Source organism: Siniperca chuatsi, linkage group LG8, assembly GCF_020085105.1.
Source record: "Siniperca chuatsi isolate FFG_IHB_CAS linkage group LG8, ASM2008510v1, whole genome shotgun sequence".
Classification (NCBI taxonomy): domain Eukaryota; kingdom Metazoa; phylum Chordata; class Actinopteri; order Centrarchiformes; family Sinipercidae; genus Siniperca; species Siniperca chuatsi.
The window spans coordinates 27664169-27807755 of NC_058049.1; the positions used below are offsets into that span (position 1 = coordinate 27664169).

Sequence of the window (143587 nt, forward strand, 5' to 3'; positions counted from 1 at the left end):
TCCAGAATGCTGCGGCACGTGTACTGACAAGAACTAGGAAAAGAGATCATCTTTCTCCAATATTAGCTTCTCTGCACTGGCTCCCTGTAAAATCCAGAGTAAAATTTAAAATCCTTCTCCTCACCTACAAAGCTCTTAATGGTCAGGCACCATCGTTTCTGAAAGAGCTCATGATACTTTATTACCACATTAGAACACTGCACTCCTAGAATACAGGGTTGCTTGTGGTTCCTAGAGAGTCGAAAATTAGAATGGGAGCCAGAGCCTTCAGTTATCAAGCTCCTCTCCTGTGGAATCAGATCCCAGTTTGGGTTCAGGGGACAGACACCATCTCCACATTTAAGAGTAGGCTTAAGAGTTTGATAAAGCTTTTAGTTAGGGCTGGCTTGGGTGAGTCCTGAACATCCCTTAGTTATGCTGCTGTAGGCCTAGACTGTCACAAGACTTCCCATGATGCACAGAGCTCCTCTCCCCTCCTCTCCCTCTCCATCTGTATCCATTTGTATTCCATTAATGCATGTTACTAACGCGACATCTTCTCTCTCCTGTAGTTTTGTGCTTTCTCGTTTCTCTCCTCTCTCCTTCTGTTGCTTTCAGCAGGTATTTCTGCCTCCGGAGCTGCAGATTCTGGATCTGTGATTGTGGGCCACCTGCTGCCCCGTGTTCCTGCTCGACAACTGCTACTACAATTGTTATTATTAGTCCTATTACTATTATTATCATTATTATTCCTTTCACTATCATTCCTATTATTAGTACTTTATTAATATTAGTATTTCCACAATTAGTATTATTTTAACCCCCAGCCCAAGCGGCAACAGCGGATGGCCACCCACAGTCTACACTCTAGACCTGCTCTATAGGAAAAGTGCAATGAGATAACTTCTGTTATGAATTTGTAAATATTAAACAATAATATTAAAGAGTGCAGGACTCACATTTAATAATAAGCACTTGAAAACACACAGTCAGTAAGTCATAGGCTTGGTTGTGCAAAGGTCCTGGGTTCAAATCCTGGGGCTTGCTGTGCTCATCATTCAATGTGAGTCCGGCACTCCTTAATATTACTGTTCACTATTTAGATTGATATGCATTATTTTTTAAAGTTATCTTTTTTTCTTTATTATTATTTTGCTGTTTTTTGTCCTCTATCTACTCCTGTACTGCTAGTGCTGCAAACTCATTTCATTGTCAAATCATACATATCGCCAGGGAAGTTTCTAGTAAGAAGATTTATTTTTGTGTGTTTTCTGTCAGGCTGCTCAGCAGAGCTTGCTAGCTTGCAGTAAAGAAACATCTAAATATCACAAAATAAAACGTGTGTTTTCTGTTTAAAAAGTAGGCCTACAAATGTAACTAGTTAGCAAGTACTCACTCACATCTTTTACTTGAGTGGTTAACCTCTCCAGTCTGATCTCGAGCGCACAGCTGATTGGTACATGATTTGTTTACATGACAACAGATATACATATTTAACGGATTCAATGTGGACAGAGAGCGTCCGATGTTATGCGATAGTCGGACACTTGCATTCAGTTAGGACACGTGTTAAAGAAACTATGTAGCGTTAATTTTACATTAAACTATCATGTGGTTGGTTTTGACAGTGGCTGTCATGAGACTAGTCATTAAAATGTCATTATAGGTGGGGTATGCAATTCTGGAGAAATGTATTAGCATGACAAATACCATGATATAGAGCGAACAATGACACAGCAAGTAATGTAACTAACATTAGCTAGGTTATGGGTTAGCAAAGACTTTTTTTCAGTGCACACACTGAATGGACATCTCTGAATGTGACAAAAAGACGTGTTGGATTAGAATCGCATACCCCACCTTTAAGTGTTATTACACTGTCAAATGCTTTTCTAACAGTGTCATGAATAATTTCCTTGACCTCAAATATGGTGGTACAATTTGGACTGGTCATAAAGATGTCATTAAATGTTATTAACAAGTAGCTAAATTTATCTGTCCATCAGGAAATTCCGTGAATTACCCAGAGTTGAGGCAGAGCAGTTTTCAGAAATTGTTTTCTCCATAAAATATGATCCAGAGCAGAGTCTTCATCAGAGCCGCTGTAAATCACCTCGGTACGACAGTGGTGTAAAAGTGAATTGCACTCCAAAACTGTAGGGGCGCCAAGTTGCAAAAAATTACATTTACATGTATTGTCCATTTACAAAGTACAAACATAGCCATTCAAATAATGTTTATATATATATATATATATATATATATATATATATATATATATATTAACAAATACTTAATATAATATATAAAATGTTATACCGTGTGCAACAAACTGTTAAAAGTTTACTAATGTAATCAGAATGTAATTGTTGTCGTCTCATCAGCTATGATACTATATAGAATTTATAAACTCATTACTTTATATTACACAAACTAATGATAAAATGACATATATTATAGCATTACTAATAATCAGTAAACATTATTAATTATCATTTAATTGTTTGTAAAAGTAATATAACTATTAAAGTTTAATTAACCATCAACTTACCATTTATAAAAATGGTTATTATTAAGTGTTATCTCTTTATTTTCAGTGATTTTATATAATTCTTTAAAGTATTCAAATTTATAATGGGAAGTCTATGGGTACAATGTTTGACAGCTGAAATCTCAAAAACTACAAGTGCTCAAGCATTCATACCTTTTGGACAGCTGCCCCATGTGGAAATGCTTAACATATTAAATCATGGTATCTATGGTGCCAAGATGTGGTTAGTTATTACGTGTTTTATGTTTAGCTAATAACTCATGAACTGTAAGGTGTGGCAAATCAATATTGGTGCTGTGTGTTTTGGATGAAGCCAGTTTGACTGATATAGGCCATGCCCATTTGCACCTGGAAAAACTTCCTGCCATTTTGGATTTTTTGGTAAACAATTTTGCGTTGATTAAGAAGGGCAATTTGTCCAAGTATGTCAAGGATGGTGCACTCAGGCTTCCCAAACGGGTGGTTAATGTAAGCCACCAGCTGCTTTATCTTGTCATCGCAGGCATTAGTGTTGCAGCTATTGAGGTAACCTCTGTCCTCTAAAGAGAGGTGAAGGAGACCAGTGACTGCATCCTGCAGGGCAACGTCAAATGATAACTGGGAAGTTTCAGCTCATAGCTCACAGAGGTCTTGGAGACTCATTTCACCACTCTGTTAAAGTAGCTTTAATTTATATGTTCTGGTGGGGAAAAGCTGTTAGTGTGCTAATGCAGGTGCACAGGTGAGCAGCTTCAACCTGGCTTGCCAGTAGCTAACTAACTATCTACTCTGTCTCAACCTACTTTGCAAACCAAAGAACGTGCCAAATTCTTAATTAAAACAATCCAAATACTATCCACTAGTACAATCTACAACACATCTGAGTATATGCTCAGCGAATTGCGCAGAATATTAACTTTCAAAAGAAAAATTTCAACAAAAATGTTTAGAAAATGAATAATTCAAAATTAATTATTCTGGATTTTTATGCATAAATATTGCAACAAAGCTGGTATTAGATGGCTTCACATGGGGAATATCATAGCAAATATCAAATATATTTATTAATATTAATAAAAATAAGAATATTACAAAAATAATTCAAAAAGGATTCATAATTACGGGGCACCATTCTGGGATCAGGGACCAATAACCAAAAGTGACAGAGGAACCAGGCAGCCAACTTTTCGGCAGCCATGTTACTGGACTTTTGTCTTATAAAACGCAGTTATTGGCCCTGCACGCAGTGACAGAAACCTAACACAAGTAAAGGCCCAACGGCTTGGGACCGATAGAAACAATAAAACATGCTATGCGCGGAAACACACAGCAGTAATGGCGGTCCTTATTTCCCACGGCAAAGCAAAAATCACAACAATGAAGCTTCAGGTAAAAACAACACACAGTTATAAACCTATCTCTGCTCAGACACAAGCCTCTTACTTGGGATCACTCTTGATAGCGATTAATGCGTCTGTCCATTTGGGTTATCTGGCGGAGTCCTCTTGGGCTTGGATACTAACATAGGCCGGGATGCTGCTTGGTCGGCAGGTTCAACGGCAAACCTGGTCCTAGTGGCAGCAGAGGACAACAGCGGAGTCGACTGAGTGTGGAGTAAGCATGGTGCAGCAGTTATCCTTTTCTTCGTGAAGAAAACGGTGGAATCCGTATCTTCCTTTTGCAGATATGAGATTGTTATGTAGTGTATAATGATCTCTTTCAGGATCCAAAATTATGTTCAGCAAACACAAAACAGTCTGTCTCTCATCCAGGGAGTTAAGACTTTCACCTAGGGATTAAATTTCAACGTTGAGTTAGGTCACCTCCTGTAGTAATCAGAGTTGCAGTGGAAAAGCAATGAGTGAACGGTAAATTTATAGGCTTGATGACGTCATGGCCGCATTGCCGGAGTTTCCTGTGCTCCTGTTGCGGCTCGTCCAGGAGGAATCCAGGATATGGATTCAAACCTAAATCTCACTCAGGTGTGATTTAAAGGACTTGAGGGGATTTGGCGCTGTTTCTTAGTTCATGCTTTTGTTTTGTCATGTAGGCACCTTTGTTAAGGCTTTGTTGCCAACATGTAGGCCTGTTCTTTGTTTACCGATGTGGTGATGTCCCAACACATTGTAGCATGATCAACACAGATTCTGATAAACATTTTGTATGTTTATGGATAAAAAATAATTAGCCTCTGTGTTTTGAAATGAGCTCTGGGAAGACTTGAGAAGAACTTCCAATAACACCTTGTTTTCACAGGACCTCCAGAGGTCACTAATGGAAAGTTGAATGACAATCTCTCAATTTACGGCAGGTCTGTTTTGAGCCAAACTAATCTGATATCCTGTGGGGATACAATTCACACTATGGTACAAGACTCACAAAGGAATGTTGAGTGCCAGTTGAGAGTGAAGCTAAGCCAGTTTGTTTATTTATGACCCTCACTGACTTGGTAAACTGAAACTCAACTTTTCAATGGGCCATGCTCTGGAGCTCATCAATGACTCCTAAGGCTGAAAGACACTGAGAACAGAGAAATTACTTCATCATGACAAGCACCCCCTTTCACATTAAACTAGCAATTTCATCCATTGTTTATATAAAAATATTGATCAGAGCAGCTTTAACCAAGGCAGAGCATTATTGTTCCTGACTAGGCTAGACTTTATTCCAATTCTGCTGTGGCACAAAGAATCCACCACAAATAGCAGTCCCAAAAAAAGCTACCATCAACATGTAAGTTGCCGCTCTATCACTGTCAGACAAATCCACTAAGGCTGGTGCACTAAGGCTTCCTTCCTTCAATTCAAAAGATCAAACTGCAGCCACTTAATGGTGGCTTGTTTCAGTGCTGATGTTGCGTACAGTCATATTGGCCACTGCTACAATTGTTTAGAATGAATTCTAATATCTTGTATTTTGTAATATTCAGCATCTTTTATGACTATGACATGCATTTTCGATTTTCCAGAATTGTATACACTCAGGGGGTGAAAAGCCTCTGAAAAGGGGTGTAGACCATTACGAGACACTTGGATCTCATTTAGATAAGGTGTTAGAATGCTGTCTTTGTCTGTAATGGTCTCTGAACACTGAGCATGCCTGGATTACCCAAGATAATACCAAACACTTACTCTAATACTAGTGATCAATATTTTTTACATGACATTTGGGATCTGATGAAGGTTTTCCAGAATAAATTAAAGCTAACGTCTTCTTGTAGACAACCACTGTGGTGTTGCTCATTTTGCAACATCTGTATGTTTCAGAGGACAAAGTCTGTTCTCTAAACCTCTCCCTCTCTCTCTCTCTCTCTCTCCAAACCTCTCTCTCTCTCTCTCTCTTTCTCTCTCAAAACACAGCAGCGGCGGATGGCCGCCCATCATTGAGTCTGGTTCTGTCCAAGGTTTCTGCCTGTTAAAAGGAAGTTTTTTCTTGCCACTGTCGCCAAACGCTTGCTCATGGTGGGATTTGTTGGGTGTCTGTAAATAATATTATAGAGAGTACGGTCTAGACCTTCTCTATAGGAAAAGTGCAATGAGATAACTTCTGTTATGAATTGGCACTATATAAATAAAATTGAATTGAATTGAATATGAGATCATAAATTAAAGGTTAAAATCAGTCTAACTCTAATCTAGACTCCTGTTATTGGTTCCTGATTTAAGTCACACAATAAAATAAAAGCATATAATTGCCCTTCAGATGGATTATTTGATCACCCTAATACATGTGAGATTCAATTTTGCATGGTACTAAGTGTTTTTGAAACACAAACCCACTGATATGCACAGACAGAAATATACATCTTAAAACACACATATACTATTTCACTTACTCCTATACATGTGTGTATACATCACATATGTATACACACACACAAGGGCAGTCACACTGAGACTTCACATAATGTCTTATTAACAACAACACATACACAAACACACACACACAAACTCAAGCAGCATTTTGTATTCAGTGCAGAGGACTGATAGCTGATTCTTCATTCAGCCACTGGTCAGGCTGCATGGCCAGACAAGTGCAGCTGTCAACACAGCATACAAACAGAGAGAGAAAGTGCTGGATGAAACAAACAACATATTGAGGTTTTATCATTCACAAAATGTCACCAGTACAGATACCGTTTGGCACTGCAGGCCACAGGGTCATTTGTGGAACATACGTGTGCTCAGTCAATTTCATGCCAATCTGCATGTCAGATTTTGATATTTTCAAGTGAACATAAGGAAATGTTGGCCTAATGGTGGAGTTGGAGGAAAGGTCAGGAGGTCATCAAAATCATTAAGAAAACTGACCAGTGGTGGTGGAAGTATTCAGATTCATTTAGTTAAGTAAAAGTACCAATACCACAATGTAAAAATACTCTGTCAAGTAAAAGTCCTGAATTAAAAATGCAACTTCATTAAAAGTACAGTAGTACAAGTATTATCAACCAAATATACTTAAAGTATCAAAAAAAAGTAAAAGTACTCATTCTGCAGAAAAATGGCCCCTGTGACTGATATATTATTATTATATATTTTAACCCCAATGATTTTTATCAAATTAATACACTCAATAACTGCATTCTTGACCTCAAATGCTGGATGGCCCAGAACTTCCTGCAGCTAAATGTTAGCAAGACCAAGATAATTATTATTGGCCCTGGTACAGCTAACAGTCATGATTCAAAAAATCTGAGCTCTCTGTTCTAAAACATAGCCCAAAATTGCAAAAATCTTGGTGTCATCTTTGACAACAACCTCAGCTTGAATAACCATGTTAATACAGTTGTCCAGTCTTGCTTTCTGCAGCTCAGGAGAATCTCCAAGATCAGCTCATTTATATCCAGTAGAAATCTAGAGACGTTATACATGCTTTTATTAACTCTTGTTTGGACTGTTGTAACTCTCTGTACACGTCTGAATCAACAGAGTTTACATAAATTACAGATTGTCCAAAATACAGCAGCCAGACTCCTCACCAAAACTAAAAAAGAGAGCACATTACTCCTATTTTATCTTCTCCTCACTGGCTCCTGGTAAATTTTAGAAATTATTTTAAGATATTATTGATAACTTTAGGCCCGCTCTGGACTCGCACCCAAATACATTTCAGATCCATGACACCATACACGCCTCGTCGGAACCTGAGGTCCTCAACCAAGGCTCTGCTAGCCATTCCACATCCCAGGCTGAAGACTAAGGGTGACTGGACTGGGCCTTTTCTTTTAGGGCCCCCACTCTCTGGAACAACCTTCCAGAGGAGATCAGACTGGCAAGCTCTGTATCCTCTTTTAAAGACCTCTTAAAAACACAAAGTGTGCTTTCACAGGGTTTGTGGTCTGACCTCACTTTGTCTGTTAAGTCACTCCTTAAAACCTACAAAGACATTCCCTTAAGTCTTATTTTATTGATTATTTTAATTATTTGACATTTTATTTTACTTATTATACCCTCTCATATGTAACTCCTTTTGCTCAATGCTGTGTAACTGCTATACTGTTTTTAAATTGTTTTATCATTGTTTGTCTACCAGTTTGTCTATTTTGTTTTGTGAAGCACTTTGTAAGTTTGTTTCAAAAAGTGTTATATAAATAAAGTTTATTATTATATATGACATTGTCAGATTGTTGCTGATGTATCAATGTGTAAGCAGCATATTACAATTGTAGCTACTCGTGGTGGAGCTAATTTTAACTTTTTTATATACTGTTATGGTAGTTTAGTCCAGCAGTCCCAACCTAGGGGACCACCACAAGACCAAACAAGATAAATCTGAGGGGGTCGTGAGATGATTAATGGGATAGTAAAAAGAAGAACGTTGAAGAAAGTTCAGCTAAACAAATTTGTTTTCATTTTATTTTGTGTGAACTATTAGATAATTGTATCTCTTTGGGTCTCAAACAACAAAGTTTAGAAGAAAGTTTAGTAAATGTCTCTTTGGTTGAACAACTCATAGACATGGGCTCCAACTAGACACTGCTTTATTGTAAGAGGTCACAAGCCTCTTACAATAAAGCAAGATTAAATTGTTACAATTTAATCTTAACTTTAACAATGTGTTGAATTTTATAAGATAGTGCCCCTCCACGTGGAAAAGAGGGAGTTACACAAAATGTTAGACACAGCCCCCACAGTTCCAATGTCGGAAATGTGTTGGGGGTAATCGCATGAATGGGCGAGGTTGCTAATTGTCAAAACGCGCCTAAGGCATGATAGGACTGACTGGAGTTGCTGAAAGGCACCAGTACAAGATTTTTAATAGAGGCTGTTATTTTTTGCATAGAGCTGTACACACTGTTACAAGGTTAAGACATTGGCTGGTGTGTAATGAGTTCCTAGAGTTCCTCTTCAGGAGGACGGCTCCCCTGGTGATACAGCGTTGAGTAAGGGTCTGGTTCCGTTGTGATATATTCATGAACAAAAAGTCTCCTAGCAGTGACAGGAATGGGGACTTCTGTGTTAATTGGTCCTCTCCAGATTTCTACCTGCTAACTGCAATCTGCCTGATTTGAACCAATTTCCAAATTACTTGCGACATACACACACTCACATATACACACACTGTATACCTCACTCTGAAAATGGCACCATTTGTCAAAGTCATTCCACTTACCAGATTACAATAAATAAAGGTGCATTTCACTCTATAATTAAAGTAGCTGCTTTTAAAACAAGTAGTGGCTGTTATGAATATATTCTGTACTGTTCCACTTCCTCTGTTTTATTCATTCACATTTAAAAACAGCGCTATTACTATGTGTACTGTAAGTTTTTAGGCTGTAGACATTGGTGGCTTATGCAGTGTGTATGTGTGTTTATGTGTGTGTTTCATGACCCTTATATCCCAGTGGGGACTTTAACCTGAATGCACCCATAGGGACTTGTGCCACCGTGGGGGCAGAAAAATGAGATCCCCACGGGTGGAAACTGCTTTTTGAGGGTAAAGTCTTGGTTTTAGGGTACAGGTTACAATTAGGTTAAGGTTAGGGTAAAAGTTAAGGTTAGGCATTTCAATTCAATTCAAGAAGTTCAGAAGTTATTTCATTGCACTGGGTGGTGGGGGAGAGGGAAGGGGGGAGCACAATGCAAATACCACCTAGAATTTTAAAATAGTAATAATGTAATGGTAGTGGTAATATTAATATTAATAACAATAAGAATGACAGTCATAGGAATGATAATGACAATAATAGTAACAGAGCCAATAACAACAACTGTAGTAGCAGTTGTCGAGCAGGAATACGGGGCAGCAGGTGGCCCACAACCACAGATCCAGTCTCTGCAGCTGCGGAGGTAGAAATACCTGCTGAAAGCAACAGGAGGAGAGAGGAGAGAAACGACAAAGCACAAAACTACGGGAGAGACAAGATGTCGCGTTAGTAACATGTAGTAATAGGATACAATTGCATACAGACGGAGAGTGTGAGAAGGAGAGATGAAAGAGGTGCATCATGGGAAGTCTCCCAGCAGTCTAGGCGTATAGCAGCATAACTAAGGGATGGTTCAGGACTCACCCAAGCCAGCCCTAATTATAAGCTTTATCAAAGAGGAAAGTCTTAAGCCTTCTCTTAAATGTGGAGATGGTGTCTGCCTCGCAAACCCAAACTGGGATCTGATTCCACAGTAGAGGAGCTTGATAACTGAAGACTCTGGTTTCCATTCTACTTTACTCTCGGACTCTAGGAACCACAAGTAACCCTGCATTCTGAGAGCGCAGTGTTCTAGTCGGATAATATTAAAAGTTAAATATTAAAGTTATTATAATAACTTTAGTTAAAGTGGCAATCTCAAAGATTTTCATTTCAAATGTTTGTTAAGTCGCCAAATGAGTTGGCGACACAATGGTGATTGTGCCTATGGCCCACGGATTAAATTATATGAAAGTCCATGCATTTGCAGTATGGGTGTCTATGGCAACCATTCCCGAAAAAATGCTGCATTAATTTCTAATGCAAACCGAACATTTCCTACTGCTGCAGCTTCACATGCCGCTCCAATGCTTCTCTGTTAACAGAACTGTGTTTGTATTAAATCCATATATTCAAAAGGACAACTGAGGCTCTTCAAGATATTCTTTTATTGAGGACCATCTTTAGCACAACTTTTCTTCAACAAATTGGCATTGTCAGACAGGATTCCAACACAGATGGACACTGGGTAAGTAAAAGACAATTTTTTTCTTTTCCTTTTTTTACCCTGTGTGCCTCTTGACAGAAATGTAAAGGAACTATGTATTTTCTGCATTGGGTTGTAAGGCATATGGTAAATGTTAAATGGATATATATTTATATTATATAGGCCTTTCTAGTCTTTTCCGACTATTCAAAGTGCTTCAACTACATATCACATTCACACACTGATGGCAAGGAAGTAAGTAAGTAATGAAAATTGTACTGAAATTGAACATACCAGTTTTGTGAATGGCTATGATTGACTTCCACTGATATTATTGCAAAACAATTTCAAGAGTATTTTGTCTGCCTCTCACTGTGCAAAGTAAACAAGCAATGCGTTGCCTAGAAACGTAGTAGTGGGTTCTTTTTGCCTTCATATGTGTTTGTTTAACTTATTGTTGCTGATTGTGTTAAACAGGCTTTGAATGTGTTATTGATCCTCTTATTGTCATAGTTAGCCACTATGCCCCCTGATCCCCGTGTACTCTGGTGTATTTGCCCTTCCTTGTGTTTCCTGGCTGTCCCCTGTCCGTTGTTGTGTATGCATATGTGTGTGTGTGTGTGTGTGTGTGTGTGTGTGTGTGTGTGTGTGTGTGTGTGTGTGTGTGTCTGTGTTCTGGTCTGGCTTCCTGATCTCCTGTCTGCTGCTGACCACCGGCACACCTGACTTCCATCATCCATCGTCTCCGTACATGTGTACGTGCACCTAATTATGACCCCAACATCACTTAAGATAAGTGTAGATTTATTCTTGTTTTTGCCTTGGTGGTAATTCCATTTTATCTCTGTCACAGACTTACGCTCTGCCGGTGATCACAGCCTCAGTCTGTCCTTGGATCTTCTGGATACCTGTTACCACGCCAACTGCCACGACACCCTCGCCATCCGGCCCACTTCGCCTCCGGAGCCTGCCGTCTACCAGAACCGAACTCCAGGCTTCACGGGTCCACCACCTGGTCGGCTCAGCCCTTCCCACTACGCTCACCAGTCCAGAGCCAGCTCACCTTGTCTCCGTCCGGAGCGTCGCCAGTCTCTCCCTTGACCCAGTCCGATCGAGTCCTTGGGGACGGCCACGAACCACGCCGGATTCTTCATACACCTATAACTATCTGCACAATAAAAACTGTTCCAACTATACCCCGCTCTGTTCCGTGTGTTCTGCATTTGGGTTCAGAAATCAGTCATACGACACTTCTAGAACAAGGTGTTAAGACACCTGCCTCTAGCCAGTAATACATTAAATCTCTAAAGATAACAAACATGGAGAATGGCACTTTGTTCAAGATCTGGAAGCTGTGTGCATTTCCAATTTTGAATTCTAATTTGGCCTCGTAACCTCATGACTCAAAATTCTAGTATTGGATTTGTGTTCAGCATTTTTTCTCTGATTGTCAGTATTATTTCTACAAAATACGCCTCAGAAGTAAAAGAGAGCCTTTCTGACTTTTCTGAACTGATGGGAGGTGTGTTGCTTCTGATAAAGCATGTAAACAGACTCTATTCTTCGCCAAGCTGTCGGGTCGCCTAACTGGGGAAATTTTGAAAAAAGATGGTGTCCCCCTCTCACCAGCCGTCAGCAGTAGCTCCTCCACAAATCAAAGCAAAAAAAAATATTATAATATTGGATTATAATTATTGTTGCTGTACTATGTTCTTCACTTTAACATTGCAGCTGGTAAAGGTGGAACTCATTTTAATTACGTCATATGCTGCTGGACAGTTTCCTTAGAATCAATAAAGATTTTTCGTTAATTTTAATAATACATCGCCATTCATTTGTTGACTATATCTTGTATCAATAATCTGACTCTGCAAAGTAACTAAAGTTGTGGATGTAGTGAAGGTGCATGCTTTGCTTCCTAAAACATCTGCTTAATGAGCTAGTTGTAGGCACTAACACAAGTTAATCTGTGTGCAGCTGGGGAGGGTTCAAAAACACCCTAAGATCCAGAAAGTCTACCTCCCCTGAGGACGGCTCATAATCGACTCCTGCCGTTAGAAGAGATTGCTTGTGGGATCATGGGGTTAGACGGTGTGGTACAATATTAGAGACCACAGGAATTTTAACAAATCATTAAATGATATAATGAACAATTTCAATGAATGACCATGTCCTAAGAGACTAGATAGTCTCAAAGTGACAGAAGACATAGTACACCTTTGACTGTAAAGTAGTGGTAGGGGAGAGTGTAGCCAGACAACACAGGATGGTAGTGTGTAAAATGACTCTGGTGGTGAGGAAGATGAAGAGGACAAAGGCAGAGCAGAGGACGAAGTGGTGGAAGTTGAAAAAGGAAGAATGTCGTGTAGTTTTCAGGGAGGAGCTGAGACAGACTCTGGGTGGTCAGGAAGTGCTCCCAGATGACTGGACCACTACAGCTAATGTGATCAGGGAGACAGGTAGGAGGGTACTCTGTGTGTCATCTGGAAAGAGGAAAGTGGACAAGGAGACTTGGTGGTGGAATGAGGAAATTCAGGAGTGTATACAGAGAAACAGGTTAGCTAATAAGAAGTGGGACACTGAGAGGACTGAAGAGAGTAGACAGGAGTACAGGGAGATACAGCGTAAGGTGAAGGTAGAGGTGGCAAAGACCAAACAAAGGTGGCAGTAGAGTTTCTAACTAGTTTGTTTAACAAGATCTTGGAGAGTGAGAGGATGCCCGAGGAATGGAGGAGAAGTGTACTGGTGCCAATTTTTAAGAACAAGGGAGATGTGCAGAGCTGTGGCAACTACAGAGGAATAAAGCTGATGAGCCATACAATGAAGTTATGGGAAAGAGTAGTGGAAGCTAGGCTAAGGGCAGAGGTGAGCATTTGTGAGCAGTAATATGGTTTCATGCCTAGAAAGAGTACAACAGATGCAGTATTTGCTTTGAGGATGCTGATGGAGAAGTACAGAGAAGGTCAAAGGGAGTTGCATTGTGTCTTCGTAGATTTAGAGAAAGCGTATGACAGGGTGCCGAGAGAGGAGCTGTGGTACTGTATGAGGACGTCTGGAGTGGCAGAGAAGTATGTTAGAGTGGTGCAGGACATGTATGAGAGCTGTGGAGGTGGGTTTGCATCAAGGATCGGCTCTGAGCCCCTTCTTGTTTGCTCTGGTGATGGACAGGCTGACAGATGAGGTTAGACAGGAATCTCCATGGACTATGATGTTTGCAGATCACATTGTGGTTTGTAGTGAGAGCAGGGAGCAGGTGGAGGAAAATCTAGAGAGATGGAGGTCTGCTCTGGAAAACAGGAATGAAGCTTAGCCGCACTAAGACAGAATACATGTGTGTCAATGAGAGAGACCCAGGTGGAACGGTGAGGTTACAGGGAGCAGAGGTGAAGAAGGTGCAGGACTTTAAGTACTTAGGGTCAACGGTTCAGAGCAATGGAGACTGTGGAAAAGAGGTGAAGAGGCGAGTGCAAGCAGGTTGGAACGGTTGGAGAAAAGTGTCAGGTGTGTTGTGTGATAAGAGTATCAGCAAGAATGAAAGGAAAGGTGTTCAAGACGGTGGTGAGACCAGCGATGTTGTACAGCTTAGAGACAGTGGCACTGAAGAAAAGACAAGAGGCAGAGCTGGAGGTAGCAGAGCTTAAGATGTTGAGGTTCTCTTTGGGAGTGACGAGGATGGACAGGATCAGGAATGAGTACATCAGAGCGACAGGTCATGTTAGATGTTTCGAAGATAAATTCAGAGAGGCCAGATGGGTGAGGTGGTTTGGACATGTTCAGAGGAGAGACTGTGAATATATTGGTAGAAGGATGCTGAGGTTGGAGCTACCAGGCAGGAGGTCTAGAGGAAGACCAAAGAGGAGATTTATGGATGTAGTGAGAGAGGACATGAAGTAAATTGGTGTGAGTTAAGAGGATGCAGAGGACAGGGTTAGATGGAGGCACATGATTCGCTGTGGCGACCACTGAAAGGGAACAGCCAAAAGGAAAAGAAGAAGAAGCTCAGAGTGTTTTGACTGAAGCACCACTGGGAAGTAAGACAGATCGCACAGGAGAAAACACTGCTTGCTTGTGGCCATCAGAACATGGCGCCCTTTGTGAGAAAGGTAGCTTCCATGACACTTCTAATCTGGCTATGCACATGATGCTAGACTATGCAAACAACAGAAATCTGATTGACTGTTGGGTGTGTTTACAACTGACAACTTCAACTCACTCTCCAATGTTAATTCCAATACTGTTCATTGCAGTGGACTGGAGAATGTATGACTGGTATGATCTGGCTGGAGAGTCCAATAAAACTAACGAACATTGTTATTTTCCAGGACACCACTCATCTCCCCTCCCAAACTCACAAAGAGAAATAGTTGAATTTGTCAAATCACAGATTAATTAGTATTATTAGCCTCCAGATGTCCATATCTCTACCATACATAGCCTAAGGTAATGAGTTTCCACACACAATACAGAGCTGCTAATCTATGACAGGACCAGATAATTGTGAAATAACAAGTGTAGCTCCTATGCTAAAAGTAATTTGAATTGAGACCGTTCGGGAGCAGATATCTTAGTCTTCAACCTCCGTAAAAATAACTCTGCTCAACTGTACTATCTTTGTAGGAATATCTTTGTTTCAGTCACCCAAATGAATGTAACTTCTTAGTTGTCCATCTATAAATGTGTTTAAATTATACACTGTAGCTGATTTAGTCCAGGAAGCTGTACAAGGTTTAGCTTAATTGCATTAAATACATGAATTTGATCCAATAGATGACCTGATGGGATTATTGGCAACTTCCTCTAATAATAATAGTGTGGTGGGCCTCACCACGTATGGGGAACCAAAAACAGAGGCCTTTGTGAGACCAAAAAGCCTGAACTCATAGAAATGGCACCAAATCTCCACCAGCTGTTAATTTACAGTTTGACACAAGATCTCACTTGAATCCAAACCCTGGATTTCTACTAGACAAGCTGCCAAAGGGGGCGCAGGAAATCCTGGTGTTCTGGCTATGTCTCCATAAAAACACAGCGCACAAGTTGCTAGCTGTCTTTTCATTGTAACTTCGGTTGCTCCAGGGGACACATCACATGAACTTCAACTCCCTAGGTAAAGTCTTAACTCCCTGGATGAGCAACAGACTGTGTTTGCTGAACACACTTTTGGATCATGATTGTTATCTTCTATATAACAATCCTGTACCTGCAGAAGGAAGATTCAGGTTTTACCGTTTCCATTACTGTTAAAAGTTGACTGCTGCCTCCCTCTGCTGCCGCCCCAAAGGAACAGTTTCGCCGTTGAACCTACCGACAGCACGGACCATGGCCACGTCAGCATCCAAGCAGCATTAAATCGCTATCAAGACCGATCCCAAGTAAGAGGCTTGCGTCTGGGCAGAGATAGATTTTATAACCGTGTGTTATTTCATCTAAGCTTCATTGTTGTGAATTGTGCTGTGCATTATTGTGGAAAGTAAGTAAAGCTTTATTCGTATAGCATTTTTTAAAACACAGTTACTTCACACATACACACGGAAAATATTAATGAATAGATAATTAAAGATATATTACGATACAAAAACACAGCACAAAAACCAAACTGAAACAAACCAAAACATAAGACAGGGATGGAGAGCTAAAAAAGGCTTGCCTATAGAGATGGGTTTTTAGAAGCAGCTTAAAAGATCCAAAGATTTAGCAAATCTGATAGTTTGTGGAAGATGATTCCAGAGGGTTGGGAAATGGCATGGTCGATGGTATCAAAGGCTGCAGTCAAGTCCAGTAGTATGAGGATGGAATATTCACCTTTGTCTGCATGCATAAGAATGTCAGAGAGTCGAGAGAAGGTTTTTTAAGAAGTGGATGGACACTGGCAATTTTAAAATAGTCAGGTACAGACCCAGATGTGAGAGAGTTGTTGATAGCGAGCAGGCTTGGACCTAAGACAGGAAGGACGGATTTTAGAAATTTCATGGGAACTTTATCACAGGGACTCGAGGAGAGATGCACATGAGCTACCATGTCAAAAAGGATCTGCAGGGAGATAGGGGCAAATTCAAACAGTAAAATAGAATGGCTGAATGGTGCAGCGGGTAAAATAGTCAGGGCTAAATTGGACCTCAGACCATCGATCTTGCCAACAAAAAATGATAAGAAGTTTTCATAGTCCATAGAAGATGAGGCAGGAAGAGAAGGATTTACAAGCTGGTTAATAGTACTAAACAGAAATCTTGGATTGTGTTTGTTGCTAGTAATCAAGTCAGAGGAGTAGGCAGCTTGCGCATCTTTAATAATCTGGTTCAGTTTAAACAAAAGCTCCTTCATACCTATGGAGGTGGTGAACTTCGAGTTTCAGGTTCCGCTAATAAAGGTTATCGCCTAGATGAGCTTTAGAAATCTGTAGAAAACCCTTGGTTATATTGGTAAATTTAGTGGGAGCTGAGTATGATGCAGTTACATGGCCTAATTAATAATCACAATAAGTGCTGTATTATTTTATTACAAATAATAATTAGATTGATTTATTTGTTCTGATTTATTTTGGTTTAAAAGGGGAGTTTTTGTAATCCTTTGAATGTGATCATACTGAGTAATCAGGATTTGATAGTGTGTGTTACTATATGCTTAGATTAAACCTCTGGGGTCATTGTGTAAAGAGATACTTTAGATGAAAAGTTGAAGTCCCATTTTTTAAATTCTTCAAATCTCTTGTGAAAACATACCATTACTCATGTGGACAAATTTTTTTGGTGATTGAAATGGGTTTACCAAAGTCTTAGGTTCTGTCAAGGTATGCTAACCTCTCTCTGAGTTGGTTGATAAGAAGGGATCCACACGAGGCCTACAAATGTCTTTCACAAGTATTTATATCCCCAAAAACAATACAAACAATACAAACAACACCTCTCCAGGCGCTCTCCCCACTATCTCTGAAGCAGCAGTACAAAAGCAGTTGGTTATATGGCCTGAGCTCCTCCTGGTACACAATACTATGTAAATGCCTAAGGTCACACTTCCCCCCTTCCTCTTGATCTTCACAGGCCGCTGCATTCCATTCTCGGGTGTGATCAGAGTGGCTGGTCAGTGAGGATATGCGAGTCACCCCCAAGCAATGATCAAACAACCCATATCAAAAGGGTGTCAGCTCCGGCCTGCCAACTCATGTGCATACATTTCCTCCCACTCTTTGTCAACCCAAATCACCTCTGTATGTCACCATGGGATTATCATATCCACAGTACCTTCCCCCACTTTCTCTTATCTAGATGTTAGTTAGTTGCAGTCTCTGGTGCAGAACAGCTGCTGGCCTGAGATGTTGCATGAGTTAGACTTGTACAGAGACAAACATCTTACATACAGGGTGTACGCAGCACAAGCTATCAATCATAATAACACAGCCCAAGTTTTCATATCCACAGTTCACAAAAGTAGTGGAATATATGAATAAAATAGTAGATAAATGCATAATAAATGTCTAAAATGACATTTTGTAATATCATTTTTGTGTTGTCTGTGACTCTACTTTCACCAAATGTTAGAGGGACTGAGATAAAGCTTCATGGAATGTGTGCAAATTAAAAATTAGTATTAAAACAGTTTTATTTCCTCAAACCAAACATTTACTATGTATATAAAAATCCACACAGAAATAACACACTATTTACAATATTTACATAATGTGCATGTTTTCATGTTTCACTTTTTCAAGAAATTTTTTTCAAACCAAATATTTACTATGTATAAAAACACAGCAACATTACACGCCCTGCATTTCCACGGCGTGTCATTTCGCTTGCAATTTGGCAATGTTCAAATCTCCTGCGATCCACGGTGGCTTTCGTGCAGGGGCCTGCTGCATAGACATCAGCAATAGGTACAGGAAGATGACCTGCAGGTGCCCGCTTAGGAGCTGTGCGGAGAGGCTTGCCACAGAGCTCAGCAGTCAGCTCCTCCATGAAAGCTCTGTGTGTTGTTTTCTTGGCAAGTTTCTTGTGGTGGCAATGTCCAGAAAATGGTTTCTGTACCAACGCATAGTTTTGTGTTGTGCAGAGTAATACTTAATGAGCTGGTCTGATCAATCAACTCCACCCATGTGTTGATTGTACTCTGTAACTGCTGTGGGACAGGGGATTGATACCTTTGTCTCATTGTTTCACCCTCGTTTGCACTCCTCTGTTTTACCGGAGTGCTCTGTGTGGAGCTGACTGATACTTCCCTTCTGTCCATCCATTTCACATATATGAGGGGGCCATACCGGATCCATCTTATTGAGCCTCGTTCTGACTTCCTTGTCAGGGCGTTCAGTTCTGTCCTATGGCAGTCCTTGCGGTTCTTACTGTAGGTCCCACAGGCGGCAAATCTTTGTGTATATCATGGAGACTAGAATAAAAACTGTCCATGTAAATGTGCCAAGGAAACCTGGTTGCACCAGGGACATTGTAGGACAGTCCATGTCCAGAGGGATGTCGCTTTTCCTGGTGTAAATGGAAAATTCCACTGTGTAGCCATTCCTTGAGTCAGCCAAGACAAACTGCTTGAATCCCCACTTTGAAGGGTTTTGCCTTCATGTACTGCATCATCCCAGTTTTTCATCCACAGCCACGTCTCTGTGGGGATGATAAAATGTCTTGCACACATTCTTGATGGTGTCCATCAGTGGGCTGTGCCCTTTTTTCTGTCGTTATGGACATTCTCATCAGGGTCGCTAAGATGAAGGTTTCGAGATATTGCTCTGTATCTGTCCTGTGGCATGATCTGTGGCAAAGAAAAAAGGTGATTCTGCCTCCAGTAATCTGTGATGCTGTCGAGTTTCACCATGGCCAATGTATTTGTAAAAAATTTGTTTTAAAGTCTGTCCATTTGTACTTTTTTCCCTGTGGTATTTGTTTAGTAGCCTGCTTGTTTGTGTTGTGACACAGTGTGTGTACTGTCTGTACAGGAAAGAAAAGTCAAGGGCTGTATATGTGGAGCTGAGCTGTGGCCCTGGTGTCCAAGCTGGTTGAAAACTGGAGACAGGGGGAGCAGTGTCCAGGTCTTTGTCATCCAAGACAGCGGAGCTGGCTGCTATGTAGGTGGGGGCGCTGGTACATGGGATGCTGGTGGCTATGGAGGAGGTGCTTGTCCTCGGGTGTGGAAGGAAAATACTCTACTGTTGAAATATTCTACTGTTGGATCAGCTAAGCAATTAAGTGGAGCAATATATTATGTTGTTTACAGGGTAAAGACATCTGCTGGCCTGTGCCACTCCTGCATACCTGTGATTGATGTATCCAGTGTGCGAAGGGCACTTTGTCCTACCTGACCTGGGCAGTTGCCTGAGTTACCAATGCGCATGGATGCACACAATGGCAAGATGGCTTCCCCTTTTGCTATAATAGTAATACATGAATAAGTTCACTTTCTGACTGAATAGTTCACTTTTTTGACTGCAAGAAATGTGTTCTGTAATTAAAACCACACAATGGAATAATGAAATGAATAATGAATTTTGTGAAGTAGTTACAGCTGAAAGAATCAAAAGAGAATTAACGTGTGTAGGATGCCATCTAAAGGAAATCACAGCTATCTGCAGCTGTTTTTAATTCAATTAAATTCAATTCAGTTTTATTTATATAGCGCCAATTCATACCAGAAGTTACCTCATTGCACTTTTCCTACCAAACAAATCCCACCATAAGCAAGCATTTTGCGACAGTGGCAAGAAAAAACTTCCTTTTAACAGGCAGAAACCTTGGACAGAACCAGACTCAATGGCTGCTGTGTTAGGTTTTAAGAGAGAGAGAGAGAGAGAGAAAGAGAGAGAGGTTTAGAGAGAGAGACAAGCCAACTGCTGTACACTGTTTGAAGTTACATTAAACATATATCATATTGAACTGTACAGTTTGTTCGTATTGATGAGATGAGAAAGAAGAATTTTAACGTTGTGGTGGGGGACCTAACTTCATCTGGCCCAGAGGGAGGGACCTCACACACACCAGCAGGCCGGGCTGGTGATGCTGCCTGTGGTTCACTGGGCCCTGGCAGCGGTGAATCCTCTCTGAAAAAATAATTTAGGACATTCACTAATACTAAGTTCATTGAAAGAAACTTCTCAAACTTCCCACCCCTTTTTCTTTTCTTCCTCCAGATCCCCCACACACATCAATTCACACCTAAGAGGAATGTGGAGGAGGTGTGAGGCTCTGACTGCTTTTCTTCTGTCCTGTCAGCTAATCTTCTCTGTATTCCAATTTATCGTATGTGCTACTTGTCCTGTCCACCCCAAATAGCAGCAAATCACACCTGAATGAGATGTGGGGGTGGGGATACTCTCTCTTACATTTCAAAACTCTACAGAGATTTCTTCAGAGATTTTTACTGTTTTTCCCACTCAGAAACTAATACATGCCTTAGGACAGACATTTTTTATGTATTTGGTGTAGTCTGAAGTTATGAAGTGTCTATGGTATCATATAACATAATCACGATCCAATAATTGCACAAATTTAAGCAAGTAAGTTTGTGATGAATTTTACGTAACTTTTTTAGCCAAGATGGTCACATTTAGCTTAGTATGAAGTGCACAATTACTGTGATATTGCAAACAAGGTTTTGTAAAATAAATACACTTGCCTATCTTCAAATGGATCCCTATTATTTTGGTATTCCTCTTCATCGTCAGAATCAAACCCTTCAGGCTCTGAAACTCCTCCCTCATATTCATCGCTGCTCTCCAAAATTGCTGCTAAAACTTCGCTAACTGTGTACTTCTTCGCCATTTTCTCTCGTCATCTTCTTCTTTTTCTTCTTATATGTGTTTTTTTGCAGACACTTTCATCTCCATGTCAACTCATTGAAAACTACAGTGTTTTTCTGCAGTGTAAGGTGACGGGCGTGTCCTTAGTGATTTCCTGAGTGTCCATTGGTTTGTTTCAGCCAGTGCAGATGGACACACAAACCCACCAATTACGTATGGTGAGAGACAGTCGAGAGCTCTCTTCTCTTCCTCCCAGCTCGCTGAGTGAATCACGTACGATCTCGCGAGAATAATGACTCGGAAGCGGAGAGTCTACAGATTCTGACAATATCTGAACCATATTTCAGAGCTGTATTATCGCAGAGATATTAATAGAAACATTGAGTAAACATTAAGTAAACGTGCAGCCGCGTCCAGCGACCCCAGGGGGTTAATCTTACACCAGTTATATCATTTAAGAGTTAAAGTGTTTTGGGTTTTTTTTTACTGTGAACTTAGAAAGAATTAAGCTGTGATAAGACTGATTCCTCCCGACTTATGATGAACTCTGAGTGAAATAATGATTTTATTATTTTCTTTTCTTATATGTTTTCTAGCCAAATTAAAAATAGGATGCGGCAAAGGGGATGTTTCCGGGATCTGTGGCCTCTGTCGGGAGTCTTACCATTTAATATCACCACATGCATGAATTGCAACATTGATGGCAATTAAGACTTGGCCACCTGGTGATTCAAACCTTGGACCTTTGTATCTCCAGGGAAGGAGACTTACTGGGGAGACATGGTTTCTACACACTTCTCACAACTTGAGGCAATGACATCACATGTTGTTGAATGCTATTTGATCTGTTGCTAATATTGCTGAATATTAACTGATTGGTTACTAACATTGTTGAATAATATTTAATTGGCTGCTAACATTGTTGAATGATATTTGATGTGTTGCTAATAGTAGTGAATAATATTGGGATTGTTGCTAATATTATTGAATATGGATTGGATTGATTTGTTGTTAAAAGTATTGAGTTACATTTGATTCTTTGCTAAAAATACTGGCTTGAATTTGATTAGTTCCAGAAGGCATTGAATTGTATTTGATCTGCTGCTACAGCTATTGATTTGACTTTGTCTGGTTGCTAGAGGTGTGGATGTGTAGTTGATTTGTTGCTATTATCTGAACTGAGGATCTGGTTTGAATTGAAATGGAGTTTTTTGTTATAGTGTTATAGGAGGCTTGATACCGGCTTGTTAAACCGGCGAGGCTCTTGAACCCAGTCTTGAGTCTCCCTCAGGCCACCAGATTCTCCTACAAACTGCAGCACATACACCCGGTTGCTATGCGGCCTGTCTCTGAGAGACATTTTGAGCCTAAAAGAAGTGATACAACCAAGCTGGTTATCGCCAGTTAACTTAGGTTTCTTAAGCAGACTCTGGTCTTTGCATTGTGCCGCCCTCTCCCCCAGGAGGAGGTCCCGAAGAGAAAACACCAAGCTGAAGACCCTAGTTAGACATGTCACTCCGAGAGTAGCACCACCAAATATAGATGCAAGGCATCTCTTAATCCCACTATAGCAGTATCCATCAGAGCACCTATAGCACCCTAGACACCGGTCACAAGCGCGCAGTGATATCGAAACAGTCAAGGAAAGGATGGATTAGAAAAGGGTACGCCAAGTTAAGAACGGATAGTGCTTAAGGAAACTAGCATATCCAAAGGGCAGAAAGGCTTAAAGCAACTAGTCCAAGGGATAAGATAGTCATGGCCGATGGCTCAGACAGCGAAGAGGAACACAGCATAACCACCACTATGTTTGAAGACCCAGTGTATGAACTTCTTAATCCGCTTTATCAAGTCAAGTCAAGTCTGCTTTATTGTCAATTCTTCCACACGTACATTACATACATACAGAGAATCGAAATTGCGTTACTCTCAGACCCCCGGTGCATACAGATAACACTAACATGATCTCTGAGAAGAGATCTCTGAGAAGAGATCTGCACAACACTTATGATCTCTGAGAAGAGGAAATCTTTCAAAACTAAACCCCTCGATGCCAAGTGAACTGGGCCCCGTCACAAGGAGATCTTCCACATGCCTCAGAGGAACCACCCTCCCCATCAGCCCCACACAACCTCACCCAGCACAAACCTACCTTACAAGGAGGAACACTGGTGAAGCCGGCTAACACCTCACCAACAGAGCTGGGATGGCATGAGCAATAGCCAGAGCAGCTGGGCCTGAATATACTCGAGAATGTAAAGCAATATTATGAGGAGACTAGCAGACTAGAATCCCTTTAGGAGAATGTAGGGTGTCCAAAGCTCACTCATTAAGCCCTGGATATGCTGTTATTATACAGGTACAGGTACATTATATAAGTCCTTCATCAGATACTCAGACATACCCCAGGCTCTGATTCGATCACAACGCTTCTGAGATGCCACAGAAATACTCTGAAGACTCAGGAAGAGGCCTAATCAGAGAAAGGGCAGAGAGACAGCTCGCTGAAGCCCCCATACCCAGAGGGCAGGCCTGGTCCTACCAGGCGCACGGATTGAGTAATAAGTATGGCAGTAATACACCTAGCTCTCTCCCTCCTCCCTGAAATCCCACTCCAAGACAACCACGAAGAATATCTAACAGCTTAGTATGTCAAAGCCATAGACCTAGCCAGGCGGCTGAACCACCGGACGGGACACCACGAACTGACTATTACCACAGAAGGAGGAGATTTAAACGAGATGTCCTCAGCCACATTCATCAGAGCAGTTCTGCTCGTCAGCTTTTGCTGCAGTGAAAAGAGAAGTGATAAACATGCTCGTAGATTCAGCAAGAGATCTGAGAAGAGAGTCCTCTCCCAAAGCCTCCAGAATGATTCATATGACTCACAGCAAGCCACGAGAGCTGAAGCACCTGCTGACCCAGACACAGACCCCTCCAACTCAGATTCAGAAGATGATGAACATACAGGAGGAAGTGCAGCCCACAAGTGCCGATGGGTTTTCCCCCATTAAGAACACTGTCAAGGAAAAGCAGGGCTCGGCCCTTATCGCCCTCACCAGAATCCACGCCAGGTTCTGAACCCAGGAGGAGGCCTTGGAAAACCAGCACCCCTGTACCTAATCAAACCCCCACCAAAAGAGTGACCTTCATCCCTCCAATCCCCAGAGCAAGAACCCAAGCCCCAAATGCCAAGCCAATCTAAATACTGTGATCCAACGAAATTTTCCCTAATAGACACAAGAAAAGTGATGCACTCCCTGAGTGGAGCTCCTTTCGCTATTCCAACTGCAGCTATCCCCACGTGACCCCCTTTGGACATTCCCTCAGGTGTAGATCCAAGTTCTATCTTCGATCTATATGATCTTAGCTAGGAAGATGCAAACATATACTGCCAAGCCCCTTACAGTACTCAGGTCAGACAAACACCAGGAATATTGGGGATCTTCTCATTATCTCCGTCTCCGTGGAGCAGCTCCTTGAAGGTGTTTGGATATGTGATTGCTAGTTCAGCAATTACAGCTGTTGTGTAATTGTGTTGCAGTCATTGTTGATCTTGCTGAAGGCCTTTTTCATGGATCCACACTTGTTGAATGTCCTCAGGGCACTCCTGTAGCAGCGGATGACTCCATCCGTTGTGGTCACTTAACAAAAAATGAACAAAAACAAACAAAATACTTTGTCAGCATCTATTTTCAGGCATGCATTTTTGATCTGGCACCCTATAGGTAGTACTAGCACAAAAGAAAGGATTCTACTTGCCCTGCTGGGTCACTGTGCATCCTCCTTCCAGGCTGGTTATATTGGATTTAGCTCCTTTCCTATCTGCCTCTGAGGTTAGCAAAATCCTCCACCAGCCTGGAAGAAGGATGCACATTGAAATCAGCACAGCAAGTAGTGTCCTTTCTAATCTGCCTCAGAGAATATACCTAATGCCTTGGTCACACTACATGACTTTCAAAGTCGTCAGATCACTGTACTGTTCACGCTACATAACTTCTTCTAGTCTTGTTACTGGGAATCTTGAAGTTGCTGTGGTTTGCACACTACATGACTGATCAGCGACAGGGGGTCACACTTTACAAGATCTTTGACTGAGGCTGAGCCATCCAGGCTTATGGATGTATTATAAGACATCCATGAGTAGGCTACCTTTAACACATAAAGTGTGGGGACTGTTCGCGGAGCTGCTGCTGCAACACTACGCTTTTGTTATAATCACTGAAACTGGTTACACCAGTTGTGAGAACAGCACATAATAAGTGTGCGTATGCACCGCGGAGATCTGCTCTACAAAAGTAAAAATAGGCCAGTCTTCTTTTTATATTTTTTTTACTTGTCACTTTTTACACAGAAATTGGTCAAAGTATCTATATTTATATAATACAGCCAATGACTTAATGACTGCTAAATTGATGATGTTGATTACATTGAAGAATCGTCCCAGCCCTATTATCTATAGATCTGTTCAACAAGCATAAAAATGTTAACACGTAGTAAACGATATTTCACTCTGCAGAGAGGTGTATAAGTAAATAAAGCTCAAAAACCAAAAAAGATTTACCTAAACCTTTTTAAATGTAGGCTCACTCTTGGGTACTATCTTGACTTTCTGAAAGCACAGAACTGGGTAACACAAGAACTGTATCACAGAAGAACATGTCCTAAAACAGGCTTTGTTTTATTACAGTTTATGACTCATTAAGTGTAAGTCTGTCACTTCATGATAATAAAGCTCAAATCCATGATTATTAGCCTGCACACTACAGTTGTGCACTAAAGTAGACTGAACATAAATAACTCAATACACCTCCTTGGATGAGGTCTGCACTCTACTGAGCTAGAGATACAAGATATAGACAAGATATTTAGCCAGGTATCGTATAATTTTATCGTGACAACATTACTTCCCTCTACATCTAGTACTGCATGAATAACGTTAATTGTATTGTCATTTTACATGTCACATGATTTGCCAGTATATGTAGACGCCACAGGGGCTCCCTTAATTTGGGCAAGTAGGAAGTCCTTGTCGTTTTTCAGCTACATGTTGGCCTCCTTCAGGTATTTAATGCGGTCCTCAAGGTGTTCAACCTTCTGTCAAACCATCTTGGTCTGTTGTTTTACTTTGGCCAACTCCAACGACCCTATTGGTGACACTGCACTTTTTTTTTGGTAAACAAATGTGATTGTATATAAATTCTGCCTTTCTTAATCTACCGCCCTGAGAACGTCCCTTGCTGCATACGGTGTAGGCAGACAGCTGTGCAGTAACAGGGTAACAGGCTGTTTTAAAGTGTAATCTGGACTAAACAAGTAGCATAATTAGTAGGGCTGACCCAAACAATTCTGATTAAATATTAGTTTGTTGGGCTAAAGTTCTGATAACCTACCAATGTTTCTATTCAGAAGACTTCATTTATACTTTTAGACACATGCAGTAATAAAATGCTTTTTTCACTTCATAGGCATTTAAAAAAATCTTTGTCAACCAGATACAATGGCTTGTGAATGTGCCACAATCAGCCAAAGGACTTCTTTATAAATAAACAGATTGAACACAGGTTGGCAAGCTGCTGCCAACTCAAGTACAATAATTGACAGATTTAACAGCCACAGGCAAAGTTTAAGCTGCTAGCAGTTTATTTACTGGGCTAGTGGCAAGTGTTAATTTCAAGCCCTGCTGGTGAAAGTAGTGACACAAAAATAATTTACTTAATTTCCTCTGGGAATATTTGACAAGCTTGTTTGTCTTTGGAGTTTAGGGACCTCTTCCATATCTTGTAGCTGTGGCTGGACCTCTTCAATATGTTGTGGATGGTCCTCTTTTGCCTCCTCCACAACTTCTAGCAGGCCTTCGCAGGCTTCAATGGCCTTCAAAATTGTTTCACTTTCCACTCTTACTGCACAAGAGCTGTCATATAGTGCAGCATCAAAATTATTGTGGATTGTATTGTTTTTTAACAGAACGAGATTATCACAGTATTGAAAAATGTATACCTTCAGCATATTTAAATATGCAGCCATATCAGAATACCGTCATACCCTGATTGTAATATCTGTAGTTTACACACAGCCTTACCAAGGGTATTGTCTGATTACAAATCAAGGCTATTATGTTTTCAAACTGATTTATTTTCCTTTTCCCCATTCAGGCCTCTAAAAATGTCTGTGCTATGTTTAAACACTGCCATCCAATTAAATTTCTCTCTATATTAACACTGCCCCAACCATTCACTGCCAAAACCATTCAATGTGCCTCATTTTTACTAGCCTGTAATCGTGTCCATGAAAGTAAGATCATACTGCATGTGTGATTGTTGTGGCCCACTTAGTGTATAATGCCAACTTCAACAATAGACATTTTGCATTGCAGTCTCAAAACAGAAGAGAGATGAGCTTTCATCATGTCTTCTCTATTGGAACATCAGCAAAGTTAATAACTGTCAATTCATCAGGTTGTGAGAGACCATTTTAGCTTCAGATACTCAACTTTAAAAGTATGGAGTATGGTAGGCCTTTTGATCCTATCTAATTAGTTTCTTATGGTGCCTAGTAAATAATGGAGCCTAATAGCAAAAAAACAGGTAGATGTTTTTGTGCTACGTGGCTAAGTATGTTTTTTTTTTATTCAAGCCTTCACTATAGACCTAAATGTGGTCAGCAATATGGAAAATCAACATACTTCTCATTTTACATTTAAAGTGCAATTTAAGTTTAAGCATGTAGGAACAATACACCACTGATTATAATGCCAAGTATTTGCAGTGGTGTTGTAATGTTAATGTACTTTAACACGTGAATGAGTGTGCACACAAGGAAACAGTGGACATCTGAATGTTTCCCCTAATATTAGCAAAATTGATAAACTTGAAGTAAGGTTATGGTACAGCTGCATACAAATATACAGCCTACCTTTAACAAAAAATTGGTCACAACCACCAATTCTCATTCCTCTCTTCCTCAGTCACTTGAGGGCAGCAACAGACACCTCCAAATGCAGAAATAAAACATCAGCAACTTGTAATAATGCCTTAGTATGGAATTTGATAAATATCATGTGTGGACAAGTTTAGAAATAAAGTGTGTGTATTTGCATTTTGACTAGCCATGAATGTAAAGTGTACCAAATAAATGTGTAGCAATGTTGAATCCAGTTGTATACAGTGAGTTGTGACTTATCAAACACTGAAATCTTTTTTTTTTTACCTAATAAATTATTCAATTAAATTTTATTTATATAGCACCAATTCATAACAGAAGTTATGTCATTGCACTTTTCCTATAGAGCAGGTCTAGATTGTACTCTTTATAATATGATTTACAGAGACCCAAAAAATCCCACCATGAGCAAGCACTTGGCGACAGCTGAGGACACTGAACAAATAAATGTACCAGTGTCTCACTCTGAGAACAGAAAATACACTCCGCCCTGAGCTCTGGATCCAGGTGCGCTCTGTATCTGTTTGTAGCTATTGCTCCATCTACAACCCTCCACTGGAGGTCTGCTGTCCGCTTTTCAATGGGCAGCTTGTGTAGGGACCGCCAGCTGCCTTTCGGAGAGACTTCTGAACCAAAAAACTCTTTCATCCTGGCCAAAGAGCGCAGGTTGAGAACCTTAACGCAAGTTTGGTAGACTGCTTTTTTCCCTGCAGCCTTAAACTTGTCCAGGTGGGAGGTTGTTAAAGACAGCAGCTGACCTGTCCTTCCTGCCACTCCCCCACAGCCGGGGTGATAGACAGAGACTGTACTCACACTCTTCACTCCACTGGTCACAAAGAGTACGGTTTACTACAAATGCTCTCAGGGATTGTGGCAGGGCAGCAGGCTTCCTCCACCACTCTGGTGATGTTACTATTCTCCCTCAGTGCCCAAAAATACTCCCAGCACTTTCAGCCCCTCCTTCCCCCACTCAAGACCTCCCAGCAGACAAGGCACTGCCTGGTCCCTTCCACTGTCCCACCAACAGAGCATCACTCTTTGGCCAATTTGCAGATGAGGCCTTTTCATACAGCGACAAGGCATCCACCAAACATTGAATATCTCCCTGGCTGGAGACAAAAACATTAACATCATCTGCATAAGCAGAAATGGGACGATCAAGATTCAAGGACCCAAGCAGTGACCAGAGCTGATCTCTCAACCTTCACAGCAATGACTCAATAGCTAAACTATACAGTTGACCTGAGATGGGACAACCCTGTCTTATACCTCGTCATACAGGGATTGGCCGACTCAGCCCTGCACCCATTTTCACCATACATTGAACACCACTATACAATAGACCAACCCAAGCCAAAAAGCCATCACCCATACCGTAAGCCCTAAGTGCAGAAAACAAGTAAGAGTGATCCACCCTGTCAAAAGCTTTCTCCTGGTCCAAAGAGACAATGCCAAAATCAACATTATAATATTTACACACATCAGTAACATCCTGAATGAGAAAAATGTTGTCCATGATTGTCCTGTCAGGTACACAGTAGGCTTGGTCCATATGTACAATTATTTCCAGGATATCCTTAAGTCTGGTTGATAGAGCTCTGGAAAGCACATTATAGTCTGTACAGAGGAGGGCAACTGGCCTCCAGTTCTTAAGTAAGGCCAGGTTTCCTTTCTTCGACAGCAGGGAAAGCACTGCTCGCTGACAGGAGACAGGAAGAGATCCTGTTTTAAAACACTCCAACAAAACACCATGTAAATCCGAGCCAAGAATATTCCAGAACTGCTTAAAAAAACAGTCAGTGGTAAGACCATCAATCCCTGGTGCCCGTCCTGATGCCATCTGGATGACAGCAACTGTCAACTCCTCCAAAGTCAGCTCAAAGTCTGGCGAGTCCAGGAACATGAACACCTGTCACCTCAGAGACTGTATGTGCTTCAGTTTACATCCCAAACTCACCGTTTTAAATCCACTGGCAAATTTACAGAACCTACGGAGCTTGCTCTCTAATAACTCATTAGGTATAAACGGCGGAACACCGGATACGGTGATCCACGTGGAGGGAACTGACAAACCTGCACAAAAATGTCCCTGATAAATGCGCCACTCTCTATCAGCTGATGAACATGAGACTCATCTTTTAAGAACACAACCACTGCTTTGTTCATTCTTGATGCAAAAGAAAGTTTATCGTGACCTACCTGCTCACCAACAGCCAAAAGAACCTCCTCCACAGTAACATTATTATCCAGCTGGGCTGTCCTAACTCCCTGCCGGATAGATGGAGGTGGCGTCTCGGAGGACACCATTCCTCCGGAAAACCACCTAAAAAAATTATTGATCACTCGACCTACACTCAGTAAAAGTATTAACAAAAACTTACCTGATCATGCACATAGGACAGATGAAGAATACAGAGATTTTGAGAGAGAGAGAGATAGGTTTTGAGAGACAGAGAGAGAGACAGAGAAAGAGGTTTTGAGAGAGAGAGGTTTTGAGAGAGAGATTTTGAGAGAGAGACAAAGTGAGAGAGGTATTGAGAGAGAGATTTTGAGAGAGAGACAGACAGACAGAAAAAGAGGTTTTGAGAGAGACAGACAGAGAGAGAGATTTTGAGCGAGACAGAGAAAGAGGGTTTGAGAGAGTGGTTTTGAGAGAGAGACAGAGAGACAGACAGAGAAAGAGGTTTTGAGAGAGAGACAGACAGGTTTTGAGAGAGAATTTGAAAAAGCCTTTTATTACTATAAATCACACTTCATTGTACACAGTTAACAAAACACAAAGTTACCTTATATATGTACCAAAGAAATCGATAAAACATACAAATAAATAAATTACACCAAATGTGTAAAAAATAAATCCTCTTCAACAACAGTACATAATGCTCCATTACCACACCATTTCATTTCAAATGTTAAAAGATCCTTTGTAGACTTATAAAAACAAAAATCTATCAACACACGTGATTTCACCAAATTTAAAAACAGTATTACTACATCTTCACCAGAACATCTTTCAACCTTATTTTCCCTGCTCATATAAATGGCCAGTTTTGCCTGACCTAAAACAAAAATCAAAAGCTGGCAAGTAAACCTTTTACCTCGGACAAACTTAAAACCAAAAATAAAAATCCTCATGGAAAACAATTCGCTAAAAGAAATAAAAACATTTTCCAACATTGAAAATATAGGTTTTAGTCTGTCACATTCCATAAAAGCATGAAAAACTGTTTCTCTTTTTGAGCAGAAAGGACAATCAGCATTAACTTCAGGATTAAGAACTGAAATAAAAGCATTAACAGCAATGGCACAGTGAAGAAGCTTCCACTGCATATCCCCTGCCCTTTTAGATAACAGTGGCTTATACAGTGAGCTCCACTCAGGTTTCCTATTCTCTTCAACATCCAATACTCTGCGCCACAGCGTGTCAACTTTATCATTCAGTATCTTTTTATTAAAAACTTTAGCACATATTTTATAAAAATCTTTGCCACACTGAAAAAAATTATTGACCCCTTGTAAATGTTACATGTTACTTATTTTTTATTACTAATTTTCAAATTCACTGCCCTTGTTTAAAACAAGTTAATTTCATTCAATTAAAAGTAATTAGAAAAAAATACGTTTCATTTAATTTCCATATACTGTCTTGTCTGCGCATGTGCAGACACGTTTTTTTCTGAAGCGCCAAGGCGGGGGGATTGAACGTGATGCACTCGTTTGAATTCTGCATCCAGCTCTGCATTTTCGGTAAGTAAGCAATATATAATCATTGGTGTGTTATATTTGTTACTTAAACAGGGTTCTGTTTACACTTTAAAACATTTTATAGAAAAAAAATGTGTTTAGCTAATGCTAAGTTTGTGTGTTTTTTATATAAATTACATTAGCTAAGGTTTCAGCGACTAGCTTAACCACGTGAGTTGTGTAAGGTTAGTAAATTAACTTAGCTTAAGTGTTAAATGCTTGGTGAATTCAGTGTTTGTCTTGACTTATTTATTAGTTTGTGGAAGCCGAATAAAAGCAAAACAGTTTTACGAATGCTAACGTTAATTGTAGCTGCACCTTCCTTGCTGTCTAGGCTTGTACGTTACGTTAGACTGGCCAAGCCTAACATTACATTAACGTTATTCCTGACTGGCTGTAAGCATGTTTTCTAATCTTGTCAATGTGTTAACATTAGGACAAAATACACCTGTGAAATCATCTTGGTAAAAGGTGGTTAATGTGCACTGATGGCAAGAATTTATGTTTCTACATAATCATAATGGCAGGCCTAGGTAACGTTGGGTGCCTGAATTTACCTTTTCTTTAAAAGTTTGTATTTTTTTCACACCCGTAGACCCGCCCCTACTCTGCCGCTGACTGGCTCCGACCGACCGTGACATTTTTCAAGGCCTGTCGCTCCACTTGCGCAAACCTAACCAACGAATGCAACGAACACTAGCCAATCAGAGGCAGGTCTTCGCGGAATGCGGGTAGGAAAAAAAAACAAGCTTCTCTTTCGTGGTAGCGGCATGGGTAGCAGTCCTCGTGGACGTTATCCGACTCGCCTTATCAGAGCTTAAAACGTAAAGGTGGGGCTGAAAGTACATGTAGTAGAAGCATGCAAATGTTTCATAACTAAATAGCAGGAGATTTGCAGATGACACGAGAGGACCAGCTAGTACGACCACAGCCGATAGTCCAGTGAAAGACCAGTTAACCTGAAGTGGTAGGCAGAAGACGACAGGGATAAGAATGTGGGTTTAGCTAGCAGGTTGATGTTGTTCAACTTTGTTTCTGCTCTAAACACAAAGACCAATTATGTTGGCACTGCATTTATTGCTCCCAATTTCAAACTAATACTTTTAGTATAGAAGTGGAACATGAAAAATACAAATACTAATAGAGTTAGTGATATGGCATGAAGACAGAAAAAATAATTAATTAATTTTAATTAAATTAACAAATTAATTAAATTTACAAAACTAAGAGCTGGCAGGGGTCTTGACTTGTTGACTCAGTTATAATATCTCACAATGTACTTAGTAGTTGTAGGCTTGTGGACTGCATTGTGAAGAGATTTTTCTGTTTCTGATTTCACAAACTCGCCATATAATATGATCTGACACAGTGTAAATAACCTTACACAATTATTTATTCTAAAACATTGTACAGGTGTTTATATTTCATGCATTGTTGTACAAACAATGGTAGTTAATTTAAGAAACCAAATCTGTTTTGTACTTAATTCACACAATTTCCAGAAACTTCAATATACCCCTCTTGTTTCATATAATTTCCTGTCTGTATGCTTAGAGCATCTAAAGCTTTGAAAGCATTATTTTCTGATGTAATTTCTAAATGCTCTTAAGTAATTTATAAGAGGAATAACACACTTGCAAGAAAATAGTCCCACTGTGAATAAATAAATAAGTTGATAATTAAAATAATCTTTCCTGAAAATGAAGTCCATGTCTGTCTGTCCACTTCCACCCTCTTAATCTGCCATTTGTTGGATATTTTTAATAGTAATAAGGTATTATTAAAATTTGGACTTGGACACAAAGTTTGTAGTGATCTGATTTGAGTCGTGGGCTTTAACATGTTTTGTGCTGACACAAGTTTGTGATTATTGGACAATTACTTTTTTCCTCAACATGCTTACAATTTATCTTTTTAATCCCTGCTCATTTTTATTTCTGTTGCAGGTTATTCTCATATCTGATTGTCTTGGTGTGATGTGGACCAAAACCTAATTCTTTGGGGAGCTCATATTGTTTTGGTAAGTGCATTTAACATGCATCTTAACAGCTATACTGATCACAGCAGTGCTGCTACGGAGAAAGCTAAAAATGTTCTGTAACTGTGTGGTATACATTTTGTTCTTTATTTATGGGGGGGATCTCAACGCTGGTACTTTATCATCATATAATTCATAGAGAAGTGCTGCTATAAAAGTACCAGTACACACAGACATTTTCTTCATGTCTAGCTTCCTGCTAGGCGTGCTTGTGTGTATTTGTTCTTTCTATAACAGTAATTACTAACAGCAGTGCAAAGTAAATCTGCCACTGATACACTGTTACTCTTAGGGCGTACTCACACTAGGCCCGGTTGCCTTGTACCGTGCCCAAGCACGATTGTCCCCCCACGGTTATGCTTTCCTTGTCTAGGAAATACTGCACTCTTTTGAGAAAAGCGCTCTCTTTCGCACGGAACAGTGGAGTTTATGTGCGAGTTCCGTGCTGAGTGCGAGTACGCCCTTAATCTGTTGAGTAAAGCTTCTGTTTGCTTAATATGAGATTCCGTGGCCCAAACTAAGTCACAATAAACTATACATTTAGTTGTCTTTACAGAGCATAGCTTTATGTAATCAAAGTTGAAGCGGATCACCATGCCCCGGATGTGACTGTTACGACACCATCACTAATGTTTGATTTTTGTCCCCTTTTCTCTCTTTGTGGTTTGTCTAGTTTATGTGGCAGTGTAAAGACTGTGGTGCGGAAGTGTCTAGGCGATCAGAAATTCTTAAATATTACAGACTAAAACATAGTCATTTTGGGCGTGGCCATCATATTAAATGTATATACCCTAATTGTCCATGCGTATTTACGACTTTAAAGGCTGTGAATACACATCCAATGTATACAGCACCTTCAAGTCGCATAAAGGTCGGAAGCACAGCTTACAGCAGTAGAGACTGAATTACTCAGGAAATATTGTATGGGAGAAATTACTTCTAATGACAAAGAACTCTTCCCAAAGTTACTGGTTTCACCGAATCTAGAAGAGTCTAGTGGAATTTTTCTGGGTTCAGAAAAATTAATGAACATGCATTTTGAAGAAGTGAATGGAAAGAAATTGTATAAGTCATGTGTTAGACATTTTTATAAAAAAGCACTAGATGGAAAAATTGATACACCTTGGCGAACTGTTTTAGGTTTGGATGAAATCTTTAAGCCAAATTGGAGAATGTTATACAAGCCACCATTAATTAAAAAAATTGGGGATTTGCAGTAGAGAATTTTACATTGTATTATTGCTGTAAATGCCTTTATATCTGTGGTGAATCCTGATGTTAGTGACAAATGTCCTTTTTGCTCTCAGAGAGAGACCGTGTTTCATGCTTTTATGCACTGCTGTAGACTTAAACCCTTATTTGAGATTTTACAAAATTTGTCTAAGTCATTTGATGAAGAATTTTCGATGCATATGTTTATCATTGGAGTTAAATATACTAGGAGAGGACAGAGAGATGGTTGCCCGAGGAATAATCATTGATGAAATACTTACACCTGTTTTGCCTCTGATGTTACCATCAAAGAAAGTCACAATTTCGAATATCCCTCCGTTCCTTAGTGATGATATCTTGGCGCAAGCGCTTTCACATTATGGAAAGTTGGTTTCGGTGATCAAAAAGATTGCGATCGGGTGCGAGTCTCCTTTATTGAAACATATTGTTTCATTTAGGAGATTCACTTTCATGATTATTAAAGATGACGCTGAACTGGACTTGGCACTAAAATTCTGTGTGGATGATTTTGAATATGTAGTGTTTGTAACTACTGACAAAATGAAATGCTTCGGATGTGGTAAATCGGGCCACTTAATCCGTTCTTGCCCTGACAAGAGTAATGCAGCTGGAGGTAGTAAGGATAGTGCTGCAAATGAAGAAGACAGGCCTACTGTAAAACCGTCTGAGGTCGGTCCAGCTGAAGCAGTGCCGACCGCGGATAAACCTGCTGGGGAAGGAACATCTGTCTTGGGGCCTGTGGAAGCTGGATCAACCTCAACGGAATCAATGAATGAAGTTAGGGATACTTCAGAAACTTCTCCAAATGCAGGAACTGGATTGTTGAACAGTGAGGGAAGTAGATGTGTCTAAGTTAGAAATAGAGAATAAGATGTTCAAAGTGCCAACAAAAAGGAAAAAGGTGGAAAAGATCAGTAGTGCAAAGTGTTTTAAAAAAGGAGATGTGGTTGAAGAGCAGAACGAGTCAGAAAGTGAAAGTGAAATGTCTGATTCAAGTATAGTGTTGTCGCAGGCTGAAGGTATAAGCAGAAGCTATGATGTTGATGAGATAACATTTTTTCTTAGTATCACAAAAAACAGAAGAGGTGTGATTGTAAAGGAATATTTCCCAGATCTAAAACAGTTTTATGACAAAGCCAAAAGTCTAATAGCAGAAGGGTGCCTTTCAAACAAGGAAGTTTACTGTCTGAAAAAGATTGTGAGGAAAGTTGGTCTGGATTTAAATGAAAATGAGGATTAAGAACATTAGTAATTTGGGTTTGCTTGTGTTTTTTTGGTTGTTCATTTACTTCAGTATGGCTGAAGCGCAGATTGCCTCCTTGAATGTTAATGGTGCTAGAGATTATAGAAAAAGAGCTGAGCTGTATGAAATAATTAAGCAGAAAAAAATAGATGTTACTTTGATTCAAGAAACGCATAGTGATGTGAATAATGTCAATGATTCACACTGATTAATGAAGGAATGTGAAGGGTTATCTTTTTTTAGCCACAACACCACAATAAGTGGAAGAGTAGCAATTTTGTTTGCAAAAACCTTTAATCCGATCTCGTACCAAGTTGAGGAGTTTTTGAAGGGTAGACTTTTAAAAGTGAGAGCACAAGTGGAGAATCATCATTTTGTTTTTATTTGTGTGTATGTCCCCAACTCAACCACTGATAGGATGTTGTTTTTAGATACACTATGTTCTGTTTTACAAGATGATTCTAATGATGAGTTTTTATTTTTGGGAGGTGATTTTAATTGTACAGTGAGTAATTGTGACAGAAATCATATTGAACCCCATATGCCTTCAAGAAAACGTCTCATTCAAATAATTAATAAGCATGAGATACTTGATGTATGGAGGTTTTTTCATGAGGATAAAAGACAATATAGGTGGTCACATGCACGTGATAATGTTTTATCTCTGGCAAGATTGGATAGATTTTATGTGTTTAAGCATCATGCTGGTATTTTTAAAAACTGTTGTATTTTTCCTGTTGGTTTTCAGACCATTGCATAGTACAATGTTCCTTTATTTTGAGTTCTGTCGAGCCTAAAAGTGTCGTAAGGGGTGCTGTATAGAGGTATGTGGACCCAAAAGCAGATGACGAGGAAGCGGTCTCAGGGTGAAGTAGCCGGATGACTACCGTGTTTATTGTGGGGTGGTATGCAAGCAAGTACAGACAGAGGTGAAAACAGGGGAGTGAGTCCAAGGTGGAAAAACAGTACAGAAGGAAAGGAGCAAGCAAGATCCAAAAAATCCAAAATAGGTCCACGGGAGAACAAAGAATCCAACACAACTTACAGCGAATGCTTGGCAGGAACAACACCATGTTACAACAATGATCCAACATTGAACAAAGAAAAGACCCAGACTGAATACCCTAGGGGAGGTGAGACAACGAGACACAGGTGCAAACAATCAAGGGAGGACCAACAATCAAAACTGGAGGGAAAACACAGACAGGAAGTAAAAACACAAGACACACAAGGGAAGAAGAATACTACCAAAATAAACTAAGGAAGTGACAACACCTAAACTACCACAAAAAGTGCTTATTGGCATTTAAATGTAACTTTTTTTTACTTTTAAATTGTTTTGGGCTGATTACAGAACAAAAAAAGCATCTTTTCAATCAGTACAAAAATGGTGGGATTTTACAGATTAAACAGTATTGTCAGCAGTATGCTCACAACAACACCAAAGTTTTAAATCAGTCAATGAAAGACTTAGAGACTGACATAATTAAGATACAAGAATTGGCGGAATTAACAAAACAACAAAGTTATTTGAAAATTCTTTCTAAAAAAAGAATCAATTGGCAGAATTATTAGGGGTTAAAACACAGGGGGCTTTGGTCCGATCAAGATTTGTAAGTCTTGACCAGATGGATGCACCTTCAAAGTGTTTTTTAATCTTGAAAGGAAAAATGGACAAAAAAGAATCATTCATGCTTTGCAATCTGAGGAAGGTTTTCTGTTGTCCAACCCTGTAGCGATTAGAAGGAGGGCAATTGGTTTTTATGAGAAACTGTACAGAAGTGAATTAGGACCAGACAATATCAGTGAGAGTGTCTTCTTCAAGGATTTACCAAAGGTGTCTGATGAAGCTAATGCAGAGATTTCAGGTGCGCTCACCCTGGGAGAACTGCATAAGGCTGTTCAGAGCATGGAATCCGGAAGGGTGCCTGGAATCGAAGGCATGCCAATAGACTTCTATAAATGTTTTTGGGATGTTTTAGGAGAGGATCTCTTAGAAGTACTCAATGGTAGTTTGGATGAAGGTCCTACCTTTGAGTTGCCGGAGAGCAGTTCTAACCCTCCTTCCCAAAAAGGAGACCTCACAGAGACCAAAAACTGGAGACCTGTTTCACTTCTGTGTAGTAACTATAAACTTCTTTCAAAGATTTTAGCAAACAGACTATCAAAAATTATGAATAAGGTGATCCATCCGGACCAAACCTACTGTGTCCCCAAAAGGTCAATTTTTGATAATATTTCCCTTATTAGGGATATTTATGATGTCTCTAAGTCAAAATAGTGACATTGGATTGATTTCGCTAGACCAAGAAAAAGCATTCGACAGAGTTACCTATGGGAAACGTTAAAAGCTTTTGGTTTTAGTAAAAGTTTTATATATAAAATTAAAGTTTTGTACAGTAATGTTGAGAGCATATTCAAAATTAATGGTGGCTTATGCACTCCTTTTAAAGTTTTTAGAGGTGTGAGGCAGGGATGACTGCTCTCTGGAATGTTATATTCGTTGGCAATTGAACCTTTTTTAGAGCAATTAAGAAAAAGTGTACAAGGTTTTAATGTGCCAATTTTTTTGAAAAAGTATGTCTTTCTGCATATGCTGATGATTTTTTGGTGTTTGTTAGTCAACAGAGTGATGTAGAGAGTGTACGTGATGATTTTAAAAAACTGTCTGTTTTTCCCTTCCTCCTGGTTTAAGATGGAAAAAAGGAGGTTTTAAATATTTGGGGGTTTTTCTAGGAAATGAAGCAACTGTACAAAAAATTTGGGAAGGAACTACTGAAAAAGTCAGTGAAAAGGTCAACTTGAGAAATGGAAGTGGTTAATCCCAAATATGTCATATAGAGGTCGGACCTTAGTTATAAATAAACTATAACAAATGCTTCCTCTTTATGGCATAAATTAACCTGCATAGATCCTCCTTTACGTCTGTTAGCAGAGATTCAAGCGATCTTAGTTGATTTTTTCTGGAATAAGTTACATTGGGTTCCACAGAGTATATTGTTTTTACCTAAAGAAGTAGGAGGACAAGGATTGGTGCATCTTCAAAGTAGAACAGCAGCTTTCCGTTTACAATTTTTGCAAAGACTTCTTAGTGGTTCAATAAATTCAAGCTGGAAAGTAGTTGCATGTAAAATACTACAAAATCTTGGGAATTTGAAAATGGACAGGAATCTTTTTTTATGGACTTGTCTAAAATGAACATGAATGGAATGCCTATTTTTTATCGGAATGTTTTTAAAGTGTGGAAAATGTTCAAAATACAAAGGGAAAGACATTTTAGATCTCTTCACTGGCTCCTTGAAGAACCACTTATATATGGAGCACGCTTTGATTTAACACACAAGGACTGTACAATTCCTGGACTCACTGAAACACTTGTGGCTTCCAAAATATGTACAATGAGGAGTCTAGTTAATTTGACAGGACCAGATATTGAAAATAGAAAAGAGTTGCTATGAGTCTGAAGATTAAGTCAAGACGATTTGTTTTTCATTTATTAGAAAAATGGAACAAAAGACTCACTTCTGATGAACTGAAACTTTTATCAGACTACTGTGGAAGCAAAATTGTGCCTAATGGAAGAGATGTCGTATCAGATTTTTTTCTTTTACCTGTTTTAGATGATGTTTCAGGAATGTTTCTAAGCTCTGGAAAATCCCTATGTCTTAATTTTTTTTTAAGTACTGGTAAATCTTTTTATAAAGCTCTCTTTATAAAGCAAAAAAAAAAACACTTGATAAAAGGGCTGATACAGCATGGCGTGATGTTTTAAAAACGTGTGATGATGATAAACCAGAATGGAGATCATTGTATAAGCCACCTTTAAGTAAAAGAGTTGGGGACATACAGTGGAGACTGTTACATGGTGCAATAGCAGTTAATGCTTTTATTTCAGTTTTGAATTCTGATGGTACTGCAGAATGCCCATTTTGTTTAAAGAGAGAAACTGTTTTTCATGCTTATATGGATTGTTTTAGACTGAAAAGCTTGTTTAGTTTATTACATAAGTTATTTGATAGTTTTAATGAATCTTTTTCTATAGATGTATTTATTGTTGGGTTTAAATATGTTAGAAGAAAGAGGTTTATTTGTCAGTGTTTAAATTTTATTATAGGTCAAGCAAAATTAGCAGTTTATATGAGCAGAAAAAACAAAATAGAACTGGGTGTAGATCAAGATATTAATACTCTGTTTTTAGCCACAGTAAAATCCAGAATACTTATTGATTTTCATTTCTATGCATCCATGGATGACATTATCACTTTTCAAATGAAATGGTGTAAGAATGAGGCTCTGTGCTCTATTATTGATGGAAAAATATTTCTCTTTTATTGATATAAAAAAAATGTTATTTTTTTTGTTTTCCTTGTGGTACAAAAGGTAAATGTAAAACGGTAAATGTTGACTGTTTGAAAAAGTGTTATGTGAAAAATTGTAATAGTCAATTCAAAATTCAAATTCTCTGTTTCTCTCTCTCTCTCAAAACCTCTCTCTCTCAAAACCTCTCTATCGGAGTGCATACTGGGAGTGAGTGCGGCGTGAGCGGTGACTCGTGCTTGAATTGTTTCTCTTTTTCTATCTTTTTTGAATGGTTGAAAGTATTTGTTTTTTTGGTAGTTTAGGTACGTTTTGGGGTTTTTTTGGGGGTGCTCATGGTTTGGGTTCACTCACACGTCGTCACGGTGTAAAAGTGGCGGTGATAGTGTGAGAATTAATAATTTAAATGAAGGTTGCCTATTATATTAATACCATGTTGAAACTTTTGTACACACATACACAGGGCATGAGGCTTAACAATTCAGAGTGTTGTCCTGCAGACTTGCTGAATGCAGGGAAATGCTGTTGCAAACAGGCTTACATTTATACAAAGAAACAGGGATATCAGAAAGAACATCATGTACTGATGACAGTATGTATTGTAATGACCATGAGAGGAAAAGTATCAGTTTTGGGGAATGAAGCAGAGACTTTAGCAACTTACAAACAGAGGAAGTGTAGGATTCCTCCACTAGGGCACTGTCTTCACACGAAGGGTGGAATCGTGTGCCAAGAGGCTGTTCGGCCCCCTTGAACTTTGCGACCTTTTGCCACATTTCAGGTTTCAAACATAAAGATATAAAACTAATTTTTTGTGAAGAATCAACAACAAGTGGGACACAATCATGAAGTGGAACGAAATTTCTTGGATATTTAAACTTTTAACAAATCAAAAACTGAAAAATTGGGCGTGCAAAATTATTCAGCCCCCTTAAGTTAATACTTTGTAGCGCCACCTTTTGCTGCAATTACAGCTGTAAGTCGCTTGGGGTATGTCTCTATCAGTTTTGCACATCGAGAGACTGAAATTTTTGCCCATTCCTCCTTGAAAAACAGCTTGAGCTCAGTGAGGTTGGATGGAGAGTATTTTTGAACAGCAGTTTTCAGTTCTTTCCACAGATTGTCGATTGGATTCAGGTCTGGACTTTGACTTGGCCATTCTAACACCTGGATATGTTTATTTTTGAACCATTCCATTGTAGATTTTGCTTTATGTTTTGGATCATTGTTTTGTTGGAAGACAAATCTCCGTCCCAGTCTCAGGTCTTTTGCAGACTCCATCAGGTTTTCTTCCAGAATGGTCCTGTATTTGGCTCCATCCATCTTCCCATCAATTTTAATCATCTTCCCTGTTCCTGCTGAAGAAAAGCAGGCCCAAACCATGATGCTGCCACCACCATGTTTGACAGTGGGGATGGTGAGTTCAGGGTGATGAGCTGTGTTGCTTTTACGCCAAACATAACGTTTTGCATTGTTGCCAAAAAGTTCAATTTTGGTTTCATCTGACCAGAGCACCTTCTTCCACATGTTTGGTGTGTCTCCCAGGTGGCTTGTGGCAAACTTTAAACGACACTTTTTATGGACATCTTTAAGAAATGGCTTTCTTCTTGCCACTCTTCCATAAAGGCCAGATTTGTGTAGTATACGACTGATTGTTGTCCTATGGATAGAGTCTCCCACCTCAGCTGTAGATCTCTGCAGTTCATCCAGAGTGATCATGGGCCTCTTGGCTGCATCTCTGATCAGTCTTCTCCTGAAAGTTTGGAGGGACGGCCAGGTCTTGGTAGATTTGCAGTGGTCTGATACTCCTTCCATTTCAATATTATCGCTTGCACAGTGCTCCTTGGGATGTTTAAAACTTGGGAAATCTTTTTGTATCCAAATCCGGCATTAAACTTCTCCACAACAGTATCTCGGACCTGCCTGGTGTGTTCCTTGTTCTTCATGATGCTCTCTGCGCTTTAAACGGACCTCTGAGACTATCACAGTGCAGGTGCATTTATACGGAGACTTGATTACACACAGGTGGATTCTATTTATCATCATTAGTCATTTAGGTCAACATTGGATCATTCAGAGATCCTCACTGAACTTCTGGAGAGAGTTTGCTGCACTGAAAATAAAGGGGCTGAATAATTTTGAAAGCCCAATTTTTCAGTTTTTGATTTGTTAAAAAAGTTTGAAATATCCAAGAAATTTCGTTCCACTTCATGATTGTGTCCCACTTGTTGTTGATTTTTCACAAAAAATTACAGTTTTATATCTTTATGTTTGAAGCCTGAAATGTGGCAAAAGGTCGCAAAGTTTAAGGGGGCCGAATACTTTTGCAAGGCACTGTAAATCTAAACCACAGCTCTTCCCCAGAATAGCATTCTTTTTTAGGATGATGGCTACAGATTAACAGCTTGCTGACTGTGGTTTTCTGAATAGAAAAGATCCCTGTACAAGATGCTTTTGATCCTCCAATGCTTTAATAAATGCCAAATTAAGGAATAGCGTCTCTCCAGACTTTTCTTTTGCAAATAAACGAATGCGCTGACAATAGCGAGTGTGGAGAGTTGCTGTTTAGCTGTAAGGGAAATTGTGGGACATGAGAATGTATTGTCTGCCTCAAAGATGAATAGTGCTATTGTAATTTTCTTGAGTACAATAGAAAAAGCAAACAAAGTAGTTCAGAGGGGAATTATTTTAGAAGGTGTTCTTATCCCCGTTCTTCCACTTTCATTACTGCCAAAAAGAGTGACTCTCTCGAACGTCCTGCCATTTATTAGCGACGTTGTTTTAATGCAAGCCTTGTCTCGTTACGGAAAACTAGTCTCCTCGATTAAAAAAATTCCAATTGGCCGTGTTTCTCCCTTACTGAAACATGTTGTGTCTTTCAGACACTCCGTTTACATGATCGTAAACAATGACGCTGATCTAGACCTCTCGCTGAACTTCAGTGTGGATAATTTTGATTATGTGGTTTTCATTACCACTGACAAAATCAAATGCTTTGGCTGTGGTAAAGTCGGCCATTTGGTCCGAGCTTGTCTCAGCAAACAAGAGGAAGACAATCATTTGGCTGACGCAGAAGGCGCAGCTAATGGCACTGTGCAGCCGGCCGGTGAGGCCGAGGAGTCTGGTGAGACCAGTGAAGCTTCAGCTGGGGCAGAGAGCGCGGTGGCGCAGGCGAGCAATCATGATGGAACTCAGAGCGCTGGGACTGCAAAGGATCCTTTGGTTTCGGGGGGTAAAACATTGAAAGTGCTAAAGATGTTGAGAAAGAGGGAGACAAAGGTGAGTCAAGCGATAAGAGATTCAGAAATGGTTATGGGGGATGTTCGGGAGGTTGACGGTAGGCCTAATGAAATTGATTCAGAACAAGCATTGTTTAAAGTGCCTTTGAAAAGGAAGTCAGATAAAGTTAATGATTTTAGACAATTAAAGAAATTAGATCTTGAAGATATTGTTGATCCGATTGATTCAGAGAGTGACAGTGAGTTATCAGACTCAAGTGTTATGTTGTCACAAAGTGAGTGTTCCAGCCGCAATTATGCTGTAGATGACATTAAACTGGTCCTCAAATCAACAAAGAACAAGAGAGGGGTGTTGGTCAATGAGTACTTCCCAGATGTAGGACAGTTTGTGGAAAAAACAAAGAATTTCATGGCTGAAGGCTGTTTTTCAAACAAAGAGGTGTACAGGTTAAAGAAAATAGTGCGAAAAGTCGATTTGGATTTAAATGATGGCAGTGAAAAAGCTTAAATCAATAATATCAAATAATATATTTTTGAGTATGGCTGAAGTGTGTATTACATCATTAAATGTGAATGGTGCAAGAAATGGTAAAACAAAAAAAGAGCTGAATTGTTTGAAGTCATTAAACAGAAAAAATAGATGTTATTTTTATCCAAGAAACACACATTGATGTTAAAAATGCTGCTGATTGGATACAGGAGTGGGATGGTATTTCTGTCCTCAGTCACAACACCACACTTAATGGGGGTGTGGGTATTTTATTTACTAAGAGTTGTTGTCCAGTCTCTTATCATGTTGATGAGATTGTAAAAGGAAGAATTTTAAAAATAAGAGCTATTTTTGAAAAATATGTTTTTTTTTGTGTCTATGCTCCAATGGCGGCAGTGGAAAGATTGGTGTTTTTAGATGCCCTTAGTACCATGTTACGAAAATGCAGCACTGAAAAATATTTATTTTTAGGAGGAGATTTTAATTGTACGGAAAATAAGATTGACAGAAATGAAAAATGTGAATGATTTATGTGATGTTTGGAGGCATTTTCACAACGGACAGAGACAGTATACATGGGCTCATGTTCATGATAATGTTCTATCTCTTGCTAGATTAGACCGTTTTTATGGTTTTAAACATCAGATGGGTATTTTTAAAAGTTGTGTCATTTCACCGTTCAGTTTTTCTGATCATCATATGGTATTGGGCTTTTTCTTTTTAAATCAAATTAAACTACATAGTGCATACTGGCATTTCAATACTAACTTATTGTGTAGTAAGGATTTTAAGGATGTATTTAAAGTATTTTGGGAAGAGATTAAAAAACAAAAGATTCATTTCAAGACTTACATCAATGGTGGGATTTTGGAAAGGTCCAAATAAAACAATTTTGTCAACAGTACACCCACAATGTCACCAAAGAGTTACATAGTTCTATGAAGGCCTTGGAGGCAGAGATAATGAAATTTCAGAGTTTAGCTGATTCAACAAGTAATCAAAATTACACAGAGATGATCTCATGCAAGAAAACCCAGCTAGCAGATCTACTCGGGTTGAAAACACAAGGAGCTCTGGTTCGTTCTCGTTTTTTAAGTATTGAACAGATGGATGCACCATCTAAATATTATTTAAGCCTTAAAAAGAAGAATGGGCAAAAACGTTTTTTGCATGCTTTGCGCTCTGAGGCAGTAGTGATTGGAAATACGAAAAAGAGCTTGTGATTTTTATGAAAACTTATACAAGTATGAGTTGGGGTCAGGATGGGATTCTGCGAGTGTTTTTTTTTTTTATTCAAGTGTCAGAGGGGGCCAATGCAGAGCTCTCGGGTGCGGTAAAGTGCCAGGAATTGACGGCCTTCCAGTTGAATTTTACAAGTTTTTTTGGACAGAGGTTGGGGAGGACCTTTTGCGGGTGCTTAATGACAGTTTGAGCTTAGGCCAGTTGCCATTGAGTAGCCGTAGAGCAGTCATCACTCTCCTCCCCAAAAAAGGAGATCTTAGAGAAATTAAGCAGCATCCTGTTTCGCTCCTTTGCTCTGATTATAAATTGCTCTCAAAAGTTTTAGCTAATAGGTTAGCTAGTGTAATAAATCAAGTGGTGCATCCAGATCAGACTTATTGTGTCCCGGGTAGGTCAATGTTCGACAATGTTGCCCTTATACAGGATATTTTTGATGTCTCCAAGGTGCTCAACATTGATACTGGACTTATCTCACTAGATCAAGAAAAGGCCTTTGATAGGGTTGAACACTCTGAGTTGAAAGTGCTCTGTTGTGATGTTGAGAGTGTGCTCAAGATAAACGGTGGCTTATGCACTCCTTTTAAAGTTTGTAGGGGTATTAGACAGGGCTGTTCTTTGTGTGGAATGTTATATGCCCTTGCTACTGAACCTTTGTTGCAAAAATTAAGAAAAAATATTTGCGGTTTGAATCTACCTATTTGTGAAAACAGTATTTCTTTGTCTGCCTATGCTGATGATGTGGTGGTTTTAATTAATGGACAAAATGATGTGCAGGTTTTAATGAAAGTTTTAGAAGATTTTTTAAATCTTATCATCAGCAAAAGTGAATTGGAACAAGAGTGAAGCACTCTTAATTGGAAATTGGTCAAAAGGGAAACCAATTCTTCCCAATGGTTTAACCTGGGGAACAGGTGGTTTTAAGTACTTAGGAGTGTATCTGGGAGATGAAATGTTCATTCAGAAAAACCGGGAAGGGGTAGCTGATAAGGTAAAAGGCAGGCTTGATAGATGGAAATGGTTAATACCAAAATTGTCATATAAAGGGAGGACATTAATTGTGAATAATTTAGTAGCTTCCTGCCTTTGGCATAGGCTAGCATGTTTGGATCCTCCAGCGCAACTTCTAGTAAAAGTTCAAGGGATTTTGGTTGATTTTTTTTGGGATAAGTTGCACTGGGTCCCACAGAGTGTGTTGTATTTACTTAAAGAGGAGGGTGGTCATGGTTTGATACATTTGAAAAGTAGAATTGCAATTTTTACAAAGATTTCTGTATGGACCGTTAGTGAATGGGTGGCGGGCTGTTACATGCTCCATTTTACAGAGAACTGAAGGACTGGGGTTGGACAAATCTCTGTTTCTAATGGACCCCCTTAAAGTGAACATGAATGGACTGCCAGTGTTTTATTGCAATCTCTTTATGTTATGTGGAACAAACTTGGCACCCAAAAGCAGGACACACGGACAGAGCTGATCAAGGTCTGAACAGTTTTATTGTGCAGATGGATCAGGAGACAGCGGCGTGTCTGGCGAAGTGCGTTGTTGTACGGAGAGTTCGACCGGACTGGACGGAGGCTGGAGGGTGGTGCGTTGAGCGGAGACCAGGGAAGCGGGTTCTGGACTGGCTGGCGTGGTTGAAAGCTGGGCTGATCAGGTGAAGACACGCTGAGACTGAGACTAGAGTCCGATGGCCGTGGGACAAGGAAGTGATCACTGGCAGCACAGAGGTCTACAACGGAGACAGACAAGGTTACCATAAGGTAAGTACAGACAAACTGTAAAAGGTTTCTTACTTGAGCTGTTACGTATAGCGCGTATTAGGTACGAAGACGATCTGGCGCTGGAAGTGTGGATGAGCCCGGTAGATAACTGTGGTGGTTGATGATGATGATGATGATCAGGTGTGCCGGTAATCAATAGCAGCCGGGAGATCTGGAAACCAGCCCAGAACCCAGACACATACACACACACACATACACAAACAAGACGGACAGGGGACCGCCAGGAAACACAGGGGAAGGCAGATACAGAAGAGGACAAAAGGATCAGGGGGCATAGTGGCTAACTATGACACTTTAAGGTTTGGAGCCTCTTTGAATCACAGAGAAATGAGACGCCTTCTCCTCACTGGCTTTTGGAGGAGCCACTAATAAAAAGAGCTTGTTTTGATTTAACAAATGACAATTGCTCCTTTCATGGACTTAATGTACTGTTGCAGAATTCACAGATATTCACGTTTGGACATTTGATTCATGTAGCTGGAATGGACATTGAAAGAACAGAAGATGTGGCCTCTTGTCTAAAGGTCAGGTCGTTGCGGACTGTTGAGCAAATGCTAAAGAACTGGAAATTGTTGGTCAGTATTGAAGAAAAAGATTTGCTGATGGACAGACATGGGGAAGTTAACACTCCTAATACACCTTCTAATAAAAAGTGTTTTCCTATGATTACCATGTCACCTAAGTTAGATGGTGTAGTGGACCTTTTTTATATGCTGAAAGACTATTGTGTTTGGATTTTTTAAAAGCCACTGCACTGAAAAAAATGTTATGTTGAATTTACTTAATTTTATTACATCAAGGGGTTGCACGAAATAAATTTATCTAAATCCAGATATATTTTTTAAGTTGAGTGAACTTATATTTTATAAGTTGAGTTTACTTATATTTTATACATTGAGTTTATTAATCTCTTTCAGTAATTTCAGATTAATTATATTCATAATTTTAGCTAAACTATTTTGAGTAGAATTTACTCAAATTAATTGTGCAACCAGATCAATTTAATCGTTTAATTTCTACATATTAAAATTAATTTTAATCCAATATTTTTTTAAACTATTGTATCTTTCATTAATATTCAGACAAATAAAGCAAACCCAATATTTTCAACTCTAACTTTATTTTTCTGATCCAACAGATATTTTTGCTCTCTCAAACATGAATGCCAGTAATGTAACTCAATAGTCACCATTTCTCAAATTGCTTTCTTATAACAAAATGCACTAATATCATCCATTAACATAAAATACATTGTACCATTTGTAACAAAAACAAAACAAATGAACCAGATTAGCTGGAAGACAGCAAACACTGAGGAACTTGTGTGAGATTACATTAAACTGCAAACTTACATTGAGTCAATATTCCAAAACATCCTTAGTACAGCTTTAAATGTTCACAATAGTGGCTGTATACATATATATATACACAGAACAAACTTTGGAGGAAAGCCTTTTACCACCCATTGTCCACTGAAGCTTAAGCTCCTCTGAGAATAATAAAAATAGTGGCAAATGAAAACATTACATCTGTGTGGAGCAATGAGGAGGCTGTAACATTCTTACATGAAACTAACAAGAAATGTCATAATTCCATGTTTTCCACATGGTTCTCCATCGTTTGAACTTTGACTGGAGCTCTATTAATGACATCATCTCATTGTGTCCTCTTCTTATGCAATGCCTTAATGGCGCAGACGTCACCAACTGTTTATCTCAAAGCGCTTAACTTCTAATATTCATATGGCGTTAATGGATGGATGGATACATTTTGTGCTGAGTGTGGATAGAAACCTGGCTTATTTCCATGATTGCATTTCTTATTTCAGGTGAATATTCTACAAAATCCCATGAAAACTTTAAATGTTCACACCAGTGGCTATGTATTACAGTCCACCACTCACTTTGTTTTCAGTTTGAAACATCAGCAATGATTTTGTTCTTTAGTCCAAGGACTTTGGGGGAAAGCCTTTCTCCATTTTCAAGAGCACTTTTTGAATGAATTCATAGGAGTATTTCAGCTCTTTGGGGTAAGCCATGTTCAATACATAGATGTCTCCCAGCATCATTGCACATGCTTGGGCTACAGATCCAATGTTGTCCAGAATGATTTCTCCTTCAACATAAATGTCAATGTCATCATGTGCTCCAATTTCTCCACCCTCCTTGTTGATGACATATACGCCCATGGTGGAATTCTGCAGGTCTCTCTGGATGTCATCTCCTTCGATGTCCTGTATATTTGTAGATTATAAGAAAAACATGAATTTATGTAATAGATTTTAATGACCTGAAAATTCTAAATGTCTTTATATTTACAATATATAATTACACTGGTCAGTAAAACTATTGAAAATATTTTTGTCAGTTAAATAAAGGTTCATGTGAATTAACAAACCACAGATTTTTGTTTTTATGGCATTGTGAAAAATATCCAAACTTTTCTGCAAATGGAGCAGAGACACAGAAGTCAGAATGGATTGAGAGATGGACTAACACATTGTTGGTTTTGGTCTTTTAATTGAACAATAAGAAAAATAATGAATAAAGCCTGCCTTATTGTTTCAAGAACCAAACTGATGGTTTAAAATGTTTTAGCCAATTACTGAAAATCTCCAGTCCAGACACAGACAAATGTACATCATCCTGTGACAACATCCATGTTGTTTTACTCTGCAGGATTTCATTTCCTCAACATAAAGTTTGTCAGAGTCTGTTAATAATTATTGGATGTCAGAGTTCTTGAATGCACCAGGGTGTGTTTAGAAAATGGTACCTGCTTTGAAAACTGTGCAGCAAATTGTTTATTTTTATACAAATATTCTCAACCTTATGGCTACTTATATGGTTAAAATTAATTTTCTAAAATTGATGCTTTGGAAAATGGTCAGTGGTAATGTTAAAGGAGAACTCCGGTCAATTTTAACATTGAGCTCATTTTTTTGTAAATTTAGTACAGAGAACAATGACAGAAATCAGTATTGCCTACACAGTGTTATCCTCTTTTTAAAATTTGCACCCTGTTGACTTCAATGGGGCAAGTTTTAAACCTGCTTTTAGCCTCTTAACATCCTTGATGTGTCATTACAAATGCCCAGCCATGTGAGTGATTCCTTTAGAGTGAACACGGGTGAATCCGACTGCAGCAGATGTGAAAGATATGAATAAAAGTGATGTTAATTCAGCCAGCGCACATACCTGTATTTATTTCCTGTTTTCGGTCGAAGTCCACAGTAGTCGATTGTCGAGATCACGCGTGTGATCATAGGTAACTAAACCTATGCGCTTGAACTCGACAATCGACTACTGTGGACCAAAAAACAGGTTCTCTGTACTGACAGCACTCCAAATTTACAAAAAAATGAGCTCAATGTTAAAATTGACCGGAGTTCTCCTTTAATGCATTTGTAATCAATGGGCTAAAACATAAAAACACCAGTATGATTCTCTGTAGTGACATGCTTTAGTGACTAGAGCATTTTTCAAGTTTTGCATTAGTTGATTTAAATAAACAGCAGGCTTCCACACTATAATAGCTCTAGACCCCAAAACACGACAGCATGTAGACTGTGATAGGACTACAGCTGCCATAGTTTTGGTGTCAACACACTGATTTTGTTATGCATCGGGTTTGTTTTTGTTTTTGTTTAGTGCCCCTTTAAATTCATTTTCTTCTAACTAGTGGGTTAGTGACATTAGGATCTTAAAACATTTTATAATACAAGACAGTACATCTTTCGTGGGATCGATTCCCGGACCAGACCAACATCACACAATCTCTCTGGGTGGAGTCTGCATGTCCTCCCCGTGTTACCGTGGGTTCTCTCCGGGTTCTCCGGCTTCCTCCCACCGTCCAAAGACATGCATGTGTAGGTTAATTGATAACTCTAAATTGCCCGTATTGAATGAATGTGAGAGTGAATGGTTGTCTGTCCTTGTCTGTGTCTGTGTTAGCCCTGCGACGAGTTGGCCACTGTCCAGGGTGTACCCTGCCTAAGGCCCAAAGTCACTGGGATAGGCTCCAGTCACCCGCGACCCCTAACGGGACCAAGCGGTAGAAAATGGATGGATGGAAGACAGTACATCTGACTGATAAATGCAATTACAATGACTTGCCTTATACTCCCGAATGAGATGTCCATCATCCTCACTAAGGTAGATGCAAAGTGCCTTGAGGACTGCTGCCCTTTTAAGATTGATGTCACTTGTAGCCTGTGTAAAAGGATTACAACTATTAAAATACAATAAATAATAAAAAATGTCTTGAAACTGTAGAATATTTCAAACCTGTGGTAACCTCAAAAATATATACACAATGACTTCATTATACATTCTGTAAATGGACTGCCTTCTTTAGCTAAAGAATGTTAGTGTATTGTGACTTAATTTTCGTAAAATATCAGGTCTGAATGTGTGTAGGCGATAGGGTGACAGTTCAGTCTGCATGGTAGGTGCAAATGTACCAAAAGGTCTCCGTTTTAAAACAAAAATGTAGTAGTGTGGATGTAGCCTTAGGAACCTTGCCCCTTACAAATAATCAAGGCTGGCACTAGACAGGTACATTTCAGGTTTCTCCACAGTGCATATGATATTTTCTACTAAAATGTAAAAACATGTTTACCTCTTGCAAGATCGCCAGATGTTTGGCTAGTTTTTGGCCAGAAAAACCTCCCTTTTTGTTGAAAATAGATGTCAGCTGGGGTAAATGGCTGTCCAACTGAGCCATGAAGGTTGTTTCAAGTGGGACGGTTGTTATGCGCTGGAATTCAGTATTTATCTATTACACACACAAAAAAACAACAACAGAAGACAAAGAGCACTGTGATCATCCATCAGTGTAATGATATTTTGTAGCTATTAAATAGATATATTCTAATTTTCTTATATTAGGTGTACAGTGTGTTCTAGCCAGATGTATTGCTATCAATCAAGGGTAATGGCAATAAATCAAAACTGGACCAGCAGCCTGCATCCTTATTTAAACCTTGCTAATATTTTTTTATATTTACAATGGGTCAAAGTGCAATGTAAAAACCCAGGGAGCAAGCATGTGCTTACCTCATCAATGTGAAAAAGTGCAGGCCACCTGGCTTTAAACTCTCCGGCAGCTGGATTTTCCTGCACTACCTCTTTTCTTCTGTAGGAGAATGTTTTTGACATCTTCTTTTTTACACATGATGCACTGTTTCTTTGTCTGACATCATTCAACATTTCAAGTCTGACATTTTCTAAGCTTTCATCCGTTTCGCCAGCAGGGTGTGAAGGACAAAAGTTGAATTCAGCCTATTTAGGCTTCTTTACATTTTTGGCTGGGAGGCAGTCATCACTACGTTTGTTTTTCAAAGCATTTACAGTCACTTCTGGAAAGCCAATAGTTCGCATCTTTGTTCTGTAATTAGCCATTTTATATTTTAGGCTAATCATCCAGCCATAGTAACCAGTGGCAGATGGTTCCTTCAAACAGGGAAATTTTTTGATGAGTGCCTCTGCTACATCATCTATTTGGTAATTTTGTGGGTACGCTGTATACTGGAAGATCTCCTCGGCTAGCTTCTCTAAGATGTCAGACTTCAACCCTGGAGTAATCTTCAGTTGAGTGCCAGTTTCTCTGAAGCTGTCATTTCCACGTTGAAGCTGCACCTCTACATTGTATGGAAAGTGAGGAATGGGGAATTCACGTGGCCATGCACGTGATCTCAATTCATTGTCTGAATGTGGCAGAATGATGGTGTCATCCGAGTCTGTTGTGGGCAATGAGGCCTGTGAGGAAATGGGAGATGTTTGGTTGCTCACTGGTGCTCCAGATGATCCAGAAGTGCTGGGAGCATTCTGCATTACAGAAGATGGACTCAAACCCACATCATTTAGGGGGGTTAGAGTTAGGGTTGCCATGTACACCAACTTGATTGTACTTCTGTCCTTTATGTCCTGTACTGATGTAACATTCATGAAATCATTGTTGAAGTCAGGATCCATGAATTGAATACGAAAGTCTGTTTCAATTCCAAATGCTTGGCAAATTGTATTGTAAAACTCTGCCAAAGTTTCTGGCATTCCTGAATGGAGATCAAGTCTTCTATAGTCATCGTCGCCCACAATGACTCTCAACTTCAGATGCTGTGCCATTCTTCAATCTAATTGTTAAAGACAAAAAAAAAATAAGGTAAATCAGCATTTCGTACTATTGTTACTTAGGTATAACTTTTTATGAACCGAACCAGAGCAGGAACATACCACCACACAATTCCAATCTGTAATTAATGTTATTCTGCACTTGAAAACACAATGAATTTTTACCGTTACTTTCTTTGCGTGGAATGAAGAACACTGGTTGTGTGGTAGTTCTTCCTTTGAACGTGATATATTTAAACTGACAGATTTGAACACTAATTTGTATTATTTTAGTCACAAATGTTTTCCTTAACATGTACATTTATATAATGGCAACATGAGGGTAGTTTAGTACAGGGAGATGTCAGATGATTGGATTGGATTTCCCTAATAAAATTCTTTCTATCTATATTACTAAAAACAAAATTATTCCTCCTGTAAGAAATGTTAGGCTGCCCTCTTGTTACCATATTTAGTGTATTAGTGTATTAACTCATGCAGCGTATGAACACAACACAAACTACCATAATTCAACCTTGTATCTGTATGAATCGTTTAAGTGTCACCATTCGCCGGCCTCCAATCCTGTAATCTGCCAAGGGGTACTGGTCCAACAAGGCACCAAGTTGAATGAGGGAGACTTCTGAAGTGGGACATAACTCAAATGCCCTAAAATGCTCCCTATACCATGCATCAAGCTTTTTAACAATAAAGCTCAAGCTTTTCTCCACTACAACCATCTGGATAACCTCTGCAAACTCTGGTAAGCCACCTACAGAGCCATGAACAACAACCATACCTTCTCTGTAGTTAACTCCATTAACAGACGCATTCTTTGCGAGTTGAATGTGAGTTATATCAGGGTATTCCAACTGCAGAACCTTCTGCACATCCTGATGCAAAATGTCAACAGAGACAGTTGAGACAGCTGAGACAGTCAAGCTAGAAGTTTCGGTTGTGGTTGACGCCGAGTTATAAGCAATCATGAACTGATGCTTCACCGCCATGGACAAGAGTACGTTTTTAAAGCAGCGTGTGTGACGGACCACCTGCTTAAAAAAACTGTGTTTCGCCTCAAACCTCTTTGTCCACAACCCAACTAGTGGACCAAAAAATCTGATCATCTGTGGATAATGTTCCACAAAATGATGTTTCGGCAACAGGTTTAGACCAGGAAAAACCTCTTGTAACCTAGCTCTATGGTCACAAATCTTGGCTTCAAGGAAAGCAATGGATTGTGTTGTGTGCACTGGTGCAACAACTAGCTCAACGATATCTTCAAGGTCCAAAATGACCTGCCAGGCAGGTTCATCTGGGGGCACCAAATGTCCAATCAAAAGCGGAAGCAATCGCAAAAGACTCCAATTTTCATGCGCATTTCCTCCAATGCTTTTCTTCAGCATGAATGTCCTGGGAATAGCATGAGGACGATTCCTTTTGTCTGTCCACTTGTAAGGAAATTTCTGAATGGACTCATTGAGTTTGTCAAGTGTCAAATACTTTTTTGAAATTAACAAGTTGAGGCAGTGTGCCAACTCAACTGGTAATATGCCTTCAAAGATGTCATGTGCAACATCTGGAGGGTAGCCTGTGCAGACATTAAAATGAGAAAGATATGAAGAGAAAACACACTTCCTTTTAACACCTTAACAAGGTTGTGCATTGTCCTGTGCTGATCTAACATGCATTTCATGCATCTCTTTGCTTCGGAGAGTAAATGTCCCTGAACTCACTTCGCTCTCCTGAATTTCCGACTTTTTTGCCACACAAAAGCGGCAAATGTATTCACCTGCAAAACTTTCAATAAATCCAGCAATTCCATGTGCCCCCAAATTGTCTGCTACAACACACTGTATTGTGCCTTTAACAAAATCTCCAAGCTGAGCAATAAAATTACCTTGACTTTCCAAAATGGCAAGATCCATCAACAAGGGCTCTAGTACCTTTTCATAGCCATATTTCCTCACATCATCAGATCTGCAGAGTAAGGCCAAATAAATTGAAGACAACGAAGAATGACCTGGTGGTACATTGCTGAGAGTCCAGTAAACGCCACAGATCTTGTGCTTTTTACGAGATGTGCCAAGTGGATTACAAATTTCGATATCATCCACATAAAAATTCAACAACACTCGCAGCTCACCTTCTGACAAAAAAATGGTTATCCTTGAAAAACTGACCATCTGGAAAAGACTCATATTTCACTTCTCCTCTGCCCTCTGATATGAGGTGATTATCTAATGCTTTGTTAAGAATGTGACCATTAGTAAAAAGCTGCTGTAAAAACTTTAATAGTGGAACATACTGCAGCGTTCTTTTATCTTTGTCATCCAAGATCTATTCTATGGGTTCCACAACTTGAAAATTGTCTCTGTAGTATTTTTTGCGCTTAAAGGATGTTGCCAAAGGACAACCTTTGCCAATTGACTTATAGACAGGATTAGATGTACACAGGGCCGATGCAAGTTCTTCAATGACTGACTGGTCAATTTGCAGGTTGTAACTATTCAGTGTGTCATGTATCACATTTCTTGTACTACACAAAGATGCTGTGCTCAACAAATATTGAAATTCTTCCAGCAATTCATCAATTGCAGCACTTGCCACATGAAAAATATTTTCCAGCTTTAATAACACTGCAGCAATTTTTTGTTCTATTATCTCTGGCTGATCCTTTGACTTATCTAAATCAATGTCATCAGACTGACTTTCATTACAGAATTCTTCACTGTCTGAAACACCAGGCTCTTCAGTTTCAGCTACACTAGTTCCCTGGACTACACCATGCTTAAAATCTCTCAAGGCATGTAAGGAGAGTCTTTAACTTTTGTAGCAATTTTTCCATCACTCGAGTAGATCTAACCCCCAGTTGTAATGCCACCACCTCCACCTCCATAAGATCTGGTCCAGGCAAACTTATTAGATGATGAAGATTTACCACTTTAGCCTTTATAAAGGCTTCAGTCAGTGAAACTGATGCTCCAGTTATGTCCAGTCTTGCAACATAAACCAGTGGCTCTTCCAGAAGCCAATACAAGGATGTGAGATTGTTTGTCCTTTGGAGTTTAAAAAGACTCCATACATTGAAAAGGTTCCGATAAAAAACTGGAAGATTCACCAAGTTCAGAGTTTTTGGATCCAATAAAAATAAGGAAAAATATCCATGTTTAGACCTGCAATAGGTTTTAAAATAGCACTTGCCACTGGTCTCCAACTTACAGACTCTGGACCTGTCAGGAAACGTTGTATAAATTGTACTCGAAAAGTTGCCGTCCTGCTTTGCAAATGCACAAGTCCTTGTCCACCCTCTTCTTTTGGTAAGTACAAGATGTTATGGACCACCCAGTGCATTTTATCCCAAAAGAAGTCTATCAACATCGATTGGATCTTAGCAAGAAAGAGTAGTGGTGGGTCAATACAAGTCAGCCGATGCCAAAAAGATGAAGCAACAAGGTTATTAATAATAAGGGTTCGACCCCTATAAGACTCTACCCTATGTTTGCTTAATCCACTTCCATTTATCCAAACGGCCCTTTATTTTCTCAACCATCCCTTCCCATTTTTTTAACTGAAAAGGCTCATCTCCCAAATAAACTCCCAAATACTTTAAACCATCTCTTTTCCATATTAGTCCATCTGGGAGTTTGGGGGTTGATATTGCCCACTCTCCCACCAAAACAGCTTCACTTTTTACCCAGTTAACTTTAGCAGCTGATATCATTTGAAAATCTTCCAAAGTTTTCATTAAAATACTCACATCATTTTGTTCTTTTACAAAAACAATTACATCATCGGCATAGGCTGATAGAACAAAAGTACTTTCACAACTTGTCAATGAAAGGCCTTTTAAGAACGATCTTAATTTGTACAAAAGTGGTTCTATTGCCAAGGTGTAGAGCATACCTGATAAAGAACAACCTTGCCTTACTCCACACTGTACTTTAAAAGGAAAACACAAGCCACCATTAAATTTCAACATACTTTCAATGTCATTATATATTAATCGAAAAAAACCCTTAATAATTGAACTAATACCAAAGGCATCTAAAGTCTTCCATAAATAATCATGCTCTATGCGGTCAAACGCCTTTTCTTGATCAAGGGAAATCAAGCCAAAATTTACACCAAAAATTTTTGAAAAATCTATCAAATCTCGAATTAAAAAAATGTTGTCAAATATAGATCTACCAGGCACACAGTAGGATTGGTCAGGATTAATTATTTCATCTAAAACTTTCCCTAATCTAATCGCCAACACTTTGGACAGGATTTTATAATCAGAGCACAGTAATGACACCGGTCTCCAGTTCTTAATCTCACTCAAATCTCCTTTCTTCAGGAGGAGAGTGAGAACAGCTCTCCGACTACTCATTGGTAAAAAAAAAAACACTAACTAAACTATTGCTAAGAACCTCAAGCAAATCCTCTCCTAAAATGCCCCAGTATGCTTTATAAAACTCAAAAGGAATCCCATCTATCCCTGGAACTTTCCCGTTCTCCATACTCTGGAGAGCTTCATATAATTCTTTTAAAGTAATAACTTTACTAAGATTAGCATTGGCCGTTTCGGAAATTTTTGGCAGATTTTCAAAAAAAAATATGATTCAAATCTTGATCTGCCTTATGATCAGAACTGTAAAGATTTTTATAGAATGTTACTGCGTTTTTTCTCATTTCAACTGGGTCTGATAACAGAACCCCAGTTTCTGAACGTAAATTTTGTATATACCGTCTTTGACCTTTTTTTTTTTTTCCAATCCGAAAAAAAACTTTGAAGGAACATCCATCTGCTCCAAATTCTGGAAACGTGGTCTGACCAATGCCCCTTGTGCCTTTCTTTTATATAAATCAGATAATGCCAATCTTTTCATAAAAAAGAATCTAAATGGTCTTGATTTCCTGTTTCTTGAATCAAGACTTGAGCTTCTAAGATCTCATTTTCTAACTTCTTTATAGACCGAGTTAAATTTTTTGTGACATTTAGAGTATATTGTTGACATAATAGCTTAATATTTACTTTTCCAATGTCCCACCATTCTTGTAAAGAAGTAAATTGATCTTTTTGTCCTCTAAAAGACTCCCAATAAAAATTTAAAACATCCTTAAATTTTAAATCTGACAACAAAGTCACATTGAAATGCCAATAAGGACTTTTTAACTTAACAGAACTTACAATCATTTTACACACAACCAAACTATGGTCAGAAAAACCTACTGGAACAATCAAGCCACTTATAAAGAAACTAAGATGATGTTTGAAAACATAAAATCTATCTAACCGTGCCATTGACAACAAATTTTCACGAACATGTGTCCATGTATATTGTCTAACATTCTGATTAAAATTTCTCCATACATCACATAGCTCTTTCACTTCTATCATTTGTATCAGTTTCCGGCGTGAAGCCATATGTGGCTCTACATGATTCCTATCAATGTTTCTTTCAACACAATTAAAATCTCCTCCTAAAAACAAAAATTCACCATTGTCACACTTTTCTATTACTGTATTCACTTTATCTAAAAAACACATTCTTTCTGTCTGCGAAGTTTGTGCATATATACAAACAAAAACAAAAACATGATCTTCAAATTAAGCTTTTACCTTTAAACATCTACCTTTAACAACCTCTTCTATTACAAAAGATGAGGGAGTGAAATTTTTACTAAACAAAACTGCAACTCCTCCACTGAGTGAAGTATTGTGACTCAGAAAAAGGAGACCATCCCACTCCTTAGCCCATTCAGTAGCAATTCTTCCATCACTATGTGTCTCCTGTAAAAACAGGACATCAACTTTATACTGTTTTATTACTTCATAAATCTGTGCTCTCTTTCTACAGTCTTGAGCCCCATTTACATTTAAAGATGCAATGCAAATGTCACTCATCATCAAAAATAAAAAAGAGACTACACTACAGAGAGCACAACATCCAAAAAGGGCATAAAAACTAAACCATTTCATCATTATTACTCAATTGGAGTTGAATTTTTGTTGCAATTTTCTTTAAGCAATACACTTCTTTATCTGTAAATCTTCCTTCACTCATTGAACACTTAATATTTTCCAGAAGTCTTCTGAGATCTGGAAAATATTCATCAATTTGCACTCCTCTCATATTTTTGGTTACTTTCAAAAACTTTTATCTCTTCCACTCCATAGTCAAGTCATGACCAACTGGATTGAGAGCACACTGAAACATTAGAATCAGAGCACTCACTCTCACTACTATCATTTTCCACCTTATTCTCTTTTGGATTCTTTCTGGCCTGTTCCACAACCAAGCTCTAACCATTTTTTTCCTCTTCTGAGGTGCTTTTAAAATGACCTGATCCATATCTACTAGCATACTATCATTTTGAATCACACTCTCCACTTGTGACTCAGAATCTGAAGGCTGGCTCAAAACTGTTTGCATGTTCACCAGAAACTCTTCACAATCAATGCTGTTACTTTCATCAACTTCACAGGTTTGCATATCAGGTTTTTTGACAGTTAATTCATCGCTTTTAACACTTGCAATGTTTTCCGGGCACGCACGTATCAAGTGACCAGACTTTCCACAGCCGAAACACCTCGTTGTGTCTGTAGTAACAAAAACGGTGTAATCAAAATCATCCACTGTAAATTTAAAGCTTAAGTCAAGATCAGTTCTGTTTCCGTTCAGTATCATAAACGTAAATCGCCTAAATGACACTACATGTTTTACCAACTCCGATTTACTCCCAATAGCGATCTTTTTTATGGGTGCAATCAATTTTCCAAAGCGTGACAATTCCTTAATCAGCATCTCATCTTTAATGAAAGGGGGTACGTTTGAAATAGTAACCTTTTTGGCGGGGGTAGAAAGAGGTAGTACTGGGGTAAATAAACCACGTATGTTAATTCCCAACCACTTAATTCGCTTTCTCTACTGTACTCAGGAACAGCACAACTGAGTTGTTCATTCTGGATGCGGCTAACACGCATTCATGACCCACTACCTCACCAACTGCCAAACTACACTCCTCCACACTCCCCACAGCCACCACCTTCACTCCGTGGCGCCACGTGAGTGAATCTAGAGCATTAGCTCCCTGAGTCGCCATGACTCCAGTACAAGGACTGGTTTCGGCGCTCAGAACAAATAGGCTTCTCTGTTAATTTCACAACAAAATAAACCTTTAACCCAAAAACAACAACAAAAAAGCAAGAAAAAAATAATCTTTTAACACCACGGCGGGCACAAAAAGACCACACACTCACCACACCACTCACTCCACTCACTCAACAAACGCCTGCACATGCGCACAGAGAGAGAGAGAGAGAGAGAGAGAGAGAGAGGTTTTGAGAGAGAGACAGAGAAAGAGGTTTTGAGACTATGGGAGAGAGAAGATGTCGAGTTAGTAACATGCAGTAAGGGGATAAAAATGCATACAGATGGAGAGGGAGAGAAGGAAAGAGGAAAGAGGTGCATCATGGGAAGTCTCCCAGCAGTCTAGGCCTATAGCACCATAACTAAGGGATGGTTCAGGACTCACCCAAGCCAGCCCTAACTATAAGCTTTATCAAAGAGGAAAGTCTTAAGCCTACTTTTAAATGTGGAGATGGTGTCTGCTTCCTGAACCCAAACTGGGATCTGATTCCACAGGAGAGGAGCTTGATAACTGAAGGCTCTGGCTCCCATTCTACTTTTGGAGACTCTAGGACCCACAAGTAACCCTGCATTCTGGGAGCGCAGTGTTCTAGTAATAAGGTATTATGAGCTCTTTAAGATACAATGGTGCCTGATCATTAAGAGCTTTGTAGGTGAGGATAAGGATTTTAAATTGTATTCTGGATTTTACAGGGAGCCAGTGCAGAGAAGCTAATATTGGAGAAATATGATCTCTTTTCCTAATTCTTGTCAGTATACGTGCCGCAGCATTCTGGTCAACTGGAGACTCTTAAGGGACTTATTCAGGCAGCCTGATAATAAGGAATTGCAATAATCCAGCCTAGAAGTAACAAATGCATGGACTCGTTTTTTGGCATCATTTTGACAGGATGTGCCTGATTTTTGCAATGTTGTGTAGGTGAAAGAAGGCAGTGCTTGAAGTTTGTTTCATGTGGGAGTTAAAGGATAAATCCTGATCAAAGATAACCAGGGCAATGCCATCTATAGGATGTGATGGTCAATGGTGTTGAACACAGCACTGAGATCTAACAAGACAAGTACAGAGATAAGTCCATTGTCTGATGCAATTAAAAGTTCACTTGTAATTTTCACCAGTGCTGTCTCTGTGCTATGATGCACTCTAAATCCTGACTGAACATTCTCAAATAAACTATTGTTATTTAGAAAGTCACACAATTGATTGCCGACTGCTTTCTCAGAGATCTTAGAAAGAAAGGGAAGGGTAGATATAGGTCTATAGTTGGCCAAAACCCCAGGGTCAAGAGTGGGCTTTTTAAGAGGCAGTTTAATTACAGCTACTTTAAAGGATTGTGGTACATAGCCTGTTAATAAAGACAGATGATGCACTGAGCTCCTCTCTCCTCTTCTCCCTCTCCATCTGTATGTATTTTTCCTCAGGGGCTGGGGGAAAGCCGGGATCAAACCTCCGACCTTCCGATTGGTGGACGTCCCGCTCTACCCCCAAGCCACAGCCGCCTACTTTTGGCAACAAATGAATATTATAAGAAGAGTTTGTGCAGTAATTCCATAGCAACTCCAGACTCAACACCCGAGTGCACTCATATTAATCTCGGGTGACTTCAACCATGTCAGTGTTTCAACAACACTTACCAATTTCAGCCAGTATGTGAGAAAGCAGTGTGTGACCGCATTAACAAAGCAGATATTCCTCACTATGGAATCTCCAACAATCAGCGTAGTTGGGGGGATGAGAGGAGGCAGAGTCGGTGATCATGGGGACCGCCGAGTTCCATCAGCTGTCCCTGGGATAGTTGTGGCCAAGGGCGGCGAGGGGGCGGCGTCCTCCTTAGCAGAGGTGTTCTCTGCTGTCTCAGAATGAATGAGACCTCCAGAGCTTCTCCTGATCACTGTATTATAGTGCATTATATTTTTTGCTAGTACTTCTATTCCTGTGTGCACTGACGTAAAGATGAGCTGATGTAACAAAAGAGTTTCCCCTCGGGGATCAATAAAGTATTTCTGATTCTGATTCTGATTATGTATGTTTGTGGAATGCAATCAGTAAGAACATAACTAAATCTGTTTGAATGCACTTTCAGCATTAGATATTTTTATAATCTTTAACTCTGATCTCTCCTGTTTTTTACATTTGTTCATCGACACAAATATCAGTTTTTATCTGGAGTAACAAATCGTCATATGGATGACTTACTGACTGTTCTTCTATGCAAGACAGAGACTTATTTTGAGGTTATAAAAAACTGCAATCAGCCAGAAGAATGGCAAACAGGGTCAAAAGATAATCTGACGAAATACTTAACAAAGTAGCTGGACTGTTGGCAAAGGGTTGGATCAACAACATAACATTAACATCATCTCAAGCATACATTTATAATGTATTAGAGCAGAACCCAGGGTTATCCTACTGAACATGCCCTGCACAATGCTTCTGCGGTTGCCCTGTGGGTGTGAGGGGTCATGTTTGCAAATATTTAGTTTTGCTGGATTTACTCAAGGATGAGGACAATCATAAGTTCCCATATCTTGCAATTCAACTAGAAGCCCATGCAAGAAATTTATAAGAAACAAGGCAGTTTTCACTGTGCTCTGAGGTCATGCATTTGTAATAACACATTCCTGCACCTGTTGTACATTCTAATTGTAGCTGGACAAGTGTTTAGCATGACTGGAAATGATAAGAAGGCCTCTTTTGAGAATGAGGTTGATAGCCATAATGCATATTCTGAGCCACAAGACAATCATAGACATAAAGAAACTTCGGGATATTCTCAAGATTGTCATGACATGGCATAAAGTTCCAGAGAACATTAAAAGGCAAATTGATGTTCTGCACGTTAACATTTGCCAAAAGGATAATATTCTTTTTGTCGAGAAGGCATGACGATGATGACACATCAAAAAAAATACAGTAGTAGGCCAAAGTGAAAAAGCAAAATAAAGAAGAAATAACCAAGCCAGGTTGCATGTTTCTAAGGACTAATACACTTCACCAAGCCAGCTTGGAGGAATGATCTCAGATCCCTTGCCATGTGAAAGGGCTCAGCTTTCTTATTTTTGAAAAGCTGTATAAAAAAGTGCTGGATACAGGGATAACAATAATTGTGTCAAATGTTTTAGAGAATGTTTTTTATTGAGTAACTTCATTTCTTTACAGTACGAACACTTTTAACACTAGCTCAGCTGCACGTAACAGAAATATTCAATGACTGTGAAATATGAATTCTAGATTGATTATTTATATAGTCTTTGAACTGTTTATTGCAAGTTATAATTCTATCAACTCACATTTTACAATTTAATTAAAACCAATGTATTAAAGATGAATAAACAGTTAAAAATCAGATTTTTTTGTTTTTTAATCAGTCCATTCTACCTACTGTATAAACACATATTCAAACATTTTAAAGGTCCATTTAGGAGGAGCTATTGGCAGAAATGGAATAAATTTTATTTAAAGTATGTTTTCATTAGTTTATAATCACCTGAAAATAAGAATTGTGTTTTCGTTACCTTAGAATGAGTCATTTTTATCTCCACAGGGAGCAGATCCTCTTTCACGGAGGCCACCATGTTGCATCACCATGTTTCTACAGTAGCCCAGAACGGACAAACCAAACACTGGCTCTAGATAGGGCCTTTCACATTTTTCGCAGCCACCGTAGTTTCTCCAACACGCCTAGTAGGGGAGGGTGACCTTTGTTCTTTTTATATGCAACAGCAGAAAACTCTTCTCATTAGCGGCTGTGGCTTAGAGGTAGAGTGGGTCATCCACTAATCAGAAGATCCCCTAGCCCACATGTCGAAGTGTCCTTGGGCAGGACACTGAACCCCAATTTGTTTCCAAAGGCTGTGCCTTTGGTGTGTGTGAATGATTAGTTTTTTTGTTCTGATGAGCAGTTGGCACCTGCCATCAGTGTGTGAATGACACGTAGTGTAAAGTGCTTTGAGTGGTTGGACGACTAGAAAGGTGCTATACAAGTACAGTACAGTCCAATAAAGCTAGGGTTGGGGTTCAAATTGGGGTTCAGAAATAACACAACAAATAGGAGAATTAAATGTGGACTCTTAAACATCAGATCTCTGTCATCTAAAGCTGTACCAATCGGAAGGTCGGTCGATCCCGGCTTCCCTCAGTCCACATGTCGAAGTGTCCTTGGGCAAGACACTGAACCCCAAATTGCTCCCAAGGGCTGTGCCTTCGGTGTGTGAGTGTGTGTGAATGATTAATTGGTTTCTTTGTACTGATGAGCAGTTCTGCCATCAGTGTCTGAATGTGTGTGAATGGGGTGAATGTGATATGTGGTGTGTAAAGCGCTTTGAGTGGTCAGAAGACTAGAAAGGCGCTATTCAAGTACAGTCCATTTACCATTTACCATTTACTAGTGAATGAATTAATATCAGAGTATCATATTGACTTACTGAAACCTGGCTGGGTCATGAAGAATATGTTATGCTAAATGAATCCACTCCACCCAGTCATATTAATAGTTATATTCCTCGAGGCACCAGTCGAGGAGGTGGAGTTGCAGCCATCTTTGACTCAAGCCTATTAATCAACCCTAAACCTAAACTAAATTATAACTCATTCAAAAGCCTTGTTCCCAGTCTTTCACACCCAACCTGGAAAACACGACAGCCAATTCTATTTGTTATTCTGAATTTGTATCTGAAGTCTCAGAGTTTTTATCAAGTTTAGTCCTTAAAACAGATAAAGTAATTATTGTAGGTGATTTCAATATTCATGTGGATGTTGAAAATGATAGCGTTAGTACTGCATTTATTTCATTATTAGATTCGATTGTCTTTTGTCAGAGTGTACATGAAGCCACTCACTGTTTTAACCACACCCTCGACCTTGTTCTGGTATACGGCATTGAAATTGAACATTTAATAGTCTTTCCACAGAATCCTTCTTTATCGGACCATTACTTAATAACTTTTGAACACCTATTACTGGACTACATTCCATTAGGCAAAAACTCTTACTCTCGATGTCTATCTGATATTGCTGTGGCTAGATTCAAGGAAGCGATCCCATCTGTATTTAATTCAATGTTATGTCTCAATATAACAGAGCCAACAACCTGGAAGAATCTCGTTTAGTCTGCCAAGATAGTCTTAAAACATAATGCCAGAGCAGTTTACTACTCATCATTAATAGAGGACAATAAAAACAACCCCAGGTTTCTTTTTCAGCACTGTAGCCAGGCTGACAGAGGATTCATAGCTCTATTGAACCATGTATTCCTATAGCCCTCAGTAGTAACGACTAATGATAAAATTTTAACTATTAGAGAAAAATATTTAAAAAAATCATCTAAGCCATCAACCTGTCTGTTAGACCCCATTCCAACTAGGCTGCTTAAAGACGTTTTACCCTTTGTTAGCACTTCTTTACTGGATATGATCAATCTGTCTTTATTAACAGGCAATGTACCACAATCCTTTAAAGTAAACTGTAATTAAACCGCTTCTTATAAAGCCCACTCTTGATCCAGGGGTTTAGCCAACTATAGACCTATATCTAACCTTCCCTTTCTTTCTAAGATCCTTGAGAAAGCAGTCGCCAATCAGTTGTGTGACTTTCTAAATAACAATAGTTTATTTGAGGATTTTCAGTCTGGATTTAGAGTGCATCATAGCACAGAGACAGCACTGGTGAAAATTACAAATGACAATGGACTTCTCTCTGTACTTGTCTTGTTAGGTCTTAGTGTTGCGTTCGACACCATTGACCATCACATCCTATTACAGAGACTGGAACATGTAATTGGCATTAAAGGAGCCGCACTAAGCTGGTTTTAATCTTATCTATCAGATTGATCTAAGTTTGTACATGTTAACGGTGAGTCCTCTGTGCACGCCAAAGTTAGTCACGGAGTTCCACAAGGTTCTGTGCTTGGACCGATTCTATTCACCTTATATATGCTTCCTCTAGGCAATATTATTAGGAAATACTCCATAAACTTTCATTGTTATGCTGATGATACCCAATTATATCTATCGATCAAGCCTGATGAAACTAACCAGTTAACTAAACTTCAAGCATGCCTTAACGACATAAAGGCCTGGATGACTTGCAACTTTCTGATGTTAAACTCTCAAAAAACTGAAGTTATTGTACTTGGTTCCAAACACCTCCGAGACACATTATCTAAAGATATAGTTACTCTAGATGGCATTGCCCTGGCCTCCAGCAGCACCGTAAGGAACCTCTGAGTTATCTTTGATCAGGATTTATCCTTTAACTCCCCCATGAAACAAACTTCAAGCACTGCCTTTTTTCATCTACGTAGCATTGCAAAAATCAGGCACATCCTGTCTCAAAATGATGCTGAGAAATTAGTGCATGCATTTGTTACTTCTAGGTTAGACTACTGCAATTCCTTATTATCCGGCTGCACGAATAAGTCCCTTAAGACTCTCCAGTTGATCCAGAACGCTGTGGCACGTGTACTGACAAGAACTAGGAAAAGAGATCATATTTCTCCAATATTAGCTTCTCTGCACTGGCTCCCTATAAAATCCAGAATACAATTTAAAATCCTTCTCCTCACCTACAAAGCTCTTGGTCTGGCACCATTGTATCTTAAAGATCTCATAACACCATATTATCCGACTAGAACACTGCACTCCCAGAATGCAGGGTTACTTGTGGGTCCTAGAGTCTCCAAAAGTAGAATGGGAGCCAGAGCCTTCAGTTATCAAGCTCCTCTCCTGTGGAATCACATCCCAATGTGGGTTTGGGAGGCCGACACCATCTCCACATTTAAGAGTAAGCTTAAGATTTTCCTCTTTGATAAAGCTTATAGTTAGGGCTGGCTTGGGTGAGTCCTGAACCATCCCTTAGTTATGCAGCTATAGGCCTAGACTGCCGGGAGACCATGATGCACCTCTTTCATCTCTCCTTCTCTCCCTCTCCATCTGTATGCATTTTTATCCCCTTACTACATGTTACTAACTCGACATCTTCTCTCTCCCGTAGTTTTGTCCTCTCTCCTTCTGTTGCTTTCAGCAGGTATTTCTGCCTCCGGAGCAGCAGAGATTGGATCTATGGTTGTGGGCCACCTGCTGCCCCCGTGTTCCTGCTCGACAACTGCTACTGCAGTTGTTGTTATTGGCTCTGTTACTAATACTGACATTATTTTTTCTATAGCTGTCATTCCTATTATTATTAATTCATTAATATTAACACTACAATTACAATTCTACTATTTTTCTAGGTGGTATTTGCATTGTGCCTCCTTCAACAGGAACACCCAAGAACACCCACTAATTATACATTATGTTCCAGTATATCAAGTGTACACCACACCAATAAAATTTCATGTACACAGCAGAAAGTACTAGCAAAACATATAATACAATACACTGTAAAACACTATAAAAACAGGTCAGAAAATAAATTAAGTACCAGGTGGGTATAAGTATAAGATAAAATAAGTGTGAAGTACCAAGTGGGTTTACCGGTTGATGATGATAATAAAAAAATAAGTGTAGCTTATTGAGATTATTAAGATATTGCACAGCAGTAATGGAGGTATATAATATCAATATCAATAATAGGAAAAACTAACATAGGAAAACAAAATATTGCACGGGAGTAATACACAGAGTATTGCACAATTATTCAAGTATGGCAGAGATGTAATGATCAATGTCCAGTTTAGTGATCTAGGGTCATACAGACTAACCCTTAGAGGGAGGAGTTAAAGAGTTTGATGGCCACAGGCAGGAATGACTTCCTGTGGCGCTCTGTGGTGCTTTTTGGGGGGATGAGTCTTCCGCTGAAGGTGCTCCTTTGCTTGACCAGCATCTCATGGAGTGGGTGGGAGACACTGTCCAAGATGGCATGTAGTTTGGCCAGCATCCTCCTCTCTGACACCACCGCCAGAGAGTCCAGCTCCACACCCACAATGTCACTGGCCTTACGGATCAGTTTGTTGAGTCTGTTGGCGTCCGCTACCTTCAACCTGCTGCCCCAGCATGCAACAGCATACAGGATAGCACTGGCCACCACAGACTCATAAAACATCTTCAGCACTTCAGCATTGTCTGGCAGATGTTGAAGGACCTCAGCCTCCTCAGAAAATAGAGGCGGCTCTGGCCCTTCCTGTAAACAGCTTGAGTGTTCTTGGTCCAGTCCAGTTTATTATCCAAGTGTACTCCCAGGTACTTGTAATCCTCCACAATGTCCACACTGACCCCCCTGGATGGAAACCGGGGTCACTGGTGCCTTGGGCCTTCGTAGATCCACAACCAGCTCCTTAGACTTTGTCGCATTGAGCTGCAGATGGTTCTGCTCACACCATGAGGCAAAGTTCCCCACCACAGCCCTGTACTCAGACTCCTCACCACCACTGATACATCCCACCACAGCAATGTCATCAGAAAACTTCTGAAGGTGGCAGGACTCTGTGTGGTAGCTGAAGTCCGTGGTGTAGATGGTGAAGAGGAAGGGAGAGAGGACAGTCCCCTGAGGGGCCCCAGTGTTGCTGACCACGATGTCCGACACACAGTGCGCCAGGCGCACGTGCTGTGGTCTGCCAGTCAGGTAGTCCACAATCCAGGACACAAGGGGGGCATCCACCTGCATTGCTGCCAGCTTCTCACCCAGCAGGGGTGTGTGAAAGCCCTGTGAAAGCACTGGAGAAGTTAAAAAACATGATCCTCACCGTGCTTGCCGGCTTGTCCAGGTGGGTGTGGATGCGGTTAAGCAGGAAGATGATGGCGTCCTCAACTCCCAGTCGGGTCTGGTAGGCGAACTGAAAGGGGTCCAGGAGGGGTCTGACCATGGGCCGCAGCTTTTCCAGCACTAGTCTCTCCAGGGTCTTCATTATGTGGGAGGTCAGTGCCACTGGTCTGTAGTCCTTGGAGCCACTGGGACGCGGCGTCTTTGGCACAGGAACGAGGCAAGATGTCTTCTACAGAACAGGGACCCTTTGAAGACTCAGGCTCAGGTTGAAGACATGTTGAAGGACTCCACATAGCTGGGGGGCACAGGCTTTTAGCACCCCGGGGCGAACGCGATCGGGGCCTGCAGCCTTGTTTGAGTGGAGTTTCATCAGCTGTCCTCTCACCTGGTCAGCAGTCAGGCACACAGCAGAAGTTACAGGTGGGGGAGGGGGGGGAGTCATTAGTGTGAAGAGGTCTGTTAGCCTGATGGGTAGGGGGGGAGCAGAGTACTCAGAGGAACTTGAGGGCCGACAGCAGCTGAGTTAGAGGGGGGATGAGCAGGAGCCGGTGTGTCGAATCTGTTAAAGAACAGATTAAGTTTGTTGGCCCTGTCCAAGCTGCCTTCAACTCCTCTGCTGCCAGTCAGTCTGAAGCCAGTGACGCTCTTCATGCCGCTCCAGACCTCTCTCATGTTGTTCTGCTGGAGTTTCCGCTCCAGCTTCCTCCTGTACTTCTCCTTGGATAGCCCTCACGTCCTCCCTATTGCCATCAGTAAAGGCCCTCATCTTGGCATTCAGGATGTCCTTTGTTACCCACGGTTTGTTATTTGGATAACAATGGACCATCTTAGTTGGGACATTGCAGTCCACACAGAAGTTAATGTAGCCAGTAATGCACTCAGTGAGCCCGTCAATGTCCTCTCCATGAGGCTCACAGAGTGCATCCCAGTTGGTCACTTCAAAACATTCCTGCAGTGTCTCGTAGGCCTCCCCTGACCTTCTCCTCACTGTTCTTGTGGTTGCGGGCTGCCTTTTAACCAGAGGCACTAGCAGGGTTTAAGGTAAACCAGGTTGTGGTCTGACCTACCCAGAGGGGGAAGGGGGGAAGAGCTGTATGCATCCTTAACGTTAGCATACAGCAGGTTCAGTGTCCTCTCCTCTCTAGTAGGACAACTCACTTACTGGGTGAAATTAGTCAGCGTTGTTGAAACACTGACATGGTTGAAGTCACCCGAGATTAATATGAGTGCACTCGGGTGTTGAGTCTGTAGTTGTGCTATGGCGGTGTGAATGGCGTTGCACGCCGATGCCGGGTTAGCAGAGGGGGGGATGTAAACAGCCACAACAATGACATGTGAAAATTCACGTGTCAGATAATATGGCCTGAGTCCCACAGCTAACAGTTCAATGTCCAGGCTACAGATACTCTGCTTGATGGTAACGTGACCAGGGTTAAACCATCTGTTGTTAACCAGTTGCACCCCTCTCTCTTCCCTCGCCGCTTCGTTCCACCTCTGCATCCTCGGTGTGTCCTCCTCCAGATCTCGGTGGGGACATTGGTTATCCTGGGCGCCATGCCGCTCGGCTTCAGCGCGATCAGCTGTTCCCTTGTGTAAACAATGCAGCCAAACAGCTGATCTGCAGTGGTGCCCTGACCGAGTAGCAGAAGAAGAAGTTCCACGGCGAAAAAAAGTACCAAAACACTTTCTACCCTCATTTTCGTAAGGAGCGTAGTTTAAATTACACTTACACACAAGTTACTCAAGTTTGGAAGAAAAAGGAAAGTTAAAAGTTGGAAAAAGTAAGACGACGAGACGGAGCTACAGCAACGGGCAGCAACGGGCAGCATGCGGGCTGTCTAATTGACATGTGTCATCAGACTGGGACTCTTAATAAACATGTGAAATTTGGAGCAGATCTGAGTGGAGTCGAGGTAGCACCGTTACAAATTGCGAAACATCGAAACATGTAAACACTGTTCAATTAATGCTCAATCTCTGAACAACTTTTCATCATGAATGACTTTAGATTGCAATAATATCATGCACCATATAAATTTTATGTGAATTGGAAGATGATTGTCAGAGAAGGCTGACTTCCTGTTGCCAGTAGGTGACACTATGACAATAACTAACTATTGCTATATAGATTTGTTCAGGGAGGGACTCTTATCATACATGTGTATGATATGAAAATATATTCAAAATGGTCAACTTCCTGTTGGGTTTAGGTCATATCACTGAGAGACTTTTTTGTTGGTCTTACATGTGCCTCCTAAATTTTATACATGTGGGTGAAACCGCAAGGAGGGGCTGAATTTTTGAAGGCTGACTTCCTTTTGCTAGTAGACGGTACTATGACTATCAGTTTAGGGATGAAGATGTGTTCAGGCCTGGACTCTTATCCAGCATGTGAAGTTTGGGGCAGCTGGGACAATGTAAAGTGAAGTTACAACAGCTATGACTTTACGTCACACAAAGCCTGTCACATACTCACGTGGATCCTTGAAAATGCCATCTGTTTGTGTCACAGCTACCATCCCAACAAAATACTTCTCCTCTTTCTTCATTGTCTTACTGGAATCACATGAATTGCTCTTCTTCTTTTTCTTTTTCTTTTCAAATCCTCTCGAGTCCTCGTTTCCAATTTCGCGCTCCGATTCCTCCTCTGACTCCATTTCCACCAATCAAGAACACACATTAATAATGCTTGCTTGCTGGATATCATGCGTAGACCACCCCATGTCAATTCGATGTAAATCGGATGACTTAAGTCAGGGCCACTTTAGTCAAAGAAAACTTGATCTGCAGTAAGTTAGATTTAGCGGTATAGCTCTGTTCTGGGACCTTCCTGCCCTTCCATGTGCATACGTGGAAAGCCTAAAGCAGGGAGAGCAGCAGCATGACCCCACTCCGTGCATTTACATGGAAGTGGCAGCAGGAGGAGCTAGCTTAGCAGAAGAAAGCCAATTAGACTAAAATTGCATTCAGGATTGTGTGCTGAGCTTGACAACGTGGCCTGCCTGAACTGATGCTATGCTGAATTTCAGTCAGGACCACTTTAATCAAAGAAAACTTTTATTTGATCTGCAGTAGTTACAATTGGCGGTATGGTTATTGTCTGGGACCTCCCCGCCCTTCCACGCCATACATGGGAAGCCATGAGGCAGGGAGAGCAGCAACAAGACCCCCAAAATGACCATACCAGGCAAACCTGTCTGGCCTTTGTTGGGACTCCACAGATGAATTAATTAATTCGGGTGATTTAACTTTTGTAAGGAGACTGCATTCTCTTTTGTCCCACAATCCTGAGAGCCATTGAATGCAGCATTGGCCAGTTTGACCTGTGACTGGGATGTCACCAGGTCAAGAAAAAGGTAAGCGATCATTTGTTCTGTCTCTCTTTCTCCTGGAATCCTTCACTACGGACGGCCGTGGCCGTCCTCCTCTCAGTGTGCCCTACTCTCAGCAGACACCTACCTGACCTCTCTCCTCCTGGCTTGAAGGCCTATTAGATCTCTGCAATAAAGTTTAGTGTAAAAGACTGCCACACACAAAGCCTGCCAGCTAACTTCACGTGCAAAGTTAACTGGCAGGAGCACGAAGCATGTTAACGCAGAGCAGTTAACTCTGTAAGGACAACCACAGACGGAGCGACCAGCTTCCTCCAATCTCTACAAGCGGACCCTGCACAGCAAAAGACGCTTCCACAGCGGAACCACAATTCTTCCCAGATTGGCTCGCCTACAACAGCTAACGGCAGCACCAAAGCCACCTCTCTTTCCCTCCCACGGACGGGTAATGTAACAACTGGGCATAGCATTAAATAACAGTGTATATAGCTAAACAAAGGACTGTTTAACTTTTGTATATATGACCTTACTGATGTGTTTTCATTGTTGTTATCTTCTCCATGGTTAAAGTGAGGTTATTATTGTAACCGTAGTTCTCAGCCACTGCTAAATTGATGTTAGATTATGCTTTTAGATCTTACTGTTATCTCAGGAGCTTACTATATCAGACAAATAATGATCAGTGCAGTGAGAGAAAGAAAGGAGCATTTTAAGATCTTAAATTAGGATAATCTTATTTTGAATTTTTCTTTCCTCAATGACCCTAATTTGCTTCAATATACAGGTGGCAGTTTAATGAACATGCCATCGCCACCAGGAAAGTCTCCACAGCTTCTGAGAGCAGAAAAAAGGGTAAATTCTTCTTCCTGCCACGTAACACAAATCATCTAATACAAAACATTCAGGTTTTGTAACAAATTAATCACTATGCCTTGGAAAATGGGTTGACAATGGTATTGTATTGGTTAACCAACTTGTTAATGCTGATGGGCAGTTACTAATGTATAATGAATTTCTCTCTGAATTCAGGTTACCAGTTACAGCAAAAGAATATGCAGTGGTTTTTGATTTGATGCTGTGCCAAGGAGTGTGCTGCAGCTTCTTAGAGGTTCAGCATAGTAGTATATTCCTTGGAGAGGTTGACATTACAAAGAAAATATGCTTGAATAAATTCATCTGGAATTGCATACAAGTTTTGTTTTTCTTGTCTTTCATTTTCTTTACTTTGTACTTGTACGCCTGATATGGACAGTTCAGTGTATATATTGTTAATGTATTTGTGTTATCTAAAATACTTTTTTATTTTTTTATTTTTTTTAAAGGGAAGTGGAACTACTAATGAATAGCAGCCTATGACCTTCACATGCCCATTACGTATATCTGTCCTATTCTGTTCATGGTCACAAAAAAGCAAAAAGTAGCAGAAATGTTTTTAATTTCCGATTTTAAAACTTTTCATATCTTATTTATATCATATTATTAATAAAATAAAACATGTTTATTTCATAAACAATTCTATAATATTTTCTTAACTGATAAAAACCATTCAGGCACTAAATGTGCAACCCAATTTGGGGTCCTTCAGCTGGTGCATGGTGCAACATGTGTTGGATAATTCCAGAACAAGCGTCGCAGTTTTTTTGCTGTTGCGGTCTTAAGACAAGCAGTTCTGCTGGACCTGAGCTCTAGCTTTACCCTGGACACGCCGTCTGGAAGTCTAAAGACACCCGGAGATTTTACATCTTTTAGCTATTCTTCGCTGTCCAACAGTTCGGGGAGTCTGTTTCGATATTAAACGCTGCGGACGTTTTATTAGATTCAGTTAGCCGAGTTGTCAAAATGTTGAGTGTCACCAGAAGCGTTTCAAGGACTCTCCCGACAAGGAACTGTACAAGAAATGTGTCCTCTTTGATTAAGAAGGTGAGTTTCAAACATACTCATCTAAGTAAGTTACATACGCTAATGTTAAGCATAGTTACGAGATTTGACCAGCAGCCGACTAGCTTAGCATGCTAACAGTGTTAGCTTGAGGCCAGCTTTTTTAATCGTGACTATCAAGACCGCATTTGTAGTTGGCTATGAAGAAGCGGCCTGTGTTATTTAATTGACACAATCAACACGAATATTAAGTGGTGTTACGCAAAACAACGTTGCCACTGTGTTCATTGTTGCTTAACTTAAAATGCATGAGTTCGCATTTACGATGCTGAAGTGACAAGTTTGGTGGTCAGGTGTTTAGCCTACATTTGACGTCTTACCTGTCACGCATTTGGTTAAACTACACACTGCACTGTGTTTAAATAATAACTGTATAAGTATCTTATTTACTATTTTTAAGTCAGCATGTATGCTGTGAGATATTGGCTTACTGGTTCGACAGACTGACGCTGCTGAGTGACCTTCAATGAGGTGTCCCCACCCCCAACATGCTGCAATATTTCTCACATGTTGTTCCAAAGTTTGACTAACACATTCATAACTTATTGATCGTCTACATTATTCGTTTTGCTGCTTCTTAACATTAATTTGTTATTTTGTCATAGATGACCTGATAGACGCCTGTCAGTTTGGCAGCTGTTTTTCAACATTTTACCACCTTCAGATTTTAAGATGTATGGAATATTTAAGTTTGTGATCTTGTTGCTCGTTTTTCCATTTCTACACATTTCTGATAAAGTTCTTAAATTGAACTTTATAGTTATCATGTTATAAGTAACATGATTTGTTGTGACATTGATGAAAATTAAAGAACAAAAACAACTGAAATTAAGTATTATTTATATTGTATTAGGTTATTGCTAAAAGACAATATTTTGTAGCAGCTGTGTAACTGTTTTGTTATGTGTTCATAGGCATGCTGGAGTGGCTTCCAACCAGACACACTCAGAGTTCTGTCCAGGAGGGACTATGCGTGAGTATCTGCACAAAACCTAAAATGGCATAAAGTGTCCTGAAAATATGCAGTTGGAAAATACATGGTGGTGGTGGTAGTAGTAGTAGAGTCAATAAGTAGTTGATATACACTAGCAGAAATACAGTATGGTAAATGTCGCAAGTTCCAATCCACATTTATAACTTTGAATTATAGGTTCTCACATAGGTACTCAGTTATTAGTACCAAAGAGTAGGATTTAAGTTTTTTTAAAAATTATATAAAGTAGATAGATATCCTATGAAGATGAGGTAAACATCGTGTAACTGTTAAAAACATTGTAGTAAAACTTATGATACATTTATTATTATTATTATTACAATGTATGTGTTGTGTGTTGTAGGTCAGAAGCAGTCAAGGGTGCAGTCATTGGCATTGACCTGGGAACCACCAACTCATGTGTCGCAGTCATGGAGGGGAAACAGGCCAAAGTGAGGATGAACAGACATTTCACACGTCTGTCATAGATAGTACAGTATGTGGTCAGCTTTCATAGCTGAGCTGATCAACGTGAGCTTTTTGTCCTCGACAGTTCGATATGTTTACATTGAAAGTTAAATGTTGACCATTAAGGGGCCAGTATACTCTATCAGAAGTGCTTGGTGGGTGGTCGAATAGCTTTGGAAACGCCCTTCTCCCACACCTTCCCTATGTCGGGGGGGGGGGTTCTGTCCAACACCGAGGATACGACATTCACACTAGAGGCTGACCTATGGGTCATGGGATTCTGGCGGGATGGGAGTCAATTTCACTATTCATTACAAGACTGGGAAAGGACAGGGGGGAAAAAAGTCAATGGGAGCGGGCAGGATGGGAATCATAAGTCAGTTTTTATATATAAATATACAGTTCTAATATGAATAATTTGGGGTTTTTTGTTGTTTTTTTTTTTTAATTAAAAAAAATTCGGGAACAGAATGGGACAGGAGTCATTCTTCTGGGATTGGAACTGCACAGAAGTATTTTTGTGGGAGTGGGATGGGAAAATCCACTCTAATTCACACCCACTTTGTGACACCCACTTTGTCATGATTGGTCAGCTGTGCGGAGGTGAAAAATGGAGCCAGTGTTCTCTATAACTCCTTTTTTTTTTTTTTTTTTTCATTCTTGACATAACTTTTTCTCACATTTTTCATGTGAACATGTATTCTCCTTATACACTCAAATATTTCAGTTTCTCTCTAAATCGGATTGAAATAAACTTGTGATGCCCTTGTTAACATGTTACTTCAGTGTGGTGCAGAATCTCTGGCCTTCAGATGTAGCTGTATATCTGATTAGTGGCCACATCCTGACACACACAGAATCCATTTTCTGCCTTGTAGTGTATATTTTAGATAAAAGTACATATTTGAGAGATTAATTTTTATTTGTAAAATTAAGGTCCAGGAAAGGTTACAGTTGATGCTGGCATAGAAATTGTTTTTACAAACAATGTCTTGTGATAGTATTTTTGTGTTTACTGGAAGGAGGAAAAACCCTTGCAAATGCAATACATTTTAGGCTTGAAAACATTTACTTCAATACAGACAGGTCAATTAAGGCTTTTTGACAGGTGTGATAGTTTGAATTAAATTTCAGCGAAGGAGTGAAACTGATTAAATTCCTAATCAGGCACACAATTTGCAAAAGCTGTTTCACCAGACTATAAGCCTGTTATTTTAAGACAACATTTGGGACCTCTGACAGTTACTGCCTCTGGCATTTAATGTATACAAACAACAATTAGTGCATTTTGGAAGTCTGTGTGTAGTTTTTCCTTGATTGATTTCTTGGGTACAGATTGCTCCCATCCCATTTACTCCCTAATGCCTCATGAATTTCTTTGATACTAATATATTTGGTAATGGTGTAACCAAATATGTGGCTTGATGTTAGGTGATACAAAAACATGACAGCATGCTCCATGGAGCTGAAAAATGGTTTGTAATAGCAATAGCTTTGTAAGCAGAGGAGTGTGCAGCAGCTCTTACAAAGTTGATGCCTTGGTGTTTTCTCTCGCACATTAAAAACTGTGGAAGCTTCATATAGATACATTTTTATCAGGCTGTCTTAGTAAAGAGTCAAAGGATGAGTTCTCCAACTAATCTTTGCTCTGACATCAAGCAGCGACACTATGTGAGATCTCAGACAGACAGTCAAACTTACCAGGAGGTCCAGTTTCTTTTTGTCTTTCAGACCCTCCTTTTTTCTGTTCCTGACTCAGTACAGTCATTGAGGCTCACAGGTCGGATAACCACTAATTTCAGGTTGAAACATTTTCAACAGCTGACATGTTGTTCCCCCTTTTATTTGTGGCACCTAGAGTGACACTGCCTCTGTTAGTTTCTATAAGTGTTTTTGTTAGTCTTTCAATGTAATTTGTTTGCCTTCATGCTGTGTCTGAATATCACTTTTCTGTGTAACTGAATTGCAGCACTCACCACATTTGCTTTGGAAAATTGGGTTTTCTCGTAAACTGAGGTGTTTGGAGAATGTTAGACCAATCAAGTTCTGACACAGTCTGTATCTCTAAGGACATTCTTATCTAGTGTTAGTAGTTTTCAGTTTAGTTTCGTGGAAATAAGGATCTGTTTGTAAAAAGAGGTGATTATACAATCTGTAAGTGAATCTGTATGTGATATTATTATGCAGATAAAGAGCAGTAGTTTGACGGACAACTTGGAGTAAACAAGGCAGTCAAATAGTGCATCAGTCAGGGAAGACTAACAATGATGCCCCCAGTCTGAAGTTTCATGAAGTCACTAAAGAATTTCTATTTGTCTCTCAGGTGTTGGAGAACGCAGAGGGAGCCAGGACAACTCCGTCAGTCATCGCCTTCACAGCAGATGGGGAGCGTCTGGTGGGCATGCCCGCTAAACGCCAGGCTGTCACCAACCCTCACAACACACTATATGCCACCAAGAGACTGATTGGACGTCGCTATGATGACGCAGAGGTCCAGAAGGACCTGTGAGTGCATCTTTGGCCTATTTAAATCAATTTGCATTATTGCATTTACTCACTTCAAAAGTAACGTATGCTAATTACTTCCTGGGAAATGGTGATTAATGTCACCACTTGCTGTTGTGTGGTGCAGAAAGGTTGTAGTAGAGTAAATATACACTTTAAAGACATCCCATCAGGATCAATTTCCTGGGATAACCCCCCCCCATTGTGGATACAAACTACTGAAAAAACTTATACCCAGATGAATAACAAAAAGCATTGAGCTAATGTTTGATATTTTAGACAAAATTACTAAACAAATAAACTGTTTGCAAGTTAAATTTGTTTCTTTTCATTAACAGGAAGAACGTCCCCTTCAAGATTGTACGTGCATCTAACGGTGATGCTTGGGTGGAGGCTCATGGGAAAATGTATTCCCCTAGCCAGGCTGGAGCCTTCGTCCTGATGAAGATGAAGGAGACTGCAGGTATGACCGCAACTGCACTGGTGATTCTTTGATATTTACATTATCCATATGTGATCATTAGTTTTTGTAATGATTTGGTGTGTGTTGCAGAGAACTACCTGGGAACCAAAGTGAAGAACGCTGTGGTCACTGTACCAGCGTACTTCAACGACTCTCAGAGACAGGTACACACACACACTTACTTCATGCCACTCTCAAGCTGCAGTTTTATAGGCCAGTGTGTATCCATTCCGAGTAGAATTAGTCTGATTGATAATTCCTATGAAAGTATTTACATGAACACTAAAACAATCGGATAAGGTGTCATGTTTCAGAAAGAACAGCTCTAAGGTTTCTGAAAAGGTGTTTGAAAAGATGAACTTTTGTCAAGCACTATTATGTTTCCTGATGTGCTTTGGTATTGGTAAGTATTCACCTACTGGATTTTTTTTAAACACAAGTTCCTGTGTATCTCCCAAAACTAGTAAATCATCTATTTGATTGTTTCGAATAGAAAGATGCACTACTCGGAATATTGCACGTAAAACTTCATTGATTTAACTGAAGTAGGTAAGCATGTGCAGAAAGGGGATAGATTATCCAACATACAAAGTTATTGAAAGGAGCATTTAAAAAAAAAAAAGTTATTCTTTAGGGAATAAGGTTTAATTTGGTATGAGCCAATTTGTTCTGATCAGATTTGATTTTTATGTGAGGCATTTTTTTTTATTCTCCATGGAGTACTTGGTTCGTTTATTGTGGAATAAAATACAACCTTTCTACACCTACTTTTCAAAGTGAATCATATCCCACTCCTGTCTCCACCTGAGGCTCTACCAAAACTTTAGATGAGGAGAGAGCATCATTCATTAGAGTTTCAGGAGCTCTGGAAACATAATGTTAACTATAAAAGGTTTTGGAAAAACTAGCTTCTCTGATCATACCTGGGGCCTGTTGCACAAAAGTAGGATAAGGGATTAAGCCAGGATATCTTGGTGATCCTGGCTCAATTGATCCCTAATCCGGTTGCACTAAAGCTGGATAGGGTGCAGGAGGATATGTTATGGTATAAATTACCATGGAGATTTATTCTGTGGAGCTAGCCTGCTCCAGACCAGGCTAAATTCCAGGATCTATTTAATCTCATCCCTAATGTCAGTCAGCAGTCGCCACAAATGGAAACCAATAGTTATTTCACTGCTCACTATACATTGTTATCACATATAACTAGACCCACTGTCATTATTTAAACGTTTGTGATCATTAATTTCAATCATTTTGGATAAATAATGATTTTTAGATGATGTTGCTATCATTAGATAATTTACAGTTTCCAATAGACTATAAGGCTATATATAAAATGATAGAATATTAGGGCCACAGAGGGAAAAAAAAAAAGACAAGTCATAATATTGTAACCAGTTGTTTTAAAGGAGGACAGTTGTTAAAATGACAGATGTGGGGCATTTCGTGAAATTGTACTTCAGTATGGTTTCATAAACAAAGACATGCTGATGTGCCAGAATATGAAGTATCACATTGTCATAACTATCAAAACTGTAAAAAGAATATGTTGCTTTTCTGCAGAAAGAACCAGCCTCATAAATTTATGACTTTATCCTTTTTCCTCAGTGGGGCCCTAGTACTCTGTCATATAAACAAATACACATTCCATATGAATATAAAAACACAATGTGTAACATTATGTTCCTTTATTGAATAAGGACAAAACAAAGCAGGTAAACTATCAGCTCCTTTCAAACTGAAGTCACAGTGACTCTACAAGATGGAAAGCACAGAATCAAAGCATATTATACAAAATGATACATACACATTCAAAGGTCTGTATATAACACACCCTGCATGTCTGCACACTAAAATAAATGCAGGACAAATCCATACACATCAACTGAACAGACAAATGAATGGATGCAGTAGCCTCCCTGCAGCCTTGTATTACACACAGTATACCGCACAAACATCATAAGAGGCCAAATTCGTAAAAAAAACAACCCAAAAAAACCCTATTTCCTCTGCCACAGCAGGACATTTTTTACCTAAATTGAAAGCACACATACTAACTAAAATAATTCAACACATATTGGTCCCTCAGCAGCCGACCACTGTCGTCATCAGGGAAGATTGCCGGATTGTCCCAGTCCATGGCTGGTGGCACTCTGGGGGCCCTCTCCTTCCTCAGGCAGGCCACATTGTGGAGGACAGCACAAGCCACAGTAATATCACATGCCCTAACAGGGTTGACCCTTAATTTGTGAAGGCAGTGAAAGCGTGCCTTCAGGAGGCCAAAGGTCATTTCAACTCTGGCCCTGGTCCTGGCATGGGCATGGTTGTAGGCCTGCTGTGCTTCCTGGGGTCTGTGAAAGGTGTCAGGAGAAAAGGCTGGCAGCCATACCCCCTGTCTCCCAGCAACACACCAGAGAATTCACCTGTCAACACAAAATCTCATCATTACTACCTCATAAACACAGTGATATTCTTGACACAGCCATGATGGTTATAAATAGGGGTTGTGTGGCTTACCTTGTGATAGGCACTGATAGATTTCAGAGGCCCGAAAGATTCTGGAGTCATGGACTGAGCCAGGCCATTTTGCCACAACATTGCTGATCACACAGTCAGCATTGCAGACCATCTGAAATCATAAGATGAGGAATATTACACCAATCAGTGCACATCATTGGCAATGCAGAGTGTTCACAAATGGACAATATCAAAAGTTATGTTCACCTGAACATTAATGCTGTGAAAGGATTTCCTATTCACAAAATCGGCCTCATGGGCACCTGAGGGGCTTTTATCCTTATGTGTGTGCAGTCCACTGCACCAATGACATTGGGGAAACCTGTCACACAAAGTAATGAGTATCCTACTATGTGTTAACAGTTGTCCTGTAATTTGTAGATCCTCTTACCTGCAATCCTATAGAACTCCTCTTTCATGTCACAGAGTCTTCTGTGGCCAGGGAAGGAGATGAAGACATCTGCTAATGCTTTGATAGCCAGACACACACTCCTTATTGTGCGGCAAATTGTGGCCTTGTTCAGCTGTTCTGCATCCCCACTGAGTACAGGAAGGCTCCACTAGCAAAAAGCGCAAGGCCACACAAACCATTTGCTCCACACTCAGTGCATGGCTCCGTGCAGTGCGGTGCTTAATCCTGGGACCCAGTAGTCTGCATAGATACCTGATGCCATCTGCAGAAAACCTGTATCTTTCATATAGATGGTCATCAGGGAAGGCCAGTGGGTCCAACCGGTCCCTGAAGACCCTTTCTCGCCTGAAGGCTCTCCTCAGCACAAGTGCTTCTTCATCCACCACATCTCGCAAGAATGGGCATGCCATTGTCAGAGCAGAAAGGAACACACAATTTTGGGCCTTCATATAGGCTAGTGGCCACACCTGGTGCTGGGGGTGGGCAAAAGAGGCCGGTGCCTTATAACGATGACTTGGTTGTACTGATTGCTGTGAAAATAAAATATACCTTAGAAAGATGCCACCGTCCTGTGTGCTCACAATAAGAGCTCATATGTCATGGCTCACTTGACTTTACGAGAATATACCTAATTTTTATTTTGAGCTGTGTCATCTTCTTGGAGCTGGGGAGGAAAGAAAAATAATGATTAATACATTTGTGTTACAGTTAGCATACAGTGTACATTGAAGGCATATCTCACCTCCCTCTCAAGTTTTTTTATTTCAAGGTCCAGTTTCCTAATTGTCCTCTTTTTATTTTCGACTCCAGTGCAAGATTTTCTATCTTTTTCTTCTTGTACTGAATGTCTATGTCTGCCAGTTCTATTTGGCGCGAGGAGGTGGTTGCCATACAACTTTCTGATAGCTTGTGAGCTCTGTGAACACAATACAATTAGCGCAGCTGGAATTTGGCAGGATGTGGTGTCCTTTTATTAATACGCACTATGTTGCCAGGCTGGTTTTCCCACTGTATAGCATCTGGGTCCTGTAAAAGAAATTAGATTTTTGATTTTGATGAGGACTCCTCACCATTGTAGAGTAAATAGTACTTTCACAGTCTTAACATGATACCTCATGCCTTCTGGAATCCACAGAGATGGTCTCCTCCTCATCATCGTCTCCATCATGTGCTGTTGCTGCTGCACTGGGGCTTTCACCCTATCACATTTAATCGGATTCATATTGAAGCTAGTAGACAAGACATGCCAGGCCTACAGTATGCCTTTGATGGAGTACTCACTGGATCAGCATCGTCTGGTGCTTGTGCTGGTGGCTCTAACAGGAACACAGTGCTTCCAGACACTGCAAGGCAATAGGTAAACCAAAGTCAGACAGTCCAAATTGATTCAATATGAATGTGGTTGTATTCCATGTAGAGATGGAAGGACATACCTTGAATGAAGCGGGTGGCATCTTGGGAGGAACCTATGCTCGTCTCTTTCCCCCCAGGGATCCCCTCTAAGACGGGCCTGCCTTTATTTAGCTCCAAGGCCATGTCCTCTGCTGGGGTAAGGTCAGCCTTTGGTGACCCACCACCCATGCCTTGTCTGTGGGTATTCTTTTTCACTGCTAAAACAGTACAGACAATGTGTGAGCAGGCACCTTCTGGGTACAATATATGCTTGTGCTTTGTTAAATATTAGTCAGGGACCATACCATTCTGCAGAATGTTCTTGTATTTGATTTTGACCTGCTGCCATGTCCGTTTTGGCCCGTTCATGTTTAATCTACATCACACGCACACACACACACATTCTTTATCACAAGAACATTTAATGGAGTCACACTGACAAAAATGACTTGGTATTTTTGTATTGTTTTCAGTAAAAATATATAAAAAAAAAAAAAAACTAAAAAGATGTATTTTCTTGATTTTCTAAATGACCTAGCAAAATAAGTATAGGTTTAGACCAAAAATATAAACTTCAAGTAAATGTGTGCTTAAAACAAGCAAAAAATTTAAATATCTGTCAATATAATAAGAAAAATTCTCTTGAAATAAGTTTACTTTTTCCATAAACACTTACTTTTAGAAAAGTTCTCTTGTTTCACTGGCAGAGTTTTTTGCTTATTTTCCTAGGTTATTTTGCTCTAGAAAATATTTAAGATTTTTTTTAGATATTTTTTTTTGACTGAAAACAAGACAAAAATACTAAGTAAGAAAGACATTTTTGCAGTGCAGTGAGCAACCAACCTTGGGTCCTTTTGAAAGGCGCTATATAAATTAAAGTGATTATTATTATAGCTCATCTATGTATTCAAGAAAATTTTATTTATATAGCACTTTTCACAATTGTTTCATTCTGTCAAAGCTGCTTTACATTAATAAAAGCAGGGGAAACACAAAAACCGTGGACAACATAATAAGCAGAGTACAACGGCTAAGATTAAACCGTACTGAGCGTAGTAACGTAAAATAATAATGTAAGGCTTTAATAATAATATATCATAGCTTTATACAGTGTGATGGAGTTACGTTACACAATTTCACTCATATATGCAGTGCATTTCAATAAAAAATTTAACCGTTTCATAATTACAGTACAACTGCGTTTTTGGAGATGTGAATTAAATATTTGATTTGTAATTGTGATGTTTCAGCGGAGCGGTGAGTGTGTAATTGTGCACTACTTACGCATTCAGGCGGTCTGCAATACTTTGCCACGCTTTTTCTCTTTGCTTTATCACTGTGGCGGTGTTGCCTTTCTTCTTAATTATATCTTTTACCTCCTCGTATGCCTCCATGAGGATTTGTGCTTCCGACGGGGGAAAGTACGCGGCTCTAGTTGCCATGGTAAATCAGTTAATCTGTGATCTGTGGCGGGGTCTATTTGAGTGAGCCGTGAGCGCGCACCTATCCAGGATTGGTTTCACCTGGCTTAATGAATCCGTGTCTGCTCATCCTGGCTTGGTCTTTGTGCAACCAATTAAGCCTGGACGCACATGTTTTGGCTTTATTGAGCTCAGCTGAGTCATTTATCCCGGATGTCTTAATTCTACTTTTGTGCAACAGGACACTGTTTGGTAATTCCTGTAACCTTTCTCGTAGTGTGGACAAAACATTGCATGGCCAGCACCCCACAACATTATCAAATGTATTATGTATTTCTGTGACATCCAGGCTACCAAAGATGCTGGTCAGATTGCTGGTCTGAATGTACTGCGTGTGATCAACGAGCCAACAGCCGCTGCTCTGGCCTACGGCCTGGACAAAACCCAGGATAAAATGTGAGTAGAGAAGGACCAGTACTACACTGCTGGTGTTTACTACTACAGTCAGTAGTATCAGTTTGTACTGAAACATGGAGATATATAAGTGGTTCTGCATAGAGAAACACTTAAAGTGCTTGATATTTTACTTTTTTTGCTGCGCCTGTGTTAAACGGACTTGTCTGTTTCCAGTATTGCTGTGTATGATCTGGGTGGAGGTACGTTTGATATCTCAGTCCTGGAGATCCAGAAAGGAGTTTTTGAGGTGAAGTCCACCAACGGCGACACCTTCCTGGGTGGAGAGGACTTCGACCAGCACCTCCTCAAACACATTGTCAAGGAGTTCAAGAAAGAGGCAAATAATTTGAGTCTCTCTGTTCGATAAGCCTCTCACCTGTAGTTCAGTCTGCTTTTCAGGATTTGATGTGCGTTATTTCTTGCTTTTTCAGTCTGGTGTGGATCTGATGAAAGACAACATGGCTCTTCAGAGAGTCCGAGAGGCTGCTGAGAAGGCCAAGTGTGAGCTGTCCTCTTCACTGCAGGTACACAGAGCACCTTTATCCTCACAGGTGTCAAGTCAAACTACACATTTATTACCAGTTCATATACAAATTTAGTTCAGATGGAAAATTAAAAATTAGGAATTGTACCCAAAACTTACAGAGTAAGAACATACACTTTGGCACTGAATTTGTCTATTCTTTACTGTCACTTATCTAAGATTCTTTAGCCTTTCGTAGAAAAGGTTTCAGTCGTAGTCTTCTGGACACTGTTTTCAGAATCAAGATGTTTCGGCTCCCATCCGGAAGTCCCATTTTTCACAATTGAGAATAACTTCCGGATATGAGCCAAAACGCCTTGATTCTGAAAACAGTGTCCAGATGACTACGACTGAAACCTTTTCTACGATAGAACATTCCTGGACAAATGAGGAACTACACCGTCTTATTCTTTAGCCTTGTACCCACAATCCAGCTCTGTCATCTGTCTAGACAAGTGTGTGTCTCTGGCTCATTGTTAATAGAGCTGGTAAAGACGGTCCTGTGTTGTACTTAACTGCAGCAGGTTCTGTTTCTGAGTCTGCTGCTGCTGAGCTGCTGCAGAACTCAGCCCAGTTAGAGTGGACAGTCCTGATACTGACAGCAGGGCAGGCCTAGTACAGGACCAAACTTCTGAACTTTTTAATAGCACTAAATTTGATTTTTTTCTTTTTCTGAATATTTTGTGCAGATATTCATGGGAGGAAGGAGGGATGGATTTATGTATTGATAGAGGGATTGATTTGTTTCCTCCAGAATTTAAATTAAACACTCACCACAGGACATTAAACCCACTGAAACCCAGGGATTAGGGATAAAAAATCTAATGAAAATATCATATTGGAATCCATTTGAGATTTGGTTCTTTACATAGAAACCCAGTATAGTATTGATCAGTTCTACTGCATCATATCTGAGGTACATGACAGTTTTTCTGACAATTATTGCACTATTTATTGGTTAAACCTTAATCCTCTAAAACCAAGCGTAGCATCGATGCTACACTAGACATGTTCTACAAAACATTAAATAACTTTATAACCGTTTATGATGGAGACAAGCTTTGTGTCAGAGTCACCAGATTCTCAGCTTTCCGATGCATTTATGACAATCGGGGACGATTTATGGTGCGTGTGATTACATGATAGGGAAACAGAAGCTTAATGGCTCCACTGGAGTGGAAATTTCCACAGTGCGCACTCTGTACTACGAGTTGGTAGGAGCGCACAGATATAGGAGAAAGACTGTAATGACCAGAGACATGTTCTTCGCCATTGCAAGAAATGTGCACAAGTGACCCAGACAAAGATATCGTCAATGACAGGGACAAGGGCACTCCTGGCTATGACCCACTGCACCCATAATTCCATCAGGGATGCGTGCAAGGCTTTGTGACAACCCAGGAAACAAGTTGCTATTGATGAGCGCATGGTTGCCACAATAGCCAAAATTGGCATGTGCCAGTACATGAAGGCAAAGCCTACAAAGTTGGGGGTGAAGCTTTTTGTGCTGGCCGACTACAGCAATGGCTACACCGCTGACTTTATCATTTACACAGGACAACGTGGTCATTTCACTCACAGATGAGTCACACATGGGGAGAGGATACCACCTCTATTGTGACAATTTTTACATAAGCCGAAAACTCTTCAAAGACCTTATGAGCAGGGCTATGTTGCATGTGGCACTTTCTGGGACACCCGAAGAGATACCTTTTGAACAGTGAATGCATTCAGCAAAAAAAGCGCTAGGGGTTCCATCAAATGGATCAGGGAACAGGAGCTGCTGATCATCAAATGGATGGACACCAGAGAGGTGTCAGTGTGCTCCACCATCCACAAAGTGTTCAGTGGTCAGACTGTGACGAGGAATGCAAAGGACAAGGAGACGGGAAGCAGGGAGAAGGTCATCGCAGTACCTGATGCTTTGACTGACTACAACAGGTACATGGGGAAGTTGACCTCTCTGACCAGCTCATCCAGTACTATTCTCTGCGCAGGTCAAGTACTACCTGCTGTACCACTTTCTGCTGCAACAAACAGCTATATACTGTACCACAAACAGTGTTCAAAAGTACACAAGACTCACCTGGAGTTCATGGAGGAGCTGGCTGCTGCGCTGTGTGGTGTTTAAAGGGATTGCCCCACCCCAAACAGAGGAGCAGATATGTCCCGGTCTGCATAAGCACCAGTAGAACCCTGACGGATGAGTAGAACCCTGAGGGGGCATCAGGGGCCACCACTGGATAGGGCAGGTCACCTGGTACAGCCCAAAAGGGACACAGACGATGTGCAAATTGTGGCAAATGTGCCACCTGAAAGTGCCGTCACTGTGACGTTGTCTGCTGGCACACAGAAACTGCTTCACAACCTGGCAATAGGGTACAATGTAAAAGTTTGGAGTGTTTGTGTTTTTAGTGTTTTTCAAAAACACAAATTTTATTCTACTACAAACTGCAGTCTTCCATATATATTTTCTAATGATATATAACACTTTGATATTTACTTTGATTTTGACCAAAATATAAAGTCAGCACCAAAATTGACATTGTCAACACATACATTGTCAAATTTTCGTCTAAAAAAAATAAACACCCAATACAGTATCCTACAAATGGGTGTAGCTCACTGAGGAAAAGGTGTATTTGCACAGAACTTCACATGGAGCTCCAAAACACTTAAATACAACTTTTCACATTTGATAAAAACAAAACTGAAACTATTAGTAAGCTTTAATGGCTGTCATCGGTGACCGTGTCACATTTTGTTCTTGGATATTTGAAGTGGTGAAACCGAAATGTGATCACATTGTTTGTTCTCTCTTGCAGACTGACATCAACCTTCCCTACCTGACTATGGATGCCTCTGGTCCCAAACATCTCAACATGAAGCTGACTCGCGCTCAGTTTGAAGGGATCGTGGCTGACTTGATCCGCCGCACCGTGGCTCCCTGTCAGAAGGCCATGCAGGACGCAGAGGTGTCCAAGGGAGACATAGGAGAGGTGCTGCTGGTTGGCGGCATGTCCCGTATGCCCAAGGTACAGTATACCCCTGAGCCTACAGGTCCTAATAAAAAGTTTTTAGTCTAGATTTTTACATTATGAGAAGGAGGATATTAATTCACACGTGGCTACAAAAATGTCAAGGATGACACCAATCTAAGACTTATTTCCACTGTGGTCCTTGATTTAAAGATGCAAGAGTCCAGGTGGCAAGGTGACATTATTCTGCCAACAAGCCCATAGACTACCTAAAATGGGTAACACGGTTATTGGGTTTTCTGGCAGCAATTAACAGTCACAACACACATTAATGTTGCAGTGGAAATCATGTTAATTTACATTGAACCATTCCATTGCTCTGCAGGTTCAACAAACGGTTCAGGACCTGTTCGGACGCGCTCCCAGCAAGTCTGTCAACCCTGACGAGGCCGTTGCCATAGGAGCAGCCATCCAGGGTGGTGTTTTGGCTGGTGATGTCACTGATGTGCTGCTGTTGGATGTGACACCACTGTCACTTGGTATTGAGACCCTGGGCGGAGTCTTCACCAAACTCATCAACAGGAACACTACAATTCCCACGAAGAAGAGTCAGGTACTTAAACCAACACTGCATGGTGTGATTTTGCCCAGAGTGACTGCTTTTCATTGAGCCATTTGCCTCTTTCTGTTGACTCTATTTTTAAAAAGGTGTTGACAGGTGTAAAATGTAAGTGTAAACATGTCCTAAAGTTATTCTTTCTGCTCCCCTCCAGGTGTTCTCCACAGCAGCTGATGGACAGACTCAGGTAGAGATCAAGGTGTGTCAGGGAGAGAGAGAGATGGCAACAGATAACAAGGTGCTGGGTCAGTTCACTTTGGTGGGAATCCCCCCTGCCCCTCGCGGTGTTCCTCAGATTGAGGTCACCTTTGACATTGACGCCAACGGCATCGTCCATGTCTCCGCCAAGGACAAGGGCACAGGCCGAGAACAGCAAAGTAAGTGCCTGACTGAATAGTCAGTAAGCTTGCTAACAAAGTCTTGTTCCAGTAGACAAATACTGAATATTTGGCTTAAATGAAAAGGTTCATTAATGAATTTGGTTTGGGAGCAGCATTTTAGGGATTTTGCACCATTTGTTCTCTGCCTTCTTTTGTTTTTATCACTAGTTTTAATTAGCAGATATAAATGTCAAACTACTGCTCGCTGATTGTCTAAACAATCTCTCCTCAGTTGTGATCCAGTCATCAGGAGGTCTCAGTAAAGACGACATCGAGAACATGATCAAGAATGCTGAGAAGTACGCAGAGGAGGACAGGAGAAGGAAGGTAAAGACTGGAAACAGTGACTTGGATTAACACAAAAATGAGTCTGTGTTTTAATTGAATGGTTGATTCACTGATATGGTTTTGTCTGTGTGTACTTCATCCCATCTAACCCTCATTTTATTGTGCACAGGACCGTGTGGAGGCCGTCAACATGGCTGAGGGCATCATCCATGACACAGAATCCAAGATGGAGGAATTCAAGGACCAGCTTCCTACTGATGAGGTAAAACTTAAATCTTTATTTTTAGTTTACAGTGATAAAGTTTGTGGTGTAAATTTGCTTGTTTGAATCAAAAAATTTAGTACTTGTAGTTTTTGCCCAGTCAATCAGTTAATTGACATTCCCAGTTGTGCTTGCTTCATGGATGCATTGAATTAATTGTTGAGATAACGTTTATCTAGCTGTCTGAAAGTCTAGAATGATGGGGATATAGTAAGTAACCACATACTGAAAATAAGGGTTTGAGTCCTGCCAACATGGCCATAGACATGTAACACTGTCTGCTGTACTATGTATTTGTAGCACGAAGATGATCCTTTTGTGATTATGGGTGATCCTCCAGTTTGTACTGGTCATGTCTTTTACACATGACCCAGCTCATCATTCATGTTTCCTCTCCGATCCGTAAACTCACAGTGCACCAAGCTCAAGGAGGAGATCTCAAAGGTCAGGGATCTTCTGGCCAACAAGGACTCAGAAACAGGAGAGAACATCAAACAGGCGGCCACCACCCTGCAGCAGGCATCGCTCAAACTCTTTGAAATGGCATACAAGAAGGTAATCCTCTAAAGAATTGACCAAGGAGATATTGTACAAAAACAATTGAGCGAATGAGAGAAACAGGGTATAAACATAGTTGATGACAATGCTGGGAAACATGAAAATCAATTAAAAAAATTAAATTGCCACATAATGTTGGATGTAGTTTGATGACATACTTGTTTCAAAATTATTGGTGTACGTGTGCATCAAATGGCTTTTTTTTTTTAATGTAATTATTTCTGAGGACATTTCCTTGTAAGAACTATGTAATTTGGTATTAAATTATGGGGAAAGACCTGCTCTATTTAAACCCACGTTAATATTAATTCATTATTCATTATACTCATTGAGGGCTGCAACTAACAGCAATTATTTTCATTATCGATTCATCTGCAGATTATTTTCTTCAGATTTTTCGATAAATCCTTTGGTCAATTTTGAAAATAGTTGCTAATTATTTGTCAATTGACTAATTGATTAATCGACTAATAGTTTCAGCTCTATTTATTGTGTTTGATGTAGACATGACAAATGTTCAGCAGACCTGCTATCCACTGACAGACTAAACAGACTGGGTTACACTAGCAATCATTTGTAATGAATTAATTGACACTGTCTATATTTTAGTACCTATAATAAATACCAAACCACATAGTTCTTTCCAACAAAAATCCTAAGAAATCCTTAGAAAATTAATAGGAAATTGCAGACCTGTAAAATACAGCATTATCAGATTCAGTCTGAAAATTTCACATGCATGTTTCTCACCTGTAACATATCCCTTCCTTCCTGCAGATGGCAGCAGAGCGGGAAAGCAGTAACAGCAGCTCAGGCTCATCAGAGGGAGAGAAGAAAGAAGGCCAGCAGTAGACCTTTATACTTGGGTGTCACAGGGTTTCTATGACAACAGAGGACTGTCCGGTTAGGAGGTCGATGGGGAGGGTGGCAGTCTTGAGTGACAAGCTGAATCATAGTCATTCTCACCGTAATATATTATTCTACTGTGTTTTGGCAGTAAAATATTCTAGCAAAAAGATAAATGTCAGTGTATGCTCCTCCATGTGTCCTATGATATCTTGTCTGTTTGTAATTTAATTGTCTCATAAACATGTATGTTTATTTTTACAAAGCTGTTCATTTACATTATGAGGTAGTAAAAGGTCTTTTATTTTTTTGCATTTTTTTTTTTTGTTTGTCTAAGACATCAGGCAGGTTTCGTGTTTTTTGGCTCCATCATCTGAAGCAGTTCGGCTTGTTTATGGCTCTGAGTAGTTTTTGTTGTTTGTGAATTCAAAAGCTTGTACACTGTTCGAGCTTTGGTACCGGGAACAGCCCTACCTGGTCTACATAATGTAATATTGTACAGTGCTCTACGTCAATTATAGCTGTCTTGTTTGAATGGCAATGGCTAACTTGGAGGTGGGAAGTTACTGTACAAAAATATATAAGTAACTTGACACTTCTCAGTTGTCCTGAGTGCACCCTAAAGACGTATAAACTAACGCGAAACTGCAGTGATGAGGTGATTTAATCAATTTTATTCTTGAAATCTGTAAAAATGCATCTGCAGCACTCTGGGAGAAATAATGATCATCGTATTTGTTCCTATTTCTTCTCATGTCCTGTGACATTTAAACAGGCTTTTCAATGCCAGAGGATGTAAGGCTAGAGTAAACTTTCGTACAGACTAATGGCGGGAAGGACAGACTATAAATAAATATGTCTGTGTGAGGCGGAGGTAAAACTTTAGTTAATTTGTCTCATTTTTGATGTAAAAGAATGGAAGGCCTTGATCTGTCTTAATTATTTGCATCCTCTTCTGCAGCATTCATCTTAAACAGAGCAGAGTTTTGACTGTGAAATACATGTCTGAAGGTATTGCTGACTCCAGCTAAACTAAATATAAGTCAGTTGAATCTGGATGTTGAAATTGTACAATAGAGGATGAGGCCTTAGATTACTTCTCATTTCAGACAGACAACAGGAGCAAGAGTTGGGATGCAACAAAACAGTACATGAATGGGGAAATTTAATGAGCCCAGCCATGTCATTCTCCTCCAGAGGGAAGTTTTGTAGCTGCCGTAAAGTGCTCTGTGTAATGTGATTGTTGCTGTTTGCCTGCCTGATAGTGATCCCAGGAGCTCTACACAAGAAGGGAGCAAAGAGGCAGGCAGAAGGCAAGGTATTGAATTGAAATTGGGGGGAGGGATTATATTACTGGAGTGAAAATTGAGGGTCATGGAAACTTGCTGTCTTTTCTAATAAAAATCTGAAATGTGACTGTGTGGTTTGATAATAGTTAATAGAATCAGTATGTGCAGTAGTTGTTCTTTCTTAACATGTTTATATTAAACTGTAAAAAAGGCACATTAATCTGTCCAATACTTAAGTTCTGCAGGCAGTGGCGTGGTGTGACCATTAGGTGGGGCTACATCCTTGAGATAGCTCTGCGTATTTTGGTCGTGAGCATGCATTATTTAATGATAATAATAATGATTCAGTGTTAAATAACATTTAATTGGTTGAATGTAGACTACAAACATACTGCACCTACAATAAGAAAATTATTTGTTCAGGCATTAAAAATGTTAAAATAGAAATGAAGTGTGTGTTTAATTATAGACTATCAGCAATTGTGGGAAATTATTGAAGTAAAGACCTCTCACTGGAATAACATCTAACATAACATCTAGACCGCGAATAGGCTACATGAAATCTTTACCACTTATGGATAAAATTAATCTGAGCCCTAGAAGAATCGACTTTTGCAGATTGTCAATAGCTCTTTATTTCTATGGACGGCGGAGCTCCCGAGGCTGTCGCTCCCCTAGGATGAGTTGGTGTTTGTATGGAGTGTGAGAGCTGACATAGAACTGGATTACTTAGCTAAGTGTGGAGAGATCAGACTTGTTTTGCCAAAAAAAATGGGTCCGATATTTACTTTGGTCATAATCTGTGCTCTACTCCCATTGGATTGAATAGACTCATGACATGTCTTCTAAAGGGGCGCCACATTGTCTATCCAAGCTGTAGTTTTGTTAAAACATATTAATATAATGATGTAGGGAAACCCCCCTCAGGGCCAGGTGGAGTTAGGTCCCCTACCTCAACGTTGAATTACTTCTTAATCAATACAAACAACTGTAGAGTTCAATATGATATAGGTTTAATGTAACTTCAAACAGAGTACATGTCTAAACCAAGTTGGGTCCTGGGAGCAATTGAATGGGCTCCAATGTGCACCTTCCTTATATTATCCCTTTGCTCCACCTTTGCTCCTCCTGTTGTGGGCCTTCTATAAGGCCCACCTCTCTTATGCTTCACCTGACCACCTTTGACACCATTATTTTCTGTCTCCATAGCAGTTGTTTTTTTTTAAAAAATTTGCAGATAATTGCAACTTCCTTTAGATGGCATCCTATGCACATTAATTCTCATTTGATTCTTTTTAGCTGTAGATACTCACAAAATAGCTGTTTAATCATTACATTGTGTGGTTTTAATCATAAAACACATATCTTGCAGTCAGAAAGTGAAATTACTATTATAGCAAAAGGGGAAAGCCATCTTGCTATTGTGTGTATCTATGCGTATTGGTAACTCAGGCAACCTGCCTGGTTGGGAGGGGCAGAGTGCCTTCTACACAATGGATACATCAATCATAGGTATGCAGGAGTAGCACAGGCCGACAGATGCCTTCAGCCTGTACACAACATAATTTATTGCTAATTGCAAAGCTATCCCAACAGTAGAATGTCTCAACAAGAGAATATTTTTCTTCCACAATGACATAACCACAGTCTTTTTAAACTTTGTGGGTAACTGGGACATGATGACGTGGCTGGTCTGAATCTTATAACGTTAGCCTATGTGTTTTTTGTCCTTAGCCTGTTAACTCTGCTTAACGTTACTGTGTTTATTTCCATAACCTAGAATGCAAACAATGGAAGCAAGTCTCCGGTGGGCAAGAGGACAGCTTGTTGAGCCGGAGTTAGCTGACCAGTTGTTGGATCTGATCTTGGAAATTTCATCAGGAGATAGTGGAAGAGCAACCACAGCCTCGTAAGTTTCCTCAATTTCACGAATAGATGAAGCCAAAGAATTTAATTCTACATGTACATTGAGTAGTCATAGGCATACATTGACTAATTGATGTTAGGCCTTTGTTTATGTTGCAGAGTTGAGAAAGCTATCTGGGTAGGGTCTCACCCACATGGCACCACCGAAATGTTACAACCCTAATAGTCTTATCAGTGTTACTGAATGCTGGTGGCTTGTCATGATGTGTTAGAAGCTTTCTAATAACATTATTTTGTTGTTGGTTTTTCACCACTGCAGTGTCCCAAGAATATCATGCTCCCCGAACTAACTACTAACTAACCACTATTTTATTTATATATTGTATTTTAGGGTGATGCTGACAACTTGGAAAACATTATCCAGTAATGATTACAATTTACATTGACAGAATATGTGATTGTTGGATTACTCACAAAGCGTGACATCTAGTCTGTATAGCCAGAAAATGAAAAGCATGTAACAATGCTGATTTAAATTTAAAAAGGAAAACTAAGACGAATCATGTGCTCCATTAACTTCTTTTATCATCTATAAAAAAGAATGAATCAGAGTAGTCAATATCATTTGGTACAAATTAAATGTAAAAATCACCACCGATAATGGCTAGGAAAATGCCTTTATTCTAAAATGAAAGATGTGTTTATATTTAATTAAAAACAACCAACCTATAAACTACTGTATAAATGTATTGTTTAATTACAAAGGGTAGCCTACATATTTCTGAGAGCAATGTCAAAATTCATAAGAATGGTAAATGGACTGTACTTATATAGCCCCTTTCTAGTCTTTCTGACTACTCAAAGCGCTTCAAAGGTGCGCTCTATATAACTATAAACTTGTGAAATCTGACCATACAGTCGGTTAGGCTACAACATGATTGACATAACATTAATTTTTCTCCAATGTGAGGGAGGAGGGGGTGGAATAGGTCCATGTGGGGATTTGTGGGAGAGCGAATGAAATGGTAAATGGACTGTACTTGCACCTTTCTAGTCTTCCGACTACTCAAAGTGCCTCACACTACATATCACATTCACTCCATTCACACACTGATGGCAGATGCTAAGTCATCAAGTCATCAGTCCAAAGAAACTAATCATTCACACAGCCCTGGGGAGCAATTTGGGGTTCAGTGTCTTGCCCAAGGACACTTCGACATGTGGGCTGTCCAAACCGCCGACTTTCTGATTTGTGGACGACCCGCTCTACCACTAAGCCTCAGTCGCCCACTAATTACACCACAGCACTGAAAGTGCTCATTACCATCCCAACATGTCTAATGTGGTGATCCTTACACAGGCGTAATGTCCCCACCTGTAAATAACATTACCCTGGTGAGACATTGGCTTGCAATTAATGGATTGGAGGATCACCAATTAACATTCTAAGGTTTTTAAAATAATTCATGGCAACTTTGTTTAAATGTCCTAGATACAACAAAAATTAAATTGTACAATTTAGGTCAATGTCTATCAAAAGCGCATCTAAGCCTTGACCCGCAGTGCTTATGTCTAGTGCTTTAATCATGATCAAGTATCCAAATAAGAACAGTTTTACAAAACACTTACAAAGAACGACTGCCATTATCAATCAGTCATTTAAATTATGTGGTCTGTGTTTCTTTTCAAAGGTACCCAACCAGTAGGCAGTACCATGTTTGTGCTACTCTTGTGTCTAAACATCCTTTCCTACGGGATCGCACAGGACAAGGATATGTAAGTAAATTGTTAAAAGCATGCTCTTCACGCTGAATTGCTACACTTCTTTCGGCATATTGCTTAATGTGGTGTCTCTAAGACTCTTTGTACTATCTTTCATAGGATTCTTGGTTGGGAATGCTTAAAAATAAGTTAAACAAGGAATGAAACCCACTTGTCAGTCCTGAGGTACAGTACAGAGAAAAGTATGGCAAAAGGAGGCTGTCGGTGTCTTTAGCGGAAGGGAACTCATCACAGGCACAACAACCAGTAAAGGAAGCCATGAGTGTTTATTCCACAATTATTATTATTCCAGCTTATTCTCTCTTTCTTTTCTTAAGTGGAAATTAAAATAAAGAATAACCTGTGATGAACTTAAACTCATAGTTTGTTTTGCCTGATTTTCACAAGCAGTAGCTCGCAGGATGACATTGTTACTGTTGTTCATCCTAACCTTACAGTTTACTTTGTCTGATTTTCTTTCTCGTCAAGAGTTCATAATTTGAGAAAGAGAAAATGAACAAAGGGTAGACACATCTAATAGCATTATGTGAAAAGTGATCAAACCTTACACTACCAGCACTTTATAACTTAACTGCAAAGTAATGTCATTGTTTAGAACTTATCTAATTAATGCCTAATTAACCTACACAAGATTAATATACAATAGAAACAGCATTTAAGCTGCCACTGCAGACAGTTAAAGCACACTGAGTGCTTAAACACCACATTGTAAATATCATATATTCATGTCAGATACTGTATTAGATGTGTGCTTTTCATAGGTGGCAAAGGCTGTGCTGCTGGTGAGCGGGAACCCCTTCAGTGCTGGAGGTGAAATCTCTCTTCACATAGATGGAGTTGACAGTGCAAAGCCAGATGACATCTCAGTGGGAGTTGGTGCCCCTCTCTCGGGATCTCTTCATCTTTGGAGTTGGATATGCAGGGAATACAAGGAAGACTCTAATTTTATGCAACAGTGAATGGTTGGTATGAAGTCAAATGATAAAGTTCCAGTAGGGGTCATTAAAATGGCAAATTTATTGCTCTAAATGACTTCTACCGATATTGATACACAGACATTTTGTCAGCTGCCTGTGATTATTTTGAGACTTTATATTGTCAGTCAGAGTACATGGACATTTTTATGGGAACAAGTACAAAAAAGTGAGCCTCATATATTAATCCTCACACACAAGCACACACACAGTTCTGAGTAAAGTCTGTTGTATTGAATTGTTGGATTAATGGATTTATTGACAATATTAAAGGAGCTCAGCCTATTACTTAGCTACTGAGAACTCTAACCCAGAAGTGACCTATTTGACGAGCTTAGCTTTAGCTTGATGTTGCTGTACGTTGTGTGTTGTGTTCAGTACAGAATCCACAGGGCGTTGTTTGGTTGCAGAATAACCATCTCTTTATTTCCTCTGCTGTGCTTAAATGCGAACAAAGTCCATTTTCCAGTTTCCATCGAAAACCAAACACTCTGGTTACAGCATGACAGACAAACTTTTTAGCGCCACAGCTTTCAAAAACCCTTTGCCCTTTCGGAGTCAAACAACTGACGAATACAGTGACTTCCTACCTTGAACCCTTGAGCCCTTGATAGTAGCACAGTGACATCCAATGTACACAATAATTACATTCTGGTTATTTCAATAACGTATTTGGCTCATCATGTTTGGATCATGTTTATTGGATTAATTCCTGTGTAATATTTTGTATTTATTGAGTTTTCTATTTATTTATTTTTGCAAAATATAAATGCTCAACCCTCAAAATCATTATGGTTGAACTTTTCAAAATATGTATATAAAACCTTAAGACAGCTGCTATTTCATCGTCATCATTCAGTATTATTATATAATAATATTAATGTCATTATTTTTATTACTACAGCAGAACCTTCCTCGCAGAACTTCTAAAGGTTCCTCAGGTAACCCTAAGAACGGGTTCTTCTAAGAACCTTTTCTTGAAGGTTCCTCAAAGCACCTTATGAGGTTCCTCCACAGTTTCAAATTGAAGAACCTCCAAAAGTTCTCAAGGATCTTGTTGTTTTAACAGTATACAGTACTACCATACAGCAGTTTTTCAGGACCTGTAGATCAAAACGTCTTCGCTTTATGTGGAGGGTGCCACTATCAGCAGAAACTGAACACTTCCTAACTAACCTGTTTTGCTCCTTCATATCAGTCGCTGGACTGAAACTTGTGCGTATCCCTGAGAAAGTGAGTGAATGAAGGAAGCGAGCTACCTTAACAACCTCCATGTCCACTCCTCAAGACTCAGGATTGCCATCTATAGCTCACTACTAACTCACTCGCCTGTCATGTACAGTATACTCATACTGTAAACTTTTGCACATTCCCATGTAAATATTTTGCACATTGCACAAACTATAATTTAAATAAGTCATGTTGTACATATGCTTTATTATTTTCCTATAATATATATTTTTAAACATTCTTTAATCTTATTGTCAATTTTATATTTATGATTACTGACCTGCAGTACTTGCTTTATATTTCTTATATTTCTATGTTTGTTGTTTTTCACCAAAATACCAAAGCAAATTCCTTGTATGTGTAAACCTACTTGGCAATAAAGCTGATTCTGATTCTGATCGTTTATTTAATCTGTAACATCTATGAGCCCCAGGAAATGGTAGAAGGTAGAATCTCTAAAAAATTAAATTTTCTTTTCCTCTGAAGAAATATTGTGATGCATATGTAGCCCACTGATAAGTACATACCGACCATTACAGGATCATCAATACAAAGTGGAATTCCATGTTAAAGATAAGGCATACAGCATTATACAGGTGCTGGTCATATAATTAGAATATCATCAAAAAGTTGATTTATTTCACTAATTCTGTTCAAAACGTGAAACTTGTATATTATATTCATTCATTACACACAGACTGATACATTTCAGATGTTTATTTCTTTTAATTTTGATGATTATAACTGACAACTAAGGAAAATCCCAAATTCAATATCTCAGAAAATTAGAATATTGTGAAAAGGTTCAATATTGAAGACACCTGGTGCCACACTCTAATCAGCTAATTAACTCAAAACACCTGCAAAGGCCTTTAAATGGTCTCTCAGTCTAATTTTGTAGGCTACACAATCGTGGGGAAGACTGCTGACTTGACAGATGTCCAAAAGACGACCATTGACACCTTGCACAAGGAGGGCAAGACACAAAAGGTCATTGCAAAAGAGGCTGGCTGTTCACAGAGCTCTGTGTCCAAGCACATTAATAGAGAGGTGAAGGGAAGGAAAAGATGTGGTAGAAAAAAAGTGTACAAGCAATAGAGATAACTGCACCCTGGAGAGGATTGTGAAACAAAACTCATTTAAAAATGTGGGGGAGATTCATAAAGAGTGGACTGCAGCTGGAGTCAGTGCTTCAAGAACCACTACACACAGACGTATGCAAGACATGGGTTTCAGCTGTCTCATTCCTTGTGTCAAGCCACTCTTGAACAACAGACAGCGTCAGAAGCGTCTCGCCTGGGCTAAAGACAAAAAAGGACTGGACTGCTGCTGCGTGGTCCAAAGATCTGATTCTCTGATGAGAATCCACGTTGCTTGAGGTCCAGTGTGAAGTTTCCACAGTCAGTGATGGTTTGGGGTGCCATGTCATCTGCTGGTGTTGGTCCACTGTGTTTTCTGAGGTCCAAGGTCTACGCAGCTGTATACCAGGAAGTTTTAGAGCACTTCATGCTTCCTGCTGCTGACCAACTTTATGCAGATTTTATTTTCCAACAGGACTTGGCACCTGCACACAGTGCCAAAGCTACCAGTACCTGGTTTAAGGACCATGGTATCCCTGTTCTTAATTGGCCAGCAAACTCGCCTGACCTTAACCCCATAGAAAATCTATGGGATATTGTGAAGAGGAAGATGCGATATGCCAGACCCAACAATGCATAAGAGCTGAAGGCCACTATCAGAGCAACCTGGGCTCTTATAACACCTGAGCAGTGCCACAGACTGATCGACTCCATGCCACGCCGCATTGCTGCAGTAATTTGGGGAAAAGGTGCCCCAACTAAGTATTGAGTGCTGTACATGCTCATACTTTTCAGTTGGCCAAAATTTCTAAAAATCCTTTCTTTGTAATTTTTTTTTAACTTTCCTTTCTTAAGTAATATTCTAATTTTCTGAGATACTGAATTTGGGCTTTTCCTTAGTTGTCAGTTATCAAAATTAAAAGAAATAAACAACTGAAATATATCAGTCTGTGTGTAAGGAATAAATATAATATACAAGTTTCACTTTTTGAATGGAATTAGTGAAATAAATCAACTTTTTGATGATATTCTAATTATATGACCAGCACCTGTACATGGTTGCTTGTACATGCTGGTCACTCATATTCATTCATTGATGGCACAAACAAATGTGAATGTGCCTAGTGGTTGGACTGGTAACATTACAAACAGACAGATTTGGAAATGATTGTAACTCATATTGAAGTTGAAACTAAATGGGATAAACAGTGCATCATCATGATAAAGTTAATTGCAGGCACTCAAGGTGAGCCATAGCTTAGTCTAATATTTTGGTTTGTGGGCTCCACGAAGTATTCAACTGGGAACAAAAATTGCTGTGCCTCAGACTTCATTTCTAACACCCCTATTAGACAAGAAAGGAACAACGGCTTGGCTGTGACAGGTATTTGCGTGTTAAGACGCCAAAACCATGACGTTAACGCTTCAATTCTTGTTGTGTTAACGCGTAAAAATATAGCGTGTTCAAGTTTGCTGTCTGCTATAGTATAAAACGTTCTCACATTGTTGTCAATTGTCGCTAAAAACTATCAGATATAAGTTATCCTGGCCATTCAAATTAATACAAAAAACATGAATATCGCGCACCATTTAATTGATGTCATTAAATAGACTGGCCATCTCTCATTACCCTCAACTGTGACTGACCTCCACCGTCCCTGCCTGTATTTCTTTTTTATTTCCATTCCAATCTTGTTAATGAAGTAACATTTTTCTCCGGGTTGTCCACGTTTATATTGCCTGCGTGAAACAACATAGTTAGAATGCACAGGGCGAAAATAAGACGCGCTTTTTGTAATCCATCTTCGGAACATTGTAGTTTTACCATGGCAGACCCACGTCAATAACATCCGCCGTCGCATAATTATGTCGCCTAGTTTAAGTGCAGTCTGATTCCTCTCAGCACCGCGGTTCTTTTTCTAAGTCCTTAAGAGTTCTCCTTCACATCTTTCCTTGACCTCATGACGTTTTCCATTGAGATCAAGGAAAAGTGTTTAGGATAAGATATAGGAGGGACTTTTCGACCGCAGCCCGGGAGCGGGAACCCGTGGGCGGGGCCATCGGGAGAAACATTACTGTGCATATTCAGTGGGCCACATACCCTGGAAGTAAACCCGGAAGCTAGAAGACTTTTTGGCATATGCGACAAAAACAGCAATTCTCATTGGAATGAATAGGCGCAATTTTGGGGTCCCGTATCCATATTTAATAACACACCCATGTCTACAACGGGAAGCTAATAATTTTGGTTGGTAAACAAGGGATACACATACATCTATGGGATACACCAAGTGCAGTTCTTCTTTCACTATCCATGTTGGAAAAGAATGAATGACCTTAACGTTTTGGAGGGGATTTAACATGAGAAAGCTGCATTTTATAGCTACATGCATTACTAGAATAATTACATAATATAATTATAATATATATTTTATTCCATTATCTGTAAACAATATGACATCACCATAGCAACATATCGTCATGCGTGTTTCGTTTTGCTGTCCTGCCATTCCATCGGACTTTTGGTTTTTATAGTGCCTTCTGTCTGCCGTCTGCCTGAATCCTATATCCATGTGGATGCAGCCTAATTGTACTGCAGGAGTAGGGGCGGGGCTTGGCAGCCTGAGAGTCCAAACTCTGGGCAACAAAATTTACTCTTTCCTACCTGCTGCTGGTGGTCAGCCTTGTTAATGAATAAACTACTCAGCTGCTGCTGTGCTAAACTAACACAGCAACCCGGAAAATACACACCGCTGGAGAGAAATACTGTATGTGCGGCTTTCTGGAATGAAAACAACTATACTTTAGGTTTCAGAAACATAAGCCGCAGTTGTCACCACCGGGACTTATGTTTTTGACACAGACACCCCACAAAACGACACCGAGGATCAAACTAGTTTAATCCACAAGCTAAACTTAACCTCTGACCGTGTTGTGGAGAGATACAGACTAGTAGCAAGGGACTTTTTAGCGGGTTAATACCTGGAGATGGACCGATACAGGTACTTCATTTTCAACCAGAAGAGCGTGCTTATCCTCGGCATCCTGCAGATGGCTTGTGCGGGTCTTTGTGTGGTGTGTGGGTTCATGGACGCTGTTTTCCGCAAGGATACCACGCTGAGTACCACCAGGACACCGGTATGGGGAGGACTGGTGAGATATTGATCCTCTATCAGAAACTCTTTTCAGTAGTTAATAAGTACAGGCTCGTTAAAGTAGTATCAAAACTTATGGACTGACTATTACTATTATGTTCTGTAAGGCGAATAACATGTATAGTAAATCAAATTTGGCAGCAGATTTCCTCATGTATATCTTGGATCATGACGTAACACATTTTACAAATGGCTAAGATCTTCATTTTGGTATTCATTCAATTCAAGTGGTCATATAATGCTCATTTCTAGGTTCATAATTTTATTTTGGGGTTGTACCAGAATAGGTTGACATGGTTTAATTTTCAAAAAACACCTTATTTTTGCTCACACTTGCACATTGTAGTGATGGGAAGTTCGGCTCTTTTCAGAGAGCCGGCTCTTTTGGCTCAGCAAAACTCAACAGAAGAAGAAGCCAGCGGCAGCAACCACGTAATTGTCAGCTAACAAAACAAACAACAATGACGGTTTACAGGGCAAATGCTATGATAGCTTTCCTAGTTGCTAGCATGGATAGTAATGTTCACAATATGATTTTATGTAAGGTTTAATGACATTCATCAGTTCTCTGTCTTATAAATCTCCCTTGTTTATGTTCGTATGAGCCATGTGGTCTAGGTAGGCGTACACGCCACTTGAATTGAGCGGGACATCCACAAGTTTGTATTGCTGCAGACCAGAGACTTTGAGAGAGCATGGCAACCGGCAATCATTTTTAATTTGGCCAATCAGAATCTTACAATCCACTGTCAGTCAAAAACTAATTTCACCAATACGCCGCCTGAACCAGTTGTCAATCACTTTTTAATTCAGCGAATCACTTCACAGTATTATAAGGGGGGCACACAAACGACTGACGCTCCATCCGTCATTTGTTTTGTAGGACAACTTTTCATCTAGATAGCATTAGCTACCGCTGTCTGCTTATCAACTTCTTGATCATAACAGAATATAGTAACTTTTACAACTGCTCATTTTAAAAGTGCCACCGCAAGAATATCAAACGGACAATGGATCAAACATTCTACAAAGGAAGGGAGGAGGGAGAAGATCAAATTAACTATTCACATATTTACAAGCTATAACATTCTATTTCAGAGATCCGGAGAGAAAGAGTGAAGCTGCCCCACACGCTGCACACTGACTGCCTCGTCAGAGGAGAGGAAGAGAGACATTGTTGGCATAAGAGCAGCATGAATTTGAATGAATTACAATATATTTGAATATATTTCTCGCCTTTTCCCTGATGGTCTGAATAAGTCGCTAAATTTGTCGCTAGTCGCTTTTTAGAAATAAAGTCGCTAAGAGGGTCTGAAAAGTCGCTAAATCTAGTGACAAAGCTGCTTTTCTAGCCTGTTAGCTTACTACTATAACATTAGCTTGCAGTTTACTGCATACAGCCTGTGGTATTTCATTAGCCGCCATAGACTAGCTTTCCAACAAATGCTGTTCTAATAAACTTACGTGTGATTTCTAAAATGAGCAGTGGTGAAAGTTACTATATTGTGTTATGATCAAAAGTTGTCTACTTCCACTTTAAAATGTTGATTTAAAAATGTTGCTGTTTGTTCATACTTTCATCCTTCGACTAGAGCTGAAAACTTAGGATCTAAACATTGAGTAACGAGGTATGTTGTTTCTTTGTGTTGAACCTCCCCCTTCTCCTATGAGAAAGATAAGTCGAATTAAAAAGTGACTGACAACTGGTTCAGGCGGTGTATTGGTGAAATTAGCTTTTGAGTGACAGAGGATTGTAAGCCTCTGATTGGCCAAATTAAAATATGATTGACAGTTACCCCTCCCATTCAAAGTCTCCGGTCTAGAGATACCCTACTCCGGTAACTGGTTTCAGTTCAGCCTTCCAACAACCCGAACCAGCTTCACAACCTAGACTGGCGCAAGACATTTCAGAGTGTTAAAATATTAATTTGTAACTAATTTATCTTTCATAGGTAACATTTTAACTGTGCACTGTCTCTACATCACAGTAACAACTTTATGTCCATTGACTGCCTGGAGGGTATCTAACTTTATTTTAATTTCATATTTAGGTATATTTGAGGAAACTGCTCAATTCGTGCATTATGACGCATGTTACATACTGACGTGGATATGTTATGGAAGTAAAGGCTGGACTACAATCGAGCTGTTTTCAAGCAGTTCAGGAGCAGTGATTTCTGTGGGAGGGGGTAACTCCTTTTAGGGTGGACTTTGGGCTTTTTCACTTTGCAAACCTATTACATGCACAAAAAAGATATATAATGCAATAAAAAAGGGGAAAAAGCATATTACACATTTAATACAGCATATTACACATTTAATACACATTTCAAAAACTGGCTGTTTACCTTAGTCTCGCTCTGCCAAAAGGTTTGTCGATAAGGCAACTCTAAATTTCCTGAATATGGAGTCTGGTGTGAACCTCATGTAAGAGATAACGGGACATACTGGTGCTTAGGCTTTTGTTCCTGCCTGCTGCTTGTGCGTCATTTCATTCAGGCCATTCTCACTTCCTTTTAGATCATGGCCTCTCCAGGTGTTGTGGCACAGTTTGCCTCCCAAAGGAAAAATTCAATGCTGGTAAGTGTGACCAGTGTTTTTTGACTCTTGTTATCTTTGTATGTGCACCTTTTTTTTCTCAAGGCAAGGTCCTCTTTTTGGATAACTTACTTTTCTTTGCAAATTCTTTTTGGTTTTCCAAAGAACACTATTCCTACAGAGACTTGATTATGTGATACTCAACACTGAATTTATAATATAATAGAACACATTATTTATTTACAATAATCCTTTGTAGTGTTTTGATCTCCTACCTGTAATATTCTTATGGATACCTAAGCATACATTCACAAAACACTAAGTATGGCAGTTCTACCTTATCTCAGCAATGGTGTGCACAGACACATGTTGTGTCCAAGCTTGTTTCTGCTTACCTTTCCCCTTACCTTAACCTAAACCCAACCGTAGCTGGGACCCAACGGAGAATTCGATACTATAGCCCAACCGATTTTGGGTTTCAAAAATCAGATAATGAATTATTGGTCGATTAGTAATTTTCCCTTAACAATCGTGATAGGGATCTCTTAGATTAAAAAAAAAAATAAATAAATAATGTAGAACTGTGACCAAATTATATACTCAGTGGGACATTTTACAGTTAAAAAATCTTGTCTGTGCTCTCTGGTGCATTTATCGACACAAGATGTTGGGAGAGGGCCAGGCCAGTGGGAGTTCTAAAGGAAGGGGTGATTACTACCCTCAGCCCCTACCCCCTTTGTGCACTCAGCTAGTTACTACCAAAAGTGTATCTAAATAAACTTGCAAATAAAGTCTGGGTACATATCAAATTGTAACAATGACTGATAAGATATTTTTTAGTCAGTGTGATAAATAATTAGAGGGCGGCCACAGGGCAGAATCAACATTGGCCTGGATTTTTAGACATGAGTTCCAAATACATTTCTCAACATTTTTCTTTGATATTTGCTCTCCACTATCATAGTTTATTATAACAGCAAGACTTGGACTCACATTGGGAAAGGCGTGGCTCATCTCTATGAAAAATTTGTAAAATAACCCTAAAATTTTCAAATTGGATTATATTTGTTATAAGGAATAGAATAATAAAGAATTAAATTAAGTATCAGTTAGTGAGACATACACACTCTCTTTTTCTCTCTTGCACATACATACAGAGTGACTTTTTCTTCCTGTCCCTACAGGTGAGTGTGATGGTGCTAGCAGCAGGACTTTCCTGTGTGGCTGCAGTGTTTACATCAGGCTACTCCTGTCTTACACTCACCTACGGAGAGGATGATGAAGAGGTCTTCCACCACCACGACAGTCCTCAAGTGGTAACCACCACGCACACACTAAACAATCAGACTCACACACACTTACACAGTCACGTGGACTTAATGGACAATATTTGCAGTCAACAGCTGCTGTTTGTTTTGGACATATTTTGTTGTTTTGTATGTTTTTATCCATGTGATTTTATTGTGCGAGCTGTGTTAACGCAATATCTTCTGCCGTGCACCCCTCATGTGTATGGCCTTGACAATGGTGTATGGTCTAAACTTTGATTATTCAATTAACTAATGATGATGATAATAACGATGATAATAATAATAATAATAATAATAATAATAGTCTCCACAATTACCATCGAGCTGAATTACCACCTCTGACAGTCTCAATAAAAACTAAACAAACCTTTCTTACAGCATTATCACTTGTCACAGCAGGAAAATCACAGGTGTTACTAATAACATTAACGATGGCTCAATCCAATCCAATACCCTGACACTGTTATACCTGAATGGAATGCAGCCACTATTAATATAATTAATTACACCTGTGTTTGACAAGTCCGCTGTGAGGAAGGTCTTACATGATTCACCAAATAAAACATTGTGTATCACCCGAAGGAAATCTTTTGTGCTGTGTGTGTGTGTGTGTGTGTGTGTGTGTGGAGGAGGTTAAAGGGAATTGAGTGAATTGTCTAAATCTGGAGATAAATTTATATATTTTTTCTATTTTTTCCACATAGGTGCACAAATTATAATCAGTGTCATTACATTGTTAAAGTGGCACACAATTTTACACACAAAGTTCCATCTATGTCTTCAGTGACTCTGGAGGAGCTTGAGTCTGAGAAAATAACCCTGATGATGTCATCTGGGTTATCTCAGAAATTTGTAGTCTCCAAATTCAAACTAACAGATAGCATTACAAACTAGGGATATGGAGGTTGAAATACATAGGCATTTTTCAGGCAGAGAGGTTCTAATGAAAGACACTATCAAATTGCATTATGGGAAGTAATATCCAGTATTTGTGGAAGTTAGACCCATATTAGAGATAAAGTCAGAATATCTCGGCCTCTGTTGCTTCCATATCAACCATTTCTTTAATCTTTTGAAATCTGTCTCTTGCAAGTCCTTGAGCTTTATGGAAGTGCCATGCTAAATGCTGGAGTATCTCTTTAGAACTGCAAACTGTTTTGCACACTCAGAGTAGTAACTACACTAGTTGTTGGCCAATTTTTGCACCACTGGTAGTGAGGCCTGAGAATGTCATGCTCAGTCAATCCGACACTTTTTGGTAAATTGGTATGAATATTCATGTCGATTCTCCTAATGATTTTTGTGACTCCCTAATCTTTCATATAGTGCTAGATTGTCTTTTGACCAACACTTTGGTCCATGACAATGTATCTTGAAAACTAATCTTGCAGAGCCAACCACATACACAGAAGTACATGTATATATGTCTGGGGACAATCTAGATGAGATTTGTTTTAAAAGGCCACACTGTAATCTCTGGGAAGTGCTACTACAACAACATCACAGTTATGTCTACTTAATACAGGTTTTACACATTCTTTGTCTCTCTGCTCAGACGTTTGTGCTTCATCGGATGGTGAAGGGGGCCAACGCCACCATACTGCTGACCTGCATAATCAGCCTGGTTCTCTCCTCTCTCATCGCCTATGTGGGTTGCCGTAGTCTTCCCTGCTGTGGCTGCTATGATGTCAGAACTGGATTGGTAAGGAAGAACACAGTCACCACAAATGGCTTTAAAATGAGCAAAACGAAAATGTTACCTTTTGTTGTACTATATTGACCCTTTGCTAAGCCCCACCTCTCTTTGTTACTGTTGCTATGCCTATCAAGCTTTTAGTTCTAGCTCGGCTAGTATGCAGCTTCCACTAATAACAATGGCAGATTTACGACAGAAAATTCTTTGTAATTTTTGAAACAATGGTACCTTGATTTTAGACAGAGGTAGACAAAAGCAGCTTCTCATTTCTAGCAGGCAACTATCAATTTTGGTGGCTGAAATGAAAACTGTCGCTGGTGGCTTGCATCAGCTGTAGCTAGCTAGCTAATTAAGCCACAGCTTGATGAGTTGGTTGAACACTCCAGCTGACTTGTTTTAAAACTTCAGCCCTCTAAAAAGGTCTTAAATATGCACATGATGGCTACATGCATTTTATCATGGTAAAAGACTGGGGCTAAAGCTGGACGTCTCAGACAAAAAGGTAGCATCCTCACCGGCTAATGATCCATGTAGAAGACATGGAAATAAAAGACATACATATAACCTACCTACATACTTTACATTTGTTAAAAACATGCTTGGCCAGGTAAGACAGAGGTTAGAATTATGCTTCATTGTTATTATTTTCAAACAGTATGTTTCACTTTTAATGTTATAAGAGAAAAGGCTTTGAGTATGAGGACTCACTAATGTGTTTGGCAAAAATAATGCTATCTTGGGTAACAAGTTTGCCTATGGAGTGTAAACTTCCCCAAATCTAATAAAAAGCAGGACAGGGCCGCTTACCCTAAATTTTAATGTGGTAGCATCCAGAACTGGTGTGATGAGTGAATGTTCCAGTCCTGAAAGGGGCTTTTTCTAATGTAATCTATAACCGCACAAAATAATGTAGTTAGTTGATGATATGCTTCTTGGCCTTGGAACTAACGCTACGTTAGCATTAGGCCAGCCGTGCCTTCTCTAGGATTGGACAGTCGCTGTTAGAAGAAGGGGTTTAGCAAACTGCCAATAGCAGTCACCTCAGACTGTGTACTTCAAAAACTATAATCAGAGATACCTTAATTCACGACATGCTGTGGAACATTGTACCATTGCTGTCAGATAAGAAACTCCACTTTGGTGGTTTTTAATATTTTGCTTCTACTTGACCGAGAAAATCTTAATTATTCTAAGAACTAGGCTTTTTTTGCTTTTTTTTTTTTTTCAAAAAATTGATGTTTGTAGACAAGAGTGATATTATCTTGTTCTTGTTCTGTGTGTGTGTGTGTGTGTGTGTGTGTGTGTGTGTGTGTGTGTTGAAGGAGACACTGGTTCCTCAGTGTGACCCTGGGGACACTGAGATGGTTTGTACTTGGCAAGGTAAGAACTAATGTTAAAACTTACTTTCAAACTAAGAACTAATGTTAAAAGTTGTCTTCAAACTAGTCCTTGCCCACAGTTGCTGCTAATATTACTGTGTTTGGTAGTGTTGGAGCTTTGCCCTCAATAGTTCTGTGATGTAGTTATCCTCTGTGTCCAGCAGGTGGTGATGACAGGCTTTTCAACTCTCCAGCTCAGTCCACCGTGGAAGAGGAGGGTCCCTCCAAACTGCCTCCATACAGCAGGCTGACCTGACACCCACATTAGAGAGACTGGTCCTACACATCCCTATTTGTTTTCTCCACAGAGAAGAGGAGGATCTCAAGACGCAGCTGAAGCTGAAGATGTCAAATTGGACGATTGTAAAGAGAGACATAAAAGTAATTTGGACTGTGGAAGTGTCTTCATTTGCTCTAAGATTTCTGTAGCCAAACTCATTTAAACCTTGCCAAAGCTGAATACCTGTATATGTGACATGTCAAGACTGAAATGCCTAATACCCTATATGCTGTGTGAAAGTGAGTTTTGTTCTCAATATTTTATGTGTATTTAATGAATAAAACCTGACTGATCTGTTTGAGCTATTTCATCAAGTGATGCCACATTTTGAAATGTCCAGGGTAGTTTATTGCAAGGTTACACATGACAAAACCATTGCAAGTACCTCCCTTTTTCTCTTGTCCCCAGTAATTTCATTCATTAGTAACTCTGTGAATTAATACCATTCTGTAATTAAGATTTTCTTTCAGTGGATTTGCAATAAGAGATACAGTAGCATTACTTGTCCATGGTTGTAGTGAAGAAAAGTAAGGTAAATTAAATTATAGTAGGACCCAGCACAAAGGCGGATGGGGGGCATTTATCAAAAACAAAGGTCACTTAAAGAACAGAAGAAAGCAGCAACCAAATCTGAAACAATGAAACATCCACATGATGTCTTCCATTGCTGTCACATTGCTGACAAGCCACAGAGATGCAGCTAGCACAGCTATTTTTTTTTTTTTCATCTGTGTGCATAGCCTCTGAACAGTGAGTCCGGAGAGAAGTCAGTTTGGTTTGATTGATAGTCCATATCCTTCAAGAAGACGTGCAATGTAACGGGGGTGATCAGCATAGGAACCACAGGACCAGCTGTGGCCATAACAAACATCCAAAGACACAAAGTTGCAAACATGATATGGACACCACCCTATGGTGAACACTGGTGTTTGCGAGACATGCTGAATATTGTATTACAAGTTCACATACAGTACATGATATGCAGTGGGTATAGGCATCCATGTACGTAGAAGTGCACATTACAAAGCCTTACACACTATGGGAGGCATGTGTTTTCACTGTTTGATTCACTGGCTAGCCTACACAGTACTATACTCTTCTGTATATGAAAGGCTGCAAAATAGCCAGATTGGTAAACAAGAGGGAATGGGCAAATACAACTAACAAAGACAATTCCGTTTCCAAATCCCTTAGTGGTTCCCTTTGCATCCTTTATCATCAAGTTCATAGACAATTCCTGGTTACATCCCCTTATCTCAGAGTTCAAGAATAAACAACAGGTTCATACTGTATAGCAGGCCTGTTTGACAGATTTAAAGGATTAACCTCAACTGTTAAGTGACAATATCACATGCTGCCAGTATGCTGAGTGTTAGCGCTGGTGCTGCATGCTAACAAACCAAGCGAAACATGGTTACTGTCCCTCAGAAATAGGTCTCCATTAAAACCTGTGATGCCTTTTTGGGGGGGGGGAGCACATGGAGACAGTGGAAACAAGCTGTAAACAAAACATTGACTACTAGTTAACTACTGTAGCTAGTGTTAGCGCTAGTCAGTCACAGCTTTAAAGGCGTCTTTCTATTTTCTCTGTACTGGGTTGTTTACTCCCCCCTCACATTTTATTAACCATTGTACACCATTTCATTTAATAAAGAGTTATTGAAGAAGGAAAATACAGCTTGCTAAACGTCAGCTAACATTCAGTTAGCAAGCACACAGTTTATTCAGAAGACGCATTTGTACCATGGATTCCTGTCTCATAACTGCCTGCAAACCATTGCTCTTTTGTGGGGCAGTTTATAGTCCGACAGAGGCAAAGTTGTTAGCAAACTGTTGCTTATTTACACATCCAGCAGTTATGCAGTAACAATGTCATAAATTTGGCGAATGTTTAGCTCTGTTTTCGGTCTCTTAACTCCTAAGGGAAATGTCTGGCTCTTCAGTTGCTAAACGCTGCACTCTGTTCACCAGCTAGTCACTAACTGTGTCTGACTGCTGTTTGGTGCTGAACGGGTAGTGTGGAATGGGTCTTTAGACCTTTCTCCCTAAAAACTGTTGCCTGCTGTGGCCGAAAACGACACGAGCGGTAAAAGTGAACCAGAACAGTAAACATGCCGACCGGACAGCTAAACAATGAGCTGAAACTTACATTTATGGTCCGTAAAGTTCAAAGGGGGCTGCCACTGATAATTCTCTGTAGGTTAATCACTACGAGACTCCTTTAATATTGTCACACTGTTTTCACATTGATACATTGCTATTATAAGAATATCGATTATATGGGCTTTAAGATTTTCCGGTGCTTTATGTTGAGAAACCAATTTAAGTAGCAGGCCTTAACGATAACGTTCCATGGCGTCTTAAATTTCATGGTTGAAATGTTGAATCTATGTGTGTTACTGATAGGCTGCGTAGACTGGGTATGCACTGATTCTACTTTTTGTCTTCTGATACTGGTTCCGGATATGTTATGTTACATGTTATGTAAAACTCACAGTCTTAAAGGGACATGAACTACTCTTGAGAAAATGCTCGTAGCGGCCAAAGACTAGCGTTTTCTACTCATCAAAAGGGTTTAAAAGAGGATGAGTGCTCACACTGCCAGAGCCTCTGGCCTTCATTTTCTCTCTCACCTATCTGTTGCTGCTGTTGTTATAAGTGACTTTTTCTTTATCAATCAAACTTTTCTTTCTTCTCCAGCTAGCCTCCAGCTGTTTACAAGACTACTCTCAAATTTGTAACAACCCCCCTTTTCAGTTGAATCACTCTGACTCAAGCCTGGATTACCAACCACGCAAAACGGGCAACTATCCCAGAGTCCCCAAATGCCCCTTTTTGGCAAATGGATATTCTGTTCTGTTTGTTTGGAAATATGAAGGACCATGTCCACTGACATACGTGCTTTAAGATGGGTCCTGCTCCAAAATCTAGTATTGAGACCACAGGTTATATACTAGCATAATAATACAATTCACAGAGAGTGGGACTGGAAAGAGGGATTAAAAGGGATCCAGCAGCTATTTTTGACTTGAGGCTCCCAATCAGACCATGCTCTGACTATCCATAATTTACACAGCTTACAATGTCTGACCTTTCCACATCAGCCCTTCTACTAGCCCAAAGTTGCATGGACAAGCCTTAACCAGTCCAAAGCCTAGACCTCTGATAAGCAGTAAGAAGCTTCCAACTGCACTTACAATTACAGTAAATAAAAACAGAGTAATTGAGCATTCCCTTATGATTATAGGTAAATAAGTATGAAAAATGTGGACGTGATTACTTCCCACATTTTTTTTATGTAGTATGAACGCGAAGATTTTTACCACTAACACCTTTTTTTAAAATCAACTGCAAGATTTCAGTGATCTTGCTATGCATCTGCTACAAACATAAAATTTATATGAAATGACTTCCCTCATGATGCAATGTACATTTATTTTTTTTTAAAAATCAAGGTTTTCAAGCAACCAGACTTGAAGGTACCCTGTGGAGTTTGACCACTAGTAGTAGCCACTATGGAGCAATGTTTTTTGTTATGAGCGAGTCCCTGTTTTGTTTACATATAAATATTCTGTTAGCATGTGCAGGCTGATGATGTAATACACCTTCTTGTCAACGCTATTCCACTGATCAACAGTTGTTCGTGATAACACGTGATGAATTTAGTAGTGTATTAGCAAAGGCAGGGAAGACTGCTAGCTAGCAAACATAAATATTAACAACGCAGTTTTCAAAATATTGCCTGTGCAAATGTTTTTTGAAGATGGAAATGCATTCAACATGTTTGTTAGGCTTCAAAAATACACAATGTGTTTTGGTGAGAAACACTGAATGTAAACATATCTGTTTGTTTACAAGAAAACTCTGAAGGGCACCTTTAATGAAACGGTTAAATTAAAACCAAATCGACTCCAAACACCTGTAGAGTATCACAGATGAAGTGAGAATCCAAAACTGAACTACAAGGGGGCAGAAAAAATAACACAAACACCTTTCAATATATTGCAGTCAGTAATATATTGCCGCAAATTACGGCCTAAAAAATGACCAGAATAAAATCTCCCTGACAGTCAACACAAACACAAATGAAATGGCACAGATTGTATTATATTATAATGAGTTCTTTTATTTTGTCTGCCCCCTATAAGTCTGCATGAAGAAATTAAATTCTGCTCTCCCATCAGGTCTTAGTAAAGCTGTTTTGTAAAGAAAGAAATTTCTATGAGATTTCCCTCCCCAAAATCCCTTATTTCTAATGCCACTCTTCAGTCTCCATGTTTTCTGTTGCCACAGAACCCATGAAGATAGGTGAATAGAAACTTCATGGCACAGGCTCGGGCCTAAATTATTATTGAAGGAGGAGAACTGATTTCAAATCAGATTTTTGGCCCCTTGTTCAGGATCATTTCCACGAATCAACGAAAGATTTTGGCATTTCAAAACAACAATCATACTGTAAATATTACACCGAAACCATTTAAAGTAATTTATAAAGTTAAGCATTGTCTTATGGAGACATCCATCAATGTGTTGTGCTGATTATGAAGCCATTTTGCTAGATCCATTCTCTCTTTCCTCAGCTCCTTGCGTCTTCAAATCTCTTCAGTCTTGTGCAGACTCAGGCTGAAGTAGTTTCCCTCTTTACCTTAATTTTTCTCCCTCAGCAGCTGCTGCAGCCCCAGCTCTTGGCCCCATCTCCCCCGTCATCCTTCACCCTGCTCAGGTTGATGGTACCCCCTGATCCCCCGGGAGGCTGGCTCAATACCAGAGGCTTCTGTGACTTCAGCTTGTGGGCCACTGTCATAAAAATAGCCTCAACATGGTCACTGTTTCGCCCGCCATAGTTTCCATCTCCCTGGTTGCTTGGGATCTTTGCTGACGTCTCAAACAGGGGCATGGAGTGGGTGTCCGCAAACTGTTGCGCCACATCTGTGCCCACTTGGATGGAGTCTTGGAGGTCGCACTTGTTTCCAACTAGAATCCTGGGAACCTCAGTGCCCAGAGCGTGCTGCTTGCACTCCTCAATCCAGGCTGGGAGGCTGCGGAAGCTGGCAGCGTTGGTGACGTCGTAGACAAAGACAACAGCGTGCACGTTGCGGTAGTAGTGCTGCACCATGGACTTCCTGAAGCGCTCCTGACCTGCAGTGTCCCACAGCTGGATCTGTCGGGAGACAGTGTGGAAATGGATCAAATCACATTAGAAGACCCAACAACTAATTAAGTATTGTATGTGTATCCAAAGCCTAATTGTATTCCTCTGTGCCACAGAGTTCCATTGTTGTCCAGAAACTGTTAAAAATACATCACTGAGCCACACTGTTGCACTGGGTGACAACACATTGTTGGTTTTGGTCTTTTTCATGGGATTTGTTGACAATAAGAAAAATACAGAATAACTTAGGAAACTTCAAACCAAACTCCACTCACAAATATGGCAATTTAAATAAAATTACACACTAGTTTATCAATTTGCGATCTGGTATGCATTCCCGAAATTTTACTTAGGGCTAGTTTCCCTGGCAAAAATTAAGCCTGGTCCTTAAACAAGGTTTTTCAGAGGATCTCTAATGTATGTTGTTCAAGGTTTAGGCTTTTGCCAGTGTAGCCAGCAGATAATTTTTTTTAGTGAACTCACTTTCCTTAAACCTGGCTTGTCTTCTTCATTTTTTATTTCCTATATTTCCTGAATGCCTTTGGACAAACCCCTGTCATGTTGCTTTCAATTAAGGGGCATTTCATTTATTTGACTTTATTCAAAAAGATCAGTTTACTCCTCATGGGGATTACTACACAGCATGTGAAAAAAAAAAAAAACTGTGGGCACGAAGTTTGGCAGTGAGTCCAATTAAAGCTGCAAATTAATTATGGGAATTGTAGGATCCTGCGTTTTTGGAGCTTGAACCATACAAGGGACTAAAAGTCAGGATATCTCAAGCTTTGCTGCTTCGATTTGAACTATTGTTATTTTAATGTGTCTCTTGCAAGCCTCTCAACTTTGTGGAGAGGTAATACTAAATTGCTGCAGTACCCCTTTAAATGTGGGCTTATAAGAAGGGTTGGCTGTTATTTGCCCACTGCTATTTACAATTAAAAGTGGCCATCTAAATAACCTTAATGGTTTGCACATAGGGGCCAGAAAAATTCAGAAAAATCTGAATTAAAAGAACAGATCGGCGCTATATAACTGTATAAACAGGAGTTGAAAACTTCTGATCTATCCTTTAAGTGTCTGTCTGGCAGCAGGAACTAGTTAACAGCAAAGAGAGGCCAGGCTGAGAGTTGGTTTTCTCAAATTAAATTCTGTAATTATTATTTTTTTCATTGATAAAATGATTTGGCTTAAGAAGTGCCTGTCCTTTCACATTTTCAAATGCACAGATTTAAAAACTAACTTACAACTATAGACAATGAAAGCATGGAAAATAAAAAACAAAAAAACATCTAAGTACTCAGATTATTTAAAATGCTGTATGCCTATAGCCTATATGAAAGACCCTGGATGTGTGTTTCTTCTTCTATTTTTTGTTTTATTTGTTATCATTGTATTACTCTTGCTATATTTTCATAAGAATTACATGCATTAATTTGAACTCTTGATTTGAAATTATCTTCTAGCAACATAATGTGTTGTAATCAATAAGGTATAATCAACCTCCATGATCCCTCGTCCCACAGAAAACAAGTCAGACAGAACAGTGAGAGACAGACCAGTAAGAGAAGAATGCCAAAAAGATTACGGCAGAATACGCTACATTTATTTGTTACTACCTGTATGTAGTTCAAGGAAATAAAAAGAACATTGGCTTGGGACACCCCGGTAGCTCACCTGGTAAAGCAGGTACCATGTATCAAGGCTGAGTCCTTACCGCAGCGGCTAGGTTCAATTCCAGCCCAGGCAGCCCCTTTGCTGCATGTCACCCCCCCTCTCTCTCCCCTGCCTTTCCTGTCTCTCTCGAGCTATCACTATCATAATAAAGCAGAAATGCTAAAAACATAATCTTAAAAAAATAATAATAATAAAAGAACATTGGCTCAGTTATTAGCCAAAATATGATGGCAAATCGTAAGAGTCTCTTATCCATCGTTGACATAATCATGTGTCTTGGCCAATGAAATGTGGCATTCTGGGGGAGCTGGGCGGGGGAAAGTGAGAATGGGAACTTTAGGCACCTTGTTAGTTGGAAAGCAGAATGTGATTTCACCCTAAAGCAACATCTGCAAATAGCACCCCAAAATGGAAAGTACCTTTCCCCCCAAACTCAGAATGAGTTAATAGAATGCTGTGCAGATTAAATCAGTAAGACTTCAAGAACTTCAAGACTTAAAAAAAATAAAAGAGGCCAAGTACTTCACCGTATTAGCGGATGAGTCCATGGACATACAGATGCCCATATGTGTCCGCTACGTCAGTGAGGAGGAAGAAAAAACTGGGATAAAAGAGGATTTTCTTTTGTTTTCTGCCACTTATTAAAACAAGACGCAGCAACAATAACTGAAGCCATTCTCAGACAGCTCACAGTGGGGTCTTCAGGCAACCTTCCTTATGGGTCAGGACTATGATGGGGCCTCTACAATGAGTGGAAAAGTGAGTGGGGTGGAAAAGAGAATCCAGAAACTGTATAGTTCAGTATACACCCACTGTAGGAGATTTTCACTGTTGCACATTCTGCTGTGAAGAGCATGAAGACAGAACCAACCTCCATCTCTGGAACGTTAGTAATCTCATTACTGCTGTGATGACCATGTCCTAGGTTACATGCAGCCCTTCACCAAACAATTGCAGGCTACTAATTCAGACATCATCACAGCATATGAGGAGGCAAGAAAAGTATGTGAAGTCTGTAGTTAATGTGTTCTTCAACCAAACATCACACACACACAGAAGAGTGAGAGTAAATTGTGACAAATTGTGCAGCTTTAATAAAAACGGTTTTGCCAACAGGTCGTCCCTTAGATAATGAGTTTGTGTGTAGTGTGTAGCTTGCATTTGTAGGTGCAATTTTGGTATGAATTTTGCTCATCCAGAAAAGCAGTAAATAAGCACAATTAAATAGAAAAAAATCTGGACCTCACTAATTTCTAAACCCTGGCTACGCCCCTGACCAGAGGCACAAATGCACCTTGTCTGTATCATATGTATAGAGGTGTTTTAACAGTGACCTGTGTCTGCAATTCAAACCTTGATTTTCTCGCCGTCAATCTCGACCAGCCTCTCCCTGAAGTCAACCCCGATCGTGGCCTCGGTCTTCTCGGGGAACTTCCCGGCACAGAAGCGGTAGGTGAGGCAGGTTTTCCCGACACCCGAGTCCCCGATCACGATGATTTTGAAGATGCGGGTCCTCGGCGGCGGAAGAGTCGAGCTCGTCAGAGAGCCGGAGAATTCAACCGACGACCCGCTCTCCGCCATATCAGACCTGGATCAGCGGGGAAAGCCTTCTATTTTAGCGATTCCCCCACTAGCAGCCCGTCAAGCTATTACTGCTGTTGTATGACCAGGAAGCGTCAAATTATAAAAGGCTTTCGCGAGAACAACTGCCGTTCTTTGTCAAAATTCAAAGACATGTGAAGAATACATAACATTTATTCCACGTTCAGAAATTGTCAATATACATACAGTATCTTTATCTTAAAGAAGTGCATTCCAGTAAACACTCCCAGTATGTATAATGTTGGCCAAGGAGGCTGCGGCGTGTTGGTTGGACGGCACAGGCCCGCCCACAATACCATTTCAGGATTTTACGTCATGCTTTCCGATTAGAAGAAGGAAGTGGTTCTTGCTTCACATATGGGAAAATAGGACACATCATCTGAGGAAAACATTTCTCATGAATTCTTAATTTCTTGGATTTTTATACAAATCTCTTGGTCTCTTGGAAAATAATACACAGAAAAACACTTATGTGTACATGATTATTCTTATTATTATAATGGCCAAATTCCATATCCATAAAATTTACAGGTAAAAAAAAAACATGCTTTATTGCCTTTAGCGAAGAGAACCATGCATTTATTCAATTCAACACTCTAAAACAAAAAGCATTTAAAACTATAACAGCTTGTATACTGTGTCATTTTTTTTATATAGATCTTTATCTCCCTTAGCTTTAAACTATAAAATATAGGTTACTTTTGCTTCTATTTTTTTCTTCTCTTTTATATACTTATATATTTTTATGTGTTCCCTTTTGTATATGTTATGTAATTGTAAGATGTGTTTATTATAAGAACTGAAGGATAAAAGTCGGTATTAAGTTGGTGTGTGTTCATTTGCCTTGCTACCATAATCTAAAAGCCTCATTCAAATATCTAGATGAGTCAGACAAGTTGTATTGCAGTGAAATGTTGTATTAATATTACGTTAGGAAGCTCTAGGTTAGTTGTTAGAACATTCAACATAAGTTAAATGTGGTGTGTGTAACTTACATATTGAGAAACGTGTCAATTAGACTAATGGCAACAGATCTGCAACAGTAATAAAGCAAACCCTCTTTGAAGAAAGATACATTTTAATTGAGTTGATTTAAGTGAAATCCACTGCAAAAAATAGCTGTAATCCACAGAAAATGAAGAGGAGTACATTTCAAATGTAAAGCATTGACCATCTACATAGTCTGTATATTGTTTGTCAGTAGACACAATCTTGACTGCACAACTCTTGGAACAGTAACTCAATATGATAAAATGTGCAGCGGTGCGTGAAGGTAGAAGAAACTAGAAATAATTTATTGCAAGGCAGAGGGGGGGTTTCATCAACCACTTGCAATCAGATGTATTTTATTTCTATAGAATACATTTTAAAAATCTTGCTTTTGATTCAATTTGCTACTATTTATACTATTTTTAAAATATAAGCCATTGTGAAATAAATGGCACATAAAATAATATATCTTTTCCATTTTTAATGTGTTTTCTTTTCAGAAATGAAATGAGCCAACCTTTGATGCCAGCTAGATCTTCTAAGATCTTCTGTGAGAGGATCATCCAGCATAGAATAATTGTAAACCAAGAGATACTGACAATGACCCAGCTAAGAAGGATCTTTTTAAATCTTGTTTAAAAACGTGAAGATCTTGATGCTTCAAACTACAGGCAAGTTAAAGGTCCAGTATGTAGGATTTAGTGGCATCTAGCAGTGAAATTGCAGTTTGCACTTATTTCAATACCACTCGCATCACACACCTTCTAAGCTTGTAGGAGAAACTATGGTGGCTGCGAAACTCACAAAGGACGTAAACGGCCCTATCTAGAGCCAGTGTTTGGTTTGTCCGTTCTGGTGCAACATGGCGACCTCCGTGGAAGGGGACTGGTAAATGGGCTGTACTTATATAGCGCCTTTCTAGTCTTTCTGACTACTCAAAGCGCTTCAACTACATATCACATTACATACACTACATATCACCCATTCACACACATTCATACAGCGATGAGCAGTTGATAGCAGAACTGCTCATCAAAGTAACTTATCATTCACACACATTCACACACCGAAGGCACAGCTCTCTGGAGCAATTTGGGGTTCAGTGTCTTGCCCAAGGACACTTCGAGATGTGGGCTTGGGGAAGCCGGGATCGAACTCTCTCGATCAAAGTCTCTTGGAGACTTTTTCATGAATATATCTGAAGAAAATGGCATTCCAACAACCTGGAAGAATCTCGTTTAGTCTTAAAGCATATAGGGAAGCCCTCCGTAATGCCAGAGCAGCTTATTACTCATCATTAATAGAGGAAAATAAAAACAACCCCAGGTTTCTTTTCAGCACTGTAGCCAGGCTGACAGAGAATCACAGCTCTATTGAGCCATGTATTCCTATAGCCCTCAGTAGTAATGACTTCATGAGCTTCTTTAATAATAAAATTTTAACTATTAGAGAAAAATTCATCACGTTCTGCCCTCAACCGGTACTGATTTATCTTTAAACACAGGAACCTTAGAAACAACTGTAAATCTGATATATATTTTGACTGCTTTGCTCCTATCAACCTTCTTCAACTAACTTCGATGATTAATTCATCTAAGCCATCAACCTTTCTCTTAGACCCCATTCCAACTAGGCTGCTTAAAGACGTGTAACCGTAGTTAGCAATTCTTTACTGGATATGATCAATCTGTCTTTATTAACAGGCTATGTACCACAATCCTTTAAAGTAGCTGTAATTAAACCGCTTCTTAAAAAGCCCACTCTTGATTCAGGGGTTTCAGCCAACTATAGACCTATATATTGTCACGGATATGGCAGGCTCCACAGTCTGCAAATCATCCACACCTGCTCCCTATCACACTCCTGCTCCCTGTTAGCTCCCAGTCACAGTCTGCATAAAAGCCCTGCACTCACCTCAGTCAGGGTCCGACCTCGTTTGTGACTAGGACTCCCCATGCTACTCGGCATTTCGCCTATGCCCTTCTCCAGCGATCTCCCTCTCCAGCAATGTGAGGGTTCCTTCCAGCAGACTCCCCCATCTCCAGACCCAAATCCTGTCTTCACCTCCTGTTACTTAATAGAGCACTTTCTGTCTCCATATCGGTGTCTCCTGCCTGTCTGTCCGTAACATATCTAACCTTCCCTTTCTCTCTAAGATCCTTAAAAAAGCAGTCGCCAATCAGTTGTGTGACTTTCTAAATAACAATAGTTTATTTGAGGATTTTCAGTCAGGATTTAGAGTGCATCATAGCACAGAGACAGCACTGGTGAAAATTACAAATGACCTTTTAATTGCATCAGATAATGGACTTGTCTCTGTACTTGTCTTGTTAGATCTTAGTGCTGCATTCGACACCATTGACCATCACATCCTATTACAGAGACTGGAACATTCAATTGGCATTAAAGGAATCGCACTAAGATGGTTTAAATCCCATCTATCAGATTGAGCTCAGTTTGTACATGTTAACTGTGAGTCCTCCATGCACGCCAAAGTTAGTCACGGAGTTCCACAAGGTTCTGTGCTTGGACCGATTCTATTCACCTTATATATGCTTCCTTTAGGCAATATTATTAGGAAACACTCCATAAACTTTCATTGTTATGCAGATGATACCCAATTAAATCTATCGATCAAGCCTGATGAAACTGACCAGTTAGCTAAACTTCAAGCATGCCTTAAGGACATAAAAACCTGGATGACCTGCAATCTCCTGATGTTTAACTCAGGCACCATCGTATCATAAAGAGCTCATAATACCTTATTACCCGACTAGAACATTGCGCTCCCAGAATGCAGGGTTACTTGTGGTTCCTAGAGTCTCCAAAAGTAGAATGGGAGCCAGAGCCTTGAGTTATCAAGCGCCTCTCCTGTGGAATCAGATCCCAGTTTGTGTTCAGGAGGCAGACACCACCTCTACATTTAAGAGTAGGCTTAAGACTTTCCTCTTTGATAAAGCTTATTGTTAGGGCTGGCTTGGGTGAGTCCTGAACCATCCCTTAGTTATGCTGCTATGGGCCTAGACTGCTGGGAGACTTCCCATGATGCATCTCTTTCCTCTCTCCTTCTCTCCCTCTCTGTCTGTATGCATTTTTATCACATTACTGCATGTTACTAACTTGACATCTTCTCTCTCCCATAGTTTTGTGCTTTCTCGTTTCTTTCCTCTCTCCTTCTGTCGCTTTCAGCAGGTATTTCTGCCTCCGGAGCTGCAGAGACTGGATCTGTGATTGTGGGCCACCTGCTAGGGCACCGCCCTCCTTGTGCCACAAAAACCCCATTATTATTATTATTATTAATAATAATAATAATAATAATAATAATAATCATAAATTAAGCAAATTGTCAATATCTGTGTGTTTGAAATATGGAATACACCCAGTAATGTGTGTAAAATATGATAGAAAATGATCTGTGCAACATACATGCTTTTCCTAAATGTCCCCTCAGCCTGTCTGCATGTCCCAGCAGCTCTGGGGCGATGGAGAAATCGGCCACATGAGGCGGGTCTGTGTAGCGGTTTAGCCAAAGATATGAATTTATGACATAAAATTTAGCCAATCAGCCTCCTCAAATCTAATCCGAAAAGAGCAATTATTTCATCGCCCCAAGCGAGCCACTGCTAGTAGGTCTGGCGGCATTTTAACGGCATTTCTCTGATACATATATATGTATCAGAGAACTTTGATGGAGAAACTACAGGTAAAAGAGCGGGGCCCAGATGAACCTGACCTCACAATCAGACAGTAGGCTAGCGAAAAAGGGAAGCAGTCTATGCGAGGTTTCTCTGATAGCTGGTACACCATAAAGACTAGCTGGATGCAGTCATGCTTTATTTTGCTTTCCGTGCTTGCTTTTTTTAAACAGCGGGGACAGATCCAGCATGGACAGTTACGGGAGTGCGAGATATGAAGCACCTGTCTGAGAAAGTAAGGAAACATGAGAACACCAGGACACACATGGATAATTCTGTCAAGCTAACGTTGGCCATATTAGACTGAGTGAACATCGCTATGCAGCTGGACAGCGGCCACAGGACTGCGGTGAGGAAACACAATGAGGAGGTGGATAAAATAAATTGTGTGTATGTGTTTTGAAGGTATCAATTGATGGGGGGCTTTTAAGTCAGCCTTTGAAGGGCATCACGAGACTGACTCCTCGGACAACCCTGGCATTTTCAGGGGATTCGTGGATTTTGTTAACTTACCATTTTTAAAAGTAGTCAAAGACTGTACAAAACAAACTGTTGGACGGACGACTGACATTTCCATACCACCATAACCAGGTCTTAAGCAGATGTACTCAGACTTTGGCTGGTAGTGTTCATGTTCAGCCCCAGTGTTTTTTGTGCTATGTGCATAGTTGACATTTTTAAAAAAAATCTTAAATTATTCCATGTGAGACATCAATTGATATTTACAAGGTTGTTTATGTTATTCTTTTGGGTAATTCCTTCTGTTAACTATTTTGTATTGGTTATCAGGGATCCCACAATTTATTTTTTAATGGAATTCAATTTACTTCACTTGTGACAGTTTTGAAACTTGATGGAGTTTACTATCTCTACACCTCAGAGAACTTTACTCCCATGCTTATATTCATTCAAGTGTCTGAATAGCAACTTAACACCACTAATTGCAATTTCATGTTTACTTATCCTGATCTTTACCTCCCTATTGGTTTCCCCAACAAAACAATGTCCATAGTGGCATCTAAAGAAATTTTCTATTACATGTTTTACATTATACTGAATTCGCCTGTGTGGGTAACCAAAATAAGATTCACTGATGTGTTTGTCAAGGTGTTACTTACTGCTTTATTTTAATGTTGTAATAAAATAATTGTTAAATATTTAACTGCAAAGTATTAATTCCTTTTTGATACCTTCACTTTTTTGCATTAAATCATACTGAGATGTTTGCTTAAATTGATTGGATGTTTCACAGCCCTACCTAGAAAATGTTCCAACAGCCGCCACTAATGTTAGCAAAAATTAGCAGGTATCTGTGTCTGCACTCACCATACATGGCATGTTAGCTAATTAGCCAGCTAATGAATTAGCCTTGGGTTAGACTTTGAACAAGCTAACTCAGATGCTAACTTAACGGGAGTGTATGTTAGTTAGTTATTAAACCGGCATGCACCGAAGTCAAAACGTAATAGAGAAGTTTAGAATTTAGGGTGATAATACTTTTGAGCAAATGCCGTCTGTGTGAGGTTGGAAAATAAAGGTCCACCCCATTAGCTAGATAATGTTATGCAATGCTAACGTTAAATTTAGCATGCGGGCAATGTAACGTTAACATAACGTTATTGCAAGACTCAGCTAGGTACTGTTACTGTGGTCAGGGAGGGGAGCTGCTACGGACAATAATTAGAATAAGTGGCTGCACCTATGCCTGATGAGGACTGGAGGGATGGACTAGGAAGTGTTGAAAGGGAGAGAGTTGAGGTGGGTACGCTGTTCTGGGGAGCGGCGCTTGGTGTGGACGGCCAAACCTAGTAGAGCACTTGGTACGGTTAGGGCTGCTGGCTGTGAAGACAGGCAGCTGGGATGTAGTGCGGGGTTCCTGAGTTAGGTAAGGTTAATTGAGTAATATTAGGACGTGTGAGGGTCCCCTGCTTAGTCTACTTGTGTGTGTGCTTTGTCAGTAGCTGTGTATACTCTACCCATGTTGTCTCTTGAGGTGCCAAAGAGCTGACTGCAGTATCCAACCAGATCTGGAGCACCTGGGCACAGTGCTCTACAGGATATAAAAGTCCCAGCTTCCAGCATGGCTCGCTCTCTTCCCTGTCAGTGCCTGCACCCTATTGCTTTGCTTAGCATTTTGTTTTACTTTTACACCTTATCCTACACTATCCACATTAACACTACTGATTTCACTGACTAACACACCTCATATCCAAAGTTACGGTTCAGTTTATTTTCTTTATTACAATAACTTGTATTTATTGGCATTCTGTGTCTTTTCCCGTTTTTGTCATGGCCTATGGGCTTGTGTGTCATGATTCACAAAGGTGGACCCTTATCCCTAGGTTCTATCATTATAATTACTGTTCTTTTCATTTATTTCATTAGTGTACTTTAGTCATACAAAACAACTTATTATATAACTTATGTTGATGTTTTCATGAATGCAAGATACGATTTTAATTTGTTAAACTGTTGCTTGTGTAGTGGTACATTTTTGTTATAAAATAAAATATAAAATGGATCAGTCACCAGAAACAACCTCTCATCATATCTTACAACAGCAAGATACATCAACAGCAACAGCAGCCTACATCATCCAGGGCAATTTACACCGGGTTGTCAGCGCCTCCTGTCATTCAGCTCCAGCAATCACAACAGCCAGCCTTAGCTGGGGAACCTGGCATTAGGATGCCAGTGTCCCCTGCTGCCCACTCCCAGCAACAGCTGCAGCTCCCTCCCCCTGCTGGTATTGCACCTTCATACACACGTGTACTTTTCACGCCTAGGCGAGGCAAAACGTGACACTGACATGGTATCCTCTAGTGGATCGGCAGGTGTATTACACACTATAGTGGGATACTGGGACACTGCAGTGAGAGAAAACAGACTGCGCAGATAGAAAATATAATATATAATTGATAATATACCAATAAACAACACAAATAAATATTCAATTAAATAAACCATTATTATTGTTAATAAAGTAATTTCTGGGCACCTTTACTGCTCTTACATCTCAGAGATTTGAGAAAAGTATACATTTTGTAGGGAATTACAATGGTTAAAGGGGCACCAAATTGTGTAGGTGCAATCAATTAAATTTGGCAATTATAATTATCAAAGATAATCATAAATAACAAATTTAATTTATTTATAAGTTCCTCGGGGAACCATTCTTAAAGAAGAGAATATGATGAATTAATTGATTCAGTCTCAAAAAATACACTAAACTATTCATTTGGACTAATAATTAAATTAATAACTATAACCAAACTTACCATTAACAGCTACTAAGTTGAAGGATTTTGAAGTTCTACATAGAGGTTGGTGAATTATTCACTCTTGTAGAACATTAAAGAAACCATCATAATTATCCACAAGCATTTATTAAAACGATAATAAAAGCAAAAACACACAACATGAAATCTAACTAAATGCACTAAACTAAAGAACAAAAGACACGTATGCACGCGCCTGTCTGGGAATGTAAATGTTTTCTTTTGTTCTGCCTCCATATGTATATCTCGCGTACACGAGCGGGAGATTTAAACTTCCCCTCCACCGTGTTGATTGTATTAAGGCCAAACTATATATATATATATATATATATAACTATAGTTATATAGTTATATATATATAACTATATAACTATATATACATATACATATAACTATATATGTCTATATATATATATATAACTATATATGTATCTATCTATCTATATCTATATATATCTATATCTATATATCTATATATATCTATATCTATATATCTATCTATCTCTCTCTCTATATATATATATCTATATCTCTCTATATATATCAATATCTCTCTCTCTCTATATATAGAGCATGTTTGTCAAACTTAAATGTTTCAGATCATCAAACAAATTTAAATATTAGTCAAAGATAACACAAGTAAACACAAAGTGCAGTTTTTACATGAAGGTTGTTATTATTACGGGAAAACAAAATCTAAACCTACATGGCCCTGTGTGAAAAAGTAATTGCCCCACCTGTTAAAACATAACTTAACTGTGGTTTATCACACCTGAGTTCTCTAGCCACACCCAGCCCTGATTACTGCCACACCTGTTCTCAATCAAGAAATCACTTAAATAGGACCTGCCTGACACAGTGAAGTAGATGGAATAATAACAATAATAATAATAATAATTATTATTATTTACGACACGGTCACCGTGTTGTGGTGGGACACAGCACTGACTGAACTGCAAAAGATGGCGGCAGCGTCAGCAGGCCGAGATCGGAAAAATAGTAGTCGGAAGGTTACGGGAAAAACAAGTCGAGGTGGAAATATCTTTTGTGAGGCGGTTGAGCACGACTGTTCTGTGAATAGATCAGAGGTAGGTAATGCTAGTTGGGCTGATATGGATTGTAATAATGAGAGGGATGAAGAGAATGAGGGGGAAGTAGGGAGATTGATACATATCAATCAAGATAAAGGTAGTAAAATAAGTGATAATGAAGAAAAACACCTGACAAGTACACAATCATAGTAAGATTTAATGAGAAATCGCATAGTGACATGAAGAAAATCAAACCATTTACTTTGACAACATCCCTGGCGAATAAAGTGAAAGAAATAATATACGCAAAGGTGCTAAATGATGGTAATCTACTGATAAGATGTGCAAATGAAAATCAAGTTGAGAAAGCTCTTAAAATGAAAGAGATAGGGAAAATTTAAGGTGGAAAGTTCTGGGAAATTGGGGGGTGATGTTGGAAGTAAAGTAGTCATCACAGGAGTGCCAATGAGTGTAGGAATGGAGGAAATCAAGAAGAATATCAAAGGAGGAAAAGTAATAAAAGCTCAAAGGTTGAAAACAACATGAGAAGGAGTAAAAAAGGAAAGTGATTGAATTTGAAGAAGACAATATGCCAAAGAAGGTGTTCCTGGGTTTTTTGAGTTACCCAGTGAGTTTATGCTCCGAAACCATTTAGATGTTTTAACTGTCAAAGATTTGTCGTAGAAAAGGTTTCAGTCTTAGTCATCTGGACCCTGTTTTCAGAATCAAGACGTTTCGGGTCCCATCCGGAAGTCATTCTCAATTGACTTCCAGATGGGAGCCGAAACATCTTACGACTGAAACCTTTTCTACGATGGAACACTCCTGGACGAATGAGGGACTACACCATCTTGTCAAAGATTTGGTCATACAGCTAGGAACTGTAAAGAGCAGAGAAGATGTGCAAGATATGGGGGGGATCATGAATATGGAATGTGTGGAGCAGGAGTACAGCCAAAGTGCTGTAATTGTGGTGGAGCTCATAATGTGGCCTATGGAGGTTGTAAGATTATGAAACAGGAGAATGAAATCCAGAAGACAAAAGTAGAAAGAAAGATTACCTATGCTGAAGCAGCAAGTATGGTAAATGGGAAGAACAAAGGTAGTAACAGTCAAGGGACAATCAGGAACCAAGAACAGGAAAAAATATCAAATGACAGGGTGTACGTGGATAAATCAGAATCAGAATCAGAAATACTTTATTGATCCCAGAGGGGAAACTCTTTTGCTACAGCAGATCACTATCACGTCAGAGCACACAGGAATAGAAGTACTAAGCAAAAAATATAATACACTATAATACAGGTCAGAAAATAAATTAAGTACCAAGTGTGTATAAGTATAAAATAAAATAAGTGTGAAGTACAAAGTGGGTTTACCGGTTGATGATAATAATACGGTATAAGGTAATAGTGCATGAACTGTTAAGTTAAATGTAGCGTATTAGGATTATAATGAGACGGAGGATATTGCACAGCAGTAAAAATATCAATATCAATAAATAGGGAATAGAAAAAGAGACCTGATTACATTCATTGCAGGCGTTATTAATAGTACTGTGGATGTTAAATCCAAAAATGATAAAATTCAGCTAGTAGTTAAAGCAGCAGTAAATCACCTTGGATTAATAGGACTGACGTGGGAAGAGGTGAGGGAAAACCTTGCCATTCAGTCAAGTCAGGATGTACCATGGATTGGTTAATCTTAATTATGGTAATCCTCCTACAATGGAATGCCAGGAGTTTACTGCCTAATAGTCAGGAATTCAAACACTTCATTAAAACACTGGTAGTGAATCCAGACATAATTGGTATTCAAGAAACTTGGCTGAAACCAAACCTAGATTTTATAATTTATGGATATTCAGGGATAAGGAAAGATAGAGATCTTGGAAAAGGCAGGGCTTGTGCTACATTTATCAAGCAAGGAATTCCATATAGACAACTGGGTGTGGGAGATAATCAGGAATGTGTAATGGTGGAAATATGCAAAAGTTTGGATCTGAATAACTTATTGACAATACAAGGTCAAGACAAAAATAAAGTGGTATGGTGCGCAGACTTTAATGCTCACAGTACAGTGTGGGGAGGCTATCATACTGACTCAAATGGATGAATGATGGTAGAGGTACGAGAATAAATGTAAATGTAAATACGGGGAAAGAATCAGCAATAGATCTTACCTTAGTATCTAACTCGCTAGCTGGTATTAGTAACTGGGAGATTTGGACAAGTGATACAATAGGTAGTGATCATTACCCAGTTGTTTGTTCAATTGGAGAAAGAGGGGAAAAAAGACCAGGTGATGGAAGTCCAAAATGGATATTTGAGAAGGCGGATTGGGACAAGTTCCAGATATTGAATGAGGAGGCGATAATGAGGATGGAGGTATCTGAAGATGTCGATGAATTGAATAATCAGTTTACATCAGCAATTATAATAGCAGCAGAGAGTTCTATTCCAAAAAATAAAAATAGGGAAAAAATAGGGAGAAAATTGGTACCATGGTGGACAGAGGAATGTTAGCAGGCAGTGAGGGATAGGAATAAAGCATTCAGATTAGTCAAAAGAACCCATAATGTGCAACATTTAATCCAGTACAAGAAGGCACAGGCTACAGTGAGAAGAACAGTACGACAGGCTAAGAGGACTAGCTGGAGGACTTTTTGTGATGGGATAGGTAGAACAACTCCAGTGGGCGAAGTATGGGGAATGATAAAGAGGATGGGAGGAGATAGAAGGGAATGGGAATACCCGGTTATAGTAACAGAGGAAGGCTCAGCAGTGTCAAATAGGGAAAAAGCAGAGAGTATGGTCAAAGCATTTGCAAAGATACATAGTTCAGAAAACCTATCAGATGAAGAAAGAAGAAGAAGCAGAAGAAGAAGAGAGGGGAAAATACTGTAAGTCATTATCCAGGGATATTAGAAAGGAAGGAGGAAGTAGATTGTATAATAGATGAACCATTTACAATGGAAGAAATGATTGCTCAGAGAGCAATAAAAATGTCAAGATCGTCATCACCGGGGAAAGATAAAGTATGCTATGTGATGTAAAAAAATTTAGGAGGAAAGTGCGCTTTTGAAATTGATGCATCTGTATAATAGAGTCTGGGAAGAGGGAAGATTGCCAAAAACATGGAAAGAAGCAGTTGTAATTCCGATAAGGAAACCTGGCAAGGATCCATCAAAACTCATCAGCAATAGACCAATAGCATTAACTTCTAATGTATGCAAAATAACGGAAAGAATGATAACAGAAAGGCTATCATATGAGCTTGAGAAGAAGGGAAAGATAGCAAATTATCAGAGTGGGTTTAGGAAAGGGTGACGGGTCGGACCAAGAGCGGTTCAGAAGACCCTTATGGATTATTTAAAATCAAGGCCAGTTACGTCGCCCGGATTGGCGCTACCGGGCCCCACCCTGGAGCCAGGCCTGGGGTGGGTGCCCGATGGCGGCGCCTGGTGGCGGGCCTTTCCCCACGGGGCCCGGCCGGCCACAGCCCGAAGGAGCGGCGTGGGGCCGTCCTCCCGTGGACCCACCACCCGCAGGAGGATCCGTAAGGGTCGGTGCAGAGAGATCTGGGCGGCAGTCGAAGGCAGGGGCTTCGCGCACCAGATCTCCGGACACAGAAACTGGCTCTAGGGACATGGAATGTCACTTCGCTGGGGGGAAAGGAGCCTGAGCTTGTGCGGGAGGTTGAGCGTTACCGGCTAGATATAGTCGGCCTCGCCTCCACGCACAGCCTGGGCTCTGGAACCCGTCTCCTCGAGAGGGGCTGGGCGCTCCATTTCTCTGGCGTTGCCGGGCGGGGAGAGCGGCGGGCTGGTGTGGGCCTGCTCATAGCCCCACAGCTCAGCCGTCACGTGTTGGAGTTTACCCCAGTGAACGAGAGGGTCGCGTCCCTCCGCCTCCGGGTGGGGGACAGGTCTCTCACTGTTGTGGCGGCCTACGGGCCGAACAGCAGTGCAGAGTACCAGGCCTTCTTGGAGTCCCTGGGAGGGGTACTAGACAGTGCACCACCCGGGGACTCCGTTGTTCTACTGGGGGACTTCAACGCCCACGTGGGCAACGACAGTGACACCTGGAGAGGGGTAATCGGAAGGAACGGCCCCCTGACCTGAACCCGGCGGTGTTCAGTTGTTGGACTTCTGTGCTAGTTACAGTTTGTCCATAACTAACACCATGTTCAAGCACAAGGGTGTCCATCAGTGCACGTGGCACCAGGACACCCTAGGCGGAGGTCGATGATCGACTTTGTTGTCGTATCATCTGACCTCCGGCGCGCGTGTCTTGGACACTCGGGTGAAGAGAGGGGCGGAGCTGTCAACCGATCACCACCTGGTGGTGAGTTGGATCCGCTGGCGGGGAGGAAGCCGGACAGACTTGGCAGGCCCAAGCGTATCGTGAGGGTCTGCTGGGAACGTCTGGCGGAGCCCTCTGTCAGCAGGGTCTACAACTCACACCTCCGGGAGAGCTTCTCCCAGATCCCGGGAGGTTGGGGACATTGAGTCCGAGTGGACCATGTTTTCCACCTCCATTGTCGATCTGCGCGCTCGTAGCTGTGGTCGCAAGGTTTCTGGTGCCTGTCGCGGCGGCAATCCCCGAACACGGTGGTGGGCGCCGAAGTAAGGGATGCCGTCAGGCTGAAGAAGGAGTCCTATCGGGCCTTGTTGGCTCGTGGGACTCCCGAGGCAGCTGACAGGTACCGGCAGGCTAAGCGTGCTGCAGCCCGTGCGGTCACAGAGGCAAAAACTCAGGACTGGGAGAGGTTCGGAGAGGCCATGGAGGAGGACTATCGGTCGGCCTCAAAGAAATTCTGGCAAACCGTCCGACGGCTCAGGAGGGGAAGCAGTGCTTCACCAACACCTTGTACGCAGTGCGGGTGGAGAGCTGTTGACCTCGACTGGGGATGTTGTCGGACGGTGGAAGGAATACTTTGAGGATCTCCTCAATCCCGCTGTCACGTCTTCCAAAGAGGAAGCGGAGGCTGGGGACCCGGAGGCGGACTCATCCATCACCCTGGCCGAAGTCACTGAGGTTGTTGGCAAGCTCCTTGGTGGCAAGGCTTCGGGGTGGATGAGATCCGTCCTGAGTATCTTAAGTCTCTGGATGTTGTGGGACTGTCTTGGCTGACACGTCTCTGCAACATCGCGTGGCGGTCTGGGACAGTGCCTCTGGACTGGCAGACCGGGTGGTGGTCCCTCTGTATAAGAAGGGGACCGGAGGGTGTGTTCCAATCACAGAGGGATCACACTTCTCAGCCTCCCGGTAAGGTCTATTCCAGGGTACTGGAGAGGAGAATTCGTCCGATAGTCGAACCTCGGATTCAGGAGGAGCAGAGTGGTTTTCGTCCCGGTCGTGGAACACTGGACCAGCTCTATACTCTCCATCGGGTGCTCGAGGGTTCATGGGAGTTGCCCAACCAGTCCACATGTGCTTTGTGGATCTGGAGAAGGCATTCGACCGTGTGCCCCGGGCGCTTTGTGGGGAGTGCTCTGGGAGTATGGGGTCCGGGCCCTTTGCTAAGGGCTGTCCGGTCCCTGTATAACCGGAGCAGGAGCTGTGTTCGCATTGCCGGCAGTAAGTCAGACCTGTTCCCGGTGCATGTTGGACTCCGCCAGGGCTGCCCTTTGTCACCGGTTCTGTTCATAATTTATATGGACAGAATTTCTAGGCGCAGTCAGGGGCCGGAGGGTGTCCGGTTTGGGAACCACAGGATCTCATCTCTGCTGTTTGCAGATGATGTCGTTCTGATGGCTTCTTCAAACCAGGACCTGCAGCATGCACTGGGACGGTTTGCAGCCGAGTGTGAAGCAGCTGGGATGAGAATCAGCTCTTCCAAATCTGAGGCCATGGTTCTTGACCGGAAAAAGGTGGTTTGCTCTCTTCGCGTGGGTGGGGAGTCCTTGCCCCAAGTGGAGGAGTTTAAGTATCTCGGGGTCTTGTTCACGAGTGAGGGACGGATGGGCGTGAGATTGACAGGCGGATCGGTGCAGCGTCTGCAGTGATGCGGGCGCTGTATCGGACCGTTGTGGTAAAGAAGGAGCTGAGTCGAAAGACAAAGCTCTCGATTTACGGTCAATCAATCTACGCTCCTGCCCTCACCTATGGTCATGAGCTTTGGGTAGTGACCGAAAGGACAAGATCGCGGATACAAGCGGCCGAAATGGGCTTCCTCCGCCGAGTGGCTGGGCGCTCCCTTAGAGATAGGGTGAGGAGCTCAGTCACACGGGGAGCTCGAGTAGAGCCGCTGCTCCTCCACGTCGAGAGGAGCCAGCTGAGGTGGCTAGGGCATCTGATCCGGATGCCTCCTGGACGCCTCCCTCGGGAGGTGTTCTGGGCATGTCCCACCGGGGCGGCCCCGGGGAAGACCCAGGACACGCTGGAGGGACTATGTCTCTCGGCTGGCCTGGGAACGCCTCGGGATCCCCCCGGAGGAGCTGGAGGAAGTGTCTGGGGCGAAGGAAGTCTGGGAGTCCCTGCTTAGACTGCTGCCCCCGCGACCCGGCCCCGGATAAGCGGAAGAAGATGGATGGATGGATGGATGGATGGTTTAGGAAAGGTAGGAGTACCATGGATGCAGTTGTTAGACTAGAAAATGAAATAAGGAAAGCCCAGGAAAAAAAGAGGCAGTAATTGCAGTGTTTTTGGATATAGAAAAAGCTTACAATAGGATGTGGAAGGAGGGAGTTCTAATTAAGTTACACAAGTTGGGGATTAAAGGGAGAGTTTTCAATTGGATAAAAGATTTTTTGTGTGAAAGGAATATCCAAGTAAGAATAGGATCAGAACTGTCAAATCAGTATACTGTAGAAAATGGTACACCTCAAGGTAGTTTAGTAAGCCCACTACTATTCATAATAATGATTAATGATATCTTTTTAAAGATTCCAGCTGATATAGGTAGGTCACTTTTTGCAGACGATGAGGCTCTGTGGAAGAGGGGGGAAAATATGGATTATGTAGTTGGGAAAGTGCAAGGAGCTGTAGATAAAGTGGTGGAGTGGGGGAAAGAATGGGGATGTAGATTCTCAGTGGAAAAAACCCAAAGTGTTTTCTTTACTAATGAAAGAATAGATGAAAGATTGAAAATAAGGATGTATGGGAAAGAAATAGAGAGAGCAGGAACATTCAAATTCCTGGGGGTGCTTTTTGATTCCTGTTTAACATGGGCAGATCATATTAGAAGAATAGTGTAAAAAAGTAAAAAAGTAATAAATGTAATGAGATGCTTGACTGGTAGAGAATGGGGGGCAAGTTACCAAGCACTAAAAAGAACGTATGTGTCCCTGATAAGATCCACGGTGGACTATGGCAGTATAGTATATACATCAGCAGCTAGATCCCATTTAAAACAATTGGATGTGATTCAGGCTCAGGTGTTGAGTGTGTAGTGGAGCTTTTAAGACATCGCCTGTCTCAGCTATCCAGGTAGCGGTAGGAGAGATGCCACTGGAACTAAGGAGAAGGCATATAATAGCAAATTACTGTGTTAACTTGCAGGGGCATAATGACTCGCACCCCACAAAAGAAGTGCTGAAGGAATACTGGAGGAAAGAGAGAAGTAAAAAGGACAACTTTGGTCATATAGGGAATAAAACAGCAAAAGAGTTTGGGTCATCTGATTTGAACATCAGCTCTTCAATAATACATCCAGTCATAGCCCCATGGAAGATGAGATGTCCGGAGGTGGATTGGTATCTATTAGAGATTAAAAGAAAATAAGAAAGTGCTGATCTGGTTGGGGTGTTTAATGATTATATTACTGAAGTATATAAAAACTATACTCAAATATATACAGATGGCACTAAGAACCCTGAAACAGGGGTAACAGGAATGGGTGTGGTGGTTCCAGCAAGAGGAATTGAAATCAATAAAAGAACATCTAATAATTTAGCCTCTCCAAAGTCTTCATTTTGTTCTTCTTCGTCTGTCAGCCTCACTAGAATGCTGTATCAAATTCACATCTGAATCCATATAAGTTCTGGCTATTATGCAACAGATGTTGAATAAACATTCACAAACAGTTTGCTCAACTTATCTCCACTAGGCCACTCCAAAGTCTTCATTTTGTTCTTCTTCAGCCATTCAGAGACCCCACAACAACATCCAAAGAACTGCAGGCCTCACTTGCCTCAGTTAAGGTCAATGTTCATGACTCCACCATAAGAAAGAGACTGGCCAAAAATGGCCTGCATGGCAGAGTTCCAAGACGAAAACCACTGCTGAGCAAAAAGAACATTAAGGCTTGTCTCATTTTTGCCAGAAAACATCTTGATGATCTCCAAGACTTTTGGGAAAAGACTCTGTGGACTGACGAGACAAAAGTTGAACTTGTTGGAAGGTGTGTGTCCCATTACATCTGGCGTAAAAGTAACACCGCATTTCAGAAAAAGAACATCATACCAACAGTATTGTGGCGGTGGCGGTGGTAGTGTGATGGTCTGGGGCTGTTTTGCTGCTTCAGGACCTGGAAGACTTGCTGTGATAAATGGAACCATGAATTTTGCTGTCTACCAAAAACTCCTGAAGGAGAATGTCCGGCCATCTGTTCGTGACCTCAAACTGAAGTGAACTTGGGTTCTGCAGCAGGACAATGATCCAAAACACACCAGCAATAACAAAATGAAGACTTTGGAGTGGCCTAGTCAAAGTCCTGACCTGAATCCTATTGAGATGCTGTGGCATGACCTTAAAAAGGCAGTTCATGCTCGAAAACCCTCCAATGTGGCTGAATTACAACAATTCTGCAAAGATGAGTGGGCCAAAATTCCTCCACAGCGCTGTAAAAGACTCATTGCAAGTTATCGCAAACGCTTGATTGCAGTTGTTGCTGCTAAGGGTGGACCAACCAGTTATTAGGTTAAAGGGGCAATCACTTTTTCACCCAAGGCCATGTAGGTATGGATTTTGTTTTCCCTTAATAATAACAACCTTGATTTAAAAACTGCATTTTGTGCTTACTTGTGTTATCTTTGACTAATATTTAAATTTGTTTGATGATCTGAAACATTTAAGTTTGACAAACATGCAAAAAAATAAGAAATCAGGAAGGGGGCAAACACTTTTTCACACCACTGTACTTTTTTAAAGGAACTTTAAAGGAGGAGGAGAGAAAACAGGAGAGAAAACTATTTTGATCACTTAAAGAATGGATCACCAGAAAAAAATAAAATTCTCGCTTGCCTTTCACGGTTTCCATATTTTTGGAAATAGAGGTAACTAGTTCTTATCTTAATTATAAAATTACTGGTGTAATTAAAGTATTATATGTTAAAATATTACCACGATTATCTCATAAATGTACAATAGACCAGATACCTTTCTCCATCCATTCTTTGTTAAATAAAAAAGTTTTGACTATTTATTATAAGGATCGCTAATAATTCAGCCACAATAATAAATAATAAAGGTGAGCTTGGGCAATACCTCGTTTTACTTCAAAACACTTTGGCATTCCAAATGGCAGAGAAACTGAACTATTAATATCATCATGTAACAATTCAATTGTTTTATCTTTATAAACTTTTCCCCAAAACTAAAATATTCCAGTGTTTTTATAATAAATGGATTCAACCATGCCAAAGTCCAAAAACTAAATAACTCCATCATCTTCAATCAAATGACTAGAATCTAATAAATCTAATACCTAATACCTAATTTTAAATTGTTATGTATAGACCTGTCTCTAAAAAAATCAGATTGGGTGTCACTTATAATGTGCTTTTTTACTATACAAGTTACAGGGACATCTTTTCATTTGTTGTCAGCAAGTAAGAATTAGAGAAAGATGATAAAGTAAGTAACAATAACAATTTCTGGAGCATGACAAAATGTGATAGCCTAAACAATTTAACGTTCATCTTACCACTTCAGTCTGCTCCTCAAACACTGAAACCAAAACAAACCAAGCACCAACCAGCAACAATGAAGATTGGACCACTAATCATGTTCAGGGATGTTCTGAATATGGTTCACCATCACATCTGGATCTCTACACCCCCATCATTGAGTCTATACTCACCTCCTCCATCACCATCTGGTACACTGCTACTACTGCCAAGGACAAGGGCAGACTGCAGCATATCATTCACTCTAGAGAAGCTGCAATCTACTTTCCTTCCAGGACCTGTATGCCTCCAGGAACTTGAAGCAAGCAAGAAAGATTGTGACTGACCCCTCCCACCCTGGACACAAACTGTTTCAGACACTCCCCTCCGGCAGGAGGCTGCGGTCTCACGCCACAAGTGTGCAGCTCATCAACAAGGCCCGGGACTCCCACATATTCATATTGCACATATTCTTTATTATTTTCGTATAAAATGTTAAATATTCTTTCATATCTTATTGTCAATTTTATATTCATGATTCCTGCAGTACTTGCTTTATCTTTCTTTATATTTCTGCTACCGGTTTGTTTATTGTTTTGCACCAAAAGCAAAGTCCTTGTATGTGTAAATCTACTTGGCAAAAAAGCTGATTCTGATTAGAGTGGAAGCTGAAGTATAGGTAGTTAATAATGACTGGCCTCCACAGCTGCAGGTCCTCCCTCTCCGTTGCAGCAGTATCCAAAGTTTTCTGTAGACCTGTTTCAGAACAGAAACAAAATGTTAATCTGTGCTTCACTGTGAGCCACAGTGAAGCACAGATGGTGGTTGAGGAGCCAGTGGAGAGAAGGCCTCTTGCTCTGGGTCTACAAGCATTGCAACACTTCTCAAACCACCCCCTACATCCTCTCTCTACCCACTTCCACTCCATTTGCACGTCCACATGGAGGACCCTCCACATGAAGTGCCATCCCAAACCAATTAGCGGGGAGTGGAAGTGGGTTATAAAACCCTCCAACAGCAAGTCTGCACCGATGCTGACTTACTCAACACCGTATTGTGTCCGTCATGGAAGACAAATGTACAAATGTAAGTTCTGTGCAACTACCCGTACAAACGTAAACTGCTCAAACTAAGATAGACATTTCATATTTTCATACAGATGTTAACAACTTAAAGATTACATTGTATTTAGGATGAAATTGTAAAGTGTTGTATTTACAGGGACTGTTGCAAAAACCAAACAGCTTTTAAACATCAGAGTGAAAAACGAGAAGATGTTAAAAAAAAAAGCCTCCTCTCATCTTCCAACAGCTGGTGGATCATGGCAACAGTTTTCGCTTTTAGAAAACTGAATTTTTTTTTCTCTAATAGTTAAAATTTTTATTATTATAGAAACTCATGTAGTCATTACTACTAAAGGGCTATAGGAAGAAATACAGAAATACTTTATTGATCCCCGAGGGGAAACTCTTACAACTGCTCACTATCACGTCACACACAGGAGAAGAAGCCTGAAGCCTGGCTACAGTACTGAAAAGAAACCTGGGGTTGTTTTTATTTTCCTCTATTAATGATTAGTAAGCTGCTCTGGCATTACGGAGGGCCTTCCTGTACGTTTTAAGTCTTGCCAAACTAAACGAGATTCTTCCAGGTTATTCGAATACCATTTCGTGATGTTTGCTTTAATTTGCGGGTTATACCATGGAGTTAACCTTCTTTGTTTTATTATCTTCTTTTTTAGAGGGGCGATAGAATCAAGTGTCATTCACAGTGAGCCTACAGCACTATCAACTAGATGGTCAATTTGGGAGGGGCTGCGATTTGCATAGGAGACCTCTGTTATATTGAGACATAACATTGAATGAAATGCAAATGGGATCACTTCCTTGAATTTAGCCACAGCAATATCAGATGGACATCTAGAGTAGGAGTTTTTACCTAATGGCGTGTAGTCCAGTAATAGCAGTTCAAAAGTTATTAAATAATGGTCCAATAAAGAAGGATTCTGTGAAAAGACTATTAAATTTCAATGCCGTATACCAGAACAAGGTCGAGGGTGTGGTTAAAACAGTGAGTAGGTTTATGTACACTCTGACAAAAGCCAATCGAATCTAATAATGAGATAAACGCAGTACTAAGGCTATCATTTTCAATGTCCACATGAATATTGAAATCACCTACAATAATTACTTTATCTGTTTTAAGGACTAAACTCTGAGAATTCAGATAAAAATTCAGAATGAGGACCAGGAGCGCGGTACACTATAACAAATAGAATTGTCTGTTGTGTTTTCCAGGTTGGGTGTGAAAGACTAAGAACAAGGCTTTCAAATGAGTTATAATTTAGTTTAGGGTTGATTAATAGGTTTGAGTCGAAGATGGCTGCAACTCCACCTCCTTGGCCGGTGCCTCGAGAAATATGAGTATTAATATCACTGGGCGGAGTGGATTCATTTAGGCTAACATATTCTTCATGACCCAGCCAGGTTTCATTAAGACAAAATAAGTCAATATGATACTCTGATATTAATTTGCTCACTAGTATAGCTTTAGATGACAGAGATCTGATGTTTAAGAGTCCACATTTAATTATCCTATTTTGTTGTGCTATTTCAGCATTTTTGTTTAGGTTTTTATGTACAGCTCCTCTTCTGTTAACTTTTGGTTTTATTAATTTAACTGGGCAGAGACCGTCACTAAGGAGTTTTGGGTGGGTAACTGCTCTGGAAACACAAAGAAGCGTGTTGGACTGCATCTCCATCTAAACTTTTCTGTACAAGTATATAGTTTACTTTTGAATAGTTTATCACAATGTAATTGTTTTATATTTATATTTAAATAAATATGAGCCTACTTTTGAGAATTGTGTCTTGTAGTAAAGAGTTTTGTATGAAGCCAGCTTGTTTTCTCCTGTTGTATGATGACTCTTGTTTAGCCTTCTCCCAGTAGCTTACAGACTGTAGTTCCGTCAGCTCATGTGAGGGACTCTTGCCACCTGCTGATGTAGCTAGTAATTGCACCTCAATTTACAGATTCCTTTTTACAGATCTGCTGCGGTATGAATTGGACAAAATTCCACAAATAAATAGGAGGGAAGTCACAATTGTCACATGATCCACAAATTCATATATATCACTACATACATGTGCTCTGCTCCCTGGTTTATGTTTTCCTTTGTTTCTTGTTTTTCTGTCTGTTTCCTGTTTTATTTTGTATATTCTCCTCCCCTCATATGTCTACTAGTTTTACTTGCTGTCTTTGTTTGCTTTTCCCTCCAGTTTTGATTGTTTGCCCTGTCCTAATTAGTTTCACCTGTGTCTAGTTATCCTGCCCTCACGTATGTAAATAGTCTCTGTGATTCATTTGTTCTTTGTCAGTTTATCTCAGTTGCTTGTTGGCTGGACTACCCATCTACTAGTAAACCTGCCAGTAAGCCATAATAAATCATTGATTGCACCTGTCAGCTTTTGGGTCCTTTCCTTGTTTCCTGCATGCTGACATACATGATAGAACTAACTGACCAGACATGGACCAAGCAGATGGTGATTTGAACTTGAAGGCAGAGAGGCAGCTTTGTCTATGGCAAGGGAGAGAATTTCCGCTAAGCCTTGGTTAAGGAACTTGATACCCGTTGGGACTGTAGATTTCCTTGACACCCGTGATATTCAGCCTGTTTCTCAGCCTGCTAGCCCCCGGCCTGTGCTGCAGTCGGTTAGGCTCGGGTTTGTAAGCATGCAGCCTGCAGGTCCTGAGCCGGCTCCAACCCTAAATCCATACCTGGGCACCAGCCTAGTCTGGGGAGGCCCTCGTAGTATCAGCCACTTTTCCGGTCTTCATGGCAGTCGACAACCTCTCCTTGGGTCGCCTTGCCACCAAGCCGGTCCAAGCCTACTCCAGTCAGCTCCTGGCCCAGCTGCCCAGCATCCCAGAGGCCGTCATCTAGCTGACTCCTGCTCTTGGTCTGCTGCTCATATTTAAAAGAGGGGGATGCTCAAAACAGGAGTGAAAAAGGTTAGTTAGGAAGTGTTCAGTTTCTGCTGTTAGCGGCACCCGCCACATATGGCGATGATGTTTTGATTTTCTTTCTTGTTCATCCAGATGGCTGCTTGCAAGGATGCTGCAATTCAAGGCCACAGCTCTGCAACCTCTACTATCAAGGTATAAACCACCCTAAAGCCTGCTGCACACTACAAGCCTTTGCCTCAAGACAAACAACTCTTGCGATCTAAGTTCAATAAAGTCCTGTAGTGTGCAGCAATCATAAGCAGAAGCTTGCAGGATGTAATTGTTCCTGTTGACCATAGTTAACTTAATTGGATTTAGATAGGTGCTGTAGAGACCGGAACTACAAACCAGAGGCCCACTCCTTGCTTGGGCAATGTTAAGAATTTATCTGATAAAAGAAAAGAGAATCAAGGTCTGTGTGCTACACCTGCATTCACTTTACATTATAACAACCTTTGGTATGTCTGGGGGAGGGGTTCTAATTTAATGATTAAATTTTTATGTTTTCTGTCTTACTAGACAGCTGCTGGCAAGTATGGAGATTCTCTTGGCCATGGTGATATCTCAATCGCCAATGTAAGTTTTCAAATGATGCATATTCACTTTTTTTAAACAACCTACTCTTTCCTCAATATGAAGTATAATATCATAAAATTTACATGGAATTGAAGACTGCTATAGTGTACAGATGCATGTCATAATACTGAAAGGAGTACAAAAAGGCCCATCCAAACATGGACATCCTGAAGGAGAAAATGAAGACATTCGCTGAGGGAGTCGGCTTCATTCAAAGCCACTCCACAAGTGATATTCTCAGGGGTTTCCAGCATATCAGCACTAAGTTTAAACCCTGCATGGAGTTAATGTACAAAAGTTTCACTTTTATTTGGTTAGTCTTCCAGACAAATTTGTAGTCGTCGTCATCATCTTCTCTGAAATTGCTCACATCTATAAAGTTGATGTGGACAAGAGGTTGCTGGAAGGCTTTGAAAAAGCAGCAGACAAAATTGTTGCAGAAGCCAGAAGGAGCCTGGGCAAGGAGATTCTACTTGAGTACCAGAGGGCACTCGGCCAGGAATGTGAGGAGACACACAAAGGTATTTATAACTTTATTTGAAGTTCTTCAAATAAATTTGCCATAATTGCTATAAAAACGAGGGGGTTTTTTTGTTTTTTTTTCCTTTAGGACTCAGTCAGTGCTGCAATACTCCTGCTCCCCTGCCTCTTGAATGCAAAATCCAGACAGGCTCTATGTAATTGACAAGGTTAGAGCACCACCAGTTATTCATAGTTAAGGCTCTTGTATGCCTTCCTGTATTGTTTTACTGGAACTCTGGAGTGTATTACTCATTTTTGGTGTGTTAATTTGGATAGGTGAATATAGAAATACATTGGTCCAACTCCCATCATGCCTACTGGAAATTGTGTAGTTTCTTTTGCTTATGACAGTCTTGCAAAGAACTTATTTCTCATTTCCTTTTTATTGCATATAATTGGGTGAAAAATTACTTACTGCCAAAAAAGCTGCCGGTAAACCTGATCAGGTAACTTCCAAATCAGATGTGCTGACTAATTCTTATGAGCTGAGATTTGAGCTTTTGATATTCAGTGCACATCTGGGATAGATGGGGCATCCTCACTATCAGAATGAACCACACCAAAGAAGTAATACACTCCAGAGTTCCATTAAACAAAACACGACAGGCATGCAAGACCTCATAATATGCAAAACTGTTGTAAGCAAAAGAATCCCACAACTTCCAATAGGCATGATGGTACTAATGTATTTCTGTTGACCCTCCAAGCGAGGCAGGTGGATGCCCCCCTCGTGTCCTGGATTGTGGACTACC

General features: G+C 40.1%; 5 protein-coding genes, 2 long non-coding RNA genes and 1 pseudogene across 16 annotated transcripts; 4 read left to right on the top strand and 4 right to left on the bottom strand.

Moving 5' to 3' along the window:
- Positions 1–31942: 31942 nt before the first annotated feature.
- Positions 31943–34062, top strand: LOC122880166. The gene is made up of 3 exons (XR_006378849.1): positions 31943–32044; positions 32637–32772; positions 33988–34062. It is a non-coding gene; the product is annotated as an uncharacterized LOC122880166 (long non-coding RNA).
- Positions 34063–48738: 14676 nt separating this feature from the next.
- Positions 48739–64549, bottom strand: LOC122880157. Its single transcript, XM_044205001.1, has 5 exons — positions 64382–64549; positions 52680–53755; positions 52243–52398; positions 51738–51833; positions 48739–49855 (listed from the first exon to the last, which is right to left on the bottom strand). The coding sequence occupies exons 2-5, from the start codon at positions 52830–52832 to the stop codon at positions 49565–49567; spliced, it is 696 nt and encodes a 231-aa protein (XP_044060936.1). The 5' UTR covers positions 52833–53755; positions 64382–64549; the 3' UTR covers positions 48739–49564.
- A 9938-nt stretch (positions 64550–74487) lies between these two features.
- On the top strand, positions 74488–93316 carry hspa9 (heat shock protein 9). Its single transcript, XM_044204973.1, has 16 exons — positions 74488–74818; positions 75751–75809; positions 76174–76261; positions 78601–78782; positions 79121–79245; positions 79336–79409; positions 85340–85446; positions 85621–85783; positions 85878–85970; positions 88795–89004; positions 89333–89560; positions 89721–89943; positions 90179–90273; positions 90404–90496; positions 90911–91051; positions 91832–93316. Exons 1-16 carry the CDS (start codon positions 74738–74740, stop codon positions 91904–91906), a joined length of 2037 nt encoding a protein of 678 aa, XP_044060908.1. The 5' UTR covers positions 74488–74737; the 3' UTR covers positions 91907–93316.
- On the bottom strand, positions 80637–82656 carry LOC122880153 (annotated as a pseudogene).
- On the bottom strand, positions 82654–85333 carry LOC122880159. Of its 2 annotated transcripts, XM_044205008.1 has the most exons (8): positions 84854–85333; positions 83875–83945; positions 83611–83787; positions 83459–83520; positions 83290–83376; positions 83162–83203; positions 82806–82841; positions 82654–82707 (listed from the first exon to the last, which is right to left on the bottom strand). In XM_044205008.1, the coding sequence occupies exons 1-7, from the start codon at positions 85009–85011 to the stop codon at positions 82806–82808; spliced, it is 633 nt and encodes a 210-aa protein (XP_044060943.1). In that variant the 5' UTR covers positions 85012–85333; the 3' UTR covers positions 82654–82707. The 2 variants fall into 2 exon arrangements, with proteins under 2 accessions (XP_044060943.1, XP_044060942.1); XM_044205007.1 differs by lacking the exons at positions 82654–82707; positions 82806–82841 and having other exon boundaries at positions 83060–83203.
- A 531-nt stretch (positions 93317–93847) lies between the features above and the next one.
- Positions 93848–100369, top strand: LOC122880164. Of its 4 annotated transcripts, none has more exons than XR_006378846.1 (4): positions 93848–94880; positions 94970–95098; positions 96747–96831; positions 96937–100369. It is a non-coding gene; the product is annotated as an uncharacterized LOC122880164 (long non-coding RNA). The 4 variants fall into 4 exon arrangements; XR_006378845.1 differs by having other exon boundaries at positions 93849–94850; XR_006378847.1 differs by having other exon boundaries at positions 93849–94701.
- Positions 100370–102224: 1855 nt separating this feature from the next.
- On the top strand, positions 102225–110776 carry zgc:113425 (uncharacterized protein LOC541425 homolog). Of its 5 annotated transcripts, none has more exons than XM_044205003.1 (6): positions 102229–103273; positions 105796–105855; positions 106998–107129; positions 108679–108825; positions 110142–110199; positions 110363–110776. In XM_044205003.1, the coding sequence occupies exons 1-6, from the start codon at positions 103109–103111 to the stop codon at positions 110452–110454; spliced, it is 654 nt and encodes a 217-aa protein (XP_044060938.1). In that variant the 5' UTR covers positions 102229–103108; the 3' UTR covers positions 110455–110776. The 5 variants fall into 5 exon arrangements, with proteins under 5 accessions (XP_044060941.1, XP_044060940.1, XP_044060938.1 ...); XM_044205004.1 differs by having other exon boundaries at positions 102229–103258; positions 110360–110776; XM_044205002.1 differs by having other exon boundaries at positions 102235–103273; positions 110360–110776.
- A 264-nt stretch (positions 110777–111040) lies between these two features.
- On the bottom strand, positions 111041–119238 carry rab33ba (RAB33B, member RAS oncogene family a). Of its 2 annotated transcripts, XM_044204990.1 has the most exons (3): positions 119093–119238; positions 118658–118892; positions 111041–115639 (listed from the first exon to the last, which is right to left on the bottom strand). In XM_044204990.1, exons 1-3 carry the CDS (start codon positions 119203–119205, stop codon positions 115139–115141), a joined length of 849 nt encoding a protein of 282 aa, XP_044060925.1. In that variant the 5' UTR covers positions 119206–119238; the 3' UTR covers positions 111041–115138. The 2 variants fall into 2 exon arrangements, with proteins under 2 accessions (XP_044060925.1, XP_044060926.1); XM_044204991.1 differs by having other exon boundaries at positions 118658–119192.
- Between the last annotated feature and the right edge of the window lie 24349 nt (positions 119239–143587).

Coding starts and splice junctions, on each gene's coding strand:
- LOC122880157 (XM_044205001.1), bottom strand. CDS start 52,832: ATGTTGAATGATGTCAGACAAAGAAACAGTGCATCATGTGTAAAAAAG. Junction 51,834..52,242: donor ATCTGGCGATCTTGCAAGAG/GTAAACATGTTT, acceptor CCTTTTACACAG/GCTACAAGTGACATCAATCT. Junction 49,856..51,737: donor ATCTCATTCGGGAGTATAAG/GCAAGTCATTGT, acceptor ACAAATATACAG/GACATCGAAGGAGATGACAT.
- hspa9 (XM_044204973.1), top strand. CDS start 74,738: ATGTTGAGTGTCACCAGAAGCGTTTCAAGGACTCTCCCGACAAGGAAC. Junction 79,246..79,335: donor GAAGATGAAGGAGACTGCAG/GTATGACCGCAA, acceptor TGTGTGTTGCAG/AGAACTACCTGGGAACCAAA. Junction 89,561..89,720: donor TTCCCACGAAGAAGAGTCAG/GTACTTAAACCA, acceptor GCTCCCCTCCAG/GTGTTCTCCACAGCAGCTGA.
- LOC122880159 (XM_044205007.1), bottom strand. CDS start 85,011: ATGGCAACTAGAGCCGCGTACTTTCCCCCGTCGGAAGCACAAATCCTC. Junction 83,946..84,853: donor ATTGCAGACCGCCTGAATGC/GTAAGTAGTGCA, acceptor CGTGTGATGTAG/ATTAAACATGAACGGGCCAA. Junction 83,788..83,874: donor CAAGAACATTCTGCAGAATG/GTATGGTCCCTG, acceptor GTACTGTTTTAG/CAGTGAAAAAGAATACCCAC.
- zgc:113425 (XM_044205002.1), top strand. CDS start 103,109: ATGGACCGATACAGGTACTTCATTTTCAACCAGAAGAGCGTGCTTATC. Junction 103,274..105,795: donor CACCGGTATGGGGAGGACTG/GTGAGATATTGA, acceptor ACTTCCTTTTAG/ATCATGGCCTCTCCAGGTGT. Junction 110,200..110,359: donor GATGGTTTGTACTTGGCAAG/GTAAGAACTAAT, acceptor CTCTGTGTCCAG/CAGGTGGTGATGACAGGCTT.
- rab33ba (XM_044204990.1), bottom strand. CDS start 119,205: ATGGTATTGTGGGCGGGCCTGTGCCGTCCAACCAACACGCCGCAGCCT. Junction 118,893..119,092: donor TTCTTTAAGATAAAGATACT/GTATGTATATTG, acceptor CCGCTGATCCAG/GTCTGATATGGCGGAGAGCG. Junction 115,640..118,657: donor TTGACGGCGAGAAAATCAAG/GTTTGAATTGCA, acceptor GTCTCCCGACAG/ATCCAGCTGTGGGACACTGC.